This window comes from Puma concolor, chromosome E2 (genome assembly GCF_028749965.1).
Source record: "Puma concolor isolate L17-30 chromosome E2, mPumCon1.1.hap2, whole genome shotgun sequence".
Lineage (NCBI taxonomy): Eukaryota > Metazoa > Chordata > Mammalia > Carnivora > Felidae > Puma > Puma concolor.
The window spans coordinates 62912982-63057160 of NC_141681.1; the positions used below are offsets into that span (position 1 = coordinate 62912982).

Below are 144179 nucleotides of genomic sequence, written 5' to 3' on the forward strand. Positions count from 1 at the left end.
CATATCTGGATATTCTCATATTGAGGCATGATACTTCTATCTCTCCTTTCATGAGGTTTTTTTTGTTTGTTTGTTGTTGTTTTTTTTCACCACGAAAGGATGCTGCTGCATTTTGTCAAACGTTTATTGTGCATCTATGGAGAGGATCATGTGGTTGTTATCCTTTCTTTTATCAATGTGATGTATCACATCAGTTGATTTGCAGATATTGAATCTATTGTGCATTCCAGGAACAAAATCCACCTCACTGTCCTGAATAATCCTTTTTATGTATTGTTGGATCCGGTTTGGTACTTTTTGTTGAGAATTGTTGCATCCAGGTTCATCAGGGAAATTGGTCTGTAGTTTTCCTTTCTGGTGGGGTCTTTGTCCAGTTTGGACTCAAGGCCATGCCTACCTCATAGAATGAGTTTGGAAGTGTTCCTTCCATGTCCCTGGCCACGACCTTATCTTGTTCTTTCATTTGGGATGTATTCCTCTTGTCTTGGCATTTTGGTTGAGTATTTGCTTTCTCTGTTACCAAAGCTCATTATGTTGCCTGCCTCTGAGATGAATGGCTTTATGAAGAGGAGATCATCAAGTGTCCAGGGCCTGGCACATCACGGAGTGTCTGTGGTGTGTGTTGCATGCACTGTTTTATGTTCTGGCTGCACTATCCTTCAAGCCAGTTGTATGAGCAATGTATGGTCCTTGGCCAGAATGTGGTGAGACTTATCTAGGTCTGCTCCGATCTGCTTGTTAAATGAGACTTGAAACGATTGCCACTAGAAGTGAAGAATAACTGTCTGGTCAAGAGAGGTGGTCTGGTCATGGGCTTCCACTGGTGTTCTGGGGAATGGGCCAGGTCCATTGCGACAGAGGCAAGCTTCAATGACCTAGGCCAGTCTCGCCAGAACACAGGAAGTTGGGGTTGGTGTACGCAGCTTAGGCACCCAGTGTGGGGATTGCCTTGTTTCCAGCATATGGCTCTGTGTTTTTTTTTGCTGGGGGGGAGGTGTGCAGAACAGGGAAATGGTGCCACGCAGCCCACCTGTCCTAGCTCTTTGTCCCCTTATTGTGAACACTGCTTCTCAGGGATGTTCTCCCCGATCAGTGTATGATCTCTCCACTGTGTGCACCAGGCGTTGTACAGATCACTGTTTCCATGCCATCTGACTGCAAGTTGTTGGCTGCCTTCTTTTCAGGAGTAGGCCAGTGCCCTCATGGCTGTATCCCAGCCAAGACTGCTAACCTTTGAAACTCCACATTCTCGGGGTGCCTGGATGGCTTGGTGAAGTGTCTGACTCTTGATCTTGGCTCAGATCATGACCTCTTGGTTGTGGGATTCTCTCTTTCCCTGTTGTCTTGCCCCTCTCTTGCATGTGCTCTCTTTGCCTCTAACTTGAATAAACTTAAAAAAGTGGCATGGAATACCTTATTTAGGCAAGACTGCCTCTCTGAGGGGAATGGCAGGGATCTATCAGTTAAATTTCCAGTACTGACTAGGAAATTATTTGCTGACCGGTGAAAGGGTACATTCCTGCAGGAATGAAATTAGGTTTAGTGCCATGTGGCCTTAACGTAAGTAACTCCATGATGGGCCTGTGATTTTTCTTAACATTCCAAACCCAAATTTTTACACATACATTTTTTCGTTAAATGTATAGCCCTAAATAATATTTTAGCCATCTACTGCCGGCTCAAAGATCATATCCTGTGAAACTCTGATCATCTCCTAATCATAGTTGAAGATCGACTCTGTGGCTCTAAGATCTTTGTGGCTCTAAGTTACTTTGATCTATGTTACTAAGATCTTTGTGAGTATAGGTTACTGCTGGCCTTTTGAAGTCTTTGACGCAGGGACCCCCAGCCAGGTTGCTGACCCATCTCTTAGGCACAGAAGCACCCTTTCCACATCACCCCGCCCTAAAGCATTGTCTTTCCCTCTGGTACTTCTGGGACTTACCCTTTGGCAAGTCACATATCCTCATGCAAACATGTCAGTGTGGACCAGAGAAAGCTGCTTGCCTGTGACTCCCCCTTCATGGTCACATCTTATCCTTCTGAAACCCTTTGAACTCCCTATCGTTCTTCCAGTCTTTGAATATCTCTTTGATTTGGAAATATTTGATTCTCTTATATTCCTGCTAAAAGTATACGTGAAAATATTAAAGCAAGGGTTTTTACAATAAGTGAGCCAGTCACAATGCTTCATCTGTCCGCGTGTATGTTTTTATTTTTGACAATGTTCAGGCATGATGTGACGTACATCCTGTAAAATCTGAGAATCATTCATGATCTAGCATAACCACCTTTATGGAAAGCCATTCAATGACATGCTCGTTCAAGATCAGAAAAACACTTAATTTACATACCACATAATAGAGTGGTCTGTACATACGTTATTATCTTAAAATATGGAAAGCTAGATGTTTCTATGAAGTGTTTATCATGCATTCAGTTTTCCGTACCATGAATGCTATTATTTAAATTAAACAATAGTAAGAACAAGAATAGGTACATGGCCATCACTAGTAACTAATACTGGAACTGGTTATATAATCTTATGTGTAGAAAAACCATGATTACTAATAATCTATTCTCTCCTGATGGGTTTCTAGTTACCAAAACAAATTGGGAAGATAATACTGAGTATCCACATACATCAGACTGTTTTCTCACTATTGATGTCATAATGGTTGGTACATGATCACAATCAAGGTATCAAAGAGATATGGTAGTATGAAGTAAAGTTTATATTTGTATTCAGATTGCTTCGGTTTTAACCTCTCCTGGCCCAGACTCATCCCAGCTGCCACATGACAGTCATCCTGTCTCCTTAGGCTCCACTTGGCCATGACAATTTTTAGATTTTTCCATATTTTTCATAAGGTGCAAAGTTTTGAGGGTACGTTGGTACAATGTATTTTGTAGAATGATCCTTGGCTGGGATATGCCTAACGTTTGTTCAAATGCGTAAGCCAGAGCTATTGTGTTTTGGAGCAGAAGATCCAGAGGCATAGTGCCATCCATAATTATCACTTCACATAAAGATTGTTTACTCTGAATATTGCGGGCTTTTTTTGGTTCCATACAAATTTTAGGACTGTTGTCGTTCTGTGGAAACTGCTGTCAGTAATTTGATGGAAATTCCATTAATTCTGTCAATTGCTTTGGGAAGTATAGACATTTTCACTATATTTGTACTTCTGATCCATGAGTGTGGAATTTCCTTCCACTTCTTTGTGTCATCTTGAATTTCTTTCATCACTGTTTTATACTTTTCTGAGTATAGGTCGCTCACCACTTTGGTTAGATTTATTCATAGATATCTTATTTTTGGCATATGACTGTAAATGGGACTGTTTTCTTAATGTCTCTTTCTACTGCTTCCGTATTGTCTACAAATGCAACAGAATTCTGTACAATGATTTTGTATCCTGTGACATTGCTGAATTCATTTATCAGTTCTAAGAGTTATTGGGTGGACTCTTTAGGGTTTTCTATATATAGTGTCATGTAATCTGCAAATCGTTTCATTTCGTTTGTCTGCTGGATGTGGCTAGGACTTCCAGTAATTTGTTTACTAAAAGTGGTATGAGGAAACATCCCTGTCTTCTTCCTGACCTTACAGGAAAAGCTCTCAGATTTTCCCCATTAAGGTTGATTATAACTGCAGGGTTTTTATAGTTAACCTTTATGACGTTAATGTAGGTTTCCTGTAAACCTACTTTAGGGGGTTACATGCATGAAAGGATGTTGTACTTTGCAAATGTTCCTTTCTTCATGTATTGAAATGGCTGTATGGTTCTTTTCTTTTAACGTTTATTAATTTTGAGAGAGGCAGAGCGTGAGCAGGGGAGGGGCAGAGAGAGAGGGAGACATAGAATTCGAAGGAGGCTCTTGGATCTGAGCTTTCAGCACAGAGTCTGACGCGGGACATGAACTCAGGAATCACGAAGTCATGACCCGAGCTGATTTCAGACTGTTAAAGGATGAGCCACCCAGATGCCCCGATCATCTGGTTCTTATCTTTTCTCCTGTTGATGTAGTGTATCACATTGACTGATTTGCGAATATTGAACCACCTTTGTAGCTTGGGAATAAATCCCACTCAATTGTGGGATATATTTACAGTTGTTAGATCTTCTTTTTGGATTGTACCATTTACTGTTATAGACTGTCCTCCTCTGTCTCTTGTAATGTACTTTTTTAAGTGTATTTTTTTCTGATACAAGTATTGTTACTCCAGCTTTCTTTTGACATTCATTTGTGTGATGTTTCTCTATCCTCACTATCATTCTTGAGGTGTAAAGTGGGTCACTTGTAGGCATCTGTTTTATTTTTTCATCCATTCTTACTCCCTACCTCTCTAGATTGGAGCATTCACTCCATTTCCCTCAAAATTGATTGCTATGTCTATATGTATTGCCATTTTATTGCCTGTTTTGTTGTGGTTTCTAATGATTTTCTCTGATCCTTTCTTGCTTTTCTTTCATGTATTGCTTATTTTCTTTAGTGATATATTTTGATTTCCTTATCTCTATTCTTAGCATATGTATGACTGGTTTTAGGATATGGCTACTGTTAGGTGTTTATATAACCTCTTCTGCATTTAGCAGTTTGTATTAAGTTGATGGTCATTTACCTTTGAACCCATTACTTTCTCCTCCCTAGGTTTTTGGCAGATGTTATTATATTTCCAATCTATTTCTCTGAGTACTGTAACTGATTTTTCCAGAAATGTTCATTTTTTACTTGAATTTGTCTTCTACCTCTATACTGTCACTGTTGGTCTCCCCTTTCCACTCAAAGAATCCCTCTTCATATTTCTTGCAGGACTGGTTTAGTGGTACAAACTCCTTTAGGTTTTGTTTGGGAAAGTCTGTGTCTCCTTCATCCTGAAAGATAGCCTTGCTGAATAGAGTATTCTTGGCTGCTGATGTTTCCATTCAGCACTTTGAATATGTGATGTCACTCACTTCTGGCTTGCCAAGTTTCTGTTCAGAAATATGTAGCTAGCCTTATGGGTCTTCCCTTCTAAGTTAAGGACTGTTTTGCTGCTTTTACGAGTTTTCTTTATTCTCACCCTAATTTGTAAGTTTGCTTACAAAAGTTTGTGTGTTGGCCTGATTTTGATGGGAGTTCTGTAGTCTCCTGGATGTGGATGTTTGTGTCCCTCCCCCAATTAGGGAAGTTTTCAGCTATTGTTTCCTCAAATAAATTTTCTTCCCCATTTTCCCTTCCTTCTGGACTCCTACAATACGAATACTATTATCTTTCCTGTAGTCACTGAGTTCCCTTAGTCTCATCTCACGTTGCAGAATTCTGTTCTCTCTCTTTGGCTCAATGTGATTCATTTCCATCACTCAGCCTTCGAGGTCACTAGTTTGTTGGGCTGCTTCTTCCATCCCTCTGTTCATTCCAGCAAGCATGTTTCTCCTGGACTGTGTCCTCAGTGTCTAACTGTGTTCTATCTTAACTCTGTCAGGGGTCTCACTCTTCTACTCATTCCACAACTCCAGTGAGTATCCTTATGATCATTGCTTGAAATTCTGTATCAGGTATGTTACTTCTATCTCTTTGGCTTAGATCTCTGGCTGTGGCTTTGACTAGGTCTTTCACTGTGGATACACATCTCTGTGTGTGCATGGTGTCTGTGTCTCTGGCTCTATTCCTCTGCGTTAAGAAAGTCAGCTGTGCCTTCTGATCTTGAAATTAATGCCGTTATGAAAAAGAGGTCCTGGAGTCCTCAGCAGTGCATGGCTCCATTTATAGGCCCTGGACCTTCAGGAGGATATCGTGTGGGAATTGCTCACTCCCTGCTGTTGTGTCTGGGTTGCTTTTCCTTTCAGTGCAGGGGTCTGCACTGATTGCGTGTCTGTTGTGGGCTCTGCTTGCTCTCAGTGGTGTCAGTGGGACCCAGGCAGGACAGCTGAGTCAAGAATCAGCTTGAATACATGTGTCTCCTGTGGCCTAAGCATTGTGTGAAATGCCATGTTTACGTTGCCTCTCTACACAGGCAGGGACCTGGCTATCACTCATCCTTCTGGATCACCCGGTGCTGGGTCAGCTGACCTCCAAAGCACCAGGATGTAAACTCAAGGGAATTCAGCCCCTCTGGGTTTTCATGCCAAATGTTATGGAGATTAGTCTTCCCTGTGTCAGCTCCCTCGTGTGAGGGCTCACTTTCTCTGCTCCTTCTGCAGGCAGCCAGCCTCCACCTTTCTGACCTTTCTAACCTTCCTGCTGCAGCTTCTAGTTAGGTGTGGAGTTTGTTGTGCCAGTCTTGGATCCCTCTCTGGTTCATGGACTTGGATGTGGATGTTATGCAGTTGAACACATGGGACAGGGTCCTCCTCCTCTGCTATTATTAATTTTATAAGTGTATTATTTTGGATTTTTGAGACATGCGCAGACAGACTCATCTCACCCGTGCACTTCAGGATTAGAAAGGAACGTTCCCACATTTGCTTCTAGTATTTTGTGCTTTGAAACTCTCTTTAATGAGGTATAATTTACATATAACAAAGAGCCTCAAATGAAAGGGTATCATTTGATGAGACTTGTTCTCATGGATACAACACCATGAAGTCATAGGGTTGCTCTCTAAACCTTAATCATGATCCCTTTGTGTCTAGCGCTAATGTTGCTTTTGGAGTAAGGACTTTTTTTTTTTTTTTTTTACGTTTTCAGCTATCGGCCAGGTGGCTGAAGGCCTGCACTTGGGTACCTACCTCCTTTTCGGATAGACTGTATTCCCGTAAGTATTGCCGTCGATCTACCTTTGGACTTTATCCTGCGTTGTATCTTTCAGTGTGTTCACTTAATTTTGTTGCAGTACTTTAATGCTGAGGGATGCGTACTTGGATTGATTTTCACTAAATGGTACGAGCTGCAGTTCCAATTATGACAGAAAGCACGTGCTTCCTGTGTTAGGTACTCAAGAGCAAGGCAGATACCGTGGACACTTGGGCTGAGTATGTCACTCGGTGTTTTGCCAGCCCTCTTCCCTTCCCTGGGAGCCAAGGGTCTCGTTTTGGTCACACAGAAATGTAGGTGAAGTCAGCAGAGAAGGGTCCCCTCTCTTCTCTTCCATTTGTCTTTCAGACTCCCTGTCCCTTTCCCTGACTCAATCCCCCAGGCCCACTGCTCCACTCCAGCCATGATCAGGGTGTCCTCCAGCTGCTGGCCTCTGCTCTAGCCTTCGCTCAGTGAGGAAACTACAGGAGGATTATGTAGTTCAGGGGTCTGATCAAGAAATCTCTGCTCCTCAGAGCCCTCCTACACGTGGTGCTGTCTGTGGGGACCTGGCACCCTGGGCGTGGGTCTGACCCTCACTCCTCTCGACAGTCACTGCTGGTCCCTCATCCTTCTCCACCATTAGATCTCAGCCATTCCCTAAGGACAGGTACCTGTCTGATCCCAAGGCACCATGGAGTCAGGGAATATTTCCAAAATAATTGAGCATAAGCACCCCATCCATCTAGATATAGGGAGTTCCCATCGCCCTGGAAAACTCCCTCAGGCTCCCCTGCACACAGGGTGATCTTGCTTCTATCCTCCCTCATTTGTGTAGAGGAACCCCCCTGTGTGCACTCAATGGGGAGCGAGAGTAGATGGCCCTAGAAGCAGACGCTGACACAGAGACAAAACGATGAAAGGTAGATTAGGGGACAGTAGGAAGGACAAAGTGGAGGGGACAGGATGGGCAGGGAAAGCATTCAGGTAGATCTGACACCTTCTTAAAATGTATATACAAACACGATTGTCTGTCACCGTGCACAGTCCTCTTCACTGTCAACAGAGTTGTCCTATAAGGCAAAGAGATTTTGGTTTATTTCCCTGTGGTCTTATGTTTTCCTACATGCATTCTGTCTTCTGTAGTTTATCTGTGGCCTCAGATGAACACTGTAGTGTGTGGCTGCATCTGTGAGATTATGTGTACTAGAAAATGATTGTCCTCAGATCTAGGCCTCTGAATGTACACATTCCCATAATTATCTTTCCTTTCATTGTGTGACAGGGCCCGAATTCTAATAGAAAAACGAGGGACATTGTCTTATATTTTAAAACAGTGATTCCCACTCCCTGGGCTGAGTTGTTAACAGTCTTAGTTTCATGAACTCCCATGACCATCTTTTTTGGAGGATCATTGTGTGGAGAGATCTTCATGGGGGGACCCTTCCCAGAGATTTTGCAGACGCTTTCTGCACTGAATGTCTTCTTTTTCTCTTGTTCTTAGAAACAAATATTACCCCTGTTTTCACAGATAACACAGCTGTCATAATATTGTGAGAGAAGTTTGAGGAGATGCAAAGCTGTAGTCAGGGTGATGACAGGGGTCCAGCAGTGGTGTCATCTGGCCAGCCCTGAATCGTAGGATGACTCAGCTGATCTAGACCCTGTCTCCACTTTTAGTCTCTTGAGGGATATGAACTTGGGCATACAGCATTTTCATAAGACCAAGTTAAATACCCCATATATCCAGGGCTCTTTCCCCCCCACAAATATCCAGAACCTTCAGGAAAATCCAGGGAGACGAGACTCTTTTTAGGTGATGACCTGCGTGCACTGAGAGCGATCCCACATAGCAGTTCCATATGGACCTCACACTCCCTGCTCAGGCTGTGGCCGGAATGACCTCCAACTGCATCTCCCTGACCCCAACACCCTCCCCTCTGCACCTCCTCAAACTCTGCTTACTGTGCTCGACTTCCCTTCTATTCCTGTATGATTCAAGGCTCCCCCGGTTTTGCCCTGGATCCTCACTGGTGATCACAAGTAATGAATGTCCCTCTTTCACACAGGACACCTGATGCTCTAAAAGTTAGGGGTGCACTTCATTCATGACAGACCCCAACACATTGTGTCTCCAACATACCCACCAGTACTGCTGATACGTCTACTTTTGTGTAAAAACTCCTCTTTCACTTGACAAGAGAAACGTATAGCTCACTGTATTACAGGGACATGCCACTGCCCATTGTATGTATGTCCTGAGAAACTTGAGATATGCTACAGTGTCCTCAGGCAGTTTGTAGTTGGATTGCCAGGACTCACAACTGTCTCTACATCATTGCCACAAAGTCAATCATGAAGAAGATCAATATACTTTACCAGCCACTCAGCCAGTTCAGGTCCTCTTAACAAATAGAGTAGATGGAGGAGGGGGATGTGGCCTATAGCCCATGACTGGTGGTGAAGGGTGGTCCGCGGGGTACAGCCTGCAAGGCAATCCTGGGAAAGGACCAGGACTCTTGCATACAAAAGAGCCTGCGGAAAAGAAATGAGAGGTATGTTCATAGGACAGAAGAGAGCACCAACACCAGCAAAAAGCGGAAACCCAAAGCAGCAGTGCTCATATCCTACTAGCTTCCCCACCACCAGGTTCCAAGAGGGCAGCATCAGCGCCAAAAATCTCTTCCCATACTTTGGGTTCCACTTACAGCTTTGAGGTGAAGAATGGATGGGATTGGGATAAACTAGTGTCCCCACGTGTCTGGAAACGTAGAAACAGCAAGGGCCCTTTTCCTAGAAGATTTATAGGCTGAATACTAAATTAACAAAGTAGCATATTCCAGATAGGAAAGCAACTATGTCCAGGATCACACTCCACCCTTCATCCCCTCCACCACAGAGGCTGTTTATTGTGTCTGTGAAGAACTACAGAATGAGAAGGAATGACAATCCCAGTGTCCACACATGGAATCATGCCCTCGTGGCTCAGAGCTCTGCCTCTAAGCCCCTGCCTGTGCCCAAACTACTTCTGTCCCGACAATGGGCTCTCCTCCTCTCTGGAAGTGCTATCCATGGACACAAAGACACATGGGGAGATGGGGATCCTGAGGGCCTGCAGAGGACCTGGGAAAGCGTGCTCTTAGAGAAACAGGTAACCTATACATGTTAGTTGGGTTCAGCTAATTTATTTTACTTCGGAGGTACTTCTCAGCTTAAGTGCAGTACACTTTGCAGGGTAATTGTGTCCTCTGGAAAAATGAGCTGAAATTCTAAAAGGCAAAATTAGCACAAATGCACTTTGATGTCTCGTGTAAGTTTCCATGTTTTAGCTGTACCTGTGACACAGGACACGAGAGAACGTGCTCCTGTGAACACAAGTGAAGGACACCGTGGGGACTTGCCACACAGGTAATTTTGGATTTTTTCTCTTCACAACTTAAGTTTCCGTGCATGTTTTCTATCATAGTTCAGAGTGTTTGTGCCCAGGGCACACCTGAAGGGATTCTGGACAGCATGTTTACCAAAATGCTGATGGGTATGAAATTTACATTCTAAAGGACACATACAAAAATATAAGTTGGAGTGAAGGCAGTTCGCATTTTCATATTGTAACGATACCCACAGATTTTTGTGAGCACGTTAAAATCCTCAATAGAAGGAAACAGGAGAGGAAGACGCAGCAAGAGCAAAGATTCCACATGGAGGAGATCCACAAAGAATGAGGCAAGGTAGGAAACTTCCAAGTGGAGTGTGGTGTCATCTTCCTTGATTTCTTAACGGAACACATTAGAAAAGCCCTATGGTCCCCACCTTTAGGCACTCTTAGCTGCTCAAGTTATTACAAAAAGATGCCAGCTGGGAAACGGAGAAGCCCGTAGACTCGGCAGTAAAGGTTTTGCATTTGGGGAAAAAACAAAAAAACAAAAACAGCAGACAGACCATACGACACACAAAAACAGAGACAAGGGCAGGAGAGTGTCCTGTACAGAAAGATGTGGCTGTCTGTAGAGACTTAGAACTGAAAATGGCCACAGCATTTACTTTGTGCTTCTTGGCAGTTTTGGCAGAGCCAGTGTCGATGTCACTCTTGGTTGTGATACCTACTTCTGGATCTGCAAAAAGCCCCAGAAGGGATGCAGGTTTATTCTGATTTGAGTAGACTATTTGGAGGTCAAAAACAAAACAAAAAACCCTCCCCTCAAACTTCCGACAACGTAAACTCTTTGTCCCAGTGAGATCCCAAATTACATGCACAGGGTGTCCCACATGCCTCCGGTGATCCCAAAAAGAACTTGAAGAAGACTCCTAAAAGCCCTGACTCAGATGCATTCATCACTCATCGAACAACTATGGATGGCTGGGGGCACAACTAGATGGACGTACGTTACATTGTGCCTCATGCCTCACAGATGCCAGCACGTGGACTGTGTACAGGGCATTTCTGCTGAAGCGCTATGTCTGATTTTCTGCATACGGCCCCATTCCTTCTCTACAAGAGACGCCTGTACCAACCCATGGTGGGGGAAAAGACGAAGATGAGATCCTGAGAAACTTGAGGCATGTGGTAATGGCAGCGGACACATTCCCCTTGCATCACAATGGTCTGTGGTACCACCTCTACACCTTGGCCCAAGACCTAACAGTCACAAAATAAGGTGAGTGTGTTTTACAAGTCAACTCCTAGTGCTCAGATCATCTTACCAAGTGTTGCAGGTGGAGGGATTCCGGGTGGCCTCAGGGCCACTAAGGTTCACGAGGTGGATGTGCCTAATAGCCCATGGGGGCGGGGTGTCTCCAGGGTAGGGCATGCAGAATCGTCCAGTTAACGGAGGAGGTCCCCAGGATCCAGACTGCCCTGCAGAACAGAAGTGACAGCTACATCCCTATGCCAGACAAGAGCACCAATACCAAAAGCAGCTGTAACCCAGAGAAGAAGGTGTCAGCACCTGCCACCTTCTCTGCCACCAGGATCCAAGAGAGTAGCATCAGTACCTGAAAACTCTGTCCCTGCCACTGGATAGCACCTACAGCTTGAGGTAGTAGATGCAAGAGGTTAACCTACTGCCACCACACATCACTGCCCACGTCTGTGGAAGAAAATGGCAAGGGTCCTGTCCTAGAGGGTTAACAGAAGTAATTACAGACTAATGAAGTAGCATTCTCCAGACAGGCAGCCATCGATGTCCAGGTTCACCCTGCATCCCTCCTCTACAGCGACTCCAGGTGCTCTGCTTTTGCTATATTAAGAACACAAAAAAATGAGTGGGAATACACGGCTCATATTCTGCTCATGGAATCACAGCCACTCCTGGCAAAATATGCTGCAGCCGGACCCTCACTGTGCCTCCTCTGCTCTTCTCCCTGAGAAAGGAGTCTTCCCTCTTGAAGTGTTGTCAAAGGCCTCAGAGACCTCTGGGGAGTGGAGGATGCCTGGAATCTTGCAGGGGAAGGAGAGTCTTCTGTGAAGAACGAGTTACTTGTGGTGAATGTCTACAAAGCTCAGATGTGTTCATCTTAATTCATAGGGAATTCTGACTTTAAGCATACTACAGGACACAGAGTCATTATGTGCAATGGAAAAAAGAGGGAGAAATTCACATAACAGATTTCATGCAAGAGTTTTGGTATAAAACTGGTATGTGTCATGAGACTCTATCAGCTCTAACAAACAGTGACTGGGGACACAATCAGAAACTGCTCATAGAAACACAATTGAAGGACACAGTGTTCAAAATATTTTTACCTAAGGTATAGCTGGAGGATTCCAGACAAGTCATTTACCAACAAAGACGGAAAGGTGATGAGTGATGATATTGGCTTTCTCTAGGACCGCTCTAAATGGCACAGGGCACATAATAGAAAGTTGGAGTCATGATGTCGTTTCTAACAGGTCCATCTCCTAGCCAGAATCAAGAACGGAAGACACAGCAGCCACACTGTTCCCACAGAGGTGAGGTCTGGAAGGGATCACCCAGGCCGGGAGACCTCTGTTTGGAGTGTGCAGTCATCCTCCTCTCATTATTTCCTGAAACTCACAGAAAAACCTTAAGGTACTCAGTCTCTAAGCGCTTTTGGCTTCTAAACTTACCACAGAAAGCTGACAGACTAAAAATGGAGAAGCCTGCATTTGGAAAAGAAAGAACAAACAGACATATCACACAACACGCAAAACGAGACAAGGCCGGGAGACCATACTGTACATAAAGATGAGGGTTTCCCAAAAGAGTGACAACTGAGAATGGCCCCGGCATTTACCTTGCCCTTGTCTGCATTCTTGGTACAGTCAGAGCCGCTGTAACCCACAGAGGTTTCAGCAGTTTCTCGATCTACTAAAGACCCTAGAAGGGACAGAGGTTTATTCTGCTTTTAGAGGACTGTGCGGAATGAAAACAATCCTTTAACTCATTCCTCAAATATCTTAAACTTTTCCCTACAGTCAGGTCCCTGGCCAGAGGCAGAGGGTATCCCACATGCCTCAGGTGACCCCCAAGGATAAGGGGGAGAACCGTCCCCTCACCTTGATAAAGACCTCACGGTGCCCTAGTTCATGTTGTTTCATAATTAATCACATCACTCTGGACAGGTCAGGCGCAACTAGCAATTTAGAATTCACCAGTAAAACAGTTTTCTCAGTATACATCATGGGAAATCACGATTGCATTACAGATCAGGAATTCGTCTGAGGATGCTTGGATTCAGCATCCGACTCTTAATTTTGGCTCAGGTCACGATCTCACAGCTTGTGCATTCAAGCCCAGCGTTGGGTTCCTCACTGACGGTGTGACGCCTGCTTGGCATTCTGTCTATGCGTCTCTCAAAATAAATAAACTTAACAAAAAAGAATAACATTGAGAACACTGGATTGGGGTATATCCTCAATGAGTCCTCAAGAAGGGTGCATTTCTTCAGGCAAATTGTTCAATCTCCCAGCTTATCTACAAACTGCCTTCCACAGCAGTTATTATATAAGGAAAGACTAATTTGACACTATTGAGAAAAGGAAAACTGTGAGAAGTTAGCAGTGAAGCTGCAGAGTTGCACTGATACCATCAGAGGACTAAGCTAAGCTTTATGGAACTTGAATGGCGGGATGTAGGGCTACAGTTCCCAAAACAAACAAAAAGAAAGACTTTTCAAACTAGTGAATAAATGACCTTCTCCTCAAATAAACTAAAGTCTTCACATTGTATCCGGGTGGGAAGAAAGTTTCCAGGCTCTTCAGACAGGGGGATGCTAGAGGAGGTGCATGAGCTCCACCAGTCACAGGGACAAGTGCCTCACTGTCTGTGGCACCAGAGGAAAACACTCTTCTGTCACCCCTTCAGACCACCTGCCATCCTTAGTGCGTGTGATTCTTTCCAGACCACACGATGATCACACACAGGAACAGGCTGCACAGCAGAAATTGGACTGCGGCACATCACAACGTGCTCCTTACCTCTCCTTGGAGGGTTCTTGCAGTGATTGGTTTCTGCCTCGTGTATCCCTCAGGCAGCCTCTTTGGTTCCATCCCGTCCAGTCTTGGATACAGAAACATAATGGACTTCTATAAGAGTTGCAACACCACGTCGTCTACTAGACGACTAACAGTGCAGGCGTCATCCCTGGAAACACCCATAAAAACGCAAGTCAAATGACCACACCTGTATTTCAAGTAAGCGATCTCCCTGCCCTGCTCCGCCATCTCCCTGTCCCAGATCTGAGTCTTGATAGGGGGGGAGAAAAAACACATCCACCTTCAGTCGGAAGGTGGTGCCACACTGTGCACCAAAGAAAGAGGAGGAAACAAGAAAACACTTACCTCGTTGTCCTGAGCATTCTTCTCATGAACTGCAAGTGAAAAAGCCAACAATGAAAAGCCCGTGGTTAGGGATTCCAAGGGCCACTACACTCACCCGCGTGAGGTGCTAAGGGTTCAGTATGTCAGGCAGAACTCAGGTTACCTGGTATCTAAAGGGGAGCTCTGCCTGCTGCAGCTGTTCCCGTGTTTGTTCCATTTGTTGCCTGTGAGTTACAATTGCTCTTGTCAGATAAGGCCCAATATTGGGTATGATTTTAAATAAGCTGCCCACGTTCCCAACAACCTCTTATCTGTCCCCTGGTACAATTTATTCTTACACATGAAACACTTTGCCCATGATTATCAATGTACAGTAGGATCAAAGCTATTGTTACATCCTTTCCTTACTCATTATCCCATGCCTGTAGGGTTCAGAGTTCATAGAATTCCTTCCCATTTTCAATCTTTCTCTAACTCATCATGTGACAAGTGTCTTTTATCATAAAGCTCTATTCTTCTATAACTTATATCCTCACCATGTTTCCCAGGGTTGCAAAGACGAGGGCCATGAAATGGCACTACCACGTTGATGGGTATGATTCATTGTACGACACACTGCTTTCCTACAGATTGTGACAATTCACACCACCCCCGAGGAATGTTAGCATGGACAACGTTTCCACATAGTCTGGTCACTACTTGAGATCTGCAAATGTTTAGAAACTTAATTGTTTTACTCTTTCTAAAACTTACCTTTTTTATCTGTTAATACTCTATGCATATGTTGACTTTAAACTTTACAAAAGATTAAAAACCAAAAAATAACAGCAGTTTCATGAGCTCCTGGTAGTTAGTAGCTGAACTCACTTGTACTTGTTTATTTCTTCTGTAGCTATTTTCTTTTTTTCCCTAATGTTTATTTATTTTTGAGACAGAGAGAGAGAGAGCACATGCATGAGCGGGGGAGGGACAGAGAGAGATGTAACAAAATCTGAAACAGGCTCCAGGCTCTGACCTGTCAGCACAGAGCCTGACACGGGGCTCGAACTCCCGGACTGTGAAGTTATGACCTGAGCTGAAGTTGGATGCTTAAACGACTGAGCCACCCAGGCGCCCCTTCTGTCGCTATTTTCAAATTTTACCTGCAGCTGCTGATTCTTCTTTGCCGCCAGTTCACAGTGTCATTTAAAGCTTCCTAAGATGGGAAAGATACATACACAGTCAGGAACGAGGTCCAGAAGTTCCCCCTTTTTACCTCCCAGAACTCTTGAAGGCCTATGCAAATATCCCTTCCCCCACTTCTCCCATAAATGCACAGACTGACAACCGAATCAGAGAAATGAAGTGAACACTCCATTTAAGTTCAAGAAAATTCAACTTCTGTCTGCTGCCACGTCTCTACTATTGGAACTGTCTTTCTAGTTCTCGTTTCCTCTCTTTATCATAAAGTCATCAAAGAACATTGCACTTTCTGCCTTCCAAGAGTTGGTCTTTTGTTTGATATGGTGAAGACTCATTTCATCAGTGAGTGAAAAACCGTATCTGACCAACTGTACCCATTAGGATGAATCAAGGGATCATCACTAGTCTTACACCTCCGTGGGGAGCCCTGATTCTCAGTCCAAAAGCTGTACCATGACACAGGCAATCACCTTCCTGGTGATCACAGGCAGACGACCTTCCAGAATATGGCTTCACTAACATTGCAGCTCACTCCCAGACATTGCTAGCGTTCAGGACTGCAACCCCTGCCTCCATCTTCAAAAGGCCATTCTTAGAACAATATCATCTCCTGACGTACAACCTGATATGAACTGTCACACAGTCTGGGTTTACTTCCAGGAAAGAGATTTCAGGTGGAAAACTCTCAACTTCATGGAGCCAAATCTACTTTAACAAGACTCATTCCATGGATAGTGAAGGCAGCAGAAGGCAATGCTTGGCAAGGCTGGGTTGCTGTGTTGCCCTCAGACTATTTTCTTTGTGGTGTTGACTGAGATGGTTTCAACTTGACACTTGATGTACTCAAGAATCATATGCAAAATTGAAAATCTCTTCGCAAATGACACAAAAGCACTAGACAGAGAAAGGCACATGCATTTCCTTCTGGCCTCTCAGGCAGTCCTTGGGCAAATGCTTGCTGGAGTGGTTGTAATGTAGTGGCTCTGTTGTAAGGGGTTGAAGATAGAGAGGTGGTCAGGGTGCTGTACCCACTCACAGAAAGAGCTTACGAGTTAACAAAAACAAGATGCCAGTGAGAGCAAGCCCTAACCCCAGCTGTGGGAAGGACGAACATAAAGGTGAGTCTCCAGGGAAGAGAAGACTTCACTTTCCAACACGAGTGAGGGACTCTAAAGTCCCCCATCTCCTCCTGAGAACAAAAGGAAATACTGTACAAAGGAGGAAACATGTGACTGAATGCACCAAATATCTGACAACCCCACGAAGACACACAAGACCAAGATGGAGAAGAAGGAAGCCCAGGACAAAGCCAGCCTGGCAGTTGGACCCAAACTCCCTAGGACTCATCATTGATGTGGGGGGCATACATGTGAATGGCAAAGAAGCTGAACAACTTTATGGGCACAGATTTAGAAGTAAACAAGTGTAGTTCAGGGGAGGCCAGCAAAGATGAGCCCTAGTGAAGCTGCGGGCTTTGGCCAAGACTCAGAAAAGTTACACTTGAAAAATCAGGGGACAGGAAACAACTTGACTTTCTTAGGGATTGGGCCTGCAGTGAGCAATCTCACTGGCAGAATGGATGCAGGGATCCAGTACTGCTGGTACCCCTACCCACTTTCCAGAAAGCAACTTCCATTGTTTCTGCAGCAAGAGAATTCATTTTTTTCCCCACACATTTTTGACCCATGTCTGGTCCTGAACAAAAATGACCTAATTGCTGGGTGACAAAACAGTGTGATGCGATTGAAACCTATAGGACAGTGTAGATGGATCCAGAGTGGATCCAGGTATTAACGTTATTAATGATGGTACCTTCCCTCTGCCGCCCCCAAAACATGACACAATGTGTGGCAAGCACTTAGGAGAAAGGAAAATGCAGGTTACATTACAGAAAGCAAGGTAGGAAGGGAAGGTCCAATTCTACTGAATGCATTGGGCAAAAATACTCTGGACCCAGTTCCAAAAGAAATACAATTATCTCTACTGGCTGCCATGTTCTCCCATACAATACGGTCCTTGTGACAGTTCTCACATGAACATCTTACTTTTCTAAAATTTTTTTAACGTTTATTCATTTTTTGATAGAGACAGAGTGCGAGTTGGGTAGGGCCAGAGGGAGATACAGAATCCAAAGCAAGCTCCAGGCTCTGAACTGTCAACACAGAGCCCGACATGGGGCTTGAGCTTATGGGACTGTGAGATCATGACCTGAGCCGAATTTGGGCGTTCAGCCGACTGAGCCACCCAAGCGCCCCCATCTTACTTTTTTTGTAGGCACTTTTCTTTGTTCATAGAATTCTTCCAGGTTATGTGCTTTCTCTTTCAGCTGTTTGACTTTTGCTTCCTTTGTGGCTTTCACAGACCTCAATGCATTACACTTGTCTTCCAGGGCGTTTTTATTTTCTGGAAAAAAAAAAGGTGTTTTCATGATAAACATGCACATGACCTGAGTCTTGATTTTGGTGAGACAGAAAAAGCGCAAGAACCATGAAGGCATGAAAGTATTCTTTCCCTTGCCAATGCAAAGTCATTGCCATCATATGGGGATTTCTCCCCAACAGAAAATATAACTTCCAGTTGACAGTTATTGGACCTCAAGGCTCTTAGCTCTACATCCTCGAATTCAACATTGGCACCTTGTGGTTAAGACAGATATGAGGAAAGACTTTCACGGAAAACTGATCACACAACAATTTGTACCTCACACAGCAAGATCGGGCATTGCAATCAACAAACACTTTAGAGGCATGAATATAACTAGAAGACAAAGATGATGGAAAATAGTTCATGTCTAACAACTCATGGCTTTCTTAGTGGTGTATGTATGTATGTATGTATGCCTGTTTATCCCCCATTCACGTTGAAAATTTACTATTCAGCATTCAGAGAGAAAGAGACTATTGTGCACCTGGGTGGCTCAGTCAGTTGAGCATCAGATTCTTGATTTTGTGTCAGGTCACGATTGTAGGATCATGTGATCCAGACCTGTGTTGGGCTCCACACTGAGTGTGAATCCTGCTTAAGATTCTCTCTCTTTCCCTCTCCCCCACTTGCATGCTCCCTCACTAAAATTAAAAAAAATCATAAAGCACAACTTAAACATATTTTTTAAAGGGAAAGGATTATACACTTTGGCTATCACCCTTTCTCTCTCAACTATATTTGGGTATTTTCTACATATCTTGGAGGGCAGAGTTGAATGATGTGATAATTACCGAGTTGTGAAAATAAAAGATAACTCCTAGTCCTTGAAATAGCAAATCTCATCTTGGCGGTCCTAGTAAAATTCCATCTCATTGCTCAGAAAGAGTTTTGGCTCCCAGAGGCCCACTGTCTACTGTGGTAAATGGCAGGCATCTATGCTGTGCTCACTTCACCCAATGAACAAAAACCCTCCAAAGCCAAATTACGGTAAAACTCAGCAGCCAACTCTTAACTACTTCCTGATTCTTCACATTTCTTTCTCTCTCTCTGAGTTTGCAAGGTAGCAAGTGCACTTTGAACGGTGTCATTTAAAATGTCACTACAGTGGGTGCCTGCGAGGCTCATTCAGTTAAGCATCTGACTTCAGCTCAGGTGGTCATCTCATGGTTTGTGAGTTTGAGCCCTGTGTCTGACTCTGTGCTGACAGCTCAGAGCCTGAGGCCTGCTTTGGATTCTGTGTCTCCCTCTCTCTCTGCCCCTGTCTGTCTCTCTCTAAAATAAATAAACATAAATAATTTTATGTTTACTTGTACTCAACAAGTACAAAAAGATAGAGATCATACCGTGCACAGTTTCAGACCCCAATGCTATGAAACTCTAAATCAACCACAAGAAAAAATTTGGAAAGATAACAAATACTTGTAGACTGAAGAACATCCTATGGAACAATGAATAGTGGAATGAAAGCTGCTGCAGCCACTCTGGAAAACACTACGGACGCTCCTCAAAAAGCTACAAAGAGAACTATCCTACGACACAGCAATTGCAATACAAGGCATTTATCTAAGGGATACAGGTGTGCTGTTTTGAAGGGACACATGCACCCCCATGATTATAGCACCACGATCAACAATAGCCAAAGTATGGAAAAAACCCAAATGTCCATTGATGGATGAATGGATAAAGAAGATGTGGTGTGTGTGTGTGTGCGTGTGTGTGTGTGATGGAGTATTACTCAGCAATCAAAAAGAATGAAATCTTGCCATTTGGAACTACATGGTTGGAACTAGAGGGTATTCTGCTAAGTGAAATTAGTAGTCAGAGAAAGACAAATATCATATGACTTCACTCATAGGAGGTCTTTGAGACACAAAACAGATGAACATATAATGGAAGGGAAACAAAAATAAAAACAGGGAGGTGTACAAAAGAAGAGCACACATAAATATGGAGAACAAACATGGGGTTACTGGAGGGGTTGTGTGTGGGGGGGGATGGACTAAATGGGTAAGGGGCACTAAGGAATCTACTCATGAAATAACTGTTGCACTATACGGTAACTAATTTGGATGTAAATTGTAAATAATAAAAACTAAAATTAAAAAAAGAAAGAATGAATGGGTGAACCAAGAAGTTAAAGGGAAAATTAAAAAGTACATGGAAACCAATAAAACTGATAACACCACAGTCCAAAACCTCTGGGATGCAACAAAGGTAGTCATAAGAGGAAGTTTAGCAATCCAGGCCTTCCTAAAGAGGGAAGCAAAGTCTCAGATACACAACGTAAGCTTATACCTTAAAGTAATGGAAAAAAGATCATCAAATAAAATCCAAATCCAGCAGAAGACAAGAAATGATAAAGATTACAGCAAAAATCAATGCTTTCAAAACTGAAAACAAAAACAAAAACAAAAACAAACAAACCCCCCCCCCCCACACACACAAACAGTAGAAGAGATCAATGTAACCAGAAGCTAGTTCTTTGAAATAATTAATAAAATTGATACACCACCAGCCAGTTGGATCAAAAAGAATAAGGAAAGGACCCAAATAAATAAAATCAAGAATGAAAGAGGAGAGATCACAACCAACACAGGAGAAATACAAACAAGAATAAGAGAATATTATCAGCAATTATATACCAAATAAAATGGACAATCTGGAAGAAATGGACAAATTCCTAGAAACACACAAACTATGAAAACTGAAAGAGGAAGAAATAGAAAATTTGAACAGACCCATAACCAGTAAAGAATTGAATTAGTAATCAAAAATCTCCCAAAAAAACAAGAGCCCAGGCCAGATGGCTCTCCAGGGGAATTCTACCAAACATTTAAGGACGAGTTAACACCTATTCTCTTGAAGCTGTCCCAAAAATAGAAATGGAAGGAAACATCCAAACTCTTCCTATGAGTTGGCATTACCTGGATTCCAAAACTAGACAAAGATCCCACTAAAAACTAGAAGGATAGACCAATTTTCATGATGAACATGGGTGCAAAAATCTTCCACAAGATATTAGCCAACCATATCCAATGATACATTTAAACTTTATTCACCACGACCAAGTGGGATTTAACCTGGAATGCAAGGCTGGATCGATATCCACAAAATAATCAATGTGATTCATCACATCAATAAAAGAAGGGACAAGAACCACATGATGCACTCAATAGATGCAGAGAAAGCATTTGACAAAATACAGCACCCTTTCTTGATAAAAGGGTTCCACCAAAAAACTGTTAAATGATCCATGAATTCAGCAAAGTGGCAGGGTATAAAATTAATGCCCAGAAATTAGTTGCATTTTATACACAAACAAAGAAGCAACAGAAAGAGAAATCACAGAATCCATCCCGTTTACAATTGCACCAAAACCCATAAAACACCTAGGAATAAATCTAACCAAAGAGGTGAAAAATCTATACACTGAAATCTATAGAAAGATTATGAAAGAAATTGAAGATGACAAACACACAAAAATGAAAAACATTCCATGCACCTGGATAGGGAGAACAACTATTGTTAAAATGTCAATAGTACCCAAAGCAATCTATATATTCAACTGAATGCCTATCGAAATAACACCAGCATTCTCCACAGAGTTACAAAAAACAATCCTTCAATTTGTGTGGAACCAGAAAAGACCCCGAATAGCCAAAGCAATCTTGAAAAAGAAAACCTAAGTAGGAGGTATCACAATCCTGGACTTCCACCTGTATTACAAAGCTGTAATCATCAAGACTGTATGGTACTGGCACAAGAACAGACACTCAGATCAATGGAACAGAACAGGAACACAGAATTGGACCCACAGATGTATGGCCAACTAATCTTTGACCAAAAGAAAGAAGATCCAATGGAATAAAGACAGTCTCCTCAGCAAGTGTGCTGGGAAAACTGGACAGTGATATGCAGAAGAATGAGCCTGGACCACTTTCTCACACAAAAAGACACTCAAAACGGATGTAAGACCTAAATGTAAGATAGGCAGCCGTCAAAATCCTCAAGGGGAAAGCAGGCAAAAACCTCTTAATGTTGGCTTCCACATCTTCTTACCCAACACATCTCCAGAGGCAAGGAAAACAAAAGCAAAACTGAAGTATTAGGACCTCATCAAAATAAAAAGCTTCTGCACAGAGAAGGAAACAATCAGCAAAACTAAAAGGCAACCAACAGAATGGGAGAAGATATTTGCAAACGACATATGAGATAAAGGATTAGTATTCAAAATCTATAAAGAACATACCAAACTCAAGAACATACCAAAAAACAAGTAATCCAGGGAAGAAATGGGCAAAGACACGAGCAAACACTCCTCCAAGGAAGACATCCAGATGGCCAACCGACACATGAAAAAATGCTCAAAAACACTCATCATCAGTAAAATACAAATTAAAACCACAATGAAACACCCCCTCACCCCTGTGAGAATGGCTAACATTAACAACGCAGGCAACAACAGATGTTGGCGAGGAAATGGAGAAAGAGGAACTCTTGCACTGCTGGTGCACTGGCTTGCACTGCTGGTGGAGCCACTCTGGAAAACAGTATGTACGTTCCTCAAAAAATGAAAAAGAAGACTGTTCAACAACCCAGCAGGTGCACTAGTAGGTATTTATGCAAGGGATACAGATATGCTACTTCGAAGGGACACGTGAACCCCAAAGTTTATAGCAGTACTATCAACAATAGCTAAAGTAAGGAAAAGGCCCAAATGTCCATCAATGGATGAATGGATAAAGACGTGGTATATATACATACATACATACATACATACATACATACATAGTATGTATATGTGTGTGTGTGTATACACATACATACATACATACATACACACACACACCATGGTATATTACTTAGCCATCAAAAAGGATAAAATCTTGCCATTTGAAACTACATGGATGGAGAGCCTCCTGGGACCTAACACTAACTGTAAACATAACCCTAAACATAACCCTCAACCTACCCTATCTAGCACATGAAAAGTAAACCAGATGCACAGCCGCATATGTGCCCTCACTTCAGCCCTCCATGGAATTAACAACATTGGTATCACTTCGGCCTTAGCAATTCCCTGTACAGAACTCTTACCCCAGCTAAGTGTCTATCCCCATGGGGACCCAGTTCAAAAGTCTGACAACAGCACGCACACAGGTTCGAGAATCAGTGCAACAATACTCGGCATGGAACATGGAACATCACCATATCTTTTGCAAAGTGTGATTGCAGCTGCACGACAGGATTCCTAAGGCCTATTCCAAGGGTGGCCCAAACATCTCTCTGGCCTTGGATCCTATGAAGTGATACTGACCGGCACGCTCCTTTATGTACTCTATTCATCCCTTCGGAGAGACAACTGCACTGTTGTGGGTTCAGTGCCTGGAGCCTCCTGGGACCTAAAACTAACCCTAACCGTAACCCTAAACATAACCTTCAACTTACACCTAACCCTATCTCTAATTGAACCCTATACTTGACCCCCACCTTTTCTAGGGCCCTCAACACAGCCCTCGAGGGAGATCATGAGACTGGAGTCGGTTCAGCCCTGTCGACTTCCTTGGACTGAACCCTAACCCTACATAAAGCTTTCTCCCCATGGGGACCCAATTCTAAAATCTGACAACACCACCCACAAGGGTTCGAGAATCGGTGCAAAAATACTCAGCATGGAACGTGGAACATAACCATGTCATTTCAAAAGCACAGCTGCAGTTGCACAAGAGGATTCCTGAGGCCTAACCAAAGGGTGGCCCATACATTTTCCTGGTCTTGGAACCCAAAGACTAATCCTAACAGGCACCCTCCCTTGTATCCTACACTCAGCCCTTCGGGGAGACAATTGTTCTGTTGTGCGTTCAGTGCCTGGAGCTTGCTGGGTTAGGACCTAACCCTAACCCTAATGGTAAACTTCAACCTACACCTAACCCTATCTCTAACCCAAACACTACACTTGACCCGCATACTCTCATGGGCACTCAATTCAGCCCTGCAGCGAGATCACGAGACTGGAGTCTCTTCGGCCATAGCCACACCGCTGGAATGAACTCTAACCCTAGCTATGGCTCTGTATGCATTGGGACCTAATTCCAATGTCTGACAACAGCTCTCACACTGGTTTAAGAATTGGTCCAGAAATAGTTGGCATGGAACTTGGAACATCACCATGTCACTTCCAAAGCGCGACTACAGCTGCAGGGGAGGAATCCTGAGGCCTACCCAAAGGGTGGCCCATACATTTGTTTGGTCTTGGAACCCAAATACGAAGACTGACGGGCACCCTCCTTGTGTACTACACTCAGCCCTTCAGGTTGACACCTGCTCTGTTTGGGGTCAGTGTCTGGAGTCTCATGGGACCTAAACCTAAACCTAACAGTAACCCTAACCATAAATATCACCCTACACTGAACCCTATCTATCTCATTAAATCTACACCAGACCCACAGCTGCGCATGTGCCCTGACTTCAGAGCTCCATGGAATTCACAACACTGGAGTTGCTTTGGCCCTGGTGACATTCCTGGACCAAACCCTAAACCTATCTAAGTGTCTCTCCCATGGGGAAACAAGTCCAAAATCTGACAATAGCACACACAAGGGTTCGAAACAGGTGTGGAAATACTTGGCATGGAATATATATCATCACCATGTTATTTCCAAACTGTAACCCTAACCATACCGCTAACAATTACCCTCACCCTACACCTACCCCTATATCTAACCCTACCCTATATTGTTTTTTTTTTGTTTTGTTTTTATTTTTTATTTATGTATGAAATTTATTGTCAAATTGGTTTCCATACAACACCCAGTGCTCATCCCAAAAGGTGCCCTCCTCAGTACCCATCACCCACCCTCTCCTCCCTCCCACCCCCCATCAACCCTTAGTTTGTTCTGGGTTCTCAACAGCCTCTTATGCTTTGGCTCTCTCCCACTCTAACCTCTTTTTTTTTTTTTTGTTCCCCTCCCCCATGGGTTTCTCTTAAGTTTCTCAGGATCCACATAAGAGTGAAACCATATGGTATCTGTCTTTCTCTGTATGGCTTATTTCACTTAGCATCACACTCTCCAGTTCCATCCACGTTGCTACAAAAGGCCATATTTCATTTTTTCTCATTGCCACGTAGTACTCCATTGTGTATATAAACCACAATTTCTTTATCCATTCATCAGTTGATGGACATTTAGGCTCTTTCCATAATTTGGCTATTGTTGAGAGTGCTGCTATGAACATTGGGGTACAAGTGCCCCTATGCATCAGTACTCCTGTGTCCCTTGGATAAATTCCTAGCAGTGCTATTGCTGGGTCATAGGGTAGGTCTATTTTTAATTTTCTGAGGAACCTCCACACTGCTTTCCAGAGCGGCTGCACCAATTTGCATTCCCACCAACAGTGCAAGAGGGTTCCCGTTTCTCCACATCCTCTCCAGCATCTATAGTCTCCTGATTTGTTCATTTTGGCCACTCTGACTGGCGTGAGGTGATATCTGAGTGTGGTTTTGATTTGTATTTCCCTGATAAGGAGCGACGCTGAACATCTTTTCATGTGCCTGTTGGCCATCCGGATGTCTTCTTTAGAGAAGTGTCTATTCATGTTTTCTGCCCATTTCTTCACTGGGTTATTTGCTTTTCGGGTGTGGAGTTTGGTGAGCTCTTTATAGATTTTGGATACTAGCCCTTTGTCCGATATGTCATTTGCAAATATCTTTTCCCATTCCGTTGGCTGCCTTTTAGTTTTGTTGGTTGTTTCCTTTGCTGTGCAGAAGCTTTTTATCTTCATAAGGTCCCAGTAATTCACTTTTGATTTTAATTCCCTTGCCTTTGGGGATGTGTCGAGTAAGAGATTGCTACGGCTGAGGTCAGAGAGGTCTTTTCCTGCTTTCTCCTCTAAGGTTTTGATGGTTTCCTGTCTCACATTCAGGTCCTTTATCCATTTTGAGTTTATTTTTGTGAATGGTGTGAGAAAGTGGTCTAGTTTCAACCTTCTGCATGTTGCTGTCCAGTTCTCCCAGCACCATTTGTTAAAGAGACTGTCTTTTTTCCATTGGATGTTCTTTCCTGCTTTGTCAAAGATTAGTTGGCCATACGTTTGTGGGTCTAGTTCTGGGGTTTCTATTCTATTCCATTGGTCTATGTGTCTGTTTTTGTGCCATAACCCTACCCTATATTGAACGACACCCTCGCATGTGCCCTCAATTCAGCCCTCGAGGGAGATCACGAAACTGGAGTTGCTTCGGGACTGGCGACTTCCCTGGACCAAACCCCAAGGCTAGCTAAGTCTTGGGGACCCAATTCCAAAATCTGACAACAGTATGCACACGGGCTTGAGAATCAGTGCAGAAATACTTGGCATGGAACGTGGAACATCACCATGTCATTTCCAAAGCGCGACTGCAGCTGCACGAGAGGCTTCCTGAGTCCTACACGCAGGGTGACACATACATTTCTCTGGCCTTGGAAGTCAAAGGCTAATCCTGATCGACACCCTCTCTTGGGTACTCCACTCAGCCCCTCGGGTTAACACCAGCTCTGCTGTGGGATCAGTGTCTGGAGTCTTATGGGACCTAAACCTAACCCTAATCCTAAACATAATTCTTACCCTACACCTAACCCTATCAACCTTGATAAGCTACACCAGACCGATAGCCACACACATACCCCCACTTCAGCCCCCATGGAATTCACAACACTGCTATGGCTTCTGCCATGGTGACTCCCCTGGACCGAAACCTAACCCTAACTGAGGCTCTGTCCCATGGGGACCCAATTGCAAAGTCTGACAAGAGCACGCACATGGGTTCGAGTAATGGTGCAGAAATACTTGACGTGGAACGTGGAACATCACTATGTCATTTTCAAAGAGGAACTGCAGCTGAACGAGAGGATTCCTGAGGCCTATATGAAGCTTGCCCAATATTCGTTTGGCAACGGAAACCAAACACTAATCCTGACTGGCACCTTCCTTTGTGTACTCCACTCAGCCCATCGGGGAGACAACTGCTCTGTGGTGGGGTCAGTGCCTAGAGACTCCTGGGACCTAACCCCAGCCCTAACGTAACCCTAAACATAACCCTCACCCTACACCTAACCCTAACATTAACCCAAATCCTACACTTGACCCGAACTGTCGCATGGTCCCTCAATTCAGTCCTCGAGGGAGATCACGAAACTGGAGTCGATTCGCTCCTGCTGACTTCCCTGGACCTAACACAAACCCTAGGTAAGGCTCTCTCCCCGTCGGGACCCAATTCCAAGTCTGACAACAGCATGCACACGGTTTCGAGAATCTGTACCGAAATACTCGACATGGAAGGTGGAACATCACTATCTCATTTTAAAAGCGCGACTGCAGCTGCACGAGACGAATCCTGAGACACACCCGAAGGGTGACACTTACATTTGTCTGGCCTTGGAAGCCAAAGACTAGTCCTGATTGACACCCTCCCTTGGGGACACCACTCACCCCTTCGTGGAGATAACACCAGTGTTGTGGGTTCAGTGCCTAGAGCCTCCTGAGACCTGACCCTAACCCTAATCATAACCCTAACCATAACCTTCACCCTACCCCTAACCCTATCTAGTACACTAATTCTAAACCAGATTCACAGCCACGCATGTGCCCTCAATTCAGCGCTCCATGGAATTCAAAACACTGGTGTCGCTTCGGACTTGGCGACTTCCCTATACTGAACCCTGACCCTAGCTAAGTGTCTATCCCCAGGGGGACTCATTTACAACGTCTGACATCAGCACATACATGGGATCAAGAATCGGTGCATAAATACTAGGCATGAAACAGGGAACATCACCATGTCATATGCAAAGCACGACAGCAGCTGCACGAGAAGAATCCTGAGGCCTACCCAAAGGGTGGGCCATATGTTTGTCTGGCTTTGGTACCCAAAGATTAATGCGAACGAAAACCCTCCCTTCTGTACTGCACTCAGGCCTTCAGAAAGACAACTGCTTTGCTGTAGAGTCACTGCCTTCACTCACCTGGGACTTAACACTAACGGTGAACCGAAACATAACCCTCACCCTAAGCCTAACCGTATCTAGCACACTAACTCTATAGCAGACTCACAGCCACACATCAGCCCTCCATTGAATTCACAACAGTGGTGTTGTTTCAGCCTGGCGACAACCCTGGATGGAACCATACTCTAGCTAAGGCTCTTACCCATGGGCACCCAAAACCAAAGTCTGACAACACCACACACCTGGGGTCCAGAAGCAGTGAAGGATCATTTCATATAGAACCTGGAACTTCACCATGTCATTTCTCAGGCCGGGCTGCAGCTTTCTGAAATGATTGCTGAGGCCTACACAACCAATGGCCTATACAGTTGTCTGGAAATGGGACGGAAATACTAAAAATGAACGGCATCCTCCCATGTGCCCTCAACTCAGGCCTTCGGGGAGACAACTGCACTGCTGTGGACTCAGAGCCAGGAGCTTCCTGGGACCTAACCCTACCCCTAACCAGAACCCTCAACTGAAACCTAATGCTACACTTGACCCGCACCGTCACATGGGCCCACACTTCAGCCCTCGAGGGAGATCACGAGACTTGAGTCACTTTGCATCTGGGGATATCCCTGGACCAAACCCTAACCCTAGCTAGGGCTCTCTCCCCATTGGGACCCACCAAAGTCTCACAACACCACGTGCTTGGGGTCCAGAAGCGATGTAGGATCATTCAGCATAGAAACTGGAATATCACCATTTCCAAGGCCTGAATACAGGTACACAAGAGAATTCCTGAGTCCTAACTGACGAGTGATCCATAGAATTGTATGGCCTGGGACCCAAAGACCAATCCTGAGCGGCACCCTCCCTTGTGCCCTCAACTCAGCCTTGCAGGGAGACATCTGCACTGCTGTGGGTTCAGCACAGGGAGAATCCTGGGACCTAACCCTAACCCTAACCAGAACCCTCAAGAGAAACCTAACGGTATCTCGAACCCAAAGCCATGACTCACACCATTGCAAGGACCCTCAATTCAGCCCTCGAGGGAGATCACGAGACTGGAGTCGCTTCGGCCCTGGTGTTGTCTCTGGACCGAACCTTATCCCTAGATAAGGCTCTCTCCCCATAAGGACCCAATACCAAAGTGACAACACCACGTGCCTATGGTCCAGAAGCAGTGCAGGATCACTCAGCATAGAATCTGGAACATCACCATGTCATTTCCAAGGCCCGGTGGCAGCTGTTCAAGAGTATTCCTGAGGAATATCCAAACACTGTCCCACAGCGTTGTCTGGCCTTGGAATCCAAAGACTCATCCTGAGGGCACCCTCCCTTGTGCCCTCACATCAGTCCTTGGGGAGTCAACTGCACTGCTGTGGCTTCAGCTCCTGGAGCCTGTTTGGACCTAATGCTAACCAGAACTCTCAACCAAAACCTAACCCTATCTCGAAAACTAACCCTACAGTTGAGCTGCACCATCACATGGGCCCTCACTTCAGCCCTCGAGGGAGATCACAAGACTGGAGTTGCTTTGGCCCTGGCGATGTCCCTAGACCGAAACCTATCACAAGCTAAGATTCTTTCCCAATGGGGACCCCATACCAAAGTCTGACAACACCAAGCACCTGGGGTGCAGAAATGGTGCAGGATAACTCAACAAATAATCTGGATCATCACCATGTCGTTTCCAAAACCCGACTGCAGCTATCTGAGAGGAATCCTGACGCCTACCCAACCAGTGGCCCATAGAGATATCTGGCATAGGAACCCAAAGACTAATCCTGACCAGCACCCTCACTTGAGCCCTCAACTCAACCCGTTGGGTAGACAACCACACTGCTGTAGGTTCAGTGCCTGGAGCCTCTTGGGACCTAACCGTAACCCTAACCCCAACCAGAACCGCCAACCAAAACCTAACCCAGTCTCGAAACCTAACCGTACACTTGACCCGTACCATCACCCAGGCCCTCACTTCAGCCCTCAAGGAAGATCACGAGACGGGAGTTGCTTCAGCTCTGGTGACGTCCCTGGACCAAACCCTAACCCTAGCTAAGGCTCTCTTCCCATGGGACCGAGTACCAAAATCTGACAACACCATGCGCCTGGGGTCCAGAAGCGGTGCAGGATCATTCCACATAGAACCTGGAACATCACCATGCCATTTCCAAGGCTGGGTTTCAGGTACTCAAAAGTATTCCTGAGGCCTAACCGACCAGTGGCCCATAGAGTTGTCTGGCCTTGGAACCCAAAGACAAACCCTGACCGGCACCCTCCCTTGTGCCCTCAACTCAGCCCTTCAGGGAGACAAGTGCACTGCTATGTGTTTAGCGCCTTGAACCTCCTGGGAACAAAATCCGAACCCTACTTCTAACCCTCATCAGAAACCTCAACTGAAACCGAACCTAACTCAAACCCAAACCCTACAATTGCTCCGCATCATCATATTGGCCCTCACTTCAGACCTCGAGGGAGATGACGAGACTGGTTTCGCTTGGAGCTGGAAATGTCACTGGACAGAACCCTAACCTTAGATAAGTCTCTCTCGATATTAGACCCAATAACAACATATGACAACACCAAATGCCTGGGGAACAAAAGCGGTGCAGGATAACTCCGCATAGGACATGTAATATACTATGTTCTTTTGAAGGACCGGTTGAAGATCCAGAGAGATTTCAAGAGGCCTACCCGACTAGTGGCCCATACAGTTGTCTAGCCTTGGAACTCAAAGACTAATCCTAATAGGCACCATCCATTGTTCCTTCAAATTAGACTTTCGGGGAAACAACTGCACTGCTCTGGTTTCAGCGCCTAGTGTCTCCTGGAACGTAACCCTAAACCTATGCCTAAACCTAAACAGAACCCTCAACTGAATCCTAACACTATCTCAACCCTAAACCTACAGTTGAAAAGCACCATCGCATGGGTCCTCAATTCAGTCCTAGAGGGAGATCACGAAACTAGAGTCGCTTACACCCTGGCGACGTCCCTGTAACAAACCATAACCCTAGTTAAGGCTCTCTACCCATGCGACCCAATAACAAAGTCTGACAACACCACGCCCTGGGGTCCAGAAGTGGTGCAGGATCACTCGGCTTAGAACCTGGACCATCACCATGTCATTTCAAAAACCTGGCTGCAGCTGCCCAAGAATATTCCTGAGGCCTACCAGACCACTCTCCCATACAGTTGTCTGGATTGGAACCAAAAGACTAATCGTGACAGGCAACCGACCTTGGACCTCACCTCAGCCCTTTGGGTAGACAATTGCAATGCTGTGGGTTCAGCCCCTGCAATATCCTAGGGCCTAATCCTAACTACTAACCCTAACCCTAACCCAAACACAGACCTTAATCCTAGCCCTAAATCCTATCCCTAACCCAAACCATGGCACTAATATACATTAACACCATCCGCAACAATAATACAAACCCTAACCGAAACGCTGAACCCTAAACCACAAATCCGATCCAAATCCTAACTGTAACCATAAACTTAAACCCTAGACCTGAACACTAACCACTAACCCTAATCCCCAAACCATAAATACTAAACACTAACCCTAACCAAACACTGACCCTAACCATAACCTTAAAACCTAGCCACTAACACGTAACCACGAAAACCTAACCCCTACCCCAAAACCTAAAACCTAAACTCTAAACAATAAAACCTAAATCCTAATCCCTGTCCCCTGCCCCTACAACTACCCTGACCGTGACCCTAACCCTGAAGCTAATGCTGATACTAACACTAACACCTAAGCCCTACCCTAACCCTAAGCTACACCCCAACCCTAGCCCCTAAACCCTAAACCTAACCTTCACCGTAATCCTAACCCTTTAAATCTAACCATCTAATCTAACCCTAACCCTAACCCCGAACCGCTAACCCTAACCCCTAACCCTAACCCCATGGACAGTCCTTCATCACCAGTCATGGGCTATGAACCACCCCCCCCCCATCCTCCACCTCCTCTATTTGGGTAGATAAACTGAAGTGGTTAGGGATTTCTAAAGCATATTCATCTACTTCGTGAAACACTTTGTGGGAAAAATGTAGAGATGGTTGTTAGGGCTTGGCAATTCAACTGCAAAACTGCCTGAGGACTTTGTAACATATCTCAAGTTTCTCAGGACATATGTTCAATGGACTGTATCATTTCCCCATAATGAGGTCAGCTTTAGGTTTCTCCTGTCAACAAGAAAGAGGATTTTTACACAAAGACAGATGTATCGGGCATACTGGTGCATATTTTACAGACACAATGTTTTGAGTTCTGTGAAGGATGAGATGCACCCCTAAGTGTAGGTGACTTAGGTGTCCTGTGTGAAATGGGGCACATGCATTACATGACATAGACCTTGTGGTCACCATGTTGAAAGCACCAGTGAAGGAGTGGGGGAAACTTGAATCACACAGGAATAGAAATTTGAGAAATTAGAGGACAGTAAGCAGAGTTTGAGGAAGTGCAGAGGGGAGGGTCCTGGGTTCAGTGAGATGCAGTTGCAGCCCATTCCTGACCACAGCCTGAGCAGGGAGCATGAGTTCCACACGGAGCTACTATGTGGGATCACTCTCAGTGCACAATGCAAGGTTCCTCTCCAAAATGTCATATTTGTCAAAGTGCACCCAGGTGATCATCTAAAAAGGTTGTTGTCTCCCTGCGTTGTCTGAAGGTTCTGGATATTTATGGGTGAAAAAATGCCCTGGATATATAGAAAATTTAACTTGATCTTAAGGAAATGCTTGTCTGCATAAGTTCATATCCTTCAGTGAGACTAAAAGTGAAGACAGGATCTAGATCAGCTGAGTGCCTGCATTGGCCTTTAGCCTGGGTAAACCTACAATTCAGGGATGCCCAGATGCCACCCCTGCTGGACCCCTGACATCACCTGACTACGGCTCTGCATCTATCTCCTTAAACTTCTCTCACAACATCCCGAGGGTTTCCCTGTGTTCCTGCTATCTCAGCCAGAATACCAATTCTCAGTGGGACCTACACAGAGCCTGAGATGGGTTATCTGTGAAAGAGGGGTAATATTTGTTTCTAAGGACATAATGAAAAGAAGACATTGAATACAGAATGCATCTGCAAAATGTCTGGGAAATATCCACTCACCCTTCTCACAGTTTCAATTAAGATATCTCTACACAAATGATCATCAAAAAAAGATGGTCACAGAAGTTCATTAAACTAAGACGGTTAACGCCTCCACCCAGGGATTGGGGATCACCACTTTAAAGAAGACAACGGCACACTTATTGTATTAAGATTCAGGCCCTGCCAGACAAAGAAAGAAAAAGATAATTACGAGAATGTGTATATCAGAGTTCTACATCTGAGATCTGAAGACAATCATATTCCATTACATATAGACTCGCAGATGCATCCACACTAAAGTGTTCATCTGAGGCCACAGATTAAGTACCGAAGAGGGAATGCATGTAGGAAAACATAAGACCATAGGGAAATAACCCCAAATCTCTTAAATCTCACTGCCTTATATGACAACTATTTTGAAATTTGAAGAGGACTGTGTGAGGTGACAGAGTATGGTGATTATATATCTTAAAAATGTGTCAGATCTGCCTGCATGCTTTCTCTGCTAACCCTGAGCTCTCCACTTTGTTTTTCTTAGTATCCCTTCATAGTACTTTCACTGTTCTGTCTCTGTTTCAGTGTTTGCTTCTAGGAGGACCTCCTCTCACCCCCCATCGAATGTACACAGTGTGGTTCCTATACACACAGGTAACAAACTAGCAGAAGTTGCAGTGATGTAGGATAGTAGCAAGATCGCCCTTTTTGCAGAGGAGCCCGAGAGAGTTTTCTCGGGTGATGGTAACTTCCTATATCTAGATGCATGGGGTGCCTGTCCTCATTTATTTTAGAAATATTCACTGACTCCTGGTGCTTGGGGTCAGATAGACAGGTACCTGACCCTAGCATATGGCTGATTTGTAATGGTGGGTAAGGATCAGGGACCAGCAGTGACTGTGGGAGATGAGTGAGGAGGCCATACATGGAGTCAGATCCTCCCTCAGGATGCCATGTCTCCACGGACAGCAACCTTGTGCAGGAGGTCTCTGAGGATCACATATTTCTTGATCAGTCCTGTGAAATGCATAATCCTACTCCAGATTTCTCACTGAGGGATGGACAGGGCAGAGGCCAGCAGCTGGAGGACACACTGATCATGGCTGCAGTGGAACTGTGGGCCTGGGAGATTGAGTCAGAGAAAGGGAAAGGCAGAAGATAGTGGCAAGGATTTTGAGAGATAAAGGGAAGAGGAGAGAAGGCAATGTTTTCTACTGACTTCACCCACATTTCTGTGTGAACAAAAGAAGATTCTTGTCTCGCAGGGAAGGGAAGAGGGCCGGCAAAAGACAGGGTGACATTCTCAGCTCAAGTGCTCAGGATATCTGCCTTGCTCTTGAACACATATCATAGGAATCATAGGAATACATATCATAGGAAGCCTGTGCTTCTGTCATAAGTGGAACTGCAGCTCATACCATTTAGTGAAAATTAAAGCGACGATGAAGACCTCATCATTAAAGTATTGCAACGAGAGTATGTGAACATACAGAGAGATACAATAGAAGCAAAATTCCGAAGGTAAACCGACTGCAAAACTTATGGGAATATAGACTATTGGAAAAGGAGATACCCCAATGCCAGCTTTCAGACACCTGGGCAATATGTGAAAACGTGGGGGGAAAAAAAGTAGTCCTTACTTCAAAAGCAACATTAGCATTAGACACAAAGGGATCATGATGGAAGGTTTAGGGAGAAACCATATGATTTCATGGTGCTGTACCCATGGTCCTGTACCCTCAATCTCATCAAAGTATATACCCTTTAACTTGAGGTTTGTTAGATGTAATTATACCTCATTAAAGAGAGTTTCAAAACATAAAATAATAGAAGCAAATGTGGGAAAGTTCCTTTCCAATCCTGAAGTGCATGTGTGATAGAAGTCTGTCTTCCCATGTCTCAAAAATGCAAAATAATAAGACATTTAAAAAATTAATAATAGCAAAGTAAGAGGACCCTGAGCTCACCCTGTCCCATGTTTTCAACTGCATAACAGCCACATCCAAGTCCATGAACCAAAGAGCGATCCAAAGACTGGCAGAACAAACTCCACACCGAAGTAGAGAGAAGCTGCACCAGAAAGGTTAGGAATGTCAGAAAGGTGGAGGCTGTATGCCTGCAGAAGGGGCGGAAAAAGTGAGCCCCACACCAGGGAGGTCATACAGGGAAGACTAATCTCCATAACATTGGGCATTAGAACTTAGAGGGGCTGAATGCCTTTGTGTTCAGATACAGGAGCTTTGGAGGTCAAATGACCCAGCACTGGGAGATCCAGGAGGATGAGTGATAGCCAGATCCCTGCGTGTGTAGAGAGGCAATGTAAACATGGCATGTTGCACAATGCTGAGGGAACAGGAGACAGATGTATTCATGCTGATTCCGGAGTGTGTTGGAGGACTTCTCCAACAACGAGGGAGCTCACAGGCACCATTCTTCTCCCCCAGCCTCCCAGAATAAGCATAGGAGCACCCACAGGAGGGTGAGGCTGCACAGACTCTTGCTAACTAACCCATTAGCAGTGTGCCAGTCCCAAGGGTTCACTAGGGGACTCACCAAACCAAGCCTGCTGGTCTCAGGCCAAACATTTTTCAAACCACAAGGTCACCCTGTCTGACAAGCTGCATGCATAGCTGCCACAACATGCTGTGCACATCTGCACCTCACCCAGCTGTACATATCTAGGCACCCTCATCTCTCTCACTAAGCCACATGTCCCCAGGCACAGACATGCTCTGTGCATATCCTCAAGCCCCTAGCTTCCACCGCTGGTCCACAGCCCCCAGCCACCAAAGGACATCGGGAAATCTGGCATAGGACTTGTAGCCCTGTGAAATTTTGCTAACACTCCTGCCCTGTGACCAAGTTATCCAGCAGGCATACCACCCCACAGCTGGCCTGCCTGGGTCCCACTAAAACCAATGAGATGAAGCACAGCCCACAACAGCATGCAATCAGTGCAGACACCTGCACTAAAAGGAAAAGTAACCCAGACACAACAGCAGGCTGTGAACAGTACCCATACGATAGCCTCCTGAAGGTCCAGGTCCTATAAATGGAGACGTGCACTGCTGAGTTCTCCAGGACCTCTTCTTCATAACGTTATTAGTTTCAAGAGCAGAAGGTACAGCTGACTTTCTTAACACAGAGAAACAGAGACAGAGAGAAAGACAAAATGGACACACAGAGATGTTTTTCCACAATGAAAGACCTAGTGAAAGTCACAGCCAGAGTTCTAAGCCAAAGAGATGTAGGTAACATACCTGATACAGATTTGAAAGCAATGATCATAAGGATACTCATTAGAGTTGCAAAATGAGTAGAAGAGTGAGACCCCTGACTAGAGATAATAAATAGTACAGTAGACATTGAGGACACAATAAAGGAGAGACACACTTGCTGGAACTAACAAAGGGACGGAAGAAGCAGAGGAGCAAACCAGTGACCTCGAAGACTGAGTAATGGAAATGAATCACATTGAACCAAAGAGAGAGAACAGAATTCTGCAACGTGAGATGAGACTAAGGGAACTCAGTGACTGCAGCAAAGACAACAATATTGATATTGTAGGAGTCGCAGAAGAAAGAGAAAAGGGGGCAGAAAATTTATTTGTGGAAACAATAGCTGAAAAATGCCCTAATTGGGGGAGGAAACAAACGTCCACATCCGGGAGGCTAGAGAATTCACATCGAAATGAACAAAATCAGGCCAACATCCAGACATATTGTAAGCAAACTTGCAAATTACAGTGACAATAAAGAAAAACTCTTAAATGCAGCAACACAAAGAGACCTTCACTTAGAAGGGAAGACCCATAAGGCTAGCTACCAGATTTCTGAACAGATACTTGGCAAGCGAGAAGCAAGTGACATCACATATTCAAAGTGCTGAATGGAAAAATTAGCAGCCAAGAATACTCTATCCAACAAGTCTATCATTCAGAATGGAAGGAGACACAGACTTTCCCAAACAAAAACTAAAGGTGTTTGTACCACTAAACCAGTCCTGCAAGAAATATGAAGAGGGACTCTTTGAGTGGAGAGACCAAAAGTGACACTATAGAGGTAAAAGACACAAATCAAGTAAAACATGAATATTTTTGTAAAAAATAGTTAAGGAACTCACAGATATGGATTTGAAATATAATAACATCTACCAAAAACCTAGGGAGGAGAAAATAATGCGTTCCAAGGTAAATGACCATCAGCTTAATACAAACTGCTAAACACAGAAGAGGTTATATACATAACCCAGCAGTAACCATATATCAGAAACCAGTCACAAATATGTTAAGAATAAAGATAAATAAAATACTTCACTAAAGAAAATAAGCAAAACATGAAAGACAGACAAGAAAGGATCGGAGAAAATCATTAGAAACCACAAGAAAACAGGTAATATAATGGCAATACATACATACATACATACATAGCAATAATTTCTCTGAAGGTAAATGGAATGAACGCTCCAATCTAGAGACATAGGGTGTAAGAACAGATGAAAAAAAAAAAAAAAACTAGAGTAGCAATACTTGTATCAGAAAAAATACACTTAAAACAAAGTACATAACAAGAGACAAAGGAGGACGTTATATAACAGTAAAGGGTACAGTCCAAAAGGAGATATAACAACTATAAATATATCCCACAATTAAGTGGGATTTATTCCCAAGCTGCAAGGGTGGTTCAGTATTTGCAAATCAATCAATGTGATACAATATATCAACAGGAGAAAGGACAAGAACCATATGATCGGGGCACCTGGGTGGCTCAATCCTTTAGCAGTCCGACATCAGCTCAGGACATGACCCCATGCTTCGTGAGTTCAAGTCCCACATCGGACTCTGTGCTGAAAGCTCAGAGCCAAGAGCCTCCATTGAACTCTGTGTCTCCCACTCTCTTTCTGCCCCTTCCCTGCTCACACTCTGTCTCTCTCAAAATTAATAAACGTTAAAAGAAAAGAACCATACGGTCATTTCAATACATGAAGAAAAAGCATTTGACATACTACAACATCCATTCATGATTATAACCCCCTAAAGTAGGTTTACAGGGAACATACATCAATGCAATAAATGTTTTCTATGAAAACCCTGCAGCTATAATCAACCTGAATGGAGAAAATCTGAGAGCTTTTCCTATAAGGTCAGGGAAAACACAAGGATGTTTACTCTTACCACTTTTAATAAACATAGCATTGGAAGTCCAAGGTACAGCCGGCAGATAAATCAAACAAAACGAAACGAAACAAAACAACATAAAGTAAATTAAAGTAAAAGAAAAGAAAAAAAAAGAAAAGGAAAAAAAAGAAAGAACAGAAAAGAAAAACTAATCCAAATCTGGAAGAAGTGAATCTTTCACACTTTGCAGATTACATGACACTATATATAGAAAACCCTAAAGAGTCCACCCAATAACTGCTAGAAGTGATAAATGAATACAGCAATGTCACCGGATACAAAATCATTGTACAGAAATCTGTTGCATTTCTAGACAATAACGAAGCAGTAGAGAGAGAAATTAAGAAAACAGTCCCATTTACAGTTGTACACCAAATAATAAGGTATCTATGAATAAATCTATCCAAGCTGGTGAGCGACCTATACTCTGAAAATTATAAAACAGTGATGAAAGAAATACAAGATGACACAAAAAAATGGAAGGATATTCCATACTCATGGATCGGAAGTACAAATTTCATGGAAATTTCTATACTTCCCACAGCAACTGACACAACTAATGCCATCGCCATCAAAATAGCAACATCATTTTTCATAGAACTAGAACGGTCCTAAAATTTGTACAGAACCACAAAAGACCCAAATCTTCAGAGTAAACAACCTTTATGTGAAATGATAATTATGGATGGAACTATGCCTCTGGATCTTCTGCTCCAAAACACAGTAGTCAGCCTAAGCATTTGAACAAACGTTAGACATATCCCAACCAAGGATCATTCTACAAAATACATTCTACAAACGTACCCTCAAAACTTTGCAGATTATGAAAAATATGGAAAAATCTAAAAATCGCCATGGCCAAGTGAAGCCGAAGGAGACAGAATGACTGTAATATGCCAGCTGGGATGAGTCTGGGACAGAAGAGGTTAAAAGTGAAGCAATCTGAATACAAATACAAAGTTAGTTAATAGTACCATATCTCTTTGGAATATTGACTGTGATCATGTATCAACTTAGAGGACATCAATAGTCAGAAAACACTCTGATGTATGTGGAGACTCAATAATATCTTCCCAATTTTTCTGGTAACTAGAAACCCACCACGATTGAAAAGATTATTAGTAATCATGGTTTTATGTTTTCAACACCTAATATTATATGACTAGTTCTAGTATTAGTTACTAGTGATGGCCATGTACCTAATCTTGTTGTTCTTACTATTGTGTAATTTAAATAATAGCATTCATGGTACAGAAAACTCAATGCATGATATACACTTCACAGAAACATCCACTTTACATATTTTAAGGTAATAACATATGTAGACACCACTGTATTATGTGGTATGTAAATTAAGTGTTTTTCGGATCTGGAATGAACATGTCATTAAATGGCTTTCCATAAAGGCGGTTATCCTAGATAATGAATGAAACTCAGATTTTACAGGAGGTACTTAACTTCATGCCTGAACAGTGTCCAAAAAAGAAAACATACGTACACACGGCCAGATGGATCATTGTGACTGGCTCACTTATTGTAAAGAATCCTTGCTTTAATATTTTCACGCATATTTTTTTAGCAGGAATACAAGAGAATGAAATATTTTCAAATCGAAGAGATGTTCAAAGGCTGGAAGAATGATAGGGTGTTCAAGGGGTTTCAGAAGGAAAAGATGTGACCATGAAGTGGCAGTCACAGGCAAGCAGGTTTCTCTCGCCCACTTTGACAGGTTTTCATGAGGGGTTGTCCATCACAGCATGTGATCTGCAAAAGGGTAAGACCCAGAAGTACCAGAGGGAAAGGCACGCTTTAGGAAGAGGTGACTTGGAAAGGGTGCTTCTGTGCCTAAGTGATGGCTCAGAAACCTGGCTGGGTGTCCCTCGGTCAAGATTTCAGGAGGCCAGCAGTAACCTAGACTCACAAAGACCTTAGTAACATACATCAATATAATTTAGAGTCACAAAAATCTTAGAACCACAGAGTTGATCTCCATCTATGATTAGGAGATGGTCGCAGATTTACAGGATATGATCATTGGGCCGGCAGTAGATGGCTAAAATATTACTTAGGGTTATGTTTTTAATAAAAAAATTGATGTGCAAAAATATGGGTTTGGAATGTAAAGAAAACTCACAGGACCATCATGGAGTTCCTTACGTTATGGCCTCATGTCACTAACCCTAAATTCATTCCTGTAGGAATGTAACCTTTAACCAGTCAGCAATGAAATTCCTAGTCATTGCTGGAAATTTAACTGATAGACCCCTGCCATTCCCTCAAGGAGGAAATCTCGCCTAAATAAGGTATTCCATGCCACTAAATTTGTTTTAAGTTTATTTATTTTGAGAGAGAGAGAGAGAGAAAGAGAGCACATGCAAGGCAGGGGCAGGAATAGAGGGAGAGAGAGAAGCCCATGACCACGAGGTCATGATCTGAGCCAGGATCAAGACTCGGACATTTAACCAAGCGATCCAGACCCCGAGAATGTGGAGTTTCAAAGGTTAGCAGGCTTGGCTGGGATACAGCCCTGAGGGCAATGGTCTAATCCTTGAGAGAAGGCAGCAAACTACTTACAGGCAGATGGTATGGAAACAGTGACCTGTACATCACCTGGTGCAAACAGTGGGGCAATTATACACTCATCATGGAGAGCATCCCTGAGAGGCAGTGTTCACAACAAGGGGACAAAGGAGGTAGGACAGAGGAGCTGTGTGGGAACATTTTCCTCCTCTTCCCCACAGCATAAACACAGAGCCATCTGCTGGAAACAATGTCATCCCCACACTGGCTGCCTAAGATGCTTACACCAACCCCACATTCCTGTGCTCTGGTGAGACTGGCCTTCTAGGTCAATCAGGCTTGCCTAAGTCCCAATGGAGGTGTCCCCTTCCCCAGAAGACCAGCGGAAGCTCATGACCACACCACCTCTCTTGACCAGACAGTTCTGCAGAGCTTCACTTCGAGTGGCAGTCATTTCAAGTCTCATTTAAGAAGCAGATCGGAGCTGACCTAGATAAAACTCAGGACATTCTGGCCAAAGACCATACACTGTCCATACAACTGGCCTGAAGGAAAGTGCAGCCAGAACACAAAACAGTGTACGCAACACACACCACAGACACTCCCTGATGTGTCAGGCCCTGGACACTAGATGACCTCCATTTCATAAAGCCATTCATATCACAGGCAGCTAACATAATGAGCTTTTGTAACACAGAGAAGGCAAATACTCAGCCAAAATGCCAAGACAAGAGGAATGCATCCCAAATGAAAGAACAAGATAAGGTCATGGCCAGAGACATGGAAGGAACACTTCCAAACTCATTCTATGAGGCCAGCTTGGCCTTGAGTCCAAACTGGACGAAGATCCCACCAAAACGGAAACTACAGACCAATTTCCCTGATGAACCTGGATGCAAAAATTCTCAACAAAAAGTAGTGAACCGGATCCAACAATACATACAAATAATTATTCACCACAATGAATTGGATTTATTCCTGGAATGCACCACCAATTCAATATCTGCAAATCAACTGATGTGATACATCACATTGAGAAAAGAAAGGATAACAACCATATGATCCTCTCAATAGATGCAGAAAGAGCATTTGACACAATGCACCATCCTTTCTTGATGAAAAAAAAAAAAGCACGCATGAAAGGAAGGATAGAAAGATCTTGTCTGAATATCAGTGTGTCCAGATACGAAAGTCCCACAACTAATATCATCTTCAATGAGGAAAAACTGAGAGCTTTCCCCCTAAGGTCAGGAACACGACTGGGATGTCCACTGTCACCACTGTTATTCCACAAACTGTTGGAAGTCCTAACCTCAACAAGCAGACAACAAAAGGAAATACAAGGCGTCCAAATTGGCAAGGAAGGTCAAACTTTCCCTGTTTTCAGACATGATACTTTCCAAGGAAATCCAAAAGACTCCATGGAAAAACTGTTAGGACTGATACTGGAATTCAGGAAAGTCTCAGGATATAAAATCAATATACAGCAGTTGACTGCATTTCTATACACCAATAATGAGTCAGCAGAGAGAAATCAAGGATTGATGTACTTCACAACTGCACTGAAAACCATCAAATACCCAGGGGTAAACATAACCAAACAGGAAAAAGATCAGTACACTTAAAACAATAGAGGGGCGCCTGGGTGGCTCAGTCGGTTAAGTGCCGACTTCGGTTCAAGACATGATCCCGTATTTGTGGGTCTGAGTCCCGTGATGGGCACTGTGCTGACAGCTCAGAGCCTGGAGCATGCTTCAGAGTCTGTGTCTCCCTCTCTTTCTCTTTCTGCCCCTCCCCTGCTCATGTGCTCTCTCTTTCTCTCTCTCTCTCTCAAAAATAAACAAAGATAAAAAAATAAGGGAGGTGGGGCGGAAGATGGCGGCATAGGAGGACGCTGGGCTCACCGCGCGTCCTGCTGATCACTTAGATTCCACCTACACCTGCCTAAATAACCCAGAAAACCACCAGAGGATTAGCAGAACGGAGTCGCCGGAGCCAAGCGCAGACGAGAGGCCCACGGAAGAGGGTAGGAAGGGCGGCGAGGCGGTGCGCGCTCCACGGACTGGCGGGAGGGAGCCGGGGCGGAGGGGCGGCTCGCCGGCCAAGCAGAGCCCCCGAGTCTGGCTTGCAAAAAGCGGAGGGGCCTGACGGACTGTGTTCCGACAGCAAGCGCGACTTAGCGTCTGGGAAGTCATAAGTTAACAGCTCTGTTCAGAAAGCGGGAAGGCTGGAGGACAAAGGGAAGGAGAGCTGCTGAGCCCCCGGACGACAGAGCTCAGTTTGGTGGGGAACAAAGGCGCTCGCCAGCGCCATCTTCCCCGCCCATCCCCCAGCCAAAATCCCAAAGAGAACCAGTTCCTGCCAGGGAACTTGCTGGCTCTGCGCGCAAACACCCAACTCTGCGCTTCTGCGGAGCCAAACCTCCGGCAGCGGATCTGACTCCCTCCTGCTGCCACAGGGCCCCTCCTGAAGTGGATCACCTAAGGAGAAGCAAGCTAAGCCTGCCCCTCCTGCCCCTGTGCACCTTGCCTACCCACCCCAGCTAAGACGCCAGATCCTCACCATCACAAGCCTGGCAGTGTGCAAGTAGGCCAGACAGACCACCCCACCCCACAGTGAATCCCGCCCCTAGGAGAGGGGAAGAGAAGGCACGCACCAGTCTGACTGTGGACACAGCGGTGGGCTGGGGGCAGACATCAGGTCTGACTGCGGCTCCGCCCACCAACTCCAGTTATACACCACAGCACAGGGGAAGTGCCCTGCAGGTCCTCACCACGCCAGGGACTATCCAAAATGACCAAGCGGAAGAATTCCCCTCAGAAGACTCTCCAGGAAATAACAACAGCTAATGAGCTGATCAAAAAGGATTTAAATAATATAACAGAAAGTGAATTTAGAATAATAGTCATAAAATTAATCGCTGGGCTTGAAAACAGTATAGCTGACAGCAGAGAATCTCTTGCTACAGAGATCAAGGGACTAAGGAACAGTCACGAGGAGCTGAAAAACGCTTTAAACGAAATGCATAACAAAATGGAAACCACCACGGCTCGGATTGAAGAGGCAGAGGAGAGAATAGGTGAACTAGGAGATAAAGTTATGGAAAAAGAGGAAGCTGAGAAAAAGAGGGATAAAAAAATCCAGGAATATGAGGGGAAAATTAGAGAACTAAGTGATACACTAAAAAGAAATAATCTACGCATAATTGGTATCCCAGAGGAGGAAGAGAGAGGGAAAGGTGCTGAAGGGGTACTTGAAGAAATAGCTGAGAACTTCCCTGAACTGGGGAAGGAAAAAGGCATTGAAATCCAAGAGGCACAGAGAACTCCCTTCAGACGTAACTTGAATCGATCTTCTGCACGACATATCATAGTGAAAGTGGCAAAATACAAGGATAAAGAGAAAATTCTGAAAGCAGCAAGGGGTAAACGTACCCTCACATATAAAGGGAGACCTATAAGACTCGTGACTGATCTCTCTTTTGAAACTTGGCAGGCCAGAAAGAATTGGCACGAGATTTTCAGTGTGCTAGACAGAAAAAATATGCAGCCGAGAATCCTTTATCCAGCAAGTCTGTCATTTAGAATAGAAGGAGAGATAAAGGTCTTCCCAAACAAACAAAAACTGAAGGAATTTGTCACCACTAAACCAGCCCTACAAGACATCCTAAGGGGGACCCTGTGAGACAAAGTACCAGAGACATCACTACAAGCATAAAACATACAGACATCACAATGACTCTAAACCCATATCTTTCTATAATAACACTGAATGTAAATGGATTAAATGCGCCAACCAAAAGACATAGGGTATCAGAATGGATAAAAAAACAAGACCCATCTATTTGCTGTCTACAAGAGACTCATTTTAGACCTGAGGACACCTTTAGATTGAGAGTGAGGGGATGGAGAACTATTTATCATGCTACTGGAAGTCAAAAGAAAGCTGGAGTAGCCATACTTATATCAGACAAACTAGACTTTAAATTAAAGGCTGTAACAAGAGATGAAGAAGGACATTATATAATAGTGACAGGGTCTATCCATCAGGAAGAGCTAACAATTATAAATGTCTATGTGCCAAATACCAGAGCGCCCAAATATATAAAACAATTACTCATAAACACAAGCAACCTTATTGATAAGAATGTGGTAATTGCAGGGGACTTTAACACCCCACTTACAGAAATGGATAGATCATCTAGACACACGATCAATAAAGAAACAAGGGCCCTGAATGAGACATTGGATCAGATGGACTTGACAGATATATTTAGAACTCTGCATCCCAAAGCAACAGAATATACTTTCTTCTCGAGTGCACATGGAACATTCTCCAAGATAGATCATATACTGGGTCACAAAACAGCCCTTCATAAGTTTACAAGAATTGAAATCATACCATGCATACTTTCAGACCACAATGCTATGAAGCTTGAAATCAACCACAGAAAAAAGTCTGGAAAACCTCCAAAAGCATGGAGGTTAAAGAACACCCTACTAACGAATGAGTGGGTCAACCAGGCAATTAGAGAAGAAATTAAAAAATATATGGAAACAAACGAAAATGAAAATACAACAATCCAAACGCTTTGGGACGCAGCAAAGGCAGTCCTGAGAGGAAAATACATTGCAATCCAGGCCTATCTCAAGAAACAAGAAAAATCCCAAATACAAAATCTAACAGCACACCTAAAGGAAATAGAAGCAGAACAGCAAAGGCAGCCTAAACCCAGCAGAAGAGAAATAATAAAGATCAGAGCAGAAATAAACAATATAGAATCTAAAAAAACTGTAGAGCAGATCAATGAAACCAAGAGTTGGTTTTTTGAAAAAATAAACAAAATTGACAAACCTCTAGCCAGGCTTCTCAAAAAGAAAAGGGAGATGACCCAAATAGATAAAATCATGAATGAAAATGGAATTATTACAACCAATCCCTCAGAGATACAAACAATTATCAGGGAATACTATGAAAAATTATATGCCAACAAATTGGACAACCTGGAAGAAATGGACAAATTCCTGAACACCCACACTCTTCCAAAACTCAATCAGGAGGAAATAGAAAGCTTGAACAGACCCATAACCAGCGAAGAAATTGAATCGGTTATCAAAAATCTCCCAACAAATAAGAGTCCAGGACCAGATGGCTTCCCAGGAGAGTTCTACCAGACGTTTAAAGCAGAGATAATACCTATCCTTCTCAAGCTATTCCAAGAAATAGAAAGGGAAGGAAAACTTCCAGACTCATTCTATGAAGCCAGTATTACTTTGATTCCTAAACCAGACAGAGACCCAGTAACAAAAGAGAACTACAGGCCAATATCCCTGATGAATATGGATGCAAAAATTCTCAATAAGATACTAGCAAATCGAATTCAACGGCATATAAAAAGAATTATTCACCATGATCAAGTGGGATTCATTCCTGGGATGCAGGGCTGGTTCAACATTCGCAAATCAATCAACGTGATACATCACATAAACAAAAAAAAAGAGAAGAACCATATGATCCTGTCAATCGATGCAGAAAAGGCCTTTGACAAAATCCAGCACCCTTTCTTAATAAAAACTCTTGAGAAAGTCGGGATAGAAGGAACATACTTAAAGATCATAAAAGCCATTTATGAAAAGCCCACAGCTAACATCATCCTCAACGGGGAAAAACTGAGAGCTTTTTCCCTGAGATCAGGAACACGACAGGGATGCCCACTCTCACCGCTGTTGTTTAACATAGTGCTGGAAGTTCTAGCATCAGCAATCAGACAACAAAAGGAAATCAAAGGCGTCAAAATTGGCAAAGATGAAGTCAAGCTTTCGCTCTTTGCAGATGACATGATATTATACATGGAAAATCCGATAGACTCCACCAAAAGTCTGCTTGAACTGATACATGAATTCAGCAAAGTTGCAGGATACAAAATCAATGTACAGAAATCAGTTGCATTCTTATACACTAACAATGAAGCAACAGAAAGACAAATAAAGAAACTGATCCCATTCACAATCGCACCAAGAAGCATAAAATACCTAGGAATAAATCTAACCAAAGATGTAAAGGATCTGTATGCTGAAAACTATAGAAAGCTTATGAAGGTAATTGAAGAAGATTTAAAGAAATGGAAAGACATTCCCTGCTCATGGATTGGAAGAATAAATATTATCAAAATGTCAATACTACCCAAAGCTATCTACACATTCAATGCAATCCCAATCAAAATTGCACCAGCATTCTTCTCGAAACTAGAACAAGCAATCCTAAAATTCATATGGAACCACAAAAGGCCCCGAATAGCCAAAGTAATTTTGAAGAAGAAGACCAAAGCAGGAGGCATCACAATCCCAGACTTTAGCCTCTACTACAAAGCTGTCATCATCAAGACAGCATGGTATTGGCACAAAAACAGACACATAGACCAATGGAATAGAATAGAAACCCCAGAACTAGACCCACAAACATATGGCCAACTCATCTTTGACAAAGCAGGAAAGAACATCCAATGGAAAAAAGACAGTCTCTTTAACAAATGGTGCTGGGAGAACTGGACAGCAACATGCAGAAGGTTGAAACTAGACCACTTTCTCACACCATTCACAAAAATAAACTCAAAATGGATAAAGGACCTGAATGTGAGACAGGAAACCATCAAAACCTTAGAGGAGAAAGCAGGAAAAGACCTCTCTGACCTCAGCCGTAGCAATCTCTTACTCGACACATCCCCAAAGGCAAGGGAATTAAAATCAAAAGTGAATTACTGGGACCTTATGAAGATAAAAAGCTTCTGCACAGCAAAGGAAACAACCAACAAAACTAAAAGGCAGCCAACGGAATGGGAAAAGATATTTGCAAATGATATATCGGACAAAGGGCTAGTATCCAAAATCTATAAAGAGCTCACCAAACTCCACACCCGAAAAGCAAATAACCCAGTGAAGAAATGGGCAGAAAACATGAATAGACACTTCTCTAAAGAAGACATCCGGATGGCCAACAGGCACATGAAAAGATGTTCAGCGTCGCTCCTTATCAGGGAAATACAAATCAAAACCACACTCAGATATCACCTCACGCCAGTCAGAGTGGCCAAAATGAACAAATCAGGAGACTATAGATGCTGGAGAGGATGTGGAGAAACGGGAACCCTCTTGCACTGTTGGTGGGAATGCAAATTGGTGCAGCCGCTCTGGAAAGCAGTGTGGAGGTTCCTCAGAAAATTAAAAATAGACCTACCCTATGACCCAGCAATAGCACTGCTAGGAATTTATCCAAGGGACACAGGAGAACTGATGCATAGGGGCACTTGTACCCCAATGTTCATAGCAGCACTCTCAACAATAGCCAAATTATGGAAAGAGCCTAAATGTCCATCAACTGATGAATGGATAAAGAAATTGTGGTTTATATACACAATGGAGTACTACGTGGCAATGAGAAAAAATGAAATATGGCCTTTTGTAGCAACGTGGATGGAACTGGAGAGTGTGATGCTAAGTGAAATAAGCCATACAGAGAAAGACAGATACCATATGGTTTCACTCTTATGTGGATCCTGAGAAACTTAAGAGAAACCCATGGGGGAGGGGAACAAAAAAAAAAAAAAAAAAAGAGGTTAGAGTGGGAGAGAGCCAAAGCATAAGAGACTGTTGAGAACTGAGAACAAACTAAGGGTTGATGGGGGGTGGGAGGGAGGAGAGGGTGGGTGATGGGTACTGAGGAGGGCACCTTTTGGGATGAGCACTGGGTGTTGTATGGAAACCAATTTGACAATAAATTTCATATATAAATTAAAAAAAAATAAAAAAATAAAGGAACAAACCACACAACATCTATGAAAGAAATGGAAGAAACACAAAGAAACGGAAAAATATTCCATGCTCATGGGTGAGAAGAACAAATATTATTAAAATGTCAATACTACCCAAAGCAATCGACACATTCAATGCAATCCCTATCAAAATAACACCAGCATTCCTCACAGAACTAGAACAAACAACCCTAAAATTTGTAGGGAGCCAGAAAAGACCCCAAATCGCCAAAGTCATGTTGAAAAAGAAAACAAAGCTGGAGACATTAAAATCTGGAGTTTATGGTGTATCAGAAAACCGCAATCATCAAGACAGTATGGTACAGGCACAAAAACGGACACAGACATGAATGGAATGGAATGGGGAACCCATAAATGGACCCTCAAACATATGGCCGAGTAATCTTTGATAACACTGGAAAGAATATCCAATGGAAAAACAAAAGTCTCTTCAGCAAATGGTACTGGGAAAACTAAACAGTGAGAAGATTGGACCTGGACTATGTTCTTAAACCACACACACACACACACACACACACACACACACACACACACACACACCTCAAAATGCATGAAAGATATAAATGTAAGAAAGGGACCATCAAAATCCTAGAGGAGAAAACAGGCAATCTACCTCCTTGATCCTGGCCACAACAACTTCTTGCTTGTCATGTCTCCAAAGCAAGGGCAATAAAAACCAAAATGAACTATTAGGACCTCAAGATAAAAAGCTTCTGAACAGCAGAGGACACAATCAGCAAAACTGAAAGGCCACTGAATGAAATGGGAGAAGATATTTGCAGGTGACATATCAGATGAAGGGTTCGTATCCAAAATCTATAAAAAATTATCACACTCAACACCCAAAAACCAAATAATCCGGTGAAGAAATGGGCAAAAGATGTGAACAGACACTTTAAGAAAGATGACATCCAGATTGGTCACACATGAAAAGATGCTCAATCTCACTTGTCATCACTGAAATACAAATCGAAACCACAATGAGATATCCCCTCACACCTATCAGAATGGCTAAAATTAACATCTCCGAAAAAGACAGATGTTGGCAAGGATGCAGAGAAAGGGAACGCTTTTGAAATGCTGATGGGAATGGAAAGTGATGTAGACACTCTGGAAATAGTATGGAGATTTGTCAGAAAAACTTAAAATAGAACTACACTAGGCCCCAGCAATTGCACTACTACGTATTTATCCAAAGGATACACTAACGCTGAGTCCAAGTGGAACATGCACTGCAATGTTTATAGCAACATTATCAACAATAACTAAATTATGCAAAGAGCCCAAATGACCATTGACAGATGAATGGATAAAGAAGATGTGGTATATTCATACAATGGAATATTACTCGGCGGTCAAAAAGAATGAAATCTTGCTATTTGAAACAACATGGATGGAACCGGACTTGATTATGCTAAGCAAAATATGTTAGAGAAAGACACACATCATATGATTTCTCTCATCTGTGGAATTTAATACAACTGATGAACGTAGTGAAAGGAAAGCAAAATAAGATACAAACAGAGAGGGAGTCAAACGATAAGAGACTGTGAAATACAGAGAAGAAACTCAGGGTTCCAGGGGGGTTACTGAATAGGGGTATGGGCTAAATGGGTGATGGGCATTACGGGCGCACTTGGGATGAGTATTGGGTATATTTTGTACTTGATGGATCACTAAATTCTACTGCTGAAACTGTATTCCACTCTAAAGTAACTAACGTGGGCTTATATTAAAAAAAAGAAATATTAAAAAGAAGTAAAGAAATGTACTACCAGTCAAAAGAAAAGAATATTGAAATTGGGCTCTTTGAGTGGAAATCTAGGACTAAAAGTGTGACAGACAAGAAAGGATCAGAGAAAACATCAAGAAACAATGGCAAAACAACTAGTAGAATGGCACTAAATATATACCTATTAATAATCACTCTAAATGTACATGGACTAAATGCTCCAATCATAAGACATTGGATAGGGAGTCAGAATGGACAAAACAAACAAACAAACAAACAAAAACAACACCTATTTAGATGCTGCCTACAAAGCTTTATTTGGACTTAAGTCACTTTCAGATTTAAAGTGAGGGAATGAAGAAACATTTATTATGCCAATAATGTCAAAAGAAAGCCAGTAGCAATGCTTGTATCAGGCAAAATAACCTTTAAAACCGAGACTCTATTTTGGTACACTTTGGGTAAATACCTAATAGTGACATTTCATGAACCCAGTATTTATAGCAGCATTATCAACTGTAGCCAAATTATAGAGAAAGCCCAAGTATCCATCAACTAATGAAGGTATAAAGAAGTTGTGTGTGTGTGTGTGTGTGTGTGTGTGTGTGTGTGTGTATGTATACGCATATATACATATGTACATATGTGTACGTTCATATATACAAACATATGTATATACAAAGAAATATAACTCAACTTCAAGAAGAATGAAATCTTGCCATTTGCAATGATGTGGATGGAGCTAGCATGTATTATGCTAAGTGAAATATGTCAATCAGAGAAAGACAAATATATGATTTCACTCATATGGAATTGAAGAAACAAAACAGATGAAAACATGGGAAGGGGGCAGGAAACGAGAAGAGTGGTAACAAACCACAGACTCTCTTAATGTTAGAGAAAAAAAAACGAAGGTTGATGAAGGGAAATGGGTCAGCGCTGGGCTAGATGTGGGATGAGTATTAAGGAGAGCACTTGTTGTGATGAGCACTGGGTATTGTATGTAAGGGATGAATCACCAAATTCTGCTCCCAAATCCGAGAATGCACTGTATGTCAACTATGACTTAAATTTAAAGAAATAAATAAATAAATAAATAAATAAATAAATAAATAAAGCTATAACAAGAGATGAAGACAGACGCTATCTCATACTAAAGGGGACAATGAAACAAGAAGATCCAATGATTGTAAATTTTGATGCACCCAACATGCGATCACCAAGTATATAAAATATTTAACAACAACCATAAAGGAACTCATTTTTTATAATATAACGATAGTAGAGGACTTTAACACATCACTCACATCAATGGACAGAAGCTGTAAACAGAAAATCAACAAGGAAACAATGGCTTTGAATGACACACTGGACCAGATGGGTTTAATAGATATATTTAGAACACTCCATACTAAAATGGCAGAGTACATATTCTTTTCAAGCGCACATGGGACATTCTCCAGAATTGATCATATTCTAGGTCACATATTAGAAGAAGAACAGCAGAAGAAAGGAAGTAATAGAGATTCAGACAGAAATAAGGGATATTTAAACCAAAAAGACACTAGACAAAATCAATGAAACCAGGGGCTTGTTCTTTGAAAACACTAATCAACATGAAAACTTCTAGGCAGACTTTTCAGTAAGAAGAGAGAAAGGACTCCAATAAATAAAATCACAAATAAGAAAGGAGAAATAACAGTCCACACCACAAAAATACAGTTAGAAGTTAATATCATGAACAACTATATGCAACAAATTGGACACTGAGAAAAATGGACAAATTCCTAGAAACACACAAACTACCAAAACTGAAACAGGAAGATACATAAAATCTGAAAACAGAAAGAAATCAAATCAGTAATAAAAAAAAATCTCCCCCCAACACAAGAGTTCTGGGCCAGATGGTTTAACTGAATGAATTCTACCATCCATTTAAGAAAGAGGTAATATGTATTCTCCTCAAATTATTACGAAAAATAAAAAAGAAGGAAAACTTATAAATTCATCTAATGAGGCCATCATTACCCTGATACCAAAACGAGATGAAGCTTCCACTAAAACCGAAAACTGGCGGGGCGCCTGTGTGCCTCGGGGTGTTTACTGTCCAACTCTTAATTTCGGACTAGGACATTATCTTGCTGTGCGTGGGTTCGAGTCCCATGTTGGACCCTGCCATGACAGTGTGGGACATGGCCAGGATTCTCTCTCTCCCTGTCTCTCTGCCCCTCCCTCACTTTTATGTACTCTATCTAAGGAAAGAAATAAGCATTTAAAAAGATGTTTAAAAAATTTTTAAATAACACTGCAGCCCAATCACCTGATGGCTATGTATGACGAAATTCTTATTAAAATACCTTCAAATTAAAGTCAACAATACATTAATAGAATCATTTGCCATAATCAAGTGGGATATATTCCTAGGCTGCAAGGGTGGTTCCACATTCACAGATCAATCAACATGATGCACCACAGTAATAAGAGAAAGGATAAGAACAATACGATGCTTTCAACAGATGCGGGAAAACTATTTGACAAAATGTCACATCCATTCATGATAAAACCCCTCAGCAAAGTACATTGAGAGTCAACCTACCTGCACATAATAAAGGTCATCTAGGAAAAACCCACAGCTCATCTCATCCTCAATGGGGAAAAATTGAAAATTTTTCCTCCAAGGTCAGGGACAAAACAGGGATGACACGTCTCACACTGTTTTTCCACATAGTACGGGAAACCCTAACCACAGCACTCAGACAACAAAAAGAAATAAGAGGCATCCAAATCGGCAAGGAAGAAGTAGCGCTTTCACTATTTGGAACTGACATGATGTGTTCTATAAAAAACATGAAAGATTCCCTTAAAAATTGCTAGAATTGATATATGAATTCCACAAGTCACAATATACAGAAATCAAGCTACATAGATGTATTGCATTTCTAACACAAATCATGAATTAGCACAGAGAGAAAGTAAGGGATCCATCCCATTGACAGGCTCACAAATACCACAAGAAACCAGGAATAAACCTAACCAAAGAATTGAAAGACCTGTACTCTAAAGTCTATGAAACACTGACGAAAGAAATGGAAGAGGACACAAAGAAATGGACATACATTTCATGTTCATGGATGGGAAGCACAAAATACTGTTAAAATGTCTACACTTCTCAAAACAATCTACACATATAATGAAATCCCTATCACACTAACAAAAACATTTGTGACAGAACAAGAACAAATCATCTCAAAATTTGTATGGAATAACAAAAGTCCCCAAACAGCCAAAACAAACTTGAAGAAGAAAAGCAAAGCTGGAGACATCACAATTCCAGACTTCAGGTAATATTACAAAGCTGTACTGATCAGAACAGTATGGTACTGACAAAACAACAACAAAAAACCACAGAGGCATAGATCAATAGGAACGCAGAAATGAACTCACACCTATATGGTCAATTAATTCTCAACAAAGCAGGAAAGAACATCCACTGGAAAAAAAGATAGTCTTGGGACACAGGGGTGGCTCAGTCAACAAAGCGTGTGATTTTTAATTCAGCATAGGTTATGATCTCAGGGCAGTGCAGAGCATGGGTAGGATTCTCTGTCTCCATTTCTCTCTGCCCCTCTTCTGCATGCTCTCTCTCAAAAATAAGTAAATAAACTTTAAAAAAGGCTCCTCAACATATGGTTTTGGAAAAACTGGACAGCATCCTGCAAAACAAAACAAAAACAACAATGGACCACTTTCTTACAACGTACACAAAAATAAATCCAACATGGACAAAGACCTATATGTGAAACCGGAAACCATAAAAATCCCAGAGGATAACACGGGTAGTATCTTATTTGACATTGCCTGTGCAAATGTCTTTGTAGATATATCTCTAGAGGTAAGGGAAACGCAAGCAAAAATAATGAGACTTCATAAAAATTAAAACCTTCCGTCACCTAGGAAATAATCAACAAAACTAAAACACCTACAGAATGATATTTGCAAACGACATCAGATAAAGGGTTAGTGCCCAAAATATATACAGTTATACAGCACCCAAACAATGAGAAATCTGATTAAAAATGGGCAGAAGACACGAATGGACATTTCCCGAAGGAAGACATATACCTGGCCAAGAGACACATGAAAAAATACTCAACAATACTGATCTTCAGGGAAATACAATTCAAAAGTACAATGAGATAACACAACACATCTGTCACAATGACGAAAATCAATGAAGGATGAAACAGCAGGTGTTGCCAAGGAAGTGGGGAAAGAATAATCCTCTTGTACTGTGGGTAAGAACGCAAACTGGTGCAGCCAGTCTGGAAAACATTATGGAGATTTCTAAAAAAAAAAAAAACAAAACTGGAAATGCAAGTACCTTACGATCCAGCAATTTCACTACAAGGTATTTCCACAAAGAATACAAAATCTTCAAAGGGATACATGCACCACGATGTTTACAGCAGCATTTTCTACAACAGCCAAGTTACAGAAACTATCCAAGCATCCATCAACTGATGAATAAATTGAGATGTGGTCTATGGAATGTAATATTATTAGGCCGTAAAAACATGAAATCTTGTCATTTGCCATGAGCTTGATGGAGGGAGAGAATGTTATCCTGGGTGAAATAAGCCTTTCAGACAAAGACAAATACCCAATGATTTCACTAACACATGGAAATAAAACAAAACAAAGAGGGGGGGGGGCAGTGGCAAACAGACTCTGGGAAACAAACTGAGGGCTTCCAGAGCAAGGTGGGGAATGGGTGAAACAGCTGCTGGAGATTAAGAAGTGCACCTGGGATGAGCACCGGATGACGTGTGGAAGGGTTGCTCTATATTTTACACCTGAAACTAATATTACACTGTCTCTTCACTCACTGCAATTTAAATTAAAGATAACGTACGTTAATGACAGGTACCTACCAGGTTTTCTGTAGTTTGCAATCACTTAATTAGGTTGGAAAAATAACCATGAAACTTTTTAAAAAGCATGTATGATGTGGGGGACAGTTTGTGCCCTTACCTCGGTCACTGGTTCTAGCAGGACTCGGAAAATGGGTCCCAGCTCATTCTTCTAGGAGTTCCCAAGACGAGCATTTCATGTATTCATGTCCTAACGGAATGCAGCTCCTGTTCTTCTGAATTTCTGTCAGGGTTTCTTCCCGGAAACAAGCCTGAATCTGGAACAAACCATCGACTGCATCTTGAGGTGATGTCGTGGGACTCCGCAATCCACAAGACCTTTAGTAAAATATGTCTTGTTCAAATACTGTCCAGGAAGGGGAGGAATGAAACACAGGAACAGCCCAGAAAATGCAAGGGCCTGTGCATCTCAGCAACCAGCTTGCCCAGGGAAGCCACCCAGCGCCCATTCCTCAGCACTCAGTACAATAAGACAAATTCTCTCTGGCGACTCAGGAGATGCCAAGTTGCTACAAAGCTCCCAAGATCTCCCCTGGGGCGGGCGGCACAACCTGCTGGAAATGCAGCTCTGCTCTCTGTACTCAGGCAGCGGCAGAGGCCCTGAGTACTCTGGGAGCAATCAAAGCCCTTCCTGCTCTCAGGTGCCCTGGGTCAGAAAAGCCGATGGTGCGCCTTCTGCTGGCCATCACTGCCTGGGCAGAGGAACCAGCCTCTCCGGGTCTGTGGTGCTCGAGCTCTCTCTGTTGGCCATCATGGGAATTTTTGCAATGTGCAAGGCCCTGGTCACTCAGCTGAGACACTGAAGGTGCCTGGGCAACTAAACCTGTTCTCCACATTGGGAAAGGTTTTTTTTTATTTATTTTTATTTTTTTATTTTTTTTTAATTTTTTTTTTCTCAACGTTTTTATTTATTTTTGGGACAGAGAGAGACAGAGCATGAACGGGGGAGGGGCAGAGAGAGAGGGAGACACAGAATCGGAAACAGGCTCCAGGCTCTGAGCCATCAGCCCAGAGCCCGACGCGGGGCTCGAACTCACGGACCGCGAGATCGTGACCTGGCTGAAGTCGGACGCTCAACCGACTGCGCCACCCAGGCGCCCCAACATTGGGAAAGGTTTTAATGACAGGGCCTGGGACACAAAGAAATCTTTTCCTTCTTTCTTGTGAGTGAAGAAAGAAACCGAATTTATTAACGTAATGACATCACTTGTAATGGTTTAAGCAATGTTCACAGAAAAATAGACCGCCAATTTACACTTGCTGAGCAAGTGGTAATTGTGTTTACCACCAACATACTTAGGTTAGATAAAGAATGAACACCTTTGAGAGAGATACTGGCGACAGCTATGGAATGAATGAGTCCTAGGGATACAAGGGACAGCCAATGTAATGGAGTCAATCGTATAATAATACTGTTGCATGCTTTCACAGGATAGCTACACTTGTGCTTAAGTACAATATAATTCATAGACATATGGAATGACTACAATGTATGCCTAAAACTCATACAACAAATGTGTGAACAATATTTCAATTAAAAATAGACATCCTTTACACTATCTTTAATTTCTCCCTCTTTGCCAATAAACTATCCTTCCTGGGGCGCTTGGGTGGCTTAGTCGGTTAAGCGTCCGACTTTGATGCAAGTCGTGATCTTGCAGTCCATGAGTTTGAGCCCTGCGTCAGGGTCTGTCTTGAGAGCTCAGAGTCTCGAGCCTGCCTCAGATTCGGTATCTCCCACTCTCTCCCCCCTCCCCAGCTCAGGCTCTCTCAAAAAAAAGAGAAAAGAAACATTAAAAATGAAAAATAATTCCTAATTTGGGATCTGTGAAATTCCATTTATACCAGATTCTCTAACATCACCATCTTGATGTGGGGAGCTTACCTGAAAAGTCACTAATAATATCTTTGATGACACATATGTGACAAGGTCAGAATGAAACTTACAGGGAGCTATGAATCAGTTGTGAATTTACAGTATGTATCCTTGGCTAATATTTCCAATTAAATGTGCTTTAGGGACACAGATGGATGAAATAATGTCCAGCAGTCATATAGGTAAATATCCTATAGGACCATTATGCCTTCAATTACTAATTGCCATCTCTTCAGAATTAAAAGAAAGCTGGGACAAGAAAATGTCTTTGAATTTGATGTAAGAGAAGACTAGAGTGTTTTATAGTGTTCACCTACCTTCTGGAATCCTCAGATTAGTTGTGGACAGGAGGATAGCAACCCACGATTGGGATGCACACCACTAGTCCCGGAGGGAGGATATGGACCTTATTGTCAATTTTTTAAAATCAATATCAGCAGTCCACCTCTGCCAGGTACAGACTTCAGGACCTGGGGGCAACACGATGCCTGATGCCTGGGTTCAGAACTTGAGGAAGTCCAGCTAGTGGGGGAGGGGGGAAATCCAACAGGGCCTGGGGCAGTGAGAGAGGTGGCCACAGGACACCTCCCCACAGGGCAGACTTGGAGTATACCTGCCAAAGAGCAGCACAATCTCCCTCAAGACATCCCTCTCCATGACAGATCATGAGGCTGAGCCTCACAATTCCAGAAGAAATGAGGGATACCCATCTGTTCAATTCCAATGGCTTCTGCAGAGCTTGGAACCAGGGATGTTGGAGTCTTGGGGTCATGGAACTCTGGTACCCATGATACAAGCCCTTTCTTCCCCAGCACTCAGAGCCACCTCATACATCCCCTCTCCTCTGATGCATCTAACGCCCTCCACATACCTCGAGCAGGTGTCTACCTTCCTCTTTGTTCTTCCTCTTTGTCACTGTTTCTCTATAACCACATCTCTCTATGTTTCTTCCTTTCAGTCTTTAGGGAGTGGTGTAACATACGGTGCTAATCTTTATTCTTATACATGTGAATATCCAATTTTCCCAGCACCAGTTATTCAAGAGACTATCACTGCGTCATTTCCAAAGCACGACTGCAGCTGCACGAGAGGATTCCTGAGGCATATCCGAAGTGTCTCCCATACATTTGTCTGGAATTGGAACCCAAAGACTTATCCTGACTGACACCCTCCCTGGGGGCACCACTCAGCCCCTCAGGGAGACAACGGCACTCTTGTGGAATCAGTGCTTGGAGCCTCCTGGGACCTAACACTAACCGAAACCGTAACCCAAACCATATCCCTCAATCTACACTTAACCCTATCTCTAACCCTAACCCTGTACTTCACCTGAAACTTCGCATGGGCCCTCAATCAGCCCTCTAGGAAGATCATGAAACTGGAGTCGCTTCAGCCCTGGTGACTTCCCAGGACCGAACCCTAACCCTAGCTAAGGCTCTCTCCCCATGTGGAATAAATTTCAAATCTGACAACAGCACACACATGAGATCGACAATCAGTGCAAAAATACTCGGCATGGAACATGGAAATTCACCATGTCATTTGCAAAGCGCGACTGCAGCTGCATGAGAGGATTCCTGAGGCCTATGTGTAGGGCGGCCAAAACATTTTTCTAGCCTTGGAACCCAAAGCCTAATGCTGACCGGCACCCTCCTTTGTGTAGTGAGCTCAACCCTTCAGGGAGACAACTGGTCTACTGTGGGTTCAGTGCCTGGAGTCTCCTGGGACCTATCCCAAACCCTATCCATGACCCAAACCATAACCCTCACCCTACACCTAACCCTATCTAGCACACTAACTCTATAGCGGACTCACAGCCACACATTTTCCCTCACTTCACCTTCCATGGAATTAAAAACACTGGTGTCGCTTCAGCCCTGGCAACTTCCCTGGACCCAATCCTAAACCCAGCTAAGCCTCTCTTCCCATGGGATGCCAATTCCAAAGTCTGACAATACCACGCAGATGGGTTCAAGAATTGGTGCAGAAATACTCGGTATGGAGCGTGTAACATCACCATGTCGTTTCCAAAGCGTGACTGCATCTGCACAAGAGGATTCCTGAGGCCTACCCGAAGGATGGCCCATACATTCATCTGGCCTTGAAACCCAAAGACTAATCCTGACCAGCACCCTCCCTTGTGTCCCCCACTCAGCCCTTTGGGGAGACAAAGGCTCTGCTGTGGTGTCAGTGCCTGGAGCCTCCTGGGACCTGACACTAACCCTAAACATAACCCTAATCGTAACACTCACCCTACACTTAACCCATTCTCTAACACTAACCATACACTTGACGCGCACCCTCCCATGTGCCCTCATTTCAGCCCTTGAGGGAGATCACAAAACTGGAGTCGCTTGAGCCGGGTCTATTTCCCTGGACCAAATCCTAACCCTAGCTAAGAATCTCTCACCATGGGGACCCAATTCAAAAGTCTGACAACAGCCCACTCAAGGGTTCAAGAATCGGTGCAGAAATACTCGGCATGGAACGTGGAACATCAGTATGTCATTTTCTAAGGGTGACTGCAGCTGCAAGAGAGGTTTACCGAGGCCTACCCAAAGGGTGGCCCATATATATGTGTGGCCTAGAATCCAAAGGCTAATCATGACCGGTACCCTCCCTTGTGTCTTCCACTCAGCCCCTCGGGGAAACATCTGTACTACCTTGGGTTCAGTGTCTGGAGGCTCCTGAGACCTAAACCTAACAGAAACTCTAACCAGAACCCTCAGGTGAACCCAAACCCTATCTCGAACTCTAACCCTATACTCGAAGCGCACCGTCACATGGGCCCTCACTTCAGCCCTCCAGGAAGGTCACGAGACTGGTCTCGTCAACACTGGTGATGTCCCTGGATTGAACCCTAACCCTAGCTAAGGCTCTCTCCCCATGGGTACCCAATACCAAAGTATGACAACCCCACGTGCCTAGGGGCCTGAAGCGGTGCAAGATCACCCGGCATAGAACCTGGAACATCACTATCTTGTTTCTAAGCCCCACTGTAGCTGCCCCTGAGAATTCCTGAGGCCTACCCGACCAGTGGCCCATACAGTTGTCTGGATACTGAAACCAAAAATTAATCCTGACAAGCACGATCCACTGTGCCCTCACTCAGCCCGTCAGGGAGACAACTGCATTGCTGTGTGGTCAGCACTTGGATCCCCCTGGGAACTAACCCTAACCCTAACACTAGCCAGAAATCTCAACAGATCCCTAACCCTATCTCAATTCAAACCTGCTCATGACCTGCACTTTAGCAAGGACCCTCACTTCAACCCTCCATGGAGATCACGACAATGGATTCGCGTTGGCACTGGTGATGTCACTCAATCGAAACCTAAATTTAGCTAAGGTCTCTCCCCATGGGGACCCAATACCAAAGTCTGAAAACGCCACGTGTCTGGGTGCATGAAGCGATACAGAATCACTCGGCAAAAAAACTGGAACATCACCATGTCCTTTCAAAGGCCTGTCTGCAGCTGCCCAAGAGGATTCCTGAGGCCTCCCTGAAGGGTGACCCATACATTTGTCTGGCCTTGGAACTTAAAGACTAATCCTGACCGGCATCCTCCCTTGTGTACTCTACTCAGCCCTTCGGGGAGACAGTTGCTCTGATGTGGGGTCAGTGCCTGGAGTCTCCTGGGACACACCCTAACCCTAACCGTAATCCTAACCCTAGCCCTCAACCTGCTCCTAACCCTATCTATCACACTAACTCTTACAGCAGGCCCACAGCTGTGCATGTGCCGTCACCTCAGTCCTCCATGGAATTCATGATACTGGTGTCGCCTTAGCCCTGTCGATGTCCCTGGTCCGAACCCTAGCCGTAGCTATGGCTCTCTCCCCATGGGACCCAACTCCAAAGTCTGACTACAACACGCACACAGGTTCGAAAATAGGTGCAGAAACACTTGGCATGGAACCTGAGGGGCTCCCTGAGGGGAGAAAAGATAAAAAAAAAAAAAAGAATAAAAAAACATCAAAAGTACCAAAGACTGGATAGCACAAACAAATACCACCACAAAATCCAACGCTACAAGACACATAATGGCAATAATCTCATATCTGTGAGTACTCACTCTAAACGTCAATGGCATAGATGCTCCAATCAAAAGACACAAGGTAACAGGGTGGGGAAAAAAACAAGATCCATCTATATGCTGTTTACAAGAGACCCATATTAGACCTAAACTCACCTTCAGATTGAAAGTAAGGGGCTGCAGAACCATCTATCATGTTAATGATAGCCAAAGAAAGACAGAGTAGCCTTACTCATATCAGACAATCTAGACTTCAAAATAAAGACTGTAACAAGAGATGAATAAGTGTGTTGTATCTTAATTGAGGGGGTCTACCCACCAAGAAGACTTAACAATTGTAAACACTTATGCTCCCAATGTGAAAGCACCCAAAGATATGAATCAATTAATCACAAATATAAAGAAGCTCATTGATAATAAAACCATAATAGTATGGGACTTCAACACCCCATTATGACAACAGAAAGATCATTTAAACAGAAAATCAACAAACAAACAATGGATTTGAGTGAGACACTGGACCAGATGGACTTAACAGTTATATTCAGAACATTTCATCATAAAGCAGCAGAATGTACATTCTTCTCCAGGACACATGGAACGTCTGCAGAATAGATATCATACTGGAAAACAAATCAGCCCTCAACAAGTACAAAAAGTTCGAGATCATACCGTGCATATTATCAGACCACAATGCTATAAAATTCAAAAACAACCACAGGAAAAAATTTGGAAAGATAACAAACACTTGGAGACTAAAGAACATACTACTAAAGAATGAATGGTGCAATACAAGCTGGTGCAGCCACTCTGTAAACAGTATGGAGTTTCCTCAAAAAACTAAAAACAGAACTACCCTACGACCCAACAATTGCACTGCTAGGCATTTATTGAAGGGATACAGGTGTGCTGTTTTGAAGGGACACATGCACCACACCCATGATTATAGCAGCACTATCAACAATAGCCAAAGTATGGAAAGAGCCCAAATGTCCACCAATGGAAGAATGGATAAAGAAGTGATATAAATATATATAGATATAGATAGATATATAGATATATAGATATGTATAAGTGATATATATATCACTTATATATATAAGATATGCGAGATATATATATATATATATATATATATATATATATATATATATATATAATATATGTATCTCAAAAAGACTGAAATCTTGCCATTTGCAACTACGTGGTTAGAACTGTAAGGTATTATGTTAAGTGAAATTAGAGAAAGACAAAAATCATATGACTTCACTCACATGAGGACTTTAAGAGACAAAACATATGAACATAAGGGAAGGGAAACAAAAATAAAATAAAAACAGTGAGGGGGACAAAACAGAATGGACTCATAACTATGTAGGACAGACAGAGTGTTACTGGATGGGATGTGGGAGGGGGTTGGGCTAAATGGGTAAGGGGCATTAAGGAATATTCTCATGAAATCATTGTTGCACTATATGCTAACTAATTTGGATGTAAATTTTAAAACAAAAAATAAAATTAAAAAAAAGGAATGAATGGGTGAACCAAGAAGTTAAAGAGAAAATTAAAAAATACATGGAAGCCAACGAAGCGGATAACACCACACCCCTAAGCCTCTGGAATTCAGAAAAGGTTGTCATAAGAGGAAGTTTATAGCAATCCAGGCCTTCCAAAAGAGGTAAAAAGTCTCAGATACACAGCCCAACTTTATACCTTAAAGAGCTGGAAAGAGAACAACAAATAAAACCAAAACCAGCAGAAGACAAGAAATGATAAAGATTACAGCAAAAATCAATGCTATCGAAACTGAAGACAAAAACAATAACACACACAGAAAAAAAAAACAACAACAAATAACCACCCTCCACCCACACACAAAAGAGTAGAACAGATCAATGAAACCAGAAGCTTGTTCTTTGAAATAATTAATAACATTGATAAACCACTAGCCAGTTGGATCAAAAAAGGAACCAAAGAAATAAAATCACGAATGAAAGAGGAGAGGTCACAACCAACACAGCAGAAATACAAATAATAAGAGAATATTATCAGCAAATATATGCCAATAAAATGGACAATCTGGAAGAAACAGACAAATTCCTAGAAATATATAAACTAACAAAACTGAAACAGGAAGAAATAGAAAATTTGAACAGACCCATAACCAGTAAAGACATTGAATTAGTAATCAAAAATTTCCCAAGAAAAAGAGCTTAGGGCCAGATGGCTTTCCAGGGGAATTCTACCAAACATTTAAGGAAGAGTTAACACCGATGCTCTTGAAGCTGTCCCAAAAAAAGAAATGGAAGGAAAACTTCCAAACGTTTTCTCTGAATCCAGCATTACCTTGATTCCAAAACCAGAAAAAGACCCACTAAAAAGGAGATGTATACACAAATTTTCATGATGAACATGGATACAAAAATCTTCCACAAGATATGAACCAACCCGATCCAACAATACATTTAAACGTTACTCACCACGACCAAGTGGGATTAATACCTGGAATGCAAATCGGGTTCAATATCCACAAAACAATCAATGTGACTTATCACATCGATAAAAGAAAGGACAAGAACAACATGATCCTCTCAATAGATGCAGAGAAAGCATTTGACAAAATACAGCATCCTTTCTTGATAAAATCCCTCAAGAACGTAGGGATAGAAGGATCATACCTCGAGATCACAAAAGGCATATATGAAAGACCCGAAGCTAATATCATCCTCAAAGGGGCAAAACTGAGAGCTTTCCTCCTAAGGTCAGGCACAAGACAAGCATGTCCACTCTCGCCACTGGCATTCAACATACTATTGGAAGTCTTAGCCTCAGCAATCAAATAACACAAAGAAATAAAAGGCATCCAAATCGTCCAGGAGGAGCTCAACCTTTCACTCTTCATAGATGGCATGAAACTCTATGTGGAAAACCCACAATAGTCAACAAAAAACTGCTAGAAATAATACAGGAATTTAGCAAACTGGCAGGATATAAAATCAATGCACAGAAATCAGTTACATTCCTACGCACCAACAATGAAGCCAGAGAAATGGGATCAGGGGATCGATCCCATTTAAAATTGCACCAAAACCCATAAAATACCTAGGAATAAATCTAACCAAATAGTTGAAAAATCTATACACTGAAAACTATAGAAAGCTTATGAAAGCAACTGCAGATGGCAAACACACAGAAAAGACAAACATTGCATGCTCCTGGATAGGAGAACAAATAGTGTTAAAATGTCAATAGTACCCAGAACAATCTACATAGTCAACACAATACCTATCAAAATAACACCATCATTCTTCACAGAGCTACAACAAAGAATCCTACAATATGTATGGAACCAGAAAAGACCCTGAATAGCCAAAGCTATCTTGAAAAAGAAAACCAAAGAAGGAGGCATCACAATCCTGGACTTCAAGCTGTATTACAAAGCAGTAATCACCAAGACAGTATGCTCTTGGCACAAGAACAGACACTCAGATGAGTGGAAGAGAATAGGAACACAGAAATGGACCCAGAAACGTACGGCCAAGTAATCTTTGACAAAAAGGATAGACTATCCAATGGAATAAATACAGTCTCCTCAGCAAGAGTGCTGGGAAAACTGGACAGCGACATACAGAAGAATGAGTCTGGACCACTTTCTCACACTCAAAATGGACGAAAGACACTCAAAATGGATGAAAGACCTAAATTTAACATAGGAAGCCATCAAAACCCTCGAGGAGAAAGCTGGCAGAAACCTCTTTGATGTTTGCTTCCACAACTTCTTAGTCAACAAGTCTCCAGAGGCAAGGGAAACAAAAGCAAAAATGAATGATTAGGACCTCATCAAAATAAAAAGCTTCTGCACAGTGAAGGAAACAATCAGCAAAACTAAAAGGCAACCAACAGAATGGGAGAAGATATTTGCAAACGACATATGAGATAAAGGATTAGTATGCAAAATCTATAAAGAACATATCAAACTCAACACCCAAAAAAACAAGTAATCCAGTGTAGAAATGAGCCAAGACATGAGCAAACACTTTCCAAGGATGACATCCAGATGGCCAAATTAAACATGAAAAAATGCTCAACATCACTCATCATCATGGAAGTACAAATCAAAAACACAATGAGATAACACCTCACCCCTGTGAGAATGGCTAACACTAACAACTCAGGCAACAACAGATGTTGGCGAGGAAGCGGAGAAAGAGGAACTCTTGCACTGCTGGCGGGAATGCAAACTGGCACAGTCACTCTGGAAACCAGTAAGTAGGTTTCTCACAAATTGAAAAAGAGGACTACCCTACAACCCAGCAGTTGCACTACTAGGTATTTATCCAAATGATACAGATGTGCTATTTCGAAGGGAAAGGTGAACCCCAAAGTAATAGAAGCACCATCAACAACAGCTAAAGTATAGAAAAAAACGCAAATGTCCATCGATGGATGAATGGATAAAGAAGATGTGGTGTATACACACACACACACACACACACACACACACACACACACACACTAGAGTATTGCTTAGCAATCCAAAAGAATAAAATGTTGCCATTTAACCTGCATGGATGGAACTAGAGGGTATTATGCTAAGCGAATTTAGTCAGAGAAAGACAAATATTATAGGACCTCACACATATGAGGACTTTAAGATACAAAACAGATGAATATAAGGGATGGGAAGCAAAATAATATAAAAACATGGAGGGGGACAAAAACATTAAAAAAAACCTCTTAAATGTGGAGAATAAACAGGGTTACTGGAAGGACTGTGGGAGGGCTGATGTGCTAAATGGGTAAGGGACTTTAAGTAATCTACTACTGAGATCATTGTTCCACATTATGCTAACTTGGATGTAAATTTTAAAAATAAATTAACTAAAGATGAAAAAAAATTAACCCAGTTAATAAAAGATATCCCAACAGAATATTGTTGAAAAGGTATCAGTCATGAGTCCCCACTAAGGTTTGTACCTAAGTGGCTTTCTTAATTTCCCTAGTTTGTCATAAATACGGACAGTGCGCTCTGACACAAATCTGCTCTTGCCCTGCCTCAAGGTGAGCAGAAAGAATATATTCACCTTTGACTTGGCTTGTTAAAAAGAAAAGAGAAAAGCAAATTCATTTAACATAAGCAAGTTTTACTCATGATGCAAAATCTGCTTGACTACTTTGGACATAATGTATTGCATTTGTTTATGGCTGACTTTGCCTAAATTAGTGAATCTATTTAAATGACCAAATATTGCACATTTCACTTAGTTGCAAACACACACACACACACACACACACACACACACACACACAAATAGCATGAAATAAAAGTGAATAGGATATAACATAAATGCAGTAAGGACATAAAAGATTAGTTTTCCTATAAAACATAAAATAACTGCTTTGGCAACAGTTTTCCATTTGATAACTTCACAAGCAAATTTATATTCACTTCCAATTTATTAGCCATTTTTAGAAATACTATGTTTAATGATAACTCTAAATACAAATGGAATTATTTTTCAGAAAGAGGGAAACATTTTTTTCTCCTTAGTATATTAATTAAGCTGAAAACTGAAAGGATATCAGTTTTGTAAAAGACAATCCCAACAGACAACATTGTTGGTATCTGAACCATCATGTCAGTAAAAGTACAGTCAGTGAGGCTGTATCCTTGACTGAAAATCATGCACCATTTGTGGAGGGAACACCAGAAACTCTCCTCCAACATGATGATTGTCATTCAGGAGCTGTATTTTTTTTTTTTTTGATGAAATGGCATGTTCAAACTATCTTTATCATGACTCCAGTCTCTGGTTTTTTAAGTCCAGGTCAGTTTTAAAATGGTCTTAATTCATTTGCCTTGGGTAACTTCTCTTAATCCTGAATACCCAAGTAAAAGAGACCTGAAATCAATTTTTTGATCATTAAAGAAAATAAGTCTACCAAAACGACATATACCAAACCTTACTAGCTATGATAGTATGCGTATCTCTTCCAAGTTACTAAAAGATTACTGCTTGTATTCAGCTTAATGGTCAACCTGGCATTTCATGGGAGCCTAGGGAAACAACAGTAATGTATTTTTGGAATTTCAGGCTATTTCTTTGTTTCAATCAGCAGTCACTATAAATATGTTATGGTCTACAGATTTATTCTAGACCTATTTTCTATGTTTAAGTTTATATTTGAGAGAGAGAGAAAGAGCATGAGCCAGGGAGGGGCAGAGAGAGGGAACACAGAATCGCAATCAGGCTCCAGGCTCCCAACTGCCAGCACAGAGCCCAACATGGAGCTCAAAGTCACGAACAGTGAGATCATGACCTGTGCCAAAGTCAGATGATTACCCAACGGAGCCACACAGATACCCGAAGACCTATTTTAAATTTCCAAATATCAGACTCCAAAAGTACTATTATCTAAGCCTTTAGCTCATTCACAAGTTGCAATGACTTTGAACAAAAGTAATTTTGATAAGATGCGCTAGTCTTCTATTTTTAGGAGCTACACAGACATAGAAGCAGAAAACCAACAGCTTCCTCATACACAACTTAAGAATCATCTCTACACCACTGATGCCAATTTAAAACAACCATTATATGGCCACTTGATCAACATTCATAAGGTCATGGCAATGGTTTGGAAATGCCAAATGAAACCAGAGCTCAACACGTGTAAGGAGTCATACCATGACCCTTAGGATTTCCATCTACATGTCCAAATGACAACTATTAACAGCTGCTTTCCTGTCAATTTAATGATGGCACAACTTGCATGAATGCAAATATAACATACTTTTTAAAACAAAGATCATTCTGAAATAGACAATCTATGCAGAAAAACCCTAAGTTCTATTTCAAACAATCAGCTGCACCCAAAGAAAGAACGATACTCTCTTAACTATAAATAACTGACTTTCAAAATGTACAACTTGTTTTCACCAATACAGCTCAGTCATGTTACCAAGAACACATGGTAAACTCTTACAACAAAGGCAATGACCTTTTCCTCTATATTGTAGGAAAAAAATAACCGCTATTATCTTGACATTATGAATTCATTGTATAATTCAGACCTGTTACAAAGGAAACAAACTCACTCAGTATTCTTACTGGCTAAATTTTGCAAAGGGAAGAATACGTTTATATAATCATTAAGGATAACAGAAATTACAGCAGTAAAAAATCAAAGGATGTGAGAATGAAATTCAACCTGTGGGTATAATTACTCAGATACTAAACTTAATCCCATTTCCTGAATTGTTACACCAGCTTTACACGTACAATTGCTTATATTATACCAGGCTGAAGTATGGCTTTTCCCCGTTCATCTTGGGGACATATGGTAGATGAAAGAAAGTGGGCTTTGGAGCCCATAAGAACAAAGTTATCCAAAGGACAGCACTTACTAGTACTGTGATCTCAGAAACATGACCTACTCTCTTTTGAGCTTCAGATTGTTGATTTTCAAAATGAAAATAATCATACTTACCTCACCTGGAGGTTATGATGTCCGTGCTGAAGATGTAATTCCAGTGCCAGCCAGGAACTTGGAGTATAGAGATAGAGGGAAGATGAAAGTCTATACAAATAAATAGAGTTATAACTTGAGCTAAGGGCAAACTGGGATTAGCACTGTGTGAGCAAATAACGGGCACAAGGGCATAGAGGAAAAAAGAAAAACCCATGTAGGTAGTGACTAGGTACAACAGACAGAAACCTGTTATGGAATGGATTTGCCCCCCAAAACCATACATTGAAGTCCTAACTACCCATGGGACTGTACTTGGATACCAGATCTTGAAAGGTAAAGTGGAGGTCGAATGAGCTCATTTGTGGGGAGGGACTCTAGTCTGATAACCGGTGTCCTATAGGAAGAGAGTGGGCAACTACACACACAGAAGGAAGACCACATGAAGACAGTGGAAAGGAGGCCATCCACCAGTCATGGAGAGAGGACACCCACCCTGGCCACACCTTGATCTGAAGTGTGAGAAAATAAATAAATCAATTTCTGTTGCTTAAGCCACCCAGTCTGTGGTACATTGTGATGGCGGACCCAGCAAAATAATAAGAAATCCTAATATTTACTTGCTCAGCAAATGGTGTGTGAGCCTTTGAAGGAGTTGGGCACTATTCGAGGGCCCTAAGGAACCAGCCCTAAACAAAGCTAGTTTGGTCTTTGGATCCCATGGAGCCAACAATCTGGCAGGGACTACATTAGGCCACATCCAGCAAGCAAGAAAGAAAAACAGATGGTGCCAAGGGCCAGGAAGAAAAAGAATGCAGGAAAGGGATATGGGGTGTTCAGGTCGGAGAAGGAACAGTTTTCAGTTTTACATAGAGAGCAAGCAGAGACTCCACTGAGCAGGTGATGTCAGAGCAAGGTTATGACGGAAATGAGGGAGTATGTCTTGTTGGCACGTGGAAGTATATCCCCGACAGAGAGAGGCAAAGTGAGTGCAAAGACCTGAAGCAGGAGTATGTGCCTCACAATCTCAGGGAACAGGGAGGGGCCAGTGTGGCAGGAGCCCAGTAAAAAAGGGGAGGGGAATAGGAGAGGCCTACAGGGAGGTAGCAGAGTCTGGGGAGGGCAGCACCTGTGTGGTGCACAGCTGGAGTCAGGTGTCTGGAGACATGAACAGCTGTGGGCAGCGCATAAAGACTTAGAGGCCCCAGATGCTGGCATATAGAAGCCTGAGGCTAGCTGAGATCACCACAGAGTAAGGGCGGATGGAAAGCAGATGGGGGACAGGAAGAAGACGAGGACCTACCAACACAGACACTGGTGAGCAGTGGCCCAGACGGTGGGAGGAGGAAGGAAGTAATTTTTAAAGAAAGGGGGTAATCAAGTGAGACCGTAAAATGGTGCCACGTAATCCACATACTGAAGTTTGAGACTTCACTGTGACCTTCAGCGATGTGTGTCATCCATTAAAGAGATGAGAAGTAGGGACGAGTGGGAGAGGAAGCCCATTCAGACTCAGCTGACAGAGAAACAAGGGAAGTTCTGCAGGCACCGGCACGTGCACTGCTAGGCATAGGAAGACAAAGCAGGTGGTGCTGGATGGGAAGTGATTGCTCCCCGTGGGCCGGGAGAAACAGCTGCAGGTGCACAGGAAACACTAATGCTAGTATGTGCAACATGAAATATTTGTACTTGCTTAAGCTCTATCAGAGCAGATAACCATGGATAGTTAACCATTAGATAAAAATAACCTAACTGTAAAGTCAATATCAAACCAATTGTTGACCCAACACAGATAGGCAATCAAGGAAAGATGAAACGAAGTAAAAGGAACTCGGTGAACACAAACCCCACCTGTTTACCAGTAAAATCATCTCTAGCATTTCTAGTTTTAGAGGCCCCGCCTGCCTAGGGACAATCATAAAATGGCCATGGTATCCTGACCGTGGAAAAGTAGCATAATCACTTGTTACCTAAATAGTGACTCATTTGAATGGCCACACGAGGGTTTTACTGTCTCTTCCAATCGGTGAAATGGACCATTCCGTGAAGAGGTGGATATATGGCAAGAAGACAAGTAGACTGATGGAGCTGCTTTAAAATGTTTTTTTCTTCACTGTTTTTTTTGAGAGAGAGAGAGAGAGACAGACAGACAGAACACACGTGGGGAAGGGGCAGACAGAAAGTGAGACACAGTATTTGAAGCAGGCTCCATGTTCAGAGTCATCAGCACAGAGGTAAACCAAGGGTTTGAAACCACAAACCGTGAGACTATGACCTGAAGTGGGAAACTTAATCCACTGAGAGGCCGAGGCAGTGCAAAATACGTCTGGCCTAAAAGGAACATCAAGGCTACATCGCCGATGAAGGGATGCAGAAGGGGCACATGCATGATCACCTCCCGTGCCAAGGTGTGGGAAAGAACATGAGTGACACCTGTCCATCACAGAGACAGTGGCGCAATGGTGACCCCCTCCCTTGATGTGGGAGGGCGCAAGTGTTAACCCCCTCCTGTCCTAAGGGGGGGAAAGATAATGCTTGAAAACCTTTCATACCCAGGGTGGAGGAAGTACTACCTAAGCCTTACCCTACCCCTTATGTCAGTGCCAACCCTAACACTTACCTTAAGAGATGTGTGTTTCTTCAGCTGTGAAAGTGAAAGAACCATTCGTGAAATATCACATTTAATAGTGACACCACTACTCTCTCCCTAAAAGGTGGCACTGTGCATGGGTGACCATCTCACACACCAAGCAGGGGCAAGGCAGAATCCTGAACCACCTCTGGCGTCAAGTGGGGTGGGGCACATGTTTGAACGCCCTCCGTGCTGAGGGGGGTTATGTGCATGTGTGAACACCCTTCCCACCGAGGTGACTGGGGCCAAGCATGAACACTGTCCCTTGCTGAGGGAGGGTTGTGTGCCTGTACAAATGGTCTGCCTCACAGAGCAGGGGCTGTGGTCATGCTTGGACCCCCTTTGGCAAGGAGGGGGGACTTTGCACATGCGTGAACAGCATCCTGGCAAGGGGAGCGGGGAGCATACGTCAACGCCCTCCCTGGCCGCATTTCTTCAGCTGTGTTTCTTCATCTGTGAAAGTGAAAAGAACCATTCATGAAATATCACATTCAATAGTGACATCAGTACTTCCTCCCTGAGGGGTGGCGCTGTGCATGGGTGACCGACTCACATGCTGACAGGGAGCCAGGCGGAAGCCTGAACCACCTCCTGTGCTAAGTGGGGCAGGGCGCATGCACCAACGACCTCCCTGGCTGAGGTGGTGGTTCTGTGCATGCCTGAACACCCTTCCTTGCCCAGGGGAGGGGGGCGCATGTGCAAATGCCTTCCCTCATTGAGGGGAGCTGTGTGCATGCGTGAACATACACCAGTAAGGGGGGCTGTGCGCATGCCTGTACTGCCTCCTGTGGTAGTGTGTAAGGAGCATGCATGCATGCCCTCCCTCACTGATGGGGATTGTGCTCATGTGGAAACGCCCTACCTCTTGGAGCAGGAGTTTTGTGCATGTGTGAACACTCTTCCGCCAGTAGGGAGAGCTGTGCACATGTGTGAACAGCACCCAGGGGTATGGGTGGGGCCTACGTGCGAATGGCATCCCTCCCCTAGCCGGGGTTCACATGTCCGCCACAACGGAGGCTGTGCACATCTATGAACACCCTCCAGCGCTGAGGGGGTAAGGTGCATAGGTCAACACCCTCCCATGCCAAAATGGGTATGCGGCACATGCTTGAACCATTCCCTTGTTGAGGGATGCATAGCGCATATGTGACTTCCCTCCTTCATGGAGGGGTTGTTGTGCGCATGCATGAATACTGTCCCTCACTGACTGGTGTCTGTGCACATGCATGAACACCCTCCCGGGCAGAGGGGTTCGGGGCAGATGCGTGAATATTCCCCCATGCTGATGTGTCACGTCACATAGGTCAACACCTTCCCATGCCAAAGTGAGGGGATGGTGCACATGGGTGAATGCCCTTCTGCCAGGAGGGGGGCCTTACACACACGAGAACAAAATCCCGCACTAATGGGGCAGGGTGCGTGCACAAATGCCCTCCATCAACAAGGAGGGTTGTGCGTGAGAACACCCTTCTACACGGACGGAGGGCTGTACCCATCTGTGCCAGGGGGGGCATGGAGTATTAGTGAAACACCTCTCGTGCAGAGAGGGGGAGCAAGCATGACCTAACCCATACCCTAAAGCCTAAATGTAATGCTAACCCTAATCCTTGCCTTAAGTGATGCATGCTTCTTCAGCTGTGAAAGTGAAAAGAATCATTGAGGAAAGGTCACATTTGATAGTGGCAACAGTACTCCCTCTCCGAGGGGTGGCACTGTTCATGGGTGACACCCTCCATCACCGAGGGCATGAGGAGCATGTGTGAACCACCTCCCATGCCGAGGGAGAAGGGCACATGTGTCAACACCCTCCCTCACCTTGGGACGGGTGGTGCAAATGTGAGAATGCGTGAACGCACTTACAAGCTGAAGAGGATGGGGCACATGTGTGAACACCCTCCCACCCTGAAGGGGGTGGGACACATGCATGAATATTCTCCCACATTGAGGGGCGGTGCTATTGCGTGAATACACTATAGAGACAAGGGGTTGGGTGTGGAAGCACGACCTAACCCTTACCCTAACCGTTATTGGTAATGCTAACCCAGACCCTTACCTTAAGAGTTGTCTGCTACTTCAGCTGTGAAATTGAAAAGAACCATTCATGAAACGTCACATTTAATGATGGCATCACTATTCCCTGATTGAAGGGTGGCGCTCTGCATGGGTGACCTCCTCCCACACCAAGGTGGGGCTGTGCACATGCGTAAAAACCCTCCCTGCTGAGATGAGCAAGACACATGCATGAACCATCTCCCATGCAGAGGTGGGGTGTGCCCATGATTGAACACCCTCCCGACCCGACAGGTGGTCATGCACATATGTGAAGAATCTGTCCTGAAGGGGGCATCTACGCATGTGTGAAAGCCCCCCCAACGGAAGTGGAGTGGAGCACGTGCTTCAATATTTTACCACTCTCAGGGATTGGGTGAAAGGGTGAACTCTCTCCCTTGCTCAGGATAGTGGGGTGATGTGTGAAGTCTTCCCGTGCTGAGGGGAGAGAGCAAGCATGACCTAGCCCTTATCTTAACCCCTAACTGTAATGCTAACCCTACCCCTGACCTTAAGAGATGCATGCTTCTTCAGCTGTGAAAGTGAAAACAGCCGTCCATGAAACGTCAGATTTAATAGTGGCATCACTACTCCCTTGCTGACTAGTGGTGCTGTGCACAGGTGACCCCCTCCAGCGCCTAAGGGGGGAGGGCACATGCGTGAACCCCCTCCCACGCTGGGGGGCAGGTTCATGCACCTACCTGAACACCCTCTCAAGCTAAGGGGGCACTATGCTCATGCGTGAACACCTCCTGAGCCAAGGAGGGCATGGTGCATGGACAAATGCCCTCCCTCGCCAAGGGTTGTGGTGTCCATGCATGAACACCCTCGCACACGAGATGGGTGCAGGCGCATACATCAACATCCCCCCCACTGAAGGGGACTGGTTCCTATTGGTAAACACCCTCCCGAGATGAGGGGTTGCGTGGCTCATGTGTGAACGCCCTCCCACTCCAAGGGAGGGTGCAGGCATGGCCTATCCCTTACCCTAACCATGAACGGCAATCCTAACCATAACACTTACCTTAAGAAATGCCTGCTTCTTCAGCTGTGAAAGGGAAAAGAGCCATTCATGAAACAACACATTAAGTAGTGGCATCACTACTCCCTTGTGGAGGGGAGGCAGGCTGCATGCCTGAACACCCTTCCGCAAGGAGGGTGGTGGGGGTCAGGTGTGACGTACCTCCCTTGCCAAAACGGGGATGCAAGCATGACTTAACCCTTACCCTAATCCTCAGGGTAATCCAAACCCTAACCCTCATTATAAGAGATGCTGCTTCTTCAGCCATGAAAGTGAAAAGACTCATTCATGAAACGTCAGATTTAATAGTGGCAACACTACTCCTTTGCTGTCTTTTTCAATAGGTGAAATGGACTTTCCCGTGAAGAGGCATGAACAGGACAAGACCCTATGGAGCTTTAATTCACTGGCCTACAGAGACAACATCAATACAGTCAATAGGGACAACACATCTCCCCATGGGCCAACAATTTAGGTTGGGGTGACCTCAGAGAATATCCCCTCTGAGGGATTTAGATGTACACTTACCAGTCAAAAGTACAACCTCACTTATTGACCCAAAATACATAACCAACACCTTAGGTTTGATACATGTACCCTGCTAGAGTTTCCTTTGGGGGTGGGTGATTGTTGTCTCCACATTCGGTGCAGGGTTGTGAAACGGTGGTGGTGGGTGTTTTCTCCTCTTCCATAAAGAGCTCCAAGGCGACCATTTGTGGGAGCCAAGCGGTAGTTGGTCTGCTCCTGAATCCCTGTGTGCTTCAGGTTCCCTGTTGAGCATCATAGCAGCGGCCTAGTGGAAACATGAGAGATGTCAGAAGACACTCAGGTAACCAAAGATGCGAATGAGGAACCTCCTGAAATACCATCAGAAGACTATGGGACACTGCTACCATCCACAGTTACAATCCAGTTTCCGAGAGCATGTGGGATGCTCTAGAGGAATGCAGTGTTACAGTGGATGAGAGGTGTCCGGCTGGTAGGAGAAATGCTGCACATCCCCGATGCTGGCTGGGGAAATGTCATATATGTTGTCAGCTATTCCAAAGATAACAAAAGAACAATGAACGAGACAGACGCCTGCTTCTTCAGCAATGAAAGTGAAAAGAGCCATCCAGGAAATATCAGATTGAAAATGATTTTAGGTACATTAATTTTTGAAAGACACAAAGAACACAAGTGGGGCATGGGCAGAGAGAGAGAGAGACAGATAGTATCTGAAGCAGGCTCCAGATTCCCAGCTATCAGCACAGTGGCTACCCAGGGATCAAAACCAGAAACCGAGAGATCATGAACCAAGACGAAGTGGGACGCGTAACTCAGAGACATCCGGGTGCCAAGGAAATCATCTGAATTAAAAGGAATATCACTGCTACATCGCGGATAAATGAAGCAGATGGGACACAATCGTGACGCCATCCCACACCAAGGGGGATTGCACCATGCCCTAAACCTTAACTGACACCTAACATTAATGCTAACCATAAACCTTACCTTAAAAAACGCCTACTTCTTCAGTTGTGAAAGTGAAAATAGATATTCATGATTTAACACTGGCATCAGTAATCCCAATCTAAGGATCTGTGAGGCTCATGGGTGACACCATCGCACATAGAGAGTGTGGAGGGTCGCATGTGTGAACACACCCCTTGCACCAAAAGCGATTGGGTGGAACATGAAATCTTACCATACCGAGAGGGGGTGGGGTGACGGTGTGAAAAACTCCAGAGCAAAGCTGGAATGGGTGAGGCAAGAACAACCTACAGTGCAGAGACACTGGGGCGATAGCAAGAACACAATCCCTTGAACATGGAGGGCGGTGTCCACATATGAACACCTTCCCGCTCAAAGTGGGGATGCAAGCATGACCTACTCCTTGCCCAACTCCAACCCTATCACTAAACAAAATCCCACCTAAACCTAACACCTAACCCTAACCATACCCTAATGCTAAATCCTGCCCCTACCCTTCCCCTAACCCTAGCCCTACCTCTAACTAACCATAAACATAACCCGAACTAACCCTAACCTTACCCTAACCCTCTAACCCTAAGCCTCTAACTCTAACCCTAAAACCCTCATCCTAACGCTCTAACTCTATCCGCTAAATCTAAAACTATAACCTAAGGCCCTCTCCCCATGGGGATCCATATCGAAAGACTAATAACAGCACACATACCAGGACCAGAAACGGTTCATGAACAGTCAGCATTGAATGTGGACATCACCATGTATTTCCAAAGCGCGGCTGCAGCTGCACAAGAGGATTCCTGAGGCATAAACGATGGGTGACCCATACAGTTGTCTGGTCTTGGAACCAAAATACTACTCCTGACCAGCACCCTCCCTTGTGTACTCCCTTCTGCCCTTTGGGGAGACAACTACTCTGCTGTGGTTTCAGTGCCTGGAACGTCCTGGGACCTAACCCTAATGCTAACCAGGACCCAATGCTAACCCTCAACCTAAACCTAACCCTATCACTCACACTAGACACACCTATCTACACCAGACCAGATACAGTTGTCTGTCCTTAGAACCCAAAGATTAATCCTGACCTGCAGCCTCGGTTGTGCACACCACTCAGTCATTTGTGGAGGCAACTGCACTGCTGTGGTTCAGCGCATGGAGCCTTGGGAACGAAGAAAACCCTAACTGTACCCCTAACCATAACCCTCAACCTAATCGTAACCCTGTTTCTAACCCTAACCCTACACTTGAACCGCACCCTCGCATGGGATCTCAGGTCAGCCCTTGAGGAATATCACTAGACTGGAGTTGCTTTGGCCCTGGTGACTTCCCTGCTCCAAACCCTAACCCTGGCTAAGGCTCCTTCCCCATGGGGACCCAATTCACAGTCTGACATCAGCACACACATGAATTGAGAAGCAGTGCAGGAATACTTGGTGTGGAATGTGGAACATCATCATGTCATTTCAAAAGCCCGGCTGCCACTGCACTCGAGGATTCAACAGGCCTAACTGAAGAGTGCCTAATACAGTTGTCTGGCCTTGGAAAACGAAGACTATTCCTGACTGGCAGCCTCCATTGTGCACTCCGCTCAACCCTTCCAGGAGACGACTGCACTGCTGTGGGTTCAGTGTCTGGAGACTCCTGGGACCTAACTCTAAACCTAACCATAACCCTAACCATAACCCTCAACCTAAATCTAACAGTTTCTATCACACTAGACCCACCTATCTACACCAAACCTTATAGAATTGTCCGTCTTTGGAACCCAGAGACTAATTCTGACAAGCAGCCTCCATTGTGCACTGACTCAGCCCTTCGGGGAGACAACTGCACTGCTGTGGGTACAGCGCCTGGATCCTTCTTTGACCTACCCTAACCCTAACCATAACCCTGATGATAACCCTCAATCTCACCTGACCATATATCTCACAATACCTCTACACCAGACCCACACCAGCGCATGTGCCCTCACTTCAGCCCTCGAGGGAGATCACGAGACTGGAGTCCTTTGGCCCTGGCCACATCCCTGCACTGAACCCTAACCCTAGCTAAAACTCACTCTCCATTAGTACCCAATCCCAATGTCTGACAATAGAATGCACATGGGGTCGAGAAGCAGTGCAGGATCACTCAGCGTGGAACGTGGAACATCACCATGTCATTTCCAAAGCCCGGCTGCTGCTGCATAAGAGGATTCCTGAGGTCTCCCCCAAAGAGTGTCCAATACACTTGTCCAGCCTTGGAACCCAAAGACTAATCTTGACCGGCAGCCTCCGTTGTGCCCGAGAGCATTCCTGAGGCTTACCCGAAGAGTGCCAGAAAGAGTTGTCTGGCCTGGCAACCGAAAGACTAACCCTGACCCGCAGCATCCATTGTGTACTCCAGTCAGCACTTCGGGGAGACCACTGCACTGCTGTGGGTTCAGCATCTGGAGCCTCCTGGGACCTAACCCCAACCCTAACCAGAACCCTGACCCTAGCACTCAACCTAAACCTAAACCTATCTCTCACACTAACTCTATACCAGACCCATACCCTCGCAAGGTTTCTCACTTCAGCCCTCCATGAAATTCACAAGACTGGAGTCACTCTGCTCTGGTGATGTCCCTGCACTGAACCCTAACCCTAGCTAAGTCTCCTTCCTCATGGCAACCCAATTCCAATGACTGACAACAGCACACTCATGGTGTAAATCACTCGGCTTGGAACCTGGAACATCACCATGTCATTTCCAAAGCTCAGAGGGAGCTGCACAAGGGAGCTGCTGAGGCCCAACTAAGGAGTGTCCTACACTCAAGGAGGGCCTTGACACCCTAAGACTAAGAAGGAATGGCACCATCCTTTGCGCCCTCCACTCAACCCTCTAGGAGAACACTGCACTACTTAGGATTCTGCACTTAAGCGCCTCCTGGAACCTACCCCTAACCCTCACCATGACCCTCGCCGTATTCCTCAACCGAAACCTCACCCCAATTCTAACACTAACCCTACACCTGACCTGCTACCGCGCATGGCCCTCATTCATACTCAATGGAGATAAATGGACTGTTGTTGCTTCGGCCTTGCTTATGTCCCTGGATCTAATTGTAATCCTACCTATGTCTCTATCCCGATGGGGATCCAATTCCTAATGCAGAGAATATCACGCACCTGTGGCCCAGAAGCGGTGCAGGATTACTCCACATGGAGTGTGGACCACCACCATGTCATGTCCAAATAGCAGAGGGAGGTACCAAAGTGCTTGCTGAGGCCCAAAAGTGGCCCACATGCAAGGCTGGCACTGGTAACCAAAGACTAAACCTGACCATCACCCTCCCATGTGCCCTCCACTGAGCCCTCCCAGGAGACCACTGCACTGCATGGGGTTCATCACCTGGGGACTCCTTGGAGCTATCCCTCATCCTAATCATGACCCACTCCATACTCCTCAATCGGAACCTCACCCTATGTCTAACACTAACCCTACACGTGACCCGCATCCATGCATGAGCCCTCATTCAGCCCTCCATGGAGGTAAAGGGATTGTTGTTTCTTCAGCCTTGCTTATGTCCCGTCCCTGGATCAAACCCTTGCCCTAGCTATGGCTCATTCCCAATGGGGACCCAATTCCTAACTTGGAGAAAACCACGTACATGGGGCCCAGATGTGGTGCAGGCTTACTTGGCATGGAACGGGGAACATCACCATACCATCTTCTAAGCCCAGAGGGACCTGCACAAGGGGGTTGCTGAGGACCAACCGAAGAGTGGCCCACACAAGAGGCTGGCCTTGGCACCCAAAGAATAAACATGACCGGCACCCTCCCATGTGCCCTCCTCTTGGTCCCCCAGGGAAACAACTGCACTGCCTTGGATTCAGCACCTTGGGCCTCCTGGAACCTAGCCCTAACCCCAACCGTGACCTTCCCCATACTCCCCAACCTATACCTCACCCCAACGCTAATGCTAACCCTACACCTGACCCTCACCCGTGCATTGGCCCTCATACAGGCTCTCATGGAGATAACGGGACCAGTGTCTCTTCAGCCCTGCTTATGTCCCTGGACAGAACCTCACCCTATCCGTGGTTCTCTCCCCATGGGTATCCAGGTCCTAATTCTGAAACACCATGCATATAGGTCAAAACCCCTACAGTATTACTCGGTATGGAATTGGAGCATCATCATTTCGTTTCCATTGCTGGGATGGAGCTGCCCTAGGAGGCTACTGAGACCCAATGAATAGTGGCACACACGGGAGGCTGGCCTTGAAACACAAAGAATAAGTCTGAACTGAAGGCTCCCATGCAGCCACCACTCAGCCTTCCGTGGAGACCACTGTGATGCTAGGGGTTCACTGCCTGGAATTTCTTGGGCCCTAACCCTAACACTAACCGTGACCCTCACCATGCCCTGAACCTCAAACTCATTCCTACACTAACGTTAATCCTACAACTGACCCTCACCTGCACACTGGCTATCATTCATCACCCCATGGAGGTAAGTGGAATGGGGTAGGTTTGGCCCTCCTTATGGCCCTGGTCTGAAATCCAACTCTATCTAAAGCTCTCTCCAGATGGTGACCCGATTCTTAAGTCTGAGGATACCTCCCTTCCAGAAGAAGAGGCAGATTCCTCGGCATGGAACGTGGAATACCACCATGTAATATCCAAAGCCCAGATGTTTCTTCAGAAGCGGTTCCTGAGGCTCAACCAAAGTGTGGCCCACAAGGGAGGCTCACTCTGGCTCTCAAAGACTAAGCATGACCTACACCCTCCCATGTGCTCACCACTGAACCCTCCAGGAAGACCTGCACTGCTGGTGCTTCAGCTTCTGGAGGACCTGGGACAAAACCTAACCATTATATTGACCAGAACCATACACATCATCCTCAACCTCACCCCAACTCTAAAGGTAACGCTACACCTGACCTGCACCCCTGCATGGGTGCCAATTCAGCCCTCCATGTAGATAATGGGACTGGTGTTGCTTCGGCCCTGCTTATGTCCCTGGACCGAATCCTGACCCTAGCTATGGCTCTCCCCCAAAGGGGATCTAGTTCCTAACTCTGAGAACACCATGCACATAGGGTCCAAACCCCTGAAGTATTCTTCAGATGGAATTGGAACATCATCATTTCATTTGCACTGCTGGGACGGAGCTGCACAAGGAGGTTGCTGAGGCCCAACTGAAGAGTGTCACACATAGGATGCTGCCCTGGCACGCAAAGACTTAGTCTGAACTGTAGACTTCCATGCAGCTTCCACTCAGCCCTCTGTGGAGACCACTGCACTGCTAGGCGTTCTGCCTGGAACCTCCTGGAATCTAACCCTAACACTAAACTTGACCCTCACCATACACCTCAACCTAAACTTCACACCAACTCTAACGCTAACCCTACACATGACCCGCACCCAAACATGGGCCCTATGGAGTCCTCCAGAACGATCACGGACTCATGTGGATTTGGACCTATCTACATCCCTGGGCTGGTACCTAAGCCTAGTAATGGCTGTCTCCCATTGAGGAACAAATTCCTAAGTGTCAGTCACCATGCATATGGGGCCCAGAAGTGCTGCAGCGTTACTCGCATGGAACGTGGAACATCGGCAGGTAATTTCCAAAGCCCAGGGGAAGCTGCAAAAAGGGTTTGCTGAGGCCCATCCGAAGATTGCCCCACAACTGATGCTGGCTTTGGCACCCAAAGACTAAGCCTGAGTGGCAACCTACCATTTGCCCTCCACTGATTCCTCCAGTGAGACCACTGGACTGCTTGGGGTACAGCACCTCGTACCTCCTGGAACCTAACCCAACTGTAAACGTGACCATCAACATACTCCTCAACCTCAACCTCACCCCAACTCTAAGACTTCACCTGACACCCTACACCTGACCCTCACCTGCGCATGGGCCCTCATTCAAACCTCCATGTAGGTAATGGGATTGCTGTTGCTTTGGCCTTGCTTACCTCCCTGGACCGAACCCTAACCCTAGTTGTGGCTGAATCCCGATGGGGATCCAATGCCTAACTCTGAGAGACCACACACATGGGGCCCAAAGCTTTGCAGGATTCCTCGGCATGGATCTTGTAGCAAATCGTGTCATTTCCATTACCCACAAGGAGCTGCACAAGGGGGTTCCTGAGGCACAACTGAAGAGTGACTCACACGAGAGGCTTGATCGGGCACTCAAAGACAAAGCCTGATCAGCACAATCCCATGTGGGATACACTCAGCCCTTCTGGGAGACCACATCCTTCCTGGGGTTGTTGCGCCTAGAGCCTCGAGAGACCTAACAATAACCATGACCTTCAAAGTACCCCTCAACCTAAACATCACCCCTATTCTAAACATAACCTACAACCGACCCGCACCCTTGCAGGGACCCTCACTTCAGCCCTCCAGGGAGATCACGGGACTGCTGTCACTTTGGCCTTGCTTACATCCCTGGACCGAACCCGAACTCCATTTTAGGCTGTCTCCCCATGGTGACCCAATACTTACTTCTGTGCAAACCACACACGTGGGGTTCAGAAGAAGAGCCAGATTCCTCGGCATGGAACGTGGAACATGACCAGGTAATTTCCAAAGCCCAGAGGGAGCTGCACAAGGGGGTTGCTGAGGCCCAACCAAAGTGTGGTCCATATCCGAGGCTGGCCCTAGCCCCTAAAGACTAAGCCTGGCCGGCACCCTCCAATGCGACCTCCCTCAGCCCTCCAGGGAGGTCACTGCACTGCTTGGGTTTCAGCACCTAGGGCCTCCTGGACCCTAACCCTAACCGTGACCCTTGCAGTACTCCTCAACCTAAACCTCACTCCGACTCTAACACTAATCCTACACCAGACCTTCACGTGCGCATGGTCCCTCGTCCAACACCCCATGTAGATAATGTGAGTAGTGTTGCTTCAGCACTGCTGATGGCCCTGAAGCAAATCCTAACTCAAACTAAGTCTCTCTCCTGATGGTCACCCAATTCTTTAGTCTGAGGATGCCACAAATATGGAGTACAAAGGAGGAGGAGTATTACTCGGCGTGGAATGTGGAATATCACCATGTAATATCCAAAGCCCAGATGTTGCTGCAGAAGTGGTTGCTGAGGCTCAATCAAAGAATGGCCCATGATGGAGGCTTGCCCTGGCAAACAAAGACTAAGCATGATGGACAACCTGCAATATGCCCTCTACTGAGCCCTCCGGGAAGCTCACTGCATTGCTGTTGATTTATCGCTTGGAGCCACCTAGGACTTAACCCCAAACCCAATAATGAACATAACTATACACACCAACCTCACCATGAACATAACTATGAACAGAACTATAACAATGAACATAACTATACACATCAACTTCACCAACTCTAACTGTAACCCTACATCTGACCTGCACCTGTGCATGCACCCTATTCAGCCCTCCATGTAGCTCAAGGGACTGGTGTCACTTCAGCCATGCTTATGTCGCTGGAACATACCCTAACCCTAGTGATGGCTCTCTCCCAATGGGGATCGAGTTCCGAATTCTGAGAAGACCACGCCCATAGGGCCCAGACCCCTGTAGTATTATTCGGTATGGAATTGGAACATCATCATGTCGATTCCACTGCCGGCATGGAGTTGCACAAGGAGGGTGCTGAGGCCCAACTGAAGAGTGTTACACATGGGAGGCTGGCTCTGGGATGGAAAGATGAAGCCTGAACTAGAGGCTTTCATGCAGTCTCCATTCAACCCTATGTGGAGACCACTGCACTGCTAGGGGTTCAATGCCTAGAACCTCCTGGGACCTAAACCTAACAGTAACCTTGACCCGCACCATACCCCTCAGCCTAAAGTTCACACCAACTCTTCCCATAATCCTAAACCTTACACGCATTAGTGCATGGGCCCTCACTTCAGCCTTCCAGGGTGATCACAGGTCTCCTGTCCATTCAGCCCTATTTAAGTCCCTGGCCCAAACCCAAACACTAGCTAAGACTCTCTCTCTCTCTCTCTCTCTCTCTCGATGAGGACAAAATTCCTAAATCTGATATGACCACACACACGTGGGGCCAGAAGTGGTACAGCGTTACTTTCCATGGAAAGTGTCCTGAAGGGCACAGATGCTCCCAGTACCTGAAGGCACGCCCCATGCCTGAAGCCGCTCCCCATACCTGAAGGCTCTCCCCGTGCCTGAAGACAAGCTCCGTGCCTGAAGGCAAGCCCCTTGCCTGAAGCCGCTCCCTTTGCCTGAAGGCATGCCCCCTGCCTAAAGACAAGCCCCTTACCTGAAGGCAAGCCCCTTGCCTAAACCATGCCCCGAGCATGAAGCCATGTCCCATGCCTGTAGGCAGGTCCAATGCCTGCAGGCTCGCCCCTTGCCTAAAGGCTCGCCCCTTGCTTGAAGGCTCCCCCTGCCTGAAGGCTCGCCCCATGCCTGATGGCTCGCCCCTTGCCTGAAGGGTTAGGCATGCCCAGTGCCTGAGGGCATACCCAGTGACTGAAGTCAGTCACTTCCAATGTCTGAAGTCATGCCCAGTGAATGAAGTCACTCCCAAAGTCAATCCCAGGGAATGAAGTCAAAGCCACTCCCAGTGACTGAAGACAAAGTCACTCCCAGTGAAGGAAGTCATCCCAAAGTCACTCCCAGTGACGGAAGTCTCTCCCGAAGTCACTCCCAGTGATGAAAGTCACTCCCGAAGTGATTGTCAGTGACGGAAGTCACTCCAGATATCACTCTCAGTGAGAGAAGTCACGCCCGAAGTCACTCCCAGTGAGAGAAGTCCCTCTTGAAGTCACTCCCAGTGACTGAAGTCACTCCCGAAGTCACTCCTGATGTCACTCCCAGTGACTGAAGTCAAAGTCATTCCCCGTGACTGATGTCATAGTCACTCCCAGAGACTGAATCCAAAGTCACTCTCAGGGTCTGCAGTTACTCCCAGTGACTGCAGTCGTCACTCCCAGTGCCTGAAATTGGCACTCCCAGTGCCTGAAGACACTCCAGGGGAAGTACAGAGTGAGAGGGAGACACAGAATCCCAAGCAGGCTCCAGGCTCTGTGCTCTCACCACAGAGCCTCCTGGGGAAGGACAGAGAGGGAGACATAGAATCCCAAGAAACCCTTCCAGGCTCTGTACTCCCAGCACAGAAACCCCAGGCTCTGAGCTCACAGGACAGAGCCTCCAATGCCTGAAGGCACTCCCGTTGCTTGAATAACACCAGCACTCTCTAAAGGCATACCCCATGCCTGAAGGAATGCCCTGATTCTGACTGAGCTCTCTGTGCAGGATAGGGCATTCCCTGCCTGAAAGGCACAGGCGTTCCCCTTGCCTGAATGGCACAGGACCTCCTCTTGCCTGAAGCCACGTCCCATGCCTGAAGCCATACATCATGCCTGAAGCCACTCCCTATGCCTGACTCCGCGCCCCATGCCTAAAGAGCACAGATGCTCCCCTTGCCTGAAGGCGCGCCCCTTGCATGAAGATGCTCCCTGTGCCTGAAGGCGCTCCCAGTGCCTGAAGACAAGCCGCATGGCTGAAGGTGCACCCCTTGCCTAAAGATGCTCCCTGTGCCTGAGGCCACTCCTGTTCCTGAACTACGACCCATGCCTGATAGAGCTCCACATGCCCTAGGCAAGACCACTTCCTGAAAGCAAGCCTCTTGACTGAAGCAGCTCCCCATGCATAATGCCTCGCCCAGTGCCTGAAGGCACACCCTGTGCCTGAAGGCATGTTCCATGTCTGAAGACGCTCCCCTTGAATGAAGGGCACAGGCACTCCCTGAAGGCACATACCACACCTGACAGCGCACCCCTCGCCAGAGGGTGCCCGGTGCCTGTAGAGCACAGGCTCCCCCCACCCCCATGCCTTAAGTCACGCCCTGTGCATGAAGCCGCTCCCTGTACCCAAAGGTGCTCCCAGTGCCTTATGACAAGCCCCATGGTTGAAGGTGCGCCACGTGCCTAAAGACGCTCCCTGTGCCTGAAGCTGCTCCCTGTTCCTGAAGGCATGCCTCTTGCCTGAAACAGCTCCACGTGCCTGTACTCAAGCCCCTTGCCTGAAGCCAAGCCCCGTGCCTGAAGCCTTGCCCCATGCATGAAGCCCCGCCCAGTGCCTGAAGGCACGCCCCATGCCTGAAGGCACGCCCCATGCCTGAAGGCTTGCCCCATGCCTGAATTCTCACCCTGTGCCTGAAGGCTAGCCCCCTGCCTGAAGGGCACAGGCATGCCCAGTGCCTGTGGACATGCCCAGTGATTGAAGTCAGTCACTCCCAATGACTGAAGTCTTGCCCAATGAATGAAGACACTCCCAAAGTCACTCCCAGTGACTAAAGTCAAAGTCACTCCCAGTAATTAAAGTTAATCCCAAAGTCACTCCCAGAGAGGGAAGTCTCTCCCGAAGTCACTCCCTTGATGGCAGTCACTGGCAAAGTCACTCCCAGAAACGGAAGTCCCTTGCAAAGTCACACCCAGTGATGGTAGTCCCTCTTGAAGTCACTCCCCGTGACAGAAGTCACTCCCGAAGTCACTCCCAGTGAGTGAAGTCACTCCTGACGTCACTCCCAGTGACTGAAGTCAAAGTCAATCCCTGTGACTGATGTCATAGTCACTCACAGTGACTGAAGTCAAAGTCACACTCAATGTCTGCCGTTACTCCTAGGGACTGTAGTCTTCACTCCCAGTGATTGAAGTCGGCACTCCCAGTGCCTGAAGGAACTGCAGGGGAAGGACACAGAGAAAAGGAGACACAGAATTCCAAGCATCCTCCAGGCTCTGTGGTCTCAGCACAGAGCCTCCCGGGGAAGGACAGAGAGAGGGAGACAGAATCCCATGAAGCCTCCAGCCCTGTGCTCGCTGCATAGAGCCTCCACTTCCTGAAGCCACTCACCACGCCTGAAGGCACTCCCAGTGCCTGAAGGCACTCCCTTTGCCTGAAAAGCAGAGGTACTCTCTGAAGGCGCACCCCATGTCTGAGGGCATGCTGTGAATCTCAATGAGCATCCTGTGCATGATGGGGCATCCTTGTTGAAAGGCACATGTGCTCCCTTTACCTGAATGATACAAGAGCTCCCTGTGCCTGAAGACGTGCCCCATGCCTGAAAAAGCTCCACATGCCTGAAGGCAAGCCCCATGCCAAAAAACACTCCACTTGACTCAAGGGCACAGGAACTCCCTGAAGGTGTGCCCCATGCCTGACAGTGCACCCCTTGCTGAGGGCGCCCTGTGCCTGATGGCGAGCCCAGTGCCTGATGGCGCGCCCTGTGCCTGAAGAGCACAGAACTCCCCGTGCCTGAAGTCCCGCCCTGTGCATGAAGCCGCCTGCTGTACCTGAAGGGGCTCCCAGTGCCTGAAGACAAGCCCCATGGTGGAAGGTGCACCGCATTCCTGAAAACGCTCCCTGGTCCTGAAGGCATGCCTCTTGCCTGAAACACCTCCATGTGCCTGTAATCAAGCCCCTTGCCTGAAGGCAAGCCCCATGCCTGAAGACAAGCCCCATGCATGAAGCTCTGCCTAGTGCCTGAAGGCACACCCCTTGCCTGAAGGCAGGCCCCATGCCTGAAGGCTTGCCCCATGCCTGAATGGCACAGGCATGCCCAGTGCCTGAGGGCATGCCCAGTGACTGAAGTCAGTCACCCCCAATGACTGAGTCATGCCCAGTACATGAAGTCACTCCCAAAGTCACTCCCAGTGACTGAAGTCAAAGTCACACCCAGTGAAGGAAGTTACTCCCAAAGTCATTCCAAGTGATGGAAGCCTCTCCTGAAGTCACCCCCAGTGACGGAAATCACTCACTACGTCACTCAGAAGTCACTCCCGATGTCACTCCCAGTCACGGAAGTCATTCGCAAATTCACTCCCAGTGATGGAAGTCCCTCTCGAAGTCCCTCTCCCAGTGACGGAAGTCACTCGCGAAGTCATTCCCAGGGACTGAAGTCACCCCCAGGGACTGAAGTCAAAGCCACTCCCAGTGACTGATGTCATAGTCAGTCCCAGTGACTAAAGTCAAAGTCACACTCAGTGTCTGCAGTTACTCCCAGTGACTGCAGTCGTCACTCCCAGTGCCTGAATCTTCACTGCCAGTGCCTGAAGTTGGCACTCCCGGTGCCTGAAGGTATTGCAGGGAAAGGACAGAGAGAGCGAGACACAGAATTCCAAGCAGCCTCCAGGCACTGGGGTCTCAGCACAGAAACTCCCGGGGAAGGACAGAGAGCAGCCCCTCCAGTCTCTGTGCTAGCAGCACTGTGCCTCCAGGCCCTGGTGCTTGCACACTGAACCTCCAGGCCCTGGTGCTCACAGCACAGAGCCTCCAGGCCCTGGTGCTCACAGCTCCGAGCCTACAGGCCCCAATGCTCACAGCAGCGAGCCTCCAGGCCCCAGTGCTCACAGCACCGAGCCTACAGGCCCCAGTGCTCGCAGCACAGAGCCTCCAGTTCCTGAAGCCACTCACCATGCCTGAATGCACACCCCGTTCCTGAAGGCACTCCCTTTGCCTGAAAGGCACAGGCACTCTCTGAGTGTGCACCCCATGGGTGATGGCGCACCCCTTGCCTGAGTTCGCCTTGTGCATGATGGCGAGCCCAGTGCCTCTTGGCGCACCCTGTGCCCGAAGAGCACAGAGGCTCCCTGTGCCTGAAGTCGCGCCTTGTGCACGAAGCCGCTCACTGTACCTGAAGGTGCTCCCAGTGCCTGAAAACAAGCCCCATGGTTGAAGGTGCGCCCCGTGCCTGAAAATGCTCCCTGTGCCTGAAGCCGCTCCCTCTTCCTGAAGGCATGCCTCTTTCCTGAAACAGCTCCAGGTGCCTGTACTCAAGCCCCGTGCCTGAAGGCAAGGCCTGTACCTGAAGGCAAGCCACATAGCTGAAAGCAAGCCCCGTGCCTGAAGCCTTGCCGCATGCATAGAGCCCCGCCCAGTGCCTGAAGGCACGCCCCTTGCCTGAAGGAACGCCCCATGCCTGAATTCTCACCCTGTGCCTGAAGGCTAGCCCCCTGCCTGAAGGGCACACGCATGCCCAGTGCCTGAGGTCATGCCCAGTGAATGAAGTCACTCACCCCAATGACTGAAGTCACTCCCACTGACGGAAGTCACTCTCAAAGTAACTCCCAGTGCCTGAAGTCAATCCTGACGTCACTCCCACTGACTGAAGTCAAGTTACTCCCAGTGACTGATGTCATAGTCACTCCCAGTGACTGAAGTCAAAGTCACACTCAATATCTGCGGTTACTCCGAGTGACTGTAGTCGTCACTCCCAGGGACTGAAGTCATCAATGTCAGTGCCTGATGTCGGCACTCCAGTGAAAACAAGGCCCGTGGCACTGCATCATCCAGTGAACCCAGTGCCTGCGGCACTGGAGCCTCCAGGGAACCCAGTGACCGTGACACGGCAGCTTCCAGTGAACCCAGTGACCGCGACACAGCCACCTCCAGTGAACGTAGTGCCCGTGGCACTGGAGCCTCCAGTGAAAACAGTGCCCATGGCACTGAATCCTCCAGTGAACCCAGTGCCCATGGCACTGGAGCCTCCAGTGAAACAGTGCACATGGCACTGCATCCTCAAGTGAACCCAGTGTCCACATCACTGTATCCTCCAGTGAACCCAGTGACCGATGCACTGCAGCCTCCAGTGAACCCACTGCCCGTGGCACTGCATCCTCCACTAAAGCCAATGCCATGGCACGGCACCCTCTAGTCAACACATTGCCCGCGGCACTGCAGCTTCCCATGAACCCAGTGCATGGAGCACTGCAGGCGGCAGTGAATCCAGTGTTCACCGCAATGCCACTCCCCGTGAACACAGTGTCATGGCACTACAGCCTGCACTGAAAACAGTGCCCGGGCACTGCAGCATACACTGAACCCAATGCCCGTGACACTGCAGACTGCAGTGAACCCAGTGCCCATGACATTGCACCCTCCAGTGAACCCAGTGCCCGCGGCACTGCAACCTCCAGAAAATGCGGTGCCCATGGCACCGCACCCTCCAGTGAACACAGTGCCCACAGTACTGCAGTCTCCAGTGAACACAGTGTCTGCGGCACTGCAACCTCCAGTAAATGTGGTGCCCATGGCACCGCACCCTCCAGTGAACACAGTGCCCACAGTACTGCAGTCTCCAGTGAACACAGTGCCTGCGGCACTGCAGCCTTCTGTGAACCCAGTGCCCGCGGCACTGCAGCCTCCAGTGAACCCAGTGCCCTCGACACTGCATCCTCCAGTGAACCCAATGCCCATGGAAATGGATCATCCAGTGAACCGAGTGCCCGTGGCACTACAGCCTCGAGTGAATCCCGTGCCCTCCGCACTGCAGCCTCCACTGAACCCACTGCCAGAGGCACTGCATCCTCCAGTGAACCCAGGGCCCGCAACAATGCATCCTGAAATGAACACAGTGGCAGCGGCACTGCAGCCTCCAGTGCCCCATGACCGCAGCACTGCAGCCTCCAGTACCCCACTGCTCACAGCACAGAGCCTCTAGGCTCTGTGCTCGCGGCACAGACCCTCCAGTTCCTGACGCCACTTACCATGTCTGAAGGCGCTCCCCGTGCGTGAAGGCACTCCCTTGGCCTGAATGGCATAGGCACTCTCTGAGGGTGCACCCCTGCCGGAGGGCATTCTCTGTGTCTCCTTGAGTGCCCTGTGCATGATGGGGCGTCCCTTGTTTAAAGGCACATGTGCTCCCCTGGCCCGAATGGCACAGGAGCTCGCCGTGCCTGAAGCCGCGCCCCATGCCTGAAGAAGCTCCCATTGCCTGAAGCCAAGCCCCATGCCTGAAGGCGCTCCCGTTGACTCAAGGGCACAGGCACTCCGTGAAGTCTTGCCCATGCCTGACGGTGCACCCCTTGCCTGAGCACGACTTGTGCAAGATGGCGAGCCCAGTGCCTCTTGGCACACCCTGTGCCCGAAGAGCACAGAGGCTCCCTGTGCCTGATGTCGCGCCCTGTGCATGAAGCCACACGCTGTACCTGAAGGTGCTCCCAGTGCCTGAAGACAAACCCCATGGTTGAAGGTGCACACCGTGCCTGAAAATGCTCCCTGTGCCTGAAGCCGCTCCCTGGTCCTGAAGGCACACCCCTTGCCTGAAGGCACGCCCCAGGCCTGAAGTCTTGCACCAGGCCTGAATGACATAGGCATGCCAGTGCCTGAGGGCATGCCCAGTGACTGAAGTCAGTCACCCCCAATGACTGAAGTCATGCCCAGTGAATGAAGACACTCCCAATGTCACTCCCAGTGACTGAAGTCAAAGTTACTCCCAGTGAAGGAAGTTACTCCCAAAGTCGCTCCAAGTGACCGAGGCCTCTCCTGAAGTCACTCCCAGTGACGGAAGTCACTTGCTATGTCACTCCAAGTGAGGGAAGTCTCTCCCGAAGTCACTCCCCATGATGGAAGCTACTCCCAATGTCACTCCCAGTGACGGAAGTCCCTCGCGAAGTCACACCCAGTGACGGAAGTCCCTCTCGAAGTCCCTCCCAGTGACGGAAGTCACTCCCGAAGTCACTCCCAGATACTGAAGTCACTCCTGACGTCACTCCCAAGGACTGAAGTCCAAGCCACTCCCAGTGACTGATGTCATAGTACCAGTGACTAAAGTCAAAGTCACACTCAGTGTCTGCAGTTACTCCCAGTGACTGCAGTCGTCACTCCCAGAGACTGCAGTTGTCACTCCCCCTGCCTGAAGTCTTCACTGCCAGTGCCTGAAGTTGGCACTCCCGGTGCCTGAAGGTATTGCAGGGGAAGGACAGAGAGAGCGAGACACAGAATTCCAAGCAGCCTCCAAGCACTGTGGTCTCAGCACAGAAACTCCCAGGGAAGGACAGAGACAGAGGGAGACACAGAATCCCATGCAGCCTCCAGGCTCTGTACTCTCACCACAGAGCCTCCTGGGGAAGGACAGAGAGAGAGGGAGGCACAGAATCCCAAACAGCCCCTCCAGTCTCTGTGCTCGCAGCACTGAGCCTCCAGGCCCCAGTGCTCGCAGCACCAAATGTCCAGGCCCCGGTGCTCACAGCACAGAGACCCCAGGCCCTGGTGCTCACAGCACAGAGCCCCCAGGCCCCGGAACTCGCAGCACCGAGCCTCCAGGCCCCAGTGCTCACAGCACCAAGATTCCAGGCCCCATTGCTTGCAACACCGAGCCTCCAGGCCCCAGTCCTCGCAGCACCGAGCCTACAGGCCCCAGTGCTCGCAGCACAGAGCCTCCAGTTCCTGAAGCCACTCACCATGCCTGAATGCACACCCCGTTCCTGAAGGCACTCCCTTTGCCTGAAAGGCACAGGCACTCTCTGAGTGTGCACCCCATGGGAGACGGCACACCCCTTGCCTGAGTTCACCCTGTGCCTGATGGCGAGCCCAGTGCTTCTTGGCGCACCCTGTGCCCGAAGAGCACAGAGGCTCCCCATGCTTGAAGTCGTGCCCTGTGCACGAAGCCACTCACTGTACCTGAAGGTGCTCCCAGTGCCTGAAGACAAGCCCCATGGTTGAAGGTGTGCCCCGTGCCTGAAAATGCTCCCTGTGCCTGAAGCCGCTCCCTCTTCCTGAAGGCATGCCTCTTTCCTGAAACAGCTCCAGGTGCCTGTACTCAAGCCCCGTGCCTGAAGGCAAGGCCTGTACCTGAAGGCAAGCCACATAGCTGAAAGCAAGCCCCGTGCCTGAAGCCTTGCCGCATGCATGAAGCCCCGCCCAGTGCCTGAAGGAACGCCCCTTTCCTGAAGGAACGCCCCATGCCTGAATTCTCACCCTGTGCCTGAAGGCTAGCCCCCTGCCTGAAGGGCACAAGCATGCCCAATGCCTGAGGTCATGCTCAGTGACTTAGGTCACTCACCCCCAATGACTGAAGTCACTCCTACTGACGGAAGTCACTCTCGAGGTAACTCCCAGTGCCTGAAGTCAATCCTGACGTCACTCCCACTGACTGAAGTCAAGTTACTCCCAGTGATTTATGTCATAGTCACTCCCAGTGACTGAAGTCAATTTCACACTCATTGTCTGCGGTTACTCCGAGTGACTGCAGTCGTCACTCCCCGAGACTGAAGTAGTCAATGTCAGTGCCTGATGTCGACACTCCAGTGAAAACAAGGCCCGTGGCACTGCATCATCCAGTGAACCTAGTGCCTGTGGCACTGCCACCTCCAGTGAACCCAGGGCCCCTGGCACTGCAGAAGCCAGTGAAACCAGTGCCTGCGGTGGTGCATCCTCCAGTGAACACAGTGCCCGCGGCACTGCCCCCTCCAGTGAACCCAGTGCCTCCCGCACTGCACACTTCAGTGAACCTAGGGCCCGCAGCACTGCACCGTGTAGTGAAATCAGTTCCCGGTTCTATGCAGCCTCCTGTGAGCCCGGTGCCCGCAGCAATGCAGCCTCCAGTGAACCCACTGCCCGGGGCACTGCACCCTCCAGTGAACCCAGAACATGCGGCACTGCACAATCCAGTGAACCCAGTGCCCAAGTCACTGCACCCTCCAGTGAACACAGTCCCTGTGGCAGTGCAGCCTCCAGTGAACCCACTGCCTGCGGCACTGCCCCCTCCAGTGAACCCAGTGCCCGCGGAACCGCAGCCTCCAGTGAATCCAGTTCCGCTGGTACTGCACCGTGCAGTGAACCCAGTGCCCACAGCACTGCAGCCTCCAGTGAACAAAGTGCCGCGGCAAATCATCCTGCAGTGAACCCAGAGCCCACGGCACTGTACCATCCAGTGAACCTATTTCCCACGGTACTGAACCCTCCAGTGACCCAGTACCAGTGGCACTGCAGCCTGCTGTGAACCCACTGCCCTCGGCACTGCACATTTCAGTGAGCACACTTCCCACTACACTGCAGCCTCTAGTGAACCCACTACCCGTGACACTGCCCCCTACAGTGAACCCAGTGCCCGTGGCACTGCAGCCTCCAGTGAACCCAGTGCCCACGGAACTGCAGCCTGTAGTGAACCCAGTGACCACTGCACTGCAGCCTCCAGTGAACAAAGTGCCCATGGCAATGCATCCTGCAGTAAACCCAGAGCCCACGGCACTGTACCATCCAGTGAACCTAGTTCCCGCGGTACTGCACCCTCCAGTGAACCCAGTACCCGTGGCACTGCAGCCTGCTGTGAACCCACTGGCCCCAGCACTGCAGCCTCCAGCGAACCCAATTCCTACTGCACTGCAACCAGCAGTGAACCCACTCCCCGCGTCACTGCTGCTTCCAGTGAAGGCAGTGCCCTCTGCACTGCACCCTCCAGTGAACGCAGTGCCTGGGGCACTTCGCCACCAGTGAACCAAGTACCCTGAGCACTGCAGCCTCCAGTGAATCCAGTTCCCCTGGTACTGCAGCGTGCAGTGAACCGAGTGCACACAGCACCGGAGCCTCCATTGAACAAACTGCCCGTGGCCATGCAACCTGCAGTGAACCCACTGCCTGCGGCACTGCACCCTCCAGTGAAAGCAGTGACTGCCGCACTGCACCCTTCAGTGAACCCAGTGCCCGCGGCACTCCGGTCTGCAGTGAACCAGAGCACGAGGCACTGCAGCCTGCAGTGAACCATGTGCCTGCAGCACTGCACCCACCAGTGAACACAGTACTCGTGGCACTGCAGCCTGCTGTGAACCCACTGCCCACAGAACTGCAGTCTCCAGTGAACCCGCTTCCCGCGACACTGCACACTCCAGTGAACCCAGTGCCCGTGGCACTGCAGCCTGCCGTGACACCGGTGCCCAAGGCACTGCAATGTGTAGTGAAATCAGTTCCCCATTCTATGCAGCCTCCAGTGAGCCCAGTGCCCGCAACACTGCAGCCTACAGTGAACCCACTGCCCGCGACACTGCACCCTCCAGTGAACCCTGTGCCCACTGCACTGCAGCCTCCAGTGAACCCACTGCCTGGGACACTGCAGCCTCCAGTGAAGGCAGTGCCTGGTGCACTGCACCCTCCAGTGAACCCAGTGCCCGTGGCAATGCACCATGAAGTGAACCAAGTTCCCGCTTCTAGGCAGCCTGCTGTGATCCCAGTGCCCGCAGCACTGCAGTCTCTAGTGAACCCAGTGCACACTGCACTGCAGCCTGCAGTGAACACAGTGCCCACTGTACTACAACTTCCATTGAACCTAGTTCCCACTGCACGGCAGCCTCCAGTGAACCCACTGCGCGCGGCACTGCAGCTTCCAGTGAACGCAGTGCCTGCGGCACATCACCCCCAGTGAACCAAGTGCCCTAAGCACTGCAGCCTCCAGTGAATCCAGTTCCACTGGCACTGCAGCCTGTTGTGAACTCACTGCCCACGACACTGAACCCTCCAGTGAACCCTGTGCCCGCAGCACTGCATCCTCAAGTGAACCCAGTGTCTGCATCACTGTATCCTCCGGTGAACCCAGTGACCGATGCACTGGAGCCTCCAGTGAACCCCGTGCACACAGCAATGCATCCTCCAGTGTAACCAGTGCCCACGGCACTGGAGCATCCAGTGAACGCAGTGCCCGTTGCACTGCAGCCTCCAGTGAACCCAGTGCCCGCCGTACTGGAGCCTCTATTGAACAGTGTCCACGGCACTTGAGCCTTCAGTGAACACACTGCCCGCGTCACTGCAGCCTCCAGTGAAACCAGTGCACGTGCACTGCATCCCCTAGTGAACCCAGTGCCCACGGCAGTCAAGCCTCCAGTGAACAAGTCCCCGCGGCCCTGCAGCCTCCAGTGAACCCAGTGCCAGCGGCACTGCAGCCTCCATTGAACCAAGTGCCCGCGGCAGTGGAGCCCAAAGTGAACATAGTCCTCGCAGAACTGCAGCCTCCCATGAAACCAGTGCCAGCGGCACTGGAGCGTGCAGTGCACAGGTGTCCGTGGCAATATATCCTCCAGTGAACCCAGTGCCCGCGGAAGTGCAGCCTCTAGTGAACACAGTGCCCGCGGCACTGCAGCCTCCAGTGAACCCAGTGCCCACGGCACTGCAGCCTCCAGTGAAACCAGTGCCTGCGACACTGGATCTTCTGGTGAACACACTGCCCCCGGCATGGCATCCTCCAGTGAACCTAGTTCCTGCAGAACTGTAGTCTCCAGTGAACACAGTGCCCGCGGCACTGCAGCCTCCAGTGAACCCAGTGCCCACGGCATTGGAGCCTCCAGTGAATCCCGTGCCCTCGGCACTGCAGCCTCCACTGAACCCACTGCCAGAGGCCCTGCATCCTCCAGTGAACCCAGGGCCCGTGGCACTGGAGATCCAGTGAACACATTGCCGGTGGCACTGCAGCCTCCAGTGAACCCAGTGCCCTCAACACTGCATCCTCCAGTGAACCCAATGCCCGTGGCAATGGATCGTCCAGTGAACACGCTGTGCACATCTGCACCTCACCCAGCTGTGCCTACCTAGGCAACCTCATCTGTCACACCCAGCCACATATCCCCAGGCACAGACATGCTCTGTGCATATCCTCAAGCCCCTAGCTTCCACCGCTGGTTCACAGCCCCCAGGCACCAAAGGACATCGGGAAATCTGGCATAGGACTAGTAGCCCTGTGAAATTTTGCTAACACTCCTGCACTGGTACCAAGTTACTCAGCGGGCATACTACCTCACAGCTGGCTTGCCTGAGTCCCACTGACACTATTGAGTGTAAGCACAGCCCACAACAGGCACGCAATCAGTGCGGACATCTACACTAAAAGGAAAAGTAACACAGACACAACAGCATGGAATGAGCAATACCCACGCGATATCCTCCTGAAGGTCCAGGTCCTATAAATGGATACGTGCACTATTGAGGACTCCAGGACCTCTTTTTCATACCGTCGTTAATTTCAAGATCAAGAGGCACAGCTGACTTTCTTAACACAGAGAAATAGAGCCCGAGAGACAGACAAAATGGACACACAGAGATGTTTACCCACAATGAAAGACCTAGTCAAAGTCACAGTGAGAGATCTAAGCCAAAGAGATATAAATAACATACCTGATACTGAATTTAAAGCAATGATCACAAGGATACTCACTGGAGTTGTGAAATGAGTAGAAGAGTGAGACCCCTGACATAGAGATAAGAAATAACACAGTACACACTGAGGACACAATAAAGGGGAACCAAGCTAGCTGGAATGAACAGAGGGATGGAAGAAGCAGCCGAACAAACTAGTGACCTCGAAGACTGAGTGATGGAAATTAATCACACTGAACCAAAGAGAGAGCACAGAATTCTGCAACGTGAGATGAGACTAAGGGAACTCAGTGACTACAAGAAAGATAATAATATTCATATTGTAGGACTCCCAGACGGAAGAGAATTTGGGGCTGAAAATTTATTTGAGGAAATAATAGCTGAAAACGTCCCTAATTGGGGGAGGGAAACAAATATCCACATCCGGGAGACTAAAGAACTCCCATCAACATCAACAAAATCAGGCCAACACACAAACATAATGTAACCAAACTTGCAAATTACAGTGAGGGTAAAGAAAAACTCTTAAAAGCAGCAAGACAAAAGACCTTAACTTAGAAGGGAAGACCCATAAGGTGAGCTACCCGGTTTCTGAACAGAAACTTGGGAAGCCAGAAGCTAGTGACATCACATATTCAAAGTGCTGAATGGAAAATTCAGCCATCAACAATATTCTATCCAGCAAGGCTATCCTTCAAAATGGAAGGAGACACAGACTTTCCCAAACGAAAACTAAAGGAGTTTGTACCACTAAACCCTTCCTGCAAGAAATATTAAGAAGGATTCTTTGAGTGTAAAGGAGAGACCAACAGTGACAGTCTAGAGGTAGGAGACACAAATCAAGTAAAAAATGAATACGTCTGCAAAAATCAGTTAAGGATCTCAGAGAAATGAATTTGAATTGTAATAACGTCTATCAAAAACCTAGGGAGGAGAAAATAATGGGTGCGAAGGTAAATGACCATCAACTTAATACAAACTGATAAATGCAAAAGAGGTTATATAAACACCTAACAGTAACCATATACTAAAACCAATCATAAATATGCTAAGAATAGAGATAAGGAAATCAAAATATATCACTAAAGAAAATAAGCAAAACATGAAAGAAAGGCAAGAAAGGATCAGAGAAAAACATTAGAAACCACAGCAAAACAGGCAATAAAATGGCAATACGTACACCCATATCAATCATTACTTTGAAGGTAAATGGAGTGAATGCTCCAATCTAGAGACATAGGGTGTAAGAATGGATGAAAAAACAGATTTATATGCCTATAAGTGACCCACTTTACACCTCAAGAATGATAGTGAGAGGATAGAGAAACATTGCACACATTAATGTCAAATGAAACCTGGAGTAGCAATACTTGTATCAGAAAAAGATACACTTAAAAAAAGTACATAACAAGAGACAGAGGAGGACACTGTATAACAGTAAAGGGTACAATCCAAAAAGAAGATATAACAAGTGTAAATATATCCCACAATTCAATGGGATTTATTCCCAACCTGCAAAGGTGGTTCAATATTTGCATATCAACCAATGTGACACAATACATCAACAGGAGAAAGGATAAGGACCATATGAATGGGGCACATTGGTGGCTCAATCCTTTAACAGTCTGACATCAGCTCAGGTCATGACTTCATAATTCGTGAGTTCGAGTCCCGTGTCAGACTCTGTGTTGAAAGCTCAGAGCCAAGAGCCTCCTTCGAATTCTGTGTCTCCCTCTCTCTCTGCCCCTCCCCTGCTTATGCTCTGTCTCTCTCAAGATTAATAAACTTTAAAAGAAAAGAACCATACTGTTATTTCAATACGTGCATAAAGGAGCATTTGACAAAGTACAACATCCACTCAGGATTATAACCCCCTAAACTAGGTTTACAGGAAACATACATCAATGTAATAAAGGTTATCTATGAAAACCCTGCAGTTATAATCAACCTTAATGGGGAAAATCTGAGAGGTTTTCCTGTAAGGTCAGGAAGAAGACAAGGATGTTTACTCTTACCACTTTTAATAAATTACTGGAAGTCCTAGCTACAGCCAGAAGACAAACTAAACTAAACTAATCTAAACTAATCTAAAATAAAATAAAAACAACTCCAAATGTGGAGGAATGAAACTTTAACACTTTGCAGATTACATGACACTATATATAGAAAACCCTAAAGAGTCCACCCAATAACTGCTAGAACTGCTAGAATGAATTCAGCAATGTCACAGGATACAAATCACTGTACAGAAATCTGTTGTATTTGTAGAACACAATACTGAAGCAGTAGAAATAGAAATTAAGAAAACAGTCCTATTTACACTTGTACACCAAATAATAAGATATCTATGAATAAATCTAACTAAAGTGGTGAGTGACCTATACTCTGAAAAGTATAAAACAGTGATGAAATTCAAGATGACACAAAGAAATGGAAGGACATTCCATACTCATGGGTCGGAAGTACAAATGTAGTGAAAATGTCTATACTTAGCAAAGCAATTGACACAATTAATGCAATTTCCATCAAAATACCAACAACATTTTTCACAGAACTAGAACAGTCTTAATATGTGTATGGAACCACAAAAGAGCCCAATCTTCAGAGTGAACATCCTTTATGTGAAGTGGTAATTATGGATGGTGTTATGCCTCTGGATCTTATGCTCCAAAACATGGTAACTCTGGCCTAAGCATTTGAACAAACGTTAGACATATCCAAACCAAGGATCATTCTACAAAATACATTCTACACACGTACACTCAAAACTTTGCAGATTATGTAAAATATGGAAAAAATCTAAAAATTGTCATGGCCATGTGGAGCCTAAGGAGACAGGATGACTGTAATGTGCCAGCTGGGATGAGTCTGGGACAGAAGTTAAACCCGAAGAAATCTGAATACAAATATAAACTTTAGTTACTACTACCATATCTCACAGGATATTGATTGTGATCATGTATCAACTCATATAATATCAATAGTCAGAAAACAGTCTGTTGTATGTAGAGACTCAATAATATCTTCCCAATTTTTCTGGTAACTAGAAACCCATCACGAATGAAAAGATTATTAGTAATCATGGTTTTATGTTTGCAACACATGATATTATATGACTAGTTCTAATATTAGTTACTAGTGATGGACATGTACCTATTCTTGTTGTTCTTACATTGTTTAATTTAAATAACAGCATTCATGGTAGAGAAAACTGAATGCATGATAAACACTTCATAGAAACATCTATTTTACATCTTTTAAGATAATAACGCATGTGTATACCACTGTATTATGTGGTATGTAAATTAAGTGTTTTTCTGATCTTGAACGAGCATGTCATTGAATGGCTTTCCATAAACGTGGTTATCCTAGATAATGAATGATACTCAGATATTACAGGATATACTTCACTTCATGCCTGAACATTGTGAAAACTAAAAATGTACACATGGCCAGATGAATCATTGTGACTGGCTCACTGATTGTAAAGAATCCTTGGTTTAATATTTTCACACATATTTTTTTTATCAGGAATACAAGAGAATCAGATGTTTCCAAATCAAAGAGATATCCAAAGACTGGAAGAACAATAGGGAATTCAAGGGGTTTCAGAAGGATAAGATGTGATCATGAAGTGGCAGTCACAAGCAAGCATATTTTTGTGGTCCACTTTGACAGGTTTGCATGAGGATATGTGACTTGCCAAAGGGTAAGTCCCGGAAGTACCACAGGGAAAGACAACGCTTTAGGAAGAGGTGACTTGGAAAGTGTGTTTCTGTGCCTAAATGATGGCTCAGCAACCTCGCTGGGGGTCCCTGGGTGAAAGACATCGAAAGGCCAAGAGTAACCTAGACTCACAAAGATCTTAGTAACACAGATCAAAGTAACTTAGAGCCACAAAGATCTTAGAGCCACAGAGTTTATCTTCCTCTATGATTAGGAGATAGTTACAGTTTCACAGGATATGATCACCGGGCCGGCAGTAGATGGCTAAAATATTATTTAGGGATATACATTTAATAAAAAATGTATACATAAAATTTGGCTTTGGAATGTTAAGAAAAATCACAGGCCCATCATGGAGTTACTTATGTTAAGGCCACATGTCACTAAATCTAATTTCATTCCTGTAAGAATGTAACCTTTAACCAGTCAGCAAAGAATTTCCTAGCCAGTGCTGGAAATAGCTCATAGATCCTTGCCATTCCCCTCAGAGAGGCAGTCTTCCCTAAATAATAAGGATAATAAGGTATTCCATGCCACTAATTTTTTTAAGTTTATTAATTTTGAGAGAGAGAGAGAGAAAGAGAGCACATGCAAGGGAGGGGCAGGACAAGAGGCAAAGAGAGAATCCCACGACCAAGAGGTCATGATCTGATACAGGATCAAGAGTCAGACACTTAACCAAGCCATCCAGGTACCCTGAGACTGTGGAGTTTCAAAGGTTAGAAGCCTTGGCTGGGATACAGCCCTGAGGACACTGGCCTACTCCTGAAGAGAAGGCAGCAAACAACTTGCAGGCAGATGGCATGGAAACAGTGATCTGTACAAAGCCTGGTGCACACAGTGGGGAGATTATACACTCATCGTGGAGAACATCCCTGAGAAGCAGTGTTCACAATGAGGGGACAAAGAGCTAGGACAGCGGAGCTGGGTGGGGCTATTTCCCTGCTCTGCCCCCTGCCCCCTGCCCCCAGCATAAACACAGAGCCATCTGCTGGAAACAAGGCAGTTCCCACACTGGCTGCCTAAGCTGCTTACACCAACCCCACCTTCCTGTGCTCTGGCAAGACTGGCCTTCTAGGTCATTCAGGGTTGCCTCAATCCCAATGGATCTGGCCCCTTCCACAGAAGACCAGGTGAAGCCCATGACCATACCACCTCTCTTGACCAAAGAGTGGTGCAGGGCTTCACTTCTAGTAGCAGTCGTTTCAAGTCTCATTTAGCAAGCAGATCAGAGCAGACCTAGATCAGACTCACCACATTCTGGCCAAGGACACTACCTTTCCCATACAACTGACCTGAAGGATAGTGCAACCAGAACACAAAACAGTGCATGCAACACACACCACAGACACTCCATGATGTGCCCAGCCCTGGACATTGGATGACCTCCTCTTCATAAAACCATTCAACTCACAGGCAGGTAACACAATGAGCTTTGGTAACACAGAGATGGCAAATACTCAACCAAAATTCCAAGACAAGAGGAAGGCATCCCAAGTGAAAGAACAAGATAAGGTCATGGGCAGAAAAATGGAGGGAACACTTCCAAACACATTCTATGAGGCCAGCATGGCCTTGAGTCCAAACTGGACAAAGACCCCACTAAAAAGGAAAACTACAGACCAATTTCCCTGATGACCATGGATGCAAAAAATCTCAACAAAAAGTGGCAAACTGGATCCAACAACACATAAAAAGTATTATTCAGCACAATGAGGTGGATTTTATTCCTGGGATGCACAACCGATTCAATATCTGCAAATCAACTGATGTGATATATCACATTGATAAAAGAAAGGATAACAACCACATGATCCTCTCAATAGATGCAGAATAAACGTTTGACAAAATGCAGCAGAATCCTTTCTTGATGGAAAAAAAAAAAAAAAACCTCATGAAAGGAGGGATAGAAGGATCATGCCTCAATGTGAGAATGTCCAGATACGAAAGTCCCACAGCTAATAACATCTTCAATGGGGAAAAACTGAGAGCTTTCCCCCTAAGGTCAGGAACACGACAGGGATGTCCATTCTCAGCACTGTTATTCACCATTCTGTTGGAAGTCCTAGCCTCAGCAATCAGACAACAAAAAGAAATACAAGGTGTCCAAGTTGGCAAGGAGGGGTCAAACTTTCCCTCCTCACAGATATCATACTCTCTGTGGAAAATCCAAACGACTCCACCAAAAAACTTCTAGGACTGATACAGGAATTCAGGAAAGTCTCAGAATATAAAACCAACATACAGAAGTTGATTGCATTTCTATACACCAATAATGAATCAACAGAAAGAAAATTAAGGAATTGATCTCATTTACAAATGCACTGAAATGCATAAAATACCCAGGGATAAATCTAACCAAAGAGGTAAAAGATCAGTACATTAAAACAATAGAGGTGTGCCTGGGTGGCTCAGTCGTTTAAGTGCCGACCTCAGTTCAGGACATGATCCCGTGTTTGTGGGTTTGAGTCCTGTGATGGGCTCTGTGCTGACAGCTTGGAGCCTGGAGCCTGCTTCAGATTCTGTGTATCCCTCTCTCTGCCTCTCCCCTGCTCACGGGCTCTTGCTCACTCGCTCACTCTCTTAAAAATAAATAAACATTAAAAAAATTAAAAGAACAAACCATACAACATCTATGAAAGAACTTGAAGAAGACACAAAGAAATGGAAAAACATCCCATGCTCATGGATTAGAAGAACAAATATTGTTAAAATGTCAATCCTACCCAAAACAATGGACAAATTCAATGTAATTCCTATCAAAATAACACCAGCTTTCTTCCAGTGCTAGAACAAACAATCCTAAAATTTGTATGGAACCAGAAAATACCCCAATGAGCCAAAGTAATGTTGAAAAAGAAAAAAACAAACCTGGAGACATTACAATTCTAGACTTTATGGTGCATCAGAAAGCCGCAATCATCAAGACAGTATGGGACGGGCACAAAAACAGACACATAGATCAAAGGAACAGAATAGGGAACCCAGAAATGGACCCTCAAAATTATGGCCGACTAAGCTTTGACAAAACAGGAAAGAATATCCAAAGGAAAAAGGAAAAAAAAAAAAGAGTCTCTTCAGCACATGGTACTGGGAAAAATGGACAACGAGAAGAATGAACCTGGACTATGTTCTTAAACCTCTGGGTCTCTCCCTGTCTCTCTCTCTCTGACTCTCTCTCTCTCACACACACACACCTCAAAATGGATGAAAGATCTAAGTGTAAGACAGGAGACCATCAAAATCATAGAGGAGAAAAAAGGCAACCTACCTCTTTGATCCTGACTGCAGCAACATCTTTCTTGTCAAGTCTCCAGAAACAAGGGCAATAAAAACAAAAAGGAACTATTGAGACCTCAAGATAAAAAGCCTCTGCACAGGAGAGGACACAATCAACAAAACTAAAAGGAAACTTAATGGAATGGGAGAAGATATTTTCAGGTGACATATCAGATAAAGGGTTACTGTGCAAAATCTATAAAGAACATATCACACTCAACACCCAAAAACCAAATAACCCAGTGAAGAAATGGGCAAAAGACATGAGGAGACACTTTAACAAAGATGACATCCAGATTGGTCATACATGAAAAGATTCTCAACCTCATTCGTCATAAGTGAAATACAAATCAAAACCACAATGAGATATCCCCTCACACCTATCAGAATGGCTAAAATTAACATCTCAGGAAACGACAGATGTTGGAAATGATGCAGAAAAAGTGAACACTTTTGCAATGCTGGTGGGAATGCAAAGTGGTGTAGCCATTCTGGAAAATAGTATGGAGATTCGTTACAAAAACAACAAAAGAACTACACTACGACCCAGCAATTGCACTAATAGGCATTTATCCAAAGGATACACTAACGCAGACTCGAAGAGGCACATGCACTCCAATGTTTATAGCAGCATTATCAACAATAGCTAAATTATGCAAAGAGCCCAAATGACCATTGAGAGATGAATGGATAAAGAAGATGTGGTATATTCATACAGTGGAATATTACTCAGCAATCAAAAAGAGTGGAATCTTGCTATTTGCAACAAGGTGGATGGAACCAGACTTTATTATGCTAACCATAATATCTCAGAGAAAGACACACATCATATGATTTCTCTCATCTGTGGAATTTAATACACCGATGAACATAGTGAAAGGAAAGCAAAAATAAGATACAAACAGAGAGGGAGTCAAATGATAAGAGACTGTTAAATAGAGGGAAGAAGCTCAGGACTCCAGAAAGGTTTCTGAACAGGGGTATGGGCTAAATAGGTGAAGGGCACTCGGGGGGCGGGCACTTAGGATGAGTACTGGATATATTTTGTAATTGATGGATCACTAAATTCTAACCCTGAAACTGTATTCCACTATAAGGTAACTAACTTGGGCTTAAATTTTAACAAAGAAGAAGTATAAAAATAAGTAAAGAAATGTACTACCAGTCAAAAGAAAAGAATATTTAAATCAGACTCTTGGAGTGGAAATGACAGACCAAAAGTGTTACAGACAAGAAAGGATCAGAGAAAACATCAAGAAACAATGGCAAAACAACTAGTAGAATGTCATTAAATATATACCTATCAATAATTACTCTGAATGTAAACCGACTACATGCTCCAATCAAAAGACAAGGATAGGGTGTCAGAATGGACAATAAATAAATAAACAAACAAACAAACAAACAAAAACAAGGTCTATCTAGATGCTGCCTACAAAGCCTTATTTGGACACATGTCACCTGCCTTTTAAAGGAGGGAATGAAAAAACATTTATCATGACAATAATGTAAAAGAAAGCCAGTAGCAATACTTGTATTAGGCAAAATAAACTTTAAAACCGAGAGTGTAGTTTGGTACCCTTTGGGTCAATACCTAGTAGTAAAATTGCATACACCCAATATTTATAGCAGCATTATCAACAGTAGCCATACTATGGAGAAAGCCCAAGTATCCATCAACTGATGAAGGTATAAAGAACTTATGGTGTGTGTGTGTGTGTGTGTGTGTGTGTGTGTGTGTGTATGTGTGTGTGTGTGCATGTATACGCATATGTACTCACTTGTATGCTCATATATACATACATATATACATACATATATACAATGAAATGTAACTCAGCTTCAAAAAGAATGAAATCCTGCCACTTGCCACGATGTGGATGGGCCTAGAATGTATTATGCTAAGTGAAATATGCCAATCAATGAAAGACACATATGATTTCACTCATGTGGAATTTAAGAAACAAAACAGATGAAAACATGGGAAGGGGGCAGGAAAAGAGAAGAGTGGTAACAAACCACATGAGTCTCTTAACTGTAGAGAAAAAAAGTGAGGGTTGATAGAGGGAGATGTGTTGGCGCTGGGCTAGATGGAGGACGAGTATTAAGGAGAGCACTTGTTGTGATGAGTACTGGGTGTTGTATGTAAGGGATGAATCACTGGATTCTACTCCCGAAACAGAGAATGCACTATATGTCAACTAAGGCTTATATTAAAAATATAAATAAAGCTGTAACAAGAGGTGAAGATAGACAGTATCTCATACTAAAGGGGACAACCAAACAAAAAGATCCAATGATTGTAAATTTTGATGCACCCCATATGCAATCACCAATATAAAAGAAATTAACAAAACCATAAAGGAATTGATAATAATATAATGATAATAGAGGACTTTAACACATCAGTCACATCAATGGACAGAATCTGTAAACAGAAAATCAACAAGGAAACAATGGCTTTGAATGACACACTGGACCAGATGCGTTCAACAGATATATTCAGAACACTCCATACTAAAATGGTGGAGTACACATTCTTTTCAAGCACACATGGGGCATTCTCCAGAAATGATCACATTCTAGGTCACAAATTAGGCCTCAACAGGTACCCAAAGACAGAGATCAGACCAAGCATCTTTTCTGACCACAAAGCTAGGAAACTTGAAGTTAACCACACTCACACACACACACACACACACACACACACACACACACACACACAAAGGGGGAAAGGCCACAAATAAAGGGAGGTTAAATAACATGCTACAAAATGAATGGGTCAAACAGGAAATTAATGAGAAAATACACTGAAACTAATGAAAATGAAAATACACTGGTAAAAACTTTTGGAATGCGGCAAAAGCAATCTAAGATGGAAGTATACAGCAATACAAGCCTACCTTAAAGAGCAAGAAAAATCTCAAACCCTCCTAACTTACAACTAAAGGAATGAGAAGAACAGGGGCGCCTGGGTGGCGCAGTCGGTTAAGCGTCCGACTTCAGCCAGGTCACGATCTCGCGGTCCATGAGTTCGAGCCCCGCGTCGGGCTCTGGGCTGATGGCTCAGAGCCTGGAGCCTGTTTCTGATTCTGTGTCTCCCTCTCTCTCTGCCCCTCCCCCGTTCATGCTCTGTCTCTCTCTGTCCCCAAAAAATAAATAAACGTTAAAAAAAAAAAAAAGGAATGAGAAGAACAGCAGAAGGAAGGAAATAATAGGGATTAAGGCAGAAATTAAGACACTAGACCAAATCAATGAAACCAGGGGCTGGTTCCTTAAAAACAGTAATCAACATGAAAACCTCCTAGGCAGAATTTTCACAAAAAAGAGAGAAAGTACTCAAATAAATAAAATCACAAATAAGAAAGGAGAAACAACAGTCAGCACTACAAAAATACAGTTAGAAGATAATATTATGAAAAACTATATGCAACAAATTGGACACTCTGAGAAAAATGGGCAAATTCCTAGAAACACGAAAATTACCAAAACTGAAACAGGAAGATACATAAAATCTGAAAACAGAAAGAAATCAAATCAGTAAGAAAAAAAAATCTCCCCCCAACACAAGAGTTCAGGGCCAGAGGGCTTCACTGATGAATTCTATCAACCATTTAAGTAAGAGGTAATATGTATTCTCCTCCAATTATTCAAAAAAATAAAAAAGAAGGAAAACTTCCAAATTCATCTCATGAGGCCATCACTACCCTGATACCAAAACCAGATAAAGCCTCCACTAAAACCGAAAACTGCCGGGGCGCCTGTGTGGCTCAGTCGGTTTACTCTCCAACTCTTAATTTTGGATTAGGACATTATCTTGCGGTTCATGGGTTCGAGTCCCACATTGGACCGTGCATTGACAGTGTGGAGCATGGCCAGGATTCTCTCTTTCCCTATCTCTCTGCCCCTCCCTCACTTTTATGTACTTTTTCTAAGGAAAGAAATAAACATTTAAAAAAATGTTAAAAAAAAATTTAAAATAAAACTGCAGACCAATAGCCTGAGAGTATGTATGCACAAATACTCATTAAAATACCTTCAAATTAAAGTCAACAATACATTAATAGAATCATTTACCATAATCAACTGGGATATATTCCCGGGCTGCAAGGGTGGTTCCACATTCACAGATCAATCAACATGATGCACCACAGTAATAGAAGAAAGGATAAGAACAATATGATGCTTTTCGCAGATGCAGGAAAACCATTTGACAAAATGTCACACCGTTCATGATAAAAACCCTCAGCAAAGTAGATTTGGACTAAACCTACCTACACATATAAAGGTCATCTAGGAAACACCCACAGCTCAGCTCATCCTCAATGGGGAAAAATTGAAAGTGTTTCCTCCAAGGTCAGGGACAAGACAGGGATGACCTCTGTCACCACTATTATTCCACATAGTACAGGAAGTCCTAGCCACAGCAATTAGACAAAAAAGGAAATGAGGCATCCAAATTGGCAAGGAAGAAGTAGAACTTTAGCTGTTTGGAACTGACATGATGCTCTCTATAAACAACATAAAAGACTCCAATGAAAATTGCTAGGATTGATATATGAATTCGACAAATCACAATATACAGAAATCAATGTACATAAATCTATTGCATTTCTATAGATGAGTGATGAATTAACAGAAAGAGAAAGTAAGGGATCAATCCCATTGACAGTTGAACCAAATACCCCAAGATACCTAGAATGAACCTAACCAAAGAGGTGAAAGACCTGTACTCACTCTAAAGGCTATGAAACACTGATGAAAGAAATGGAAGAGGACACAAAGAAAAGGAAATAGATTTCACCTTCATGGATGGGAAGTATAAAATACTGTTAAATGTCTACACTCCTCAAAACAATCTACATATGTAATGAAATCCCTATCACACTAACAAAAACATTTGTCACAGAACTACAACAAATAATCCCAAGATTTGTATGGAACGACAAAGACTCCAAACAGCAAAAACAAAATTGAAGAAGAAAACTAAAGCTGGAGGCATCACAATTCCAGACTTCAGGTTATATTAAAAAGCTGTACTGTTGAAAAACAAATTAAAAAAAAAAAAAAAGCTGTACTGAGCAGAACAGTATGGTCCTGGCAAAACAACAACAACAACAACAACAACAACAACAACAACAACAACGACAACAACAACTACACACAAATGCAGAGATCAATAGAACGGAAATGCAGAAGTGAACTCAAACCTATATGGTCAATTAATTCTCAACAAAGCAGGAAAGTATATCCAATGGAAAAAAAAAAAGATAGTCTTGGGACACATGGGTGGCTGCAAAGCATGTGATTGTGGATTCAGCTCAGGTCATGATCTCAGGGCAGTGCAGAGCATGTGTGGGATTCTCAATCCCCATTTCTTTCTGCCCCTCTTCTGCATTCTCTCTGTCTCTCAAAAATAGATACATAAACTTAAAAAAAAAATCTCCTCAACATATGGTTTTAGAAAAACTAGACAGCAACCTGCAAAACAAAACAAGACCAACAACGCCACCTTCTTACAACATACACAAAAATAAATCCAACATGGATAAAGACCTATGTGTGAAACCTGAAACCATAAAAATCCCAGAGGATAATTAACACAGGCAGTATCTTATTTGACATTGGCTGTACAAACATCTTTGCAGACATATCTCCTGAGTTAAGGGAAACACAACCAAAAATAATGGGACTTCCTAAAAATAAAAAGCTTCTGTCACAAAGGAAATAATCAACAAAACTAAAACACCTACAGAATAATATTTGTAAACATCTGATAAAGGTTTACTGTCCAAAATATATAAAGTCATACAGCACCCAAAAAAGGAGAAATCCGATTAAAAATGGGCAGAAGACACGAATGGACATTTTCCCAAGGAAGACATACACATGGCCAAGAAACATATGAAAAGATGCTCAACAATACTGATCTTCAGGAAAATACAATTCAAAAGTACAATGAGATAACACATCACATCTGTCAGAATGACTGAAATCAATGAATGATGAAACAGCAGGTGTTGCCAAGGATGTGAGGAAAGAGAATCCCTCTTGCACTGTGGGTAGGAATGCAAACTGGTGCAGCCACACTGGAAAACTCCATGGAGATTCATCAAAAAAAAAAAAAAAATGGAAATGGAACTACCTTAAGATCCAGCAGTTTCACTACGAGGTATTTACACAAAGAATACAAAAATAATTCCTAAAAGGGATACACGCACCATGATGTTTACAGCAGCATTTTCTACAACAGCCAAATTACGGAAACTTCCCAAGCATCCATCAAGTGATGAATAAGTTGAGATGTAGTATATGGAATGTAATATTCTTTAGCCATAAAAACATGAAATCTTGTCATTTGCCACAAGGTGGAGGAGTGACAGTATGTTATGCTGGGTGAAAAAGAGCCTGTCAGAGAAAGACAAATACCAGATGATTTCACTAACACATGGCAAGAAAACAAAACAAAGGGGGGGGGGTGGGTGAAGGACACAGTGACAAACAAACAGATTCTTAACTAGGAAACAAACTGAGGGCTTCCACAGCGAGGTGAGGGAATGGGTGAAACAGCTGCTGGGGATTAAGAAGTGCACCTGGGATGAGCTCCGGGTGACGTGTGGAAGGGTTGCTCTATATTGGACACCTGAAACTAATATTACACTGTGTCTTCACTCACTGGCATTTAAATTAAAAGATAACATAAGGTTAATGACACCTACCTACCAGGTTTTCTGTAGTTTTCAATCACTTCACTAGGTTGGAAAAATAACCATGAAATTTTTAAAAAAGCATGTATGATGTGGGGGCAGTTTGTGCCCTTACCTCGGTCTCTGGTTCCAGCAGGACTCAGAAACTGGGTCCCAGCTCATTCTTCTAGAAGGTCGTGAGAGGAGCATTTCATGTATTCATGTCCTAATGGAATGCAGCTCGTGTTCTTCTGAACTTCTGAGCTCGGTTTCTTCCTGGAAACAAGCCTGAATCTGGAACAAACCATTGACTGCATCGATGAGGTGATGTCGTAGGACCCCGCAATCCACGAGTTCTTTAGTAAAATATGTCTTGCTCAAATACTGTCCTGGAAGTGGAGGAATGAAACACGGAAACAGCCCAGAAAATGCAAGTGCCTGTGCAGCTCAGCAACCAGCTTGCCCAGGGAAGCCACCCAGTGCCCCCTCCTCAGCACTCAGTACAACAAGGCAGATACTCTGTGGGACTCAGGAGATGCCAAGTTGCTGCAAAGCTCCCCAGGTCTCCCTTGGGGTGGGCGGCAGAACGCGCTGGAAAGGCAGCTCTGCTCTCTGTCCTGAGGCAGCAGCAGAGGCCCTGCGTTCTCTGGAATAAATAGAAGCCCTTTCTGCTCTGAGGTGCCCTGGGTCAGAAAAGCCGATGGTGAGCCCTCTGCTGGCCATCACTGCCTCGGCAGAGGAACCAGTGCCTCCGGGTCTGTGGTGCTCGAGCTCTCTCTGCTGGCCACCATGGGAATTCCTGCAATGTTGAAGACCCTGGTGGCTCAGCTGAGGGACCGAAAGTGCTCTGGGCAACTAAGCCTGTTCTCTACACTGGGAAGGGTCTTAGTGACAGGGCCTAGGGCACAAAGAAATCTTTTCCTTCTCCTTTCTTGTGAGTGAAGAATGAAACCAAATTTATTAACGTAATGACACCATTTGTAATGCTTTAAGCGATGTTCCCAGAAAAATAGATCACCAATTTACACATGCTGAACAAGAGGTAATGGTGTTTACCACCTAAGTGTTTAGGTTAGATAAAGAATGGACACCTTTGAGAGAGAGATACCGGCTTCCAGCTATGGAATGAATGCGTCCTAGGGATACAAGGGACAGCCAATGGAAAAGAGTCAATCCTGTAATAATACTGTTGCATGCTTTCACATGATAGCTACACTTGTGCTAAAGTACAACATAATTTATAGACAAATGGAAGGACTACAATGTATGCCTAAAACTAATACAACAAATGTGTGAAGAATATTTCAATTAAAAGTCGACATCCTTTATGCTATCTTTAATTTCTCTTTCTTTGCCAATAAACTATCATTCCTGGGCGCTTGGGTGGCTTACTTGGTTAAGCGTCTGACTTCCACTCAGGTCATGATCTTGCAGTCCATCAGTTTGAGCCCCGTGTCAGGCTCTGTCCTGACAACTCAGAGCCTGGAGCCCGCCTCAGATTCAGTATCTCCCACTCTCTCCCCCATCCCCAGCTCGGGTTCTCTCATACAAGGAAAAAGAAAAAGGGACATTAAAAATGAAAAATCATTCCTAATTTAGAATCTGTGAAATTCCTTTTATACCAGCTTCTCTAACATGACCATCTTGATGTTTAGAGCTTATCTGAAAAGTCACTAGTAATATCTGATGACACATATGTGACAAGGTCAGCATGCAACTTACAGGGAGCTACACACCTGTTATGAATTTACGACATGTATCCGTGGCTTAGATTTCCAATGAAATGTGCTTTAGAGATATGGATGGATGAAATAATGCCCATCAGTCATGTAGGTCAATTTCCTACAGGACCATTATGCCTTCAATCAGTAATTGCCATCTCTTCAAAATTAAAAGAAAGCTTGGAAAACAAATTGTCTTTGAATGATGTAAGAGAAGACTATGGTGTTGTAAAGGGTTCACCTACCTTCCGGAATCCTCAGATTGGTTGTGGACAGGAGGATAGAAACCCACGATTTGGATGCACACCGCTCGTTCCAGAGGGAGAATATGGACCTTATTGTCAAATATGTTTTTTTTTTTTTTTTATCAACAGTCCACCTCTGCCAGGTCCAGACTGCAGAACCTGGGGACAACACAATGCCTCATGCCTGGGTTCAGAACACGAGGAACGCCAACTAGTGGGGGGAGGGGTGAAATCCAACAGGGCCTGGGGTCAGTGAGGGAGATGACCCAGGGACACCTCCCCACAGGGCGGTCTCTGGAGTTTAACTGCCAAAGAGCAGCACACTCTCCCTGAAGACATCCTTCTCCATGACAGAACATAATGCTGAGCCCCACAATTCCAGGAGAAATGACAGATACCCATCTTTTCAATTCCAATGGCCACTGCAGAGCTTGGCCTCAGGGATGTTGGAGTCTTAGAGACATGAAACTATGATGCCCATGATACCAGCCCTTTCTGCCCCAGCACTCAGAGCCACTTCCTACATCCCCTCTCCCCTGGCCCATCTCACCCCATCCACATACCTGGACCAGGGCTCCACTTTTCTCCTTGTACTTCCTCTTTGTCTCTGTTTCTCTCTAACCACACCTCTCTGTGTTTCTTCCTTTCACTCTCTCGGTCTTGCCCAACTCCCCTATCACTCATCCAGTTTCTCTCTCCTTTCCTGTCTCTTTGTCCACCTCTCCCGAGGCTTCAGGCTATCTGCTCTGTGCATGCAGCCCTGTCCAGGACCACAGGGAACTACTTTCTCTCTCTCTCTCTCTCTCTCATCATGTTTTGTCCCAGGCCTGATCAAAATGGAGGAGAATCCCCCATACAGCAGCTGCTCATATTGACATTAGCTAAAGCAATCCTGGCAGCATGTGGACAGCCAGATATTTACCGTTGGTGGCCCAGCCATGACCCAAAAGCTGCTGGAGGGCCGGCTGCTTCCCTAAGCTGGAAGGAAAAAGGGGCTCACAGGGTTCAGGGTCCCTGATGTAGATAGGATTGGCTGATGTAGAAGGAGCCGTATGCTTACACCCAACTCTCCTGGGTGATGTCGAAGGAACCTATCTCAGACTATGGACTTCTGCCCTCCCCATGCCTCAATATGTCATCAGGGGGAGCTTTATGGGACACCATGTGACTCGCCACAAAAATTGTGCCATTTGCCCCCATGGAGGCCACCTGGATTGGTGCTATTGGTGGCAGCGGGTAAGGTGCACGAGGGCACAAGAGCTCAATTAATGCAGGGCCTCCTTGCTGGTCTCCTGAATCCATTCCTCATCATCAGAAGGGACCGTGGAGGGGCTGCATGGGATTCTGGGTCTCCCATTCCTCAGACCTTCCCCGGGAGTTTCGAGCTGAGACCAAAGGGTCGGGAGGCTGTTTGGGATCCTGTGACACCTTTCTCTCAGGTACAGGGAGCGGCTTCAGCTCCCTGACAGGGAGTGCGGTCAGCCATGGTAAGTGACTCAGGGCCTGAAGGCCCGGGGCTCGCAGGGGGTGCAACGGATTCTGTGTCTCGCATCCCTCAGACCTTTCCCGGGAATTTCTGGGCTGAGACCACAGGGTCTGGAGGCTTTTTGGGATTGTAGCTTGTGTCTCGCTTGGGATTTTGTGCTCGCTGCACAGTCCCTGGAGAGGCTGCTTGGGATTCTGTGTCTCCCATTTCTCGGACCTTCCCCGGGAGTTTCTGAGGTGAGAACCCAGGGTGTGGAGGCTGTTTGGGATTCTGTGACCGCTTTCTCTCAGGTACAGTGAGCGGATTAAGCCATGGTAAGCCATGGTAAGTGACCCCGGGCGTGGAGTCCCGGGGCTGAGCAGCCCCGCGCCTGGAGGCCGGGGGATGAGAAGCCCCGCGCCTGGAGGCACGGGGCAGAGCAGACCCTGGCGTGGAGGCCCAGGGCTGAGCAGCCCGACGCCTGGAGGCCCGGGGCTGAGCAGCCCCGCGCCTGGAGGCCGGGGGATGAGAAGCCCCGCGCCTGGAGGCACGGGGCAGAGCAGACCCAGGCGTGGAGGCCCGGGGCTGAGCAGCCCCGCGCCTGGAGGCCGGGGGATGAGAAGCCCCGCGCCTGGAGGCACGGGGCAGAGCAGACCCAGGCGTGGAGGCCCAGGGCTGAGCAGCCCGATGCATGGAGGCCCGGGGCTGAGCAGCCCCGCGCCTGGAGGCCCGGGGCTGAGCAGCCCCGCGCCTGGAGGCCGGGGGATGAGAAGCCCCGCGCCTGGAGGCACGGGGCAGAGCAGACCCAGGCGTGGAGGCCCGGGGCTGAGCAGCCCCGCGCCTGGAGGCCGGGGGATGAGAAGCCCCGCGCCTGGAGGCACGGGGCAGAGCAGACCCAGGCGTGGAGGTCCAGGGCTGAGCAGCCCGATGCCTGCAGGCCCGGGGTGAGCAGGGGCACTACCCATTCTGTGTCTCCAATCATTTGGAACTTCCCTGGGAGTTTCTGAGCAGGGAACCCAGGGTCTGGCGGGTGTTTGTGATTGTGTGACCCCATTCTCTCAGGTACAGGGAGTGGCTTCAGCCATGCAAAGGCATGGTTATTGACTCCGGGCCTCGAAGCCGGGACTCGCAGCACCTGATTGGGATTGTGTGTCTCGCAGCCATCTGACCTATCCCGGGAGTTTCTGTGCTGACACCACAGGGTTTTTTGATTCTAGCTTATGTCTTCCTTGGGATTTTGTGCTCACTGCACATCCCAGGATGGGCTGCTTGGGTTTCTCTGTCCCTCCGAATTCTCGGACCATCCCCTGGAGATCCTGAGCTGAGACCGCAGGTTCTGGAGGCTGTTTGGGATTCTGTGATCCCTTTCTCTCAGGTACACGGAGCGGCTTCAGCCATAGTGAACCACAGCGAGCATCCCCCTGTCTGGAGTCCCGGGGATGAGCCAGCCCGGGCATGGAGGCCCGGGGCTGAGCAGCCCCGTGACTGGAGCCCCGGGGCTGAGCAGCCCCGCTCCTGGAGGCCCCGGGTGGAGCAGCCCGGCGCCTGGGGGCCCGGGGCGAGCAGCCCCGCTCCTGGAGGGCCGGGGCCAGCAGCCCTGGGCGAGCATGCCGGGGGTGAGCATCCCGCGCCTAGAGGCACAGGGCATAGCAGCCCCAGGCGTGGAGGAATAGGGCCGAGCAGCCTGGCGCCTGGAGGCCCGGGCACGAGCAGCTCGGCGCCTGGAGGCCCGGGGCGAGCAGCCAGGGGCGAGGAGGCCCGGGGCGAGCAGCCATGGGCGAGGAGGCCCGGGGCGAGCAGCACCGGGCGAGGAGCCCCGGGGCGGGCAGCCCCGGGAGAGTAGGCCCGGGGCGGGCAGCCCCGGACGAGGAGGCCCGGGGCGGGCAGCCCCGGGCGAGGAGGCCGGCGCGGGCAGCCCCGGGCGAGGAGCCCCGGGGCGGGCAGCCCCGGGCGAGTAGGCCCGGGGCGGGCAGCCCCGGACGGGGAGGCCCGGGGCGGGCAGTCCCGGGCGAGGAGGCCCGGGGCGGGCAGCCCCGGACGGGGAGGCCCGGGGCGAGGAGCCCCGGATCTGGAGGCCCGGGGCGAGCAGCCGGGGGCGAGGAGGCCCGGGGCGAGCAGCCCTGGCCTGGAGGCCCGGGGCGAACAGGGGGGGCGAGCAGCCGGGGGCGAGGAGGCCCGGGGCGAGCAGCCCCGGGCGGGGAGGCCCGGGGCGAGCAGCCCCGGGCGGGGAGGCCCGGGGCGAGCAGCCCCGGGCGGGGAGGCCCGGGGCGAGCAGCCCCCGGCCTGGAGGCCCGGGGCGAGCAGCCCCCGGCCTGGAGGCCCGGGGCGAGCAGCCCCCGGCCTGGAGGCCCGGGGCGAGCAGCCCCAGGCCTGGAGGCCCGGGGCGAGCAGCCCCCGGCCTGGAGGCCCGGGGCGAGCGGGGCACTTCCCATTCTGGGTATCCAATGCCTCGGACCTTTGCGGGGAATCTCTGCACTGAGTCCCCAGGGTCTGGAGGCTGTTTCGGGTCCTGTGAACCCTTTCTCTCAGGTACAGGGAGCGGCTTCACCCACGGTGAGCCAAGGTAATGACTCAGGGCTTGGATGCCGGGTCTCATAGCAGGTGTTTGGGATTCTGTGTTTCCCTACTCTCGGACCTAACCCCGGCGTTTCTTGGCCGAGAGGAAGGGTTTGTTTCCTTTTCGGAGTCAGGCATCTGTCTCCTTGGGATTTTGTGCTCGCTGCATAGCCCCTGGAGGGGCTGCTTGGGATTCTGTGTCTCCCACTTCTCCAACATTCCCCGGAAGGTTCTCAGCGTAGACCCCATGGACTGGAGGCTGTGTGGGATACTCTGACCCGTTCCTCTCTGGTACAGGCAGAGGCTTCAGGCATGATTAGCCATGGTAAGAGACAGCCCCGGGTGAGGAGGCCCGGGGCGAGCAGCCCCGGGCGAGGAGGCCCGGGGCGAGCAGCCCCGGGCGAGGAGGCCCGGGGCGAGCAGCCCCGGGCCTGGAGCCCCGGGGCGAGCGGGGCACTTCCCATTCTGGGTCTCCAATGCCTCGGACCTTTGCGGGGAATCTCTGCACTGAGTCCCCAGGGTCTGGAGGCTGTTTCGGGTCCTGTGAACCCTTTCTCTCAGGTACAGGGAGCGGCTTCACCCACGGTGAGCCAAGGTAATGACTCAGGGCTTGGATGCAGGGTTTCGTAGCAGGTGTTTGGGATTCTGTGTTTCCCTACTCTCGGACCTAACCCCGGCGTTTCTGGGCCGAGAGGAAGGGTTTGTTTCCTTTTCGGAGTCAGGCATCTGTCTCCTTGGGATTTTGTGCTCGCTGCATAGCCCCTGGAGGGGCTGCTTGGGATTCTGTGTCTCCCACTTCTCCAACATTCCCCGGAAGGTTCTCAGCTTAGACCCCATGGACTGGAGGCTGTGTGGGATACTCTGATCCGTTCCTCTCGGGTACAGGCAGAGGCTTCAGGCATGATTAGCCATGGTAAGAGACAGCCCCGGGCGAGGAGGCCCGGGGCGAGCAGCCCCGGGCGAGGAGGCCCGGGGCGAGCAGCCCCGGGCCTGGAGGCCCGGGGCGAGCAGCCCCGGGCCTGGAGGCCCGGGGCGAGCAGCCCCGGGCCTGGAGGCCCGGGGCGAGCAGCCCCGGGCCTGGAGGCCCGGGGCGAGCAGCCCCGGGCCTGGAGGCCCGGGGCGAGCAGCCCCGGGCCTGGAGGCCCGGGGCGAGCAGCCCCGGGCCTGGAGGCCCGGGGCGAGCAGCCCCGGGCCTGGAGGCCCGGGGCGAGCGGGGCACTTCCCATTCTGGGTCTCCAATGCCTCGGACCTTTGCGGGGAATCTCTGCACTGAGTCCCCAGGGTCTGGAGGCTGTTTCGGGTCCTGTGAACCCTTTCTCTCAGGTACAGGGAGCGGCTTCACCCACGGTGAGCCAAGGTAATGACTCAGGGCTTGGATGCCGGGTCTCGTAGCAGGTGTTTGGGATTTTGTGTTTCCCTACTCTCGGACCTAACCCCGGAGTTTCTGGGCCGAGAGGAAGGGTTTGTTCCTTTTCGGAGTCAGGCATCTGTCTCCTTGGGATTTTGTGCTCGCTGCATAGCCCCTGGAGGGGCTGCTTGGGATTCTGTGTCTCCCTCTTCTCCAACATTCCCGGTAAGTTTCTCAGCTTAGACCCCATGGACTGGAGGCTGTGTGGGATAGTCTGACCCGTTCCTCTCTGGTACAGGCAGAGGCTTCAGGCATGATTAGCCATGGTAAGAGACAGCCCCGGGCGAGGAGGCCCGGGGCGAGCAGCCCCGGGCGAGGAGGCCCGGGGCGAGCAGCCCCGGGCGAGGAGGCCCGGGGCGAGCAGCCCCGGGCGAGGAGGCCCGGGGCGAGCAGCCCCGGGCCTGGAGGCCCGGGGCGAGCGGGGCACTTCCCATTCTGGGTCTCCAATGCATCGGACCTTTGCGGGGAATCTCTGCACTGAGTCCCCAGGGTCTGGAGGCTGTTTCGGGTCCTGTGAACCCTTTCTCTCAGGTACAGGGAGCGGCTTCACCCACGGTGAGCCAAGGTAATGACTCAGGGCTTGGATGCCGGGTCTCGTAGCAGGTGTTTGGGATTTTGTGTTTCCCTACTCTCGGACCTAACCCCGGAGTTTCTGGGCCGAGAGGAAGGGTTTGTTTCCTTTTCGGAGTCAGGCATCTGTCTCCTTGGGATTTTGTGCTCGCTGCATAGCCCCTGGAGGGGCTGCTTGGGATTCTGTGTCTCCCTCTTCTCCAACATTCCCGGTAAGTTTCTCAGCTTAGACCCCATGGACTGGAGGCTGTGTGGGATAGTCTGACCCGTTCCTCTCTGGTACAGGCAGAGGCTTCAGGCATGATTAGCCATGGTAAGAGACAGCCCCGGGCGAGGAGGCCCGGGGCGAGCAGCCCCGGGCGAGGAGGCCCGGGGCGAGCAGCCCCGGGCGAGGAGGCCCGGGGCGAGCAGCCCCGGGCGAGGAGGCCCGGGGCGAGCAGCCCCGGGCCTGGAGGCCCGGGGCGAGCAGCCCCGGGCGAGGAGGCCCGGGGCGAGCAGCCCCGGGCGAGGAGGCCCGGGGCGAGCAGCCCCGGGCCTGGAGGCCCGGGGCGAGCAGCCCCGGGCGAGGAGGCCCGGGGCGAGCAGCCCCGGGCCTGGAGGCCCGGGGCGAGCAGCCCCGGGCGAGGAGGCCCGGGGCGAGCAGCCCCGGGCCTGGAGGCCCGGGGCGAGCAGCCCCGGGCGAGGAGGCCCGGGGCGAGCAGCCCCGGGCCTGGAGGCCCGGGGCGAGCAGCCCCGGGCGAGGAGGCCCGGGGCGAGCAGCCCCGGGCCTGGAGGCCCGGGGCGAGCAGCCCCGGGCGAGGAGGCCCGGGGCGAGCAGCCCCGGGCCTGGAGGCCCGGGGCGAGCAGCCCCGGGCGAGGAGGCCCGGGGCGAGCAGCCCCGGGCCTCGAGGCCCGGGGCGAGCGGGGCACTTCCCATTCTGGGTATCCAATGCCTCGGACCTTTGCGGGGAATCTCTGCACTGAGTCCCCAGGGTCTGGAGGCTGTTTCGGGTCCTGTGAACCCTTTCTCTCAGGTACAGGGAGCGGCTTCACCCACGGTGAGCCAAGGTAATGACTCAGGGCTTGGATGCCGGGTCTCGTAGCAGGTGTTTGGGATTCTGTGTTTCCCTACTCTCGGACCTAACCCCGGCGTTTCTGGGCCGAGAGGAAGGGTTTGTTTCCTTTTCGGAGTCAGGCATCTGTCTCCTTGGGATTTTGTGCTCGCTGCATAGCCCCTGGAGGGGCTGCTTGGGATTCTGTGTCTCCCACTTCTCCAATATTCCACGTAAGGTTCTCAGCTTAGACCCCATGGACTGGAGGCTGTGTGGGATACTCTGACCCGTTCCTCTCGGGTACAGGCAGAGGCTTCAGGCATGAATAGCCATGGTAAGAGACAGCCCCGGGCGAGGAGCCCCGGGGCGAGCAGCCCCGGGCGAGGAGGCCCGGGGCGAGCAGCCCCGGGCGAGGAGGCCCGGGGCGAGCAGCCCCGGGCGAGGAGGCCCGGGGCGAGCAGCCCCGGGCGAGGAGGCCCGGGGCGAGCAGCCCCGGGCGAGGAGGCCCGGGGCGAGCAGCCCCGCGCCTGGAGGCCCGGGGCGAGCAGCCCCGGGCCTGGAGGCCCGGGGCGAGCAGCCCCGCGCCTGGAGGCCCGGGGCGAGCAGCCCCGCGCCTGGAGGCCCGGGGCGAGCAGCCCCGCGCCTGGAGGCCCGGGGCGAGCAGCCCCGCGCCTGGAGGCCCGGGGCGAGCAGCCCCGCGCCTGGAGGCCCGGGGCGAGCAGCCCCGCGCCTGGAGGCCCGGGGCGAGCAGCCCCGCGCCTGGAGGCCCGGGGCGAGCAGCCCCGGGCCTCGAGGCCCGGGGCGAGCGGGGCACTTCCCTTTCTGGGTCTCCAATGCCTCGGACCTTTGCGGGGAATCTCTGCACTGAGTCCCTAGGGTCTGGAGGCTGTTTCTGGTCCTGTGAACCCTTTCTCTCAGGTACAGGGAGCGGCTTCACCCACGGTGAGCCAAGGTCATGACTCAGGGCTTGGATGCCGTGTCTCGTAGCAGGTGTTTGGGATTCTGTGTTTCCCTACTCTCGGACCTAACCCCGGCATTTCTGGGCCGAGAGGAAGGGTTTGTTTCCTTTTCGGAGTCAGGCATCTGTCTCCTTGGGATTTTGTGCTCGCTGCATAGCCCCTGGAGGGGCTGCTTGGGATTCTGTGTCTCCCACTTCTCCAACATTCCCCGTAAGGTTCTCAGCTTAGACCCCATGGACAGGAGGCTGTGTGGGATACTCTGACCCGTTCCTCTCGGGTACAGGCAGAGGCTTCAGGCATGATTAGCCATGGTAAGAGACAGCCCCGGGCGAGGAGGCCCGGGGCGAGCGGCCCCGGGCGAGGAGGCCCGGGGCGAGCGGCCCCGGGCGAGGAGGCCCGGGGCGAGCGGCCCCGGGCGAGGAGGCCCGGGGCGAGCGGCCCCGGGCGAGGAGGCCCGGGGCGAGCGGCCCCGGGCGAGGAGGCCCGGGGCGAGCGGCCCCGGGCGAGGAGGCCCGGGGCGAGCGGCCCCGGGCGAGGAGGCCCGGGGCGAGCGGCCCCGGGCGAGGAGGCCCGGGGCGAGCGGCCCCGGGCGAGGAGGCCCGGGGCGAGCGGCCCCGGGCCTGGAGGCCCGGGGCGAGCGGCCCCGGGCGAGGAGGCCCGGGGCGAGCGGCCCCGGGCGAGGAGGCCCGGGGCGAGCGGCCCCGGGCCTGGAGGCCCGGGGCGAGCGGGGCACTTCCCTTTCTGGGTCTCCAATGCCTCGGACCTTTGCGGGGAATCTCTGCACTGAGTCCCTAGGGTCTGGAGGCTGTTTCTGGTCCTGTGAACCCTTTCTCTCAGGTACAGGGAGCGGCTTCACCCACGGTGAGCCAAGGTCATGACTCAGGGCTTGGATGCCGTGTCTCGTAGCAGGTGTTTGGGATTCTGTGTTTCCCTACTCTCGGACCTAACCCCGGCATTTCTGGGCCGAGAGGAAGGGTTTGTTTCCTTTTCGGAGTCAGGCATCTGTCTCCTTGGGATTTTGTGCTCGCTGCATAGCCCCTGGAGGGGCTGCTTGGGATTCTGTGTCTCCCACTTCTCCAACATTCCCCGTAAGGTTCTCAGCGTAGACCCCATGGACTGGAGGCTGTGTGGGATACTCTGACCCGTTCCTCTCGGGTACAGGCAGAGGCTTCAGGCATGATTAGCCATGGTAAGAGACAGCCCCGGGCGAGGAGGCGCGGGGCGAGCAGCCCCGGGCGAGGAGGCGCGGGGCGAGCGGCCCCGGGCGAGGAGGCGCGGGGCGAGCGGCCCCGGGCGAGGAGGCGCGGGGCGAGCGGCCCCGGGCGAGGAGGCGCGGGGCGAGCGGCCCCGGGCGAGGAGGCGCGGGGCGAGCAGCCCCGGGCGAGGAGGCCCGGGGCGAGCGGGCCACTTCCCATTCTGGGTATCCAATGCCTCGGACCTTTGCGGGGAATCTCTGCACTGAGTCCCCAGGGTCTGGAGGCTGTTTCGGGTCCTGTGAACCCTTTCTCTCAGGTACAGGGAGCGGCTTCACCCACGGTGAGCCAAGGTAATGACTCAGGGCTTGGATGCCGGGTCTCGTAGCAGGTGTTTGGGATTCTGTGTTTCCCTACTCTCGGACCTAACCCCGGCGTTTCTGGGCCGAGAGGAAGGGTTTGTTTCCTTTTCGGAGTCAGGCATCTGTCTCCTTGGGATTTTGTGCTCGCTGCATAGCCCCTGGAGGGGCTGCTTGGGATTCTGTGTCTCCCACTTCTCCAACATTCCACGTAAGGTTCTCAGCTTAGACCCCATGGACTGGAGGCTGTGTGGGATACTCTGACCCGTTCCTCTCGGGTACAGGCAGAGGCTTCAGGCATGATTAGCCATGGTAAGAGACAGCCCCGGGCGAGGAGCCCCGGGGCGAGCAGCCCCGGGCGAGGAGGCGCGGGGCGAGCAGCCCCGGGCGAGGAGGCGCGGGGCGAGCAGCCCCGGGCGAGGAGGCGCGGGGCGAGCAGCCCCGGGCGAGGAGGCCCGGGGCGAGCAGCCCCGGGCCTGGAGGCCCGGGGCGAGCAGCCCCGGGCGAGGAGCCCCGGGGCGAGCAGCCCCGGGCGAGGAGGCCCGGGCGAGGAGGCCCGGGGCGAGCAGCCCCGGGCGAGGAGGCCCGGGGCGAGCAGTCCCGGGCCTGGAGGCCCGGGGCGAGCAGCCCCGGGCGAGGAGGCCCGGGGCGAGCGGCCCCGGGCGAGGAGGCCCGGGGCGAGCGGCCCCGGGCCAGGAGGCCCGGGGCGAGCGGCCCCGGGCCAGGAGGCCCGGGGCGAGCGGCCCCGGGCGAGGAGGCCCGGGGCGAGCGGCCCCGGGCGAGGAGGCGCGGGGCGAGCGGCCCCGGGCGAGGAGGCGCGGGGCGAGCGGCCCCGGGCGAGGAGGCCCGGGGCGAGCGGCCCCGGGCGAGGAGGCCCGGGGCGAGCGGCCCCGGGCGAGGAGGCCCGGGGCGAGCGGCCCCGGGCGAGGAGGCCCGGGGCGAGCGGCCCCGGGCGAGGAGGCCCGGGGCGAGCGGCCCCGGGCGAGGAGGCCCGGGGCGAGCGGCCCCGGGCGAGGAGGCCCGGGGCGAGCGGCCCCGGGCGAGGAGGCCCGGGGCGAGCGGCCCCGGGCGAGGAGGCCCGGGGCGAGCGGCCCCGGGCGAGGAGGCCCGGGGCGAGCGGCCCCGGGCCTGGAGGCCCGGGGCGAGCGGCCCCGGGCGAGGAGGCCCGGGGCGAGCGGCCCCGGGCGAGGAGGCCCGGGGCGAGCGGCCCCGGGCGAGGAGGCCCGGGGCGAGCGGCCCCGGGCCTGGAGGCCCGGGGCGAGCGGCCCCGGGCGAGGAGGCCCGGGGCGAGCGGCCCCGGGCGAGGAGGCCCGGGGCGAGCGGCCCCGGGCGAGGAGGCCCGGGGCGAGCGGCCCCGGGCCTGGAGGCCCGGGGCGAGCGGCCCCGGGCCTGGAGGCCCGGGGCGAGCGGCCCCGGGCCTGGAGGCCCGGGGCGAGCGGCCCCGGGCCTGGAGGCCCGGGGCGAGCGGCCCCGGGCCTGGAGGCCCGGGGCGAGCGGGGCACTTCCCTTTCTGGGTCTCCAATGCCTCGGACCTTTGCGGGGAATCTCTGCACTGAGTCCCTAGGGTCTGGAGGCTGTTTCTGGTCCTGTGAACCCTTTCTCTCAGGTACAGGGAGCGGCTTCACCCACGGTGAGCCAAGGTCATGACTCAGGGCTTGGATGCCGTGTCTCGTAGCAGGTGTTTGGGATTCTGTGTTTCCCTACTCTCGGACCTAACCCCGGCATTTCTGGGCCGAGAGGAAGGGTTTGTTTCCTTTTCGGAGTCAGGCATCTGTCTCCTTGGGATTTTGTGCTCGCTGCATAGCCCCTGGAGGGGCTGCTTGGGATTCTGTGTCTCCCACTTCTCCAACATTCCCCGTAAGGTTCTCAGCTTAGACCCCATGGACAGGAGGCTGTGTGGGATACTCTGACCCGTTCCTCTCGGGTACAGGCAGAGGCTTCAGGCATGATTAGCCATGGTAAGAGACAGCCCCGGGCGAGGAGGCCCGGGGCGAGCGGCCCCGGGCGAGGAGGCCCGGGGCGAGCGGCCCCGGGCGAGGAGGCCCGGGGCGAGCGGCCCCGGGCGAGGAGGCCCGGGGCGAGCGGCCCCGGGCGAGGAGGCCCGGGGCGAGCGGCCCCGGGCGAGGAGGCCCGGGGCGAGCGGCCCCGGGCGAGGAGGCCCGGGGCGAGCGGCCCCGGGCGAGGAGGCCCGGGGCGAGCGGCCCCGGGCGAGGAGGCCCGGGGCGAGCGGCCCCGGGCGAGGAGGCCCGGGGCGAGCGGCCCCGGGCCTGGAGGCCCGGGGCGAGCGGCCCCGGGCCTGGAGGCCCGGGGCGAGCGGCCCCGGGCGAGGAGGCCCGGGGCGAGCGGCCCCGGGCGAGGAGGCCCGGGGCGAGCGGCCCCGGGCCTGGAGGCCCGGGGCGAGCGGCCCCGGGCCTGGAGGCCCGGGGCGAGCGGCCCCGGGCCTGGAGGCCCGGGGCGAGCGGGGCACTTCCCTTTCTGGGTCTCCAATGCCTCGGACCTTTGCGGGGAATCTCTGCACTGAGTCCCTAGGGTCTGGAGGCTGTTTCTGGTCCTGTGAACCCTTTCTCTCAGGTACAGGGAGCGGCTTCACCCACGGTGAGCCAAGGTCATGACTCAGGGCTTGGATGCCGTGTCTCGTAGCAGGTGTTTGGGATTCTGTGTTTCCCTACTCTCGGACCTAACCCCGGCATTTCTGGGCCGAGAGGAAGGGTTTGTTTCCTTTTCGGAGTCAGGCATCTGTCTCCTTGGGATTTTGTGCTCGCTGCATAGCCCCTGGAGGGGCTGCTTGGGATTCTGTGTCTCCCACTTCTCCAACATTCCCCGTAAGGTTCTCAGCGTAGACCCCATGGACTGGAGGCTGTGTGGGATACTCTGACCCGTTCCTCTCGGGTACAGGCAGAGGCTTCAGGCATGATTAGCCATGGTAAGAGACAGCCCCGGGCGAGGAGGCGCGGGGCGAGCAGCCCCGGGCGAGGAGGCGCGGGGCGAGCAGCCCCGGGCGAGGAGGCGCGGGGCGAGCAGCCCCGGGCGAGGAGGCGCGGGGCGAGCAGCCCCGGGCGAGGAGGCGCGGGGCGAGCAGCCCCGGGCGAGGAGGCGCGGGGCGAGCAGCCCCGGGCGAGGAGGCGCGGGGCGAGCAGCCCCGGGCGAGGAGGCCCGGGGCGAGCGGGGCACTTCCCATTCTGGGTATCCAATGCCTCGGACCTTTGCGGGGAATCTCTGCACTGAGTCCCCAGGGTCTGGAGGCTGTTTCGGGTCCTGTGAACCCTTTCTCTCAGGTACAGGGAGCGGCTTCACCCACGGTGAGCCAAGGTAATGACTCAGGGCTTGGATGCCGGGTCTCGTAGCAGGTGTTTGGGATTCTGTGTTTCCCTACTCTCGGACCTAACCCCGGCGTTTCTGGGCCGAGAGGAAGGGTTTGTTTCCTTTTCGGAGTCAGGCATCTGTCTCCTTGGGATTTTGTGCTCGCTGCATAGCCCCTGGAGGGGCTGCTTGGGATTCTGTGTCTCCCACTTCTCCAACATTCCACGTAAGGTTCTCAGCTTAGACCCCATGGACTGGAGGCTGTGTGGGATACTCTGACCCGTTCCTCTCGGGTACAGGCAGAGGCTTCAGGCATGATTAGCCATGGTAAGAGACAGCCCCGGGCGAGGAGGCGCGGGGCGAGCAGCCCCGGGCGAGGAGGCGCGGGGCGAGCAGCCCCGGGCGAGGAGGCGCGGGGCGAGCAGCCCCGGGCGAGGAGGCGCGGGGCGAGCAGCCCCGGGCGAGGAGGCCCGGGGCGAGCAGCCCCGGGCCTGGAGGCCCGGGGCGAGCAGCCCCGGGCGAGGAGCCCCGGGGCGAGCAGCCCCGGGCGAGGAGGCCCGGGCGAGGAGGCCCGGGGCGAGCAGCCCCGGGCGAGGAGGCCCGGGGCGAGCAGTCCCGGGCCTGGAGGCCCGGGGCGAGCAGCCCCGGGCGAGGAGGCCCGGGGCGAGCAGCCCCGGGCGAGGAGGCCCGGGGCGAGCAGCCCCGGGCCAGGAGGCCCGGGGCGAGCAGCCCCGGGCCAGGAGGCCCGGGGCGAGCAGCCCCGGGCGAGGAGGCCCGGGGCGAGCAGCCCCGGGCGAGGAGGCGCGGGGCGAGCAGCCCCGGGCGAGGAGGCGCGGGGCGAGCAGCCCCGGGCGAGGAGGCGCGGGGCGAGCAGCCCCGGGCGAGGAGGCGCGGGGCGAGCAGCCCCGGGCGAGGAGGCCCGGGGCGAGCAGCCCCGGGCGAGGAGGCCCGGGGCGAGCAGCCCCGGGCCTGGAGGCCCGGGGCGAGCAGCCCCGGGCGAGGAGGCCCGGGGCGAGCAGCCCCGGGCCTCGAGGCCCGGGGCGAGCAGCCCCGGGCCTCGAGGCCCGGGGCGAGCGGGGCACTTCCCATTCTGGGTATCCAATGCCTCGGACCTTTGCGGGGAATCTCTGCACTGAGTCCCCAGGGTCTGGAGGCTGTTTCGGGTCCTGTGAACCCTTTCTCTCAGGTACAGGGAGCGGCTTCACCCACGGTGAGCCAAGGTAATGACTCAGGGCTTGGATGCCGGGTCTCGTAGCAGGTGTTTGGGATTCTGTGTTTCCCTACTCTCGGACCTAACCCCGGCGTTTCTGGGCCGAGAGGAAGGGTTTGTTTCCTTTTCGGAGTCAGGCATCTGTCTCCTTGGGATTTTGTGCTCGCTGCATAGCCCCTGGAGGGGCTGCTTGGGATTCTGTGTCTCCCACTTCTCCAATATTCCACGTAAGGTTCTCAGCTTAGACCCCATGGCTGGAGGCTGTGTGGGATACTCTGACCCGTTCCTCTCGGGTACAGGCAGAGGCTTCAGGCATGAATAGCCATGGTAAGAGACAGCCCCGGGCGAGGAGCCCCGGGGCGAGCAGCCCCGGGCGAGGAGGCCCGGGGCGAGCAGCCCCGGGCGAGGAGGCCCGGGGCGAGCAGCCCCGGGCGAGGAGGCCCGGGGCGAGCAGCCCCGGGCGAGGAGGCCCGGGGCGAGCAGCCCCGCGCCTGGAGGCCCGGGGCGAGCAGCCCCGGGCCTGGAGGCCCGGGGCGAGCAGCCCCGCGCCTGGAGGCCCGGGGCGAGCAGCCCCGCGCCTGGAGGCCCGGGGCGAGCAGCCCCGCGCCTGGAGGCCCGGGGCGAGCAGCCCCGCGCCTGGAGGCCCGGGGCGAGCAGCCCCGCGCCTGGAGGCCCGGGGCGAGCAGCCCCGCGCCTGGAGGCCCGGGGCGAGCAGCCCCGCGCCTGGAGGCCCGGGGCGAGCAGCCCCGGGCCTCGAGGCCCGGGGCGAGCGGGGCACTTCCCTTTCTGGGTCTACAATGCCTCGGACCTTTGCGGGGAATCTCTGCACTGAGTCCCTAGGGTCTGGAGGCTGTTTCTGGTCCTGTGAACCCTTTCTCTCAGGTACAGGGAGCGGCTTCACCCACGGTGAGCCAAGGTCATGACTCAGGGCTTGGATGCCGTGTCTCGTAGCAGGTGTTTGGGATTCTGTGTTTCCCTACTCTCGGACCTAACCCCGGCATTTCTGGGCCGAGAGGAAGGGTTTGTTTCCTTTTCGGAGTCAGGCATCTGTCTCCTTGGGATTTTGTGCTCGCTGCATAGCCCCTGGAGGGGCTGCTTGGGATTCTGTGTCTCCCACTTCTCCAACATTCCCCGTAAGGTTCTCAGCTTAGACCCCATGGACTGGAGGCTGTGTGGGATACTCTGACCCGTTCCTCTCGGGTACAGGCAGAGGCTTCAGGCATGATTAGCCATGGTAAGAGACAGCCCCGGGCGAGGAGGCCCGGGGCGAGCGGCCCCGGGCGAGGAGGCCCGGGGCGAGCGGCCCCGGGCGAGGAGGCCCGGGGCGAGCGGCCCCGGGCGAGGAGGCCCGGGGCGAGCGGCCCCGGGCGAGGAGGCCCGGGGCGAGCGGCCCCGGGCGAGGAGGCCCGGGGCGAGCGGCCCCGGGCGAGGAGGCCCGGGGCGAGCGGCCCCGGGCGAGGAGGCCCGGGGCGAGCGGCCCCGGGCGAGGAGGCCCGGGGCGAGCGGCCCCGGGCCTGGAGGCCCGGGGCGAGCGGCCCCGGGCGAGGAGGCCCGGGGCGAGCGGCCCCGGGCGAGGAGGCCCGGGGCGAGCGGCCCCGGGCCTGGAGGCCCGGGGCGAGCGGCCCCGGGCGAGGAGGCCCGGGGCGAGCGGCCCCGGGCGAGGAGGCCCGGGGCGAGCGGCCCCGGGCGAGGAGGCCCGGGGCGAGCGGCCCCGGGCCTGGAGGCCCGGGGCGAGCGGCCCCGGGCCTGGAGGCCCGGGGCGAGCGGCCCCGGGCCTGGAGGCCCGGGGCGAGCGGGGCACTTCACTTTCTGGGTCTCCAATGCCTCGGACCTTTGCGGGGAATCTCTGCACTGAGTCCCTAGGGTCTGGAGGCTGTTTCGGGTCCTGTGAACCCTTTCTCTCAGGTACAGGGAGCGGCTTCACCCACGGTGAGCCAAGGTCATGACTCAGGGCTTGGATGCCGTGTCTCGTAGCAGGTGTTTGGGATTCTGTGTTTCCCTACTCTCGGACCTAACCCCGGCATTTCTGGGCCGAGAGGAAGGGTTTGTTTCCTTTTCGGAGTCAGGCATCTGTCTCCTTGGGATTTTGTGCTCGCTGCATAGCCCCTGGAGGGGCTGCTTGGGATTCTGTGTCTCCCACTTCTCCAACATTCCCCGTAAGGTTCTCAGCTTAGACCCCATGGACTGGAGGCTGTGTGGGATACTCTGACCCGTTCCTCTCGGGTACAGGCAGAGGCTTCAGGCATGATTAGCCATGGTAAGAGACAGCCCCGGGCGAGGAGGCCCGGGGCGAGCAGCCCCGGGCGAGGAGGCCCGGGGCGAGCAGCCCCGGGCGAGGAGGCCCGGGGCGAGCAGCCCCGGGCGAGGAGGCCCGGGGCGAGCAGCCCCGGGCGAGGAGGCCCGGGGCGAGCAGCCCCGGGCGAGGAGGCCCGGGGCGAGCAGCCCCGGGCGAGGAGGCCCGGGGCGAGCAGCCCCGGGCGAGGAGGCCCGGGGCGAGCAGCCCCGGGCCTGGAGGCCCGGGGCGAGCAGCCCCGGGCGAGGAGGCCCGGGGCGAGCAGCCCCGGGCGAGGAGGCCCGGGGCGAGCAGCCCCGGGCCTGGAGGCCCGGGGCGAGCAGCCCCGGGCGAGGAGGCCCGGGGCGAGCAGCCCCGGGCGAGGAGGCCCGGGGCGAGCAGCCCCGGGCGAGGAGGCCCGGGGCGAGCAGCCCCGGGCCTGGAGGCCCGGGGCGAGCAGCCCCGGGCCTGGAGGCCCGGGGCGAGCAGCCCCGGGCCTGGAGGCCCGGGGCGAGCAGCCCCGGGCGAGGAGGCCCGGGGCGAGCAGCCCCGGGCCTGGAGGCCCGGGGCGAGCAGCCCCGGGCCTGGAGGCCCGGGGCGAGCAGCCCCGGGCCTGGAGGCCCGGGGCGAGCAGCCCCGGGCCTGGAGGCCCGGGGCGAGCAGCCCCGGGCCTGGAGGCCCGGGGCGAGCAGGGCACTTCCCTTTCTGGGTCTCCAATGCCTCGGACCTTTGCGGGGAATCTCTGCACTGAGTCCCTAGGGTCTGGAGGCTGTTTCTGGTCCTGTGAACCCTTTCTCTCAGGTACAGGGAGCGGCTTCCCCCACGGTGAGCCAAGGTCATGACTCAGGGCTTGGATGCCGTGTCTCGTAGCAGGTGTTTGGGATTCTGTGTTTCCCTACTCTCGGACCTAACCCCGGCATTTCTGGGCCGAGAGGAAGGGTTTGTTTCCTTTTCGGAGTCAGGCATCTGTCTCCTTGGGATTTTGTGCTCGCTGCATAGCCCCTGGAGGGGCTGCTTGGGATTCTGTGTCTCCCACTTCTCCAACATTCCCCGTAAGGTTCTCAGCTTAGACCCCATGGACTGGAGGCTGTGTGGGATACTCTGACCCGTTCCTCTCGGGTACAGGCAGAGGCTTCAGGCATGATTAGCCATGGTAAGAGACAGCCCCGGGCGAGGAGGCCCGGGGCGAGCAGCCCCGGGAGAGGAGGCCCGGGGCGAGCAGCCCCGGGCGAGGAGGCCCGGGGCGAGCAGCCCCGGGCGAGGAGGCCCGGGGCGAGCAGCCCCGGGCGAGGAGGCCCGGGGCGAGCAGCCCCGGGCGAGGAGGCCCGGGGCGAGCAGCCCCGGGCGAGGAGGCCCGGGGCGAGCAGCCCCGGGCGAGGAGGCCCGGGGCGAGCAGCCCCGGGCGAGGAGGCCCGGGGCGAGCAGCCCCGGGCGAGGAGGCCCGGGGCGAGCAGCCCCGGGCGAGGAGGCCCGGGGCGAGCAGCCCCGGGCGAGGAGGCCCGGGGCGAGCAGCCCCGGGCGAGGAGGCCCGGGGCGAGCAGCCCCGGGCGAGGAGGCCCGGGGCGAGCAGCCCCGGGCGAGGAGGCCCGGGGCGAGCAGCCCCGGGCGAGGAGGCCCGGGGCGAGCAGCCCCGGGCGAGGAGGCCCGGGGCGAGCAGCCCCGGGCGAGGAGGCCCGGGGCGAGCAGCCCCGGGCGAGGAGGCCCGGGGCGAGCAGCCCCGGGCCTGGAGGCCCGGGGCGAGCAGCCCCGGGCCTGGAGGCCCGGGGCGAGCAGCCCCGGGCCTGGAGGCCCGGGGCGAGCAGCCCCGGGCCTGGAGGCCCGGGGCGAGCAGCCCCGGGCGAGGAGGCCCGGGGCGAGCAGCCCCGGGCGAGGAGGCCCGGGGCGAGCAGCCCCGGGCCTGGAGGCCCGGGGCGAGCAGCCCCGGGCCTGGAGGCCCGGGGCGAGCAGCCCCGGGCCTGGAGGCCCGGGGCGAGCAGCCCCGGGCCTGGAGGCCCGGGGCGAGCAGCCCCGGGCCTGGAGGCCCGGGGCGAGCAGCCCCGGGCCTGGAGGCCCGGGGCGAGCAGCCCCGGGCCTGGAGGCCCGGGGCGAGCAGCCCCGGGCCTGGAGGCCCGGGGCGAGCAGCCCCGGGCCTGGAGGCCCGGGGCGAGCAGCCCCGGGCCTGGAGGCCCGGGGCGAGCAGCCCCGGGCCTGGAGGCCCGGGGCGAGCAGCCCCGGGCCTGGAGGCCCGGGGCGAGCAGCCCCGGGCCTGGAGGCCCGGGGCGAGCAGCCCCGGGCCTGGAGGCCCGGGGCGAGCAGCCCCGGGCCTGGAGGCCCGGGGCGAGCAGCCCCGGGCCTGGAGGCCCGGGGCGAGCAGCCCCGGGCCTGGAGGCCCGGGGCGAGCAGCCCCGGGCCTGGAGGCCCGGGGCGAGCAGCCCCGGGCCTGGAGGCCCGGGGCGAGCAGCCCCGGGCCTGGAGGCCCGGGGCGAGCAGCCCCGGGCCTGGAGGCCCGGGGCGAGCAGCCCCGGGCCTGGAGGCCCGGGGCGAGCAGCCCCGGGCCTGGAGGCCCGGGGCGAGCAGCCCCGGGCCTGGAGGCCCGGGGCGAGCAGCCCCGGGCCTGGAGGCCCGGGGCGAGCAGCCCCGGGCCTGGAGGCCCGGGGCGAGCAGCCCCGGGCCTGGAGGCCCGGGGCGAGCAGCCCCGGGCCTGGAGGCCCGGGGCGAGCAGCCCCGGGCCTGGAGGCCCGGGGCGAGCAGCCCCGGGCCTGGAGGCCCGGGGCGAGCAGCCCCGGGCCTGGAGGCCCGGGGCGAGCAGCCCCGGGCCTGGAGGCCCGGGGCGAGCAGCCCCGGGCCTGGAGGCCCGGGGCGAGCAGCCCCGGGCCTGGAGGCCCGGGGCGAGCAGCCCCGGGCCTGGAGGCCCGGGGCGAGCAGCCCCGGGCCTGGAGGCCCGGGGCGAGCAGCCCCGGGCCTGGAGGCCCGGGGCGAGCAGCCCCGGGCCTGGAGGCCCGGGGCGAGCAGCCCCGGGCCTGGAGGCCCGGGGCGAGCAGCCCCGGGCCTGGAGGCCCGGGGCGAGCAGCCCCGGGCCTGGAGGCCCGGGGCGAGCAGCCCCGGGCCTGGAGGCCCGGGGCGAGCAGCCCCGGGCCTGGAGGCCCGGGGCGAGCAGCCCCGGGCCTGGAGGCCCGGGGCGAGCAGCCCCGGGCCTGGAGGCCCGGGGCGAGCAGCCCCGGGCCTGGAGGCCCGGGGCGAGCAGCCCCGGGCCTGGAGGCCCGGGGCGAGCAGCCCCGGGCCTGGAGGCCCGGGGCGAGCAGCCCCGGGCCTGGAGGCCCGGGGCGAGCAGCCCCGGGCCTGGAGGCCCGGGGCGAGCAGCCCCGGGCCTGGAGGCCCGGGGCGAGCAGCCCCGGGCCTGGAGGCCCGGGGCGAGCAGCCCCGGGCCTGGAGGCCCGGGGCGAGCAGCCCCGGGCCTGGAGGCCCGGGGCGAGCAGCCCCGGGCCTGGAGGCCCGGGGCGAGCAGCCCCGGGCCTGGAGGCCCGGGGCGAGCAGCCCCGGGCCTGGAGGCCCGGGGCGAGCAGCCCCGGGCCTGGAGGCCCGGGGCGAGCAGCCCCGGGCCTGGAGGCCCGGGGCGAGCAGCCCCGGGCCTGGAGGCCCGGGGCGAGCAGCCCCGGGCCTGGAGGCCCGGGGCGAGCAGCCCCGGGCCTGGAGGCCCGGGGCGAGCAGCCCCGGGCCTGGAGGCCCGGGGCGAGCAGCCCCGGGCCTGGAGGCCCGGGGCGAGCAGCCCCGGGCCTGGAGGCCCGGGGCGAGCAGCCCCGGGCCTGGAGGCCCGGGGCGAGCAGCCCCGGGCCTGGAGGCCCGGGGCGAGCAGCCCCGGGCCTGGAGGCCCGGGGCGAGCAGCCCCGGGCCTGGAGGCCCGGGGCGAGCAGCCCCGGGCCTGGAGGCCCGGGGCGAGCAGCCCCGGGCCTGGAGGCCCGGGGCGAGCGGGGCACTTCCCTTTCTGGGTCTCCAATGCCTCGGACCTTTGCGGGGAATCTCTGCACTGAGTCCCTAGGGTCTGGAGGCTGTTTCTGGTCCTGTGAACCCTTTCTCTCAGGTACAGGGAGCGGCTTCACCCACGGTGAGCCAAGGTCATGACTCAGGGCTTGGATGCCGTGTCTCGTAGCAGGTGTTTGGGATTCTGTGTTTCCCTACTCTCGGACCTAACCCCGGCATTTCTGGGCCGAGAGGAAGGGTTTGTTTCCTTTTCGGAGTCAGGCATCTGTCTCCTTGGGATTTTGTGCTCGCTGCATAGCCCCTGGAGGGGCTGCTTGGGATTCTGTGTCTCCCACTTCTCCAACATTCCCCGTAAGGTTCTCAGCTTAGACCCCATGGACTGGAGGCTGTGTGGGATACTCTGACCCGTTCCTCTCGGGTACAGGCAGAGGCTTCAGGCATGATTAGCCATGGTAAGAGACAGCCCCGGGCGAGGAGGCCCGGGGCGAGCAGCCCCGGGCGAGGAGGCCCGGGGCGAGCAGCCCCGGGCGAGGAGGCCCGGGGCGAGCAGCCCCGGGCGAGGAGGCCCGGGGCGAGCAGCCCCGGGCGAGGAGGCCCGGGGCGAGCAGCCCCGGGCGAGGAGGCCCGGGGCGAGCAGCCCCGGGCGAGGAGGCCCGGGGCGAGCAGCCCCGGGCGAGGAGGCCCGGGGCGAGCAGCCCCGGGCGAGGAGGCCCGGGGCGAGCAGCCCCGGGCGAGGAGGCCCGGGGCGAGCAGCCCCGGGCGAGGAGGCCCGGGGCGAGCAGCCCCGGGCGAGGAGGCCCGGGGCGAGCAGCCCCGGGCCTGGAGGCCCGGGGCGAGCAGCCCCGGGCGAGGAGGCCCGGGGCGAGCAGCCCCGGGCGAGGAGGCCCGGGGCGAGCAGCCCCGGGCCTGGAGGCCCGGGGCGAGCAGCCCCGGGCCTGGAGGCCCGGGGCGAGCAGCCCCGGGCGAGGAGGCCCGGGGCGAGCAGCCCCGGGCCTGGAGGCCCGGGGCGAGCAGCCCCGGGCCTGGAGGCCCGGGGCGAGCAGCCCCGGGCCTGGAGGCCCGGGGCGAGCAGCCCCGGGCCTGGAGGCCCGGGGCGAGCAGGGCACTTCCCTTTCTGGGTCTCCAATGCCTCGGACCTTTGCGGGGAATCTCTGCACTGAGTCCCTAGGGTCTGGAGGCTGTTTCTGGTCCTGTGAACCCTTTCTCTCAGGTACAGGGAGCGGCTTCCCCCACGGTGAGCCAAGGTCATGACTCAGGGCTTGGATGCCGTGTCTCGTAGCAGGTGTTTGGGATTCTGTGTTTCCCTACTCTCGGACCTAACCCCGGCATTTCTGGGCCGAGAGGAAGGGTTTGTTTCCTTTTCGGAGTCAGGCATCTGTCTCCTTGGGATTTTGTGCTCGCTGCATAGCCCCTGGAGGGGCTGCTTGGGATTCTGTGTCTCCCACTTCTCCAACATTCCCCGTAAGGTTCTCAGCTTAGACCCCATGGACTGGAGGCTGTGTGGGATACTCTGACCCGTTCCTCTCGGGTACAGGCAGAGGCTTCAGGCATGATTAGCCATGGTAAGAGACAGCCCCGGGCGAGGAGGCCCGGGGCGAGCAGCCCCGGGCGAGGAGGCCCGGGGCGAGCAGCCCCGGGCGAGGAGGCCCGGGGCGAGCAGCCCCGGGCGAGGAGGCCCGGGGCGAGCAGCCCCGGGCGAGGAGGCCCGGGGCGAGCAGCCCCGGGCGAGGAGGCCCGGGGCGAGCAGCCCCGGGCGAGGAGGCCCGGGGCGAGCAGCCCCGGGCGAGGAGGCCCGGGGCGAGCAGCCCCGGGCGAGGAGGCCCGGGGCGAGCAGCCCCGGGCGAGGAGGCCCGGGGCGAGCAGCCCCGGGCGAGGAGGCCCGGGGCGAGCAGCCCCGGGCGAGGAGGCCCGGGGCGAGCAGCCCCGGGCGAGGAGGCCCGGGGCGAGCAGCCCCGGGCGAGGAGGCCCGGGGCGAGCAGCCCCGGGCGTGGAGGCCCGGGGCGAGCAGCCCCGGGCGAGGAGGCCCGGGGCGAGCAGCCCCGGGCGAGGAGGCCCGGGGCGAGCAGCCCCGGGCGAGGAGGCCCGGGGCGAGCAGCCCCGGGCGAGGAGGCCCGGGGCGAGCAGCCCGGGGCGAGCAGCCCCGGGCCTGGAGGCCCGGGGCGAGCAGCCCCGGGCCTGGAGGCCCGGGGCGAGCAGCCCCGGGCCTGGAGGCCCGGGGCGAGCAGCCCCGGGCCTGGAGGCCCGGGGCGAGCAGCCCCGGGCCTGGAGGCCCGGGGCGAGCAGCCCCGGGCCTGGAGGCCCGGGGCGAGCAGCCCCGGGCCTGGAGGCCCGGGGCGAGCAGCCCCGGGCCTGGAGGCCCGGGGCGAGCAGCCCCGGGCCTGGAGGCCCGGGGCGAGCAGCCCCGGGCCTGGAGGCCCGGGGCGAGCAGCCCCGGGCCTGGAGGCCCGGGGCGAGCAGCCCCGGGCCTGGAGGCCCGGGGCGAGCAGCCCCGGGCCTGGAGGCCCGGGGCGAGCAGCCCCGGGCCTGGAGGCCCGGGGCGAGCAGCCCCGGGCCTGGAGGCCCGGGGCGAGCAGCCCCGGGCCTGGAGGCCCGGGGCGAGCAGCCCCGGGCCTGGAGGCCCGGGGCGAGCAGCCCCGGGCCTGGAGGCCCGGGGCGAGCAGCCCCGGGCCTGGAGGCCCGGGGCGAGCAGCCCCGGGCCTGGAGGCCCGGGGCGAGCAGCCCCGGGCCTGGAGGCCCGGGGCGAGCAGCCCCGGGCCTGGAGGCCCGGGGCGAGCAGCCCCGGGCCTGGAGGCCCGGGGCGAGCAGCCCCGGGCCTGGAGGCCCGGGGCGAGCAGCCCCGGGCCTGGAGGCCCGGGGCGAGCAGCCCCGGGCCTGGAGGCCCGGGGCGAGCAGCCCCGGGCCTGGAGGCCCGGGGCGAGCAGCCCCGGGCCTGGAGGCCCGGGGCGAGCAGCCCCGGGCCTGGAGGCCCGGGGCGAGCAGCCCCGGGCCTGGAGGCCCGGGGCGAGCAGCCCCGGGCCTGGAGGCCCGGGGCGAGCAGCCCCGGGCCTGGAGGCCCGGGGCGAGCAGCCCCGGGCCTGGAGGCCCGGGGCGAGCAGCCCCGGGCCTGGAGGCCCGGGGCGAGCAGCCCCGGGCCTGGAGGCCCGGGGCGAGCAGCCCCGGGCCTGGAGGCCCGGGGCGAGCAGCCCCGGGCCTGGAGGCCCGGGGCGAGCAGCCCCGGGCCTGGAGGCCCGGGGCGAGCAGCCCCGGGCCTGGAGGCCCGGGGCGAGCAGCCCCGGGCCTGGAGGCCCGGGGCGAGCAGCCCCGGGCCTGGAGGCCCGGGGCGAGCGGGGCACTTCCCTTTCTGGGTCTCCAATGCCTCGGACCTTTGCGGGGAATCTCTGCACTGAGTCCCTAGGGTCTGGAGGCTGTTTCTGGTCCTGTGAACCCTTTCTCTCAGGTACAGGGAGCGGCTTCACCCACGGTGAGCCAAGGTCATGACTCAGGGCTTGGATGCCGTGTCTCGTAGCAGGTGTTTGGGATTCTGTGTTTCCCTACTCTCGGACCTAACCCCGGCATTTCTGGGCCGAGAGGAAGGGTTTGTTTCCTTTTCGGAGTCAGGCATCTGTCTCCTTGGGATTTTGTGCTCGCTGCATAGCCCCTGGAGGGGCTGCTTGGGATTCTGTGTCTCCCACTTCTCCAACATTCCCCGTAAGGTTCTCAGCTTAGACCCCATGGACTGGAGGCTGTGTGGGATACTCTGACCCGTTCCTCTCGGGTACAGGCAGAGGCTTCAGGCATGATTAGCCATGGTAAGAGACAGCCCCGGGCGAGGAGGCCCGGGGCGAGCAGCCCCGGGCGAGGAGGCCCGGGGCGAGCAGCCCCGGGCGAGGAGGCCCGGGGCGAGCAGCCCCGGGCGAGGAGGCCCGGGGCGAGCAGCCCCGGGCGAGGAGGCCCGGGGCGAGCAGCCCCGGGCGAGGAGGCCCGGGGCGAGCAGCCCCGGGCGAGGAGGCCCGGGGCGAGCAGCCCCGGGCGAGGAGGCCCGGGGCGAGCAGCCCCGGGCGAGGAGGCCCGGGGCGAGCAGCCCCGGGCGAGGAGGCCCGGGGCGAGCAGCCCCGGGCGAGGAGGCCCGGGGCGAGCAGCCCCGGGCGAGGAGGCCCGGGGCGAGCAGCCCCGGGCGAGGAGGCCCGGGGCGAGCAGCCCCGGGCGAGGAGGCCCGGGGCGAGCAGCCCCGGGCCTGGAGGCCCGGGGCGAGCAGCCCCGGGCGAGGAGGCCCGGGGCGAGCAGCCCCGGGCGAGGAGGCCCGGGGCGAGCAGCCCCGGGCCTGGAGGCCCGGGGCGAGCAGCCCCGGGCGAGGAGGCCCGGGGCGAGCAGCCCCGGGCCTGGAGGCCCGGGGCGAGCAGCCCCGGGCCTGGAGGCCCGGGGCGAGCAGCCCCGGGCGAGGAGGCCCGGGGCGAGCAGCCCCGGGCCTGGAGGCCCGGGGCGAGCAGCCCCGGGCGAGGAGGCCCGGGGCGAGCAGCCCCGGGCCTGGAGGCCCGGGGCGAGCAGCCCCGGGCCTGGAGGCCCGGGGCGAGCAGCCCCGGGCCTGGAGGCCCGGGGCGAGCAGCCCCGGGCCTGGAGGCCCCGGGCGAGCAGCCCCGGGCCTGGAGGCCCGGGGCGAGCAGCCCCGGGCCTGGAGGCCCGGGGCGAGCAGGGCACTTCCCTTTCTGGGTCTCCAATGCCTCGGACCTTTGCGGGGAATCTCTGCACTGAGTCCCTAGGGTCTGGAGGCTGTTTCTGGTCCTGTGAACCCTTTCTCTCAGGTACAGGGAGCGGCTTCCCCCACGGTGAGCCAAGGTCATGACTCAGGGCTTGGATGCCGTGTCTCGTAGCAGGTGTTTGGGATTCTGTGTTTCCCTACTCTCGGACCTAACCCCGGCATTTCTGGGCCGAGAGGAAGGGTTTGTTTCCTTTTCGGAGTCAGGCATCTGTCTCCTTGGGATTTTGTGCTCGCTGCATAGCCCCTGGAGGGGCTGCTTGGGATTCTGTGTCTCCCACTTCTCCAACATTCCCCGTAAGGTTCTCAGCTTAGACCCCATGGACTGGAGGCTGTGTGGGATACTCTGACCCGTTCCTCTCGGGTACAGGCAGAGGCTTCAGGCATGATTAGCCATGGTAAGAGACAGCCCCGGGCGAGGAGGCCCGGGGCGAGCAGCCCCGGGCGAGGAGGCCCGGGGCGAGCAGCCCCGGGCGAGGAGGCCCGGGGCGAGCAGCCCCGGGCGAGGAGGCCCGGGGCGAGCAGCCCCGGGCGAGGAGGCCCGGGGCGAGCAGCCCCGGGCGAGGAGGCCCGGGGCGAGCAGCCCCGGGCGAGGAGGCCCGGGGCGAGCAGCCCCGGGCGAGGAGGCCCGGGGCGAGCAGCCCCGGGCGAGGAGGCCCGGGGCGAGCAGCCCCGGGCGAGGAGGCCCGGGGCGAGCAGCCCCGGGCGAGGAGGCCCGGGGCGAGCAGCCCCGGGCCTGGAGGCCCGGGGCGAGCAGCCCCGGGCCTGGAGGCCCGGGGCGAGCAGCCCCGGGCCTGGAGGCCCGGGGCGAGCAGCCCCGGGCCTGGAGGCCCGGGGCGAGCAGCCCCGGGCCTGGAGGCCCGGGGCGAGCAGCCCCGGGCCTGGAGGCCCGGGGCGAGCAGCCCCGGGCCTGGAGGCCCGGGGCGAGCAGCCCCGGGCCTGGAGGCCCGGGGCGAGCAGCCCCGGGCCTGGAGGCCCGGGGCGAGCAGCCCCGGGCCTGGAGGCCCGGGGCGAGCAGCCCCGGGCCTCGAGGCCCGGGGCGAGCGGGGCACTTCCCTTTCTGGGTCTCCAATGCCTCGGACCTTTGCGGGGAATCTCTGCACTGAGTCCCTAGGGTCTGGAGGCTGTTTCTGGTCCTGTGAACCCTTTCTCTCAGGTACAGGGAGCGGCTTCACCCACGGTGAGCCAAGGTCATGACTCAGGGCTTGGATGCCGTGTCTCGTAGCAGGTGTTTGGGATTCTGTGTTTCCCTACTCTCGGACCTAACCCCGGCATTTCTGGGCCGAGAGGAAGGGTTTGTTTCCTTTTCGGAGTCAGGCATCTGTCTCCTTGGGATTTTGTGCTCGCTGCATAGCCCCTGGAGGGGCTGCTTGGGATTCTGTGTCTCCCAGTTCTCCAACATTCCCCGTAAGGTTCTCAGCTTAGACCCCATGGACTGGAGGCTGTGTGGGATACTCTGACCCGTTCCTCTCGGGTACAGGCAGAGGCTTCAGGCATGATTAGCCATGGTAAGAGACAGCCCCGGGCGAGGAGGCCCGGGGCGAGCAGCCCCGGGCGAGGAGGCCCGGGGCGAGCAGCCCCGGGCGAGGAGGCCCGGGGCGAGCAGCCCCGGGCGAGGAGGCCCGGGGCGAGCAGCCCCGGGCGAGGAGGCCCGGGGCGAGCAGCCCCGGGCGAGGAGGCCCGGGGCGAGCAGCCCCGGGCGAGGAGGCCCGGGGCGAGCAGCCCCGGGCGAGGAGGCCCGGGGCGAGCAGCCCCGGGCGAGGAGGCCCGGGGCGAGCAGCCCCGGGCGAGGAGGCCCGGGGCGAGCAGCCCCGGGCGAGGAGGCCCGGGGCGAGCAGCCCCGGGCGAGGAGGCCCGGGGCGAGCAGCCCCGGGCGAGGAGGCCCGGGGCGAGCAGCCCCGGGCGAGGAGGCCCGGGGCGAGCAGCCCCGGGCGAGGAGGCCCGGGGCGAGCAGCCCCGGGCGAGGAGGCCCGGGGCGAGCAGCCCCGGGCGAGGAGGCCCGGGGCGAGCAGCCCCGGGCGAGGAGGCCCGGGGCGAGCAGCCCCGGGCGAGGAGGCCCGGGGCGAGCAGCCCCGGGCGAGGAGGCCCGGGGCGAGCAGCCCCGGGCGAGGAGGCCCGGGGCGAGCAGCCCCGGGCCTGGAGGCCCGGGGCGAGCAGCCCCGGGCGAGGAGGCCCGGGGCGAGCAGCCCCGGGCGAGGAGGCCCGGGGCGAGCAGCCCCGGGCCTGGAGGCCCGGGGCGAGCAGCCCCGGGCGAGGAGGCCCGGGGCGAGCAGCCCCGGGCCTGGAGGCCCGGGGCGAGCAGCCCCGGGCCTGGAGGCCCGGGGCGAGCAGCCCCGGGCGAGGAGGCCCGGGGCGAGCAGCCCCGGGACTGGAGGCCCGGGGCGAGCAGCCCCGGGCGAGGAGGCCCGGGGCGAGCAGCCCCGGGCCTGGAGGCCCGGGGCGAGCAGCCCCGGGCCTGGAGGCCCGGGGCGAGCAGCCCCGGGCGAGGAGGCCCGGGGCGAGCAGCCCCGGGCCTGGAGGCCCGGGGCGAGCAGCCCCGGGCCTGGAGGCCCGGGGCGAGCAGCCCCGGGCGAGGAGGCCCGGGGCGAGCAGCCCCGGGCCTGGAGGCCCGGGGCGAGCAGCCCCGGGCCTGGAGGCCCGGGGCGAGCAGCCCCGGGCGAGGAGGCCCGGGGCGAGCAGCCCCGGGCCTGGAGGCCCGGGGCGAGCAGCCCCGGGCGAGGAGGCCCGAGGCGAGCAGCCCCGGGCCTGGAGGCCCGGGGCGAGCAGCCCCGGGCCTGGAGGCCCGGGGCGAGCAGCCCGGGGCCTGGAGGCCCGGGGCGAGCAGCCCCGGGCCTGGAGGCCCGGGGCGAGCAGCCCCGGGCCTGGAGGCCCGGGGCGAGCAGCCCCGGGCCTGGAGGCCCGGGGCGTGCGGGGCACTTCCCTTTCTGGGTCTCCAATGCCTCGGACCTTTGCGGGGAATCTCTGCACTGAGTCCCTAGGGTCTGGAGGCTGTTTCTGGTCCTGTGAACCCTTTCTCTCAGGTACAGGGAGCGGCTTCCCCCACGGTGAGCCAAGGTCATGACTCAGGGCTTGGATGCCGTGTCTCGTAGCAGGTGTTTGGGATTCTGTGTTTCCCTACTCTCGGACCTAACCCCGGCATTTCTGGGCCGAGAGGAAGGGTTTGTTTCCTTTTCGGAGTCAGGCATCTGTCTCCTTGGGATTTTGTGCTCGCTGCATAGCCCCTGGAGGGGCTGCTTGGGATTCTGTGTCTCCCACTTCTCCAACATTCCCCGTAAGGTTCTCAGCTTAGACCCCATGGACTGGAGGCTGTGTGGGATACTCTGACCCGTTCCTCTCGGGTACAGGCAGAGGCTTCAGGCATGATTAGCCATGGTAAGAGACAGCCCCGGGCGAGGAGGCCCGGGGCGAGCAGCCCCGGGCGAGGAGGCCCGGGGCGAGCAGCCCCGGGCGAGGAGGCCCGGGGCGAGCAGCCCCGGGCGAGGAGGCCCGGGGCGAGCAGCCCCGGGCGAGGAGGCCCGGGGCGAGCAGCCCCGGGCGAGGAGGCCCGGGGCGAGCAGCCCCGGGCGAGGAGGCCCGGGGCGAGCAGCCCCGGGCGAGGAGGCCCGGGGCGAGCAGCCCCGGGCGAGGAGGCCCGGGGCGAGCAGCCCCGGGCGAGGAGGCCCGGGGCGAGCAGCCCCGGGCGAGGAGGCCCGGGGCGAGCAGCCCCGGGCGAGGAGGCCCGGGGCGAGCAGCCCCGGGCGAGGAGGCCCGGGGCGAGCAGCCCCGGGCCTGGAGGCCCGGGGCGAGCAGCCCCGGGCGAGGAGGCCCGGGGCGAGCAGCCCCGGGCCTGGAGGCCCGGGGCGAGCAGCCCCGGGCCTGGAGGCCCGGGGCGAGCAGCCCCGGGCGAGGAGGCCCGGGGCGAGCAGCCCCGGGCCTGGAGGCCCGGGGCGAGCAGCCCCGGGCCTGGAGGCCCGGGGCGAGCAGCCCCGGGCGAGGAGGCCCGGGGCGAGCAGCCCCGGGCCTGGAGGCCCGGGGCGAGCGGGGCACTTCCCTTTCTGGGTCTCCAATGCCTCGGACCTTTGCGGGGAATCTCTGCACTGAGTCCCTAGGGTCTGGAGGCTGTTTCTGGTCCTGTGAACCCTTTCTCTCAGGTACAGGGAGCGGCTTCACCCACGGTGAGCCAAGGTCATGACTCAGGGCTTGGATGCCGTGTCTCGTAGCAGGTGTTTGGGATTCTGTGTTTCCCTACTCTCGGACCTAACCCCGGCATTTCTGGGCCGAGAGGAAGGGTTTGTTTCCTTTTCGGAGTCAGGCATCTGTCTCCTTGGGATTTTGTGCTCGCTGCATAGCCCCTGGAGGGGCTGCTTGGGATTCTGTGTCTCCCACTTCTCCAACATTCCCCGTAAGGTTCTCAGCTTAGACCCCATGGACTGGAGGCTGTGTGGGATACTCTGACCCGTTCCTCTCGGGTACAGGCAGAGGCTTCAGGCATGATTAGCCATGGTAAGAGACAGCCCCGGGCGAGGAGGCCCGGGGCGAGCAGCCCCGGGCGAGGAGGCCCGGGGCGAGCAGCCCCGGGCGAGGAGGCCCGGGGCGAGCAGCCCCGGGCGAGGAGGCCCGGGGCGAGCAGCCCCGGGCGAGGAGGCCCGGGGCGAGCAGCCCCGGGCGAGGAGGCCCGGGGCGAGCAGCCCCGGGCGAGGAGGCCCGGGGCGAGCAGCCCCGGGCGAGGAGGCCCGGGGCGAGCAGCCCCGGGCGAGGAGGCCCGGGGCGAGCAGCCCCGGGCGAGGAGGCCCGGGGCGAGCAGCCCCGGGCGAGGAGGCCCGGGGCGAGCAGCCCCGGGCGAGGAGGCCCGGGGCGAGCAGCCCCGGGCGAGGAGGCCCGGGGCGAGCAGCCCCGGGCGAGGAGGCCCGGGGCGAGCAGCCCCGGGCGAGGAGGCCCGGGGCGAGCAGCCCCGGGCGAGGAGGCCCGGGGCGAGCAGCCCCGGGCGAGGAGGCCCGGGGCGAGCAGCCCCGGGCGAGGAGGCCCGGGGCGAGCAGCCCCGGGCGAGGAGGCCCGGGGCGAGCAGCCCCGGGCGAGGAGGCCCGGGGCGAGCAGCCCCGGGCGAGGAGGCCCGGGGCGAGCAGCCCCGGGCCTGGAGGCCCGGGGCGAGCAGCCCCGGGCGAGGAGGCCCGGGGCGAGCAGCCCCGGGCCTGGAGGCCCGGGGCGAGCAGCCCCGGGCCTGGAGGCCCGGGGCGAGCAGCCCCGGGCGAGGAGGCCCGGGGCGAGCAGCCCCGGGCCTGGAGGCCCGGGGCGAGCAGCCACGGGCGAGGAGGCCCGGGGCGAGCAGCCCCGGGCCTGGAGGCCCGGGGCGAGCAGCCCCGGGCGAGGAGGCCCGGGGCGAGCAGCCCCGGGACTGGAGGCCCGGGGCGAGCAGCCCCGGGCGAGGAGGCCCGGGGCGAGCAGCCCCGGGCCTGGAGGCCCGGGGCGAGCAGCCCCGGGCCTGGAGGCCCGGGGCGAGCAGCCCCGGGCGAGGAGGCCCGGGGCGAGCAGCCCCGGGCCTGGAGGCCCGGGGCGAGCAGCCCCGGGCCTGGAGGCCCGGGGCGAGCAGCCCCGGGCCTGGAGGCCCGGGGCGAGCAGCCCCGGGCGAGGAGGCCCGGGGCGAGCAGCCCCGGGCCTGGAGGCCCGGGGCGAGCAGCCCCGGGCGAGGAGGCCCGGGGCGAGCAGCCCCGGGCCTGGAGGCCCGGGGCGAGCAGCCCCGGGCCTGGAGGCCCGGGGCGAGCAGCCCCGGGCCTGGAGGCCCGGGGCGAGCAGCCCCGGGCCTGGAGGCCCGGGGCGAGCAGCCCCGGGCCTGGAGGCCCGGGGCGAGCAGCCCCGGGCCTGGAGGCCCGGGGCGAGCAGCCCCGGGCCTGGAGGCCGGGGGCGAGCAGCCCCGGGCCTGGAGGCCCGGGGCGAGCAGCCCCGGGCCTGGAGGCCCGGGGCGAGCAGCCCCGGGCCTGGAGGCCCGGGGCGAGCAGCCCCGGGCCTGGAGGCCCGGGGCGAGCAGCCCCGGGCCTGGAGGCCCGGGGCGAGCGGGGCACTTCCCTTTCTGGGTCTCCAATGCCTCGGACCTTTGCGGGGAATCTCTGCACTGAGTCCCTAGGGTCTGGAGGCTGTTTCGGGTCCTGTGAACCCTTTCTCTCAGGTACAGGGAGCGGCTTCACCCACGGTGAGCCAAGGTCATGACTCAGGGCTTGGATGCCGTGTCTCGTAGCAGGTGTTTGGGATTCTGTGTTTCCCTACTCTCGGACCTAACCCCGGCATTTCTGGGCCGAGAGGAAGGGTTTGTTTCCTTTTCGGAGTCAGGCATCTGTCTCCTTGGGATTTTGTGCTCGCTGCATAGCCCCTGGAGGGGCTGCTTGGGATTCTGTGTCTCCCACTTCTCCAACATTCCCCGTAAGGTTCACAGCTTAGACCCCATGGACTGGAGGCTGTGTGGGATACTCTGACCCGTTCCTCTCGGGTACAGGCAGAGGCTTCAGGCATGATTAGCCATGGTAAGAGACAGCCCCGGGCGAGGAGGCCCGGGGCGAGCAGCCCCGGGCGAGGAGGCCCGGGGCGAGCAGCCCCGGGCGAGGAGGCCCGGGGCGAGCAGCCCCGGGCGAGGAGGCCCGGGGCGAGCAGCCCCGGGCGAGGAGGCCCGGGGCGAGCAGCCCCGGGCGAGGAGGCCCGGGGCGAGCAGCCCCGGGCGAGGAGGCCCGGGGCGAGCAGCCCCGGGCCTGGAGGCCCGGGGCGAGCAGCCCCGGGCCTGGAGGCCCGGGGCGAGCAG

General features: G+C 51.3%; 4 long non-coding RNA genes across 4 annotated transcripts; 1 reads left to right on the top strand and 3 right to left on the bottom strand.

Annotated features, from left to right (window-relative positions):
* Nucleotides 1-9091: 9091 nt before the first annotated feature.
* On the bottom strand, nt 9092-14309 carry LOC147573935 (uncharacterized). Its single transcript, XR_015245118.1, has 4 exons — nt 14159-14309; nt 11422-11575; nt 9883-9989; nt 9092-9255 (listed from the first exon to the last, which is right to left on the bottom strand). It is a non-coding gene; the product is annotated as an uncharacterized LOC147573935 (long non-coding RNA).
* On the top strand, nt 12415-15166 carry LOC147573936 (uncharacterized). The gene is made up of 3 exons (XR_015245119.1): nt 12415-12770; nt 14212-14374; nt 15049-15166. It is a non-coding gene; the product is annotated as an uncharacterized LOC147573936 (long non-coding RNA).
* Nucleotides 15167-17938: 2772 nt separating this feature from the next.
* Nucleotides 17939-69177, bottom strand: LOC147573937 (uncharacterized). Its single transcript, XR_015245120.1, has 3 exons — nt 68764-69177; nt 55463-55619; nt 17939-18085 (listed from the first exon to the last, which is right to left on the bottom strand). It is a non-coding gene; the product is annotated as an uncharacterized LOC147573937 (long non-coding RNA).
* A 5641-nt stretch (nt 69178-74818) lies between these two features.
* LOC147573938 (uncharacterized) lies at nt 74819-111116 on the bottom strand. The gene is made up of 2 exons (XR_015244601.1): nt 110575-111116; nt 74819-75237 (listed from the first exon to the last, which is right to left on the bottom strand). It is a non-coding gene; the product is annotated as an uncharacterized LOC147573938 (long non-coding RNA).
* Nucleotides 111117-144179: the final 33063 nt, after the last annotated feature.